Raw genomic sequence first — 115,000 nt, 5'->3', positions numbered from 1 at the left:
ATATGATATTAAGATATATGTTTTGTTGAAATAACACAACTTTACCTCCTTTTTTATGTTGGCAGCAAGATTTTACATCTCACACAACATGCAGGACAACCAACTTAACCCTGCGTAATCTTAGCTGGAAGCGCCGAAGTGTCTGAACATATAGAAGACGTATCCGCGCTCTTAAATATATGTGCTGTTTCACTTTACTTCAAGCTTTCAGTATTAACAGACCTTCATCAGAGCATACATCCTATCAACATATCTCAGAGCAGATCTGTACAACAACCATATGCATCAAATCACTCAAACGTTAACCGATATTGATTATAACTATTTACACTGACACTATGTTCCCATCTTTCTTTCATGTTGTTAACTTCCAGCAGGTTAATTAGAAGCAGATCTATGTCATTCTTGGTGCAGAGTTGGGAATATTTCCAACTTTGAAATCATTTTTAAAGGTAGTATGCCTATGAATTCATAGATCTCCACAGATGGCAACATAGGACATTAGGCATAAGCTCAATGTTAAATCAGATGCCCAATTAGCTTGCTATTTATATTGTAATAGTTTTACCTCAGGTAATATTATACAGTATTTATGTTGGCACACTTAATTTAATGGACTAATGAGCATTATTTTATGTTTTTACTCCAATAATGCTATACAAAGTGATAAAATGAGACATTCCAGGTGTGCGACTTTCATACGTCATTATAGGCTAATATTAACTAAATAATACTTATTGAAAAATATGATCGTTTAACAAAATGTTAAAGAGACACATTGAAATACTACAGAAGGGGATTAAGGACACATGTCAAAAATGTGTACTGAAATATCATCTGTTCTATTTCCAAAGCACAAAGTATTTACGAAAGAGAATTAAAGCCACATGTGAGAAATTTATTTTTAATTCAGGCAACATGTGAAAAATATATTTGACTTCTTTAAAAACTCGGAATTCAAATACATTTATTTCCCTTATACTTTCTGTAAAACACATTGTAATTTGGAAAAAGAACAGACAAGGTTTCACAGCATGCACACGACCATTTGACTAAACCTGAGTCTTTTCTAAACAACAGCATCAGCTTTTCGACTTCGGCAGTATTTATTCACACCTTTGCAAACAATTTCAGTGATTTTCATCATTCAGCGTGATGATGTTTGAGGAAACAGGGACACTGTGTGAGTGTGTTGGAACACTGTGTTGTGCAGCGAGGACCTTGCAGCCCTTCAGCTATGGGCTGGTAACACTTGCTGGGTAGATGAGCTGGTGTGAAGACTGCAAACAACCTTTTTTTTTTTATATATCTCTTTGCAAGTGTTTGGTATTATAACTATATATCACTTTCCATAATAAAATACTGCTTAATAGACAGACTGATTTGCTATACAAACCTTAACTGAAATTTTTTTGCGCTGTGCACTTCACTGTTTCATAAATAGCTCAGAAGGGTGTAAAAAATGCGATGTAGTAACGCTATTAACTATTTCAAACTAGTGAGTCATATGACCAATAGAAGAGCACTGTTAAAACACAACACACACACACACACACACACACACACACACACACACACACACACACACACACACACACTATGGACACTGCTGGGAGAATTTATTCAGTCTTTTTTTTTTATTGGCAAATGCATATCCCTAATGATCCTCTCTGGTTAATCTGTGAAGAGTCGAACATTGTGCAGCCTGCATGCTTTTCTCTCCGGGATCATGAACAGCTGCTTGCTCATAATTATGTTGTCATTCATTGTTATTTGGAAGAGGGAACTCATACTGACAGCTAGGATTTTTTTGTGTGTACTTCTGAACACTGTATACTTACACGGTCGTGTGTACAGTTGAGTGAACTGTTTGAGAAAAGTACACTTTTAGCTCTAAGGCATTATTATTGCCATCATTGGGACATTTCCTATCAAAAAAAGGTAGTAGACAGAGCTGTTAAAAGAAATGAAAGGGGACAAAAAAAAAAGGAGAAGGATATGGATTGAGACAGAGAAGTAGCAGGCTGATTAAAAGGTGTCAAAATTGCCAGGAGCAAGAAGGTGAAAGCAATCAGGGGTGAGAAGAGTGCAGCATTCGTGAGGGGCAACTAATTATCCATCTCATTTGTGGAAAGAAGCATTTGAGGCAGCTCTAGCCCACTGAATGGTGACAGATTGATGCGGAGGAGAGGGGAGGTGTTAGAACAATGGAGCCCAGCACACCATCATTACTGCATGCTAATCAGCAGTGCTTTTTCACCACCATTCGGTGCTGCAGAGAGTTCGAGGAGAGACAGGAAAGTCACCGGCTTCAGGGGACCGCAGTCATTTTCAAGCAGACAAAAGAGGGAGGAAACTGATGCACAGTATAGCTGTTGGCACTTATTTGACCTTTGAGGTTATCCTTATCAGCCATTATCCATTATCAGCTTGCACTTGCAAGATGAGATGATGGTACTCAGGTGTTTTAAAGAGGATTGAGTGGAATTATATCACCATGGTGTAAGGCAGAATATAAATGTTGTAATGCCATTAAAAGTTTAAATGAATAAAATTGAAATAAATATTAGTATAAGCTTCGAGATTTTAGACAATGACAATGTTATTTAAATGCCTGGTGTCCATAACACTTTAATAAATGCACACACTGTCTATAAATGCAAGTTACATTTAAAATGATGAAAAGTAACAAGAAAAACATCACTTTCTTTACATTTTTGTTTTTAAATAAAAAGACACAGTTTAATGTCAAAATACATGAAATATACATATAACAAAGCTATTTCGCATTGATACCGCACATCTCTTAGGGTGTCACTTGCTTTGTCAGTTTTATTCAGCTGTGTTCTGAGAAAGCTCCATAATATTAAATGTGAAATCCACAATCCACACAAAAGGGAAGTCCCGAAAATCAAACATAGGAGCCTGTTATTACTGCCTTTCGACTTACACTGATAAACAACTACCATTGTATTCTGATGCTTCTGACTAAGGCTTGTTTACATCCACAATGGTTGTAGACACAGCTGTAAAGCAGATCTGTATTGGAGTGTTTGCAAAATAGTGAAAATACTTATTTTTAATTATTAACTCAAACTCTTCAATGATAAGTTCACATCTGATCGAATATAATATGGTTAAAATCATCATCATGATTTGCCCTTTAATAATACTTATACTCATTTAATGTTTTTCTCTTGACACCTATTCATAGTTTTCATTATTATAAGTACAGTAGTGTTTCCTTCATAATCACCTTCAATAGCTCCTGTATTCCTTCAGACATCACATCTGTGCACGTCTGCTTCCAGACAGTCGGCCTTATTGATATGAAGAAATTAGTGTTTGTAATAAAATATTTGAACAACAATAATATTTTTAATATTTCATCTCTTTGAAACAAATTGATCTTTATTGGCCAGTAATTGGACCATAATTTCAGTAGACAATAGACAGATGAGGCAACGTTCCACAAAGTCATTATTTTCAACAATTACTCCTCTAAACATTCAAACAACGGTTATCAGATTGTACCATTGCCAAGAAGATGTAATACGAGTGGGGGAAAAGAAGGTTAAAGGGTTTAATCAAACCTTAAAACAAAACAGAGAGATAGCAAGTGGAGTAAGGTCACCTGACTAGAATGCCCTCTTCACATCAATGTCATTTAGATAATTAACAACTTTGGAGAAAAGCATATTCAACTGTCTGTGCACTGGTCACCATTGGCATGAGAGACTGCCAACTCTCATGGCGTTGCGAGCGGAGAGTATCACCTCACAGTTGTCTTGCCATGCGTTGGGCTCCTCGTGCTCTCTGTGCAGCAGTGGTGGAGCTGACTCGGTGTTCGATTAAATGTGTTGAAGCCGTCGCTGCCTTGTGCAAAGTCTCAGAACAGCCTCCCCTTTCCATTGTGTTTGTCTCAGTGCTGGTCTGAGAGCCCTGATTTCTGGAGCAGACATTTGGCAGTCACAGCAAGTGATGACAGAGGCAGTGGTGAGATCGCACCCAGAACCCCAAAGGAGGCTCACATTTCAGGCGGAGGAGAGGCTCGTTCAACACACAAGAGCACAAAAGCACAAAAGCACTGATCAGTGGAGTCAAATGCTGCCATTGTTCTGTAATCTTCAGCGAAGACTACTTTTATATGTTTACCCGTGTAAACTTTTGAACTTTTTGAAGACACTTGGCTGCCAATTTGAAATAACTGTACAACTTAAAGTCTGGTTCTCAAGATGGCCTCCTCCTGTTATCTTATTGTCATTGTTGAATCAGTGTAGGTTGTTTTTTCCCCCTCTTGACACATGGGGGTGGCATGGAGCATGGTGATGTTTGCGGAATGGTAACTTGCAATTTAAGGGTTAAGGCAGCATGAAAGAATCCATTCTCGGTTTAATGACCTAGCCTTGCTTGGCGAGGACGACAGGGAACATGCTCTTGACTTGTACTGAATTTGCCAATTAACACCTCCAATAACAGGCTGCCTCTGAACATCACCAATGTAGAAAGAGGAGGAGCAACTCTCATGCACTTTGTTTTTCAGCCTCTGATCCTGTAAGGATAAGGTCTGCGATTTCTTAATACACTGAAAATTATTTTTGCCTTATACATTGCTTGGAAAATATTCTGCATAAATTGTCGCAAGGGCTCCGAGATAAATCCTCCCTTCATGAGCTGTGTAGTCACCGACTGGCAATGATGTTGAAAATATTTTATTTTTCCACGTGCTGCTCGAATCCTTATGTAGTTGTTGGACATTCTATTTTTCGCACATGCCCATATGGCCATGTGCAGCTTCAATTAGACACATGGCTGGTATCTAAGATACACCGTGCTTGATTGGCTTTGTCCCTTCTCATTGTTGAAAATGAAAATACAAAACAACAGCGCTGTCCGCGATAGATATATCTGAAAAGATCTGTTCCCTCAAATAATGTTCCCCATTGTAGTCACCCCTCTGGTTTCACACATGCTTATCAGACTCCCAAACAACACCTAGTACAGGTGTGAATATCAAAATCCCCAGTGAAAATCACAGTGGGTACTTGGTGATGTCCTCGGAGTCCTCTTACATGCAGCAGTGGCTTTGCATTGTGGCTGAGATTCTGCTGGCTAACGGCAACTGCGGAAACACCTTTGGCTAAGTGCAAGGTGGACATCCTTACACCAAATGTGCTTAATGACTGAAAAACCGCCACCCAGATCTAATTGAAAAAGGCGCTGTACAGTAGCTGCTTTTGCCCAGTAAAATCACACCATAACACAGTAGTTTCACAATTCATTAGCAGGTACTTTAAGAATATACAATAATTGAAAGATAGCTGCATAATTGATAGCAGTTCACACCATAGGGAAAGTGCAGCAATCCATCTAATGATGCAAGTGTAGTGGTTTACGACGAAGAAGTTAACACTTGAGGCGTGAGCTGTGTACAGTTGTGACGACAAAGGCCTCGTCCTAACACATTGTCAAAATAACAGAAACAAACACTGCAAAGATGTTAGTCATATTCATATCTGAAGAGCTTCACAATGTATCTCGTCAGAGTTGGCAGATCATAGCTGTCATATCCTCAAGCTGACCACCTTCGTGTCATGAGCGGAGATGCTTGTATGTAAGAGATTCTACATACAAATCAATTCATTTATTCAGTGTTAAGAAACCATCTGGCTTGATTAGAGCTGAAAGTCATCCTGGCAAGCCAGTCTCCTGACTGACACCTCATAGAATTAGTGGGAGGACGGCTTCATTTACCGTCTTTGCTCAGCTCAGAGTACGCGGCTTATCATCTTGCTGTGCTCTAAACTCCAGAAAATTCTGAACAGAAAAGTCCTACACCAGCTTCGCTTACCTCAAGTCTTTGTTTCAATATTAAAGAAATTCAGCATATCTGGGTTGTTGTTTATTCGACGTAGATAGTGAGATATAACACTTTTTGTGTTCTCTTTGTGGAAGCTGTGAAAATGGCACGCCATATGTAATACACTTGCTTGCTGTTGGTCTTGCCAATCCCCCCAAGATCAGTCATTCCTGTGCCAACGCTCACACTCTCTCTTTGTCCTTGTGATTTGATTGAGCTTTGTGAATTGAATGGCTTTCTTTAAAGCTGTGCCTGGTGTTGTTTAGTTGTTGATTTGATGTCACTCGCGGCCCCGTTAAAATAACAATGTGAACCAGAACATACGTGTTCAGATATACCTCCAAAGCACAGTTGTTATAATCAGTCACAGATAGTTAAAGCACTGGTAGAACTGGAGAGAGAAAGAGAGCACACATTGTAAACAGGAAAGCAAACGGGAGACAGGTATAGATATACCAAAGCATGCTCCTGCAATGTTTTCCCCATCTCTAATTCTGCACAAAACAAATTGGCTGCATATTTTGTTCACACCTTCTGTAACCTGGGGATTGCAAGCGCAATCCTCCCTCGTCATACCTGTGACAACAACCTGCAAAGTGCTCCCAGCGCCCTAATCTCAAACCTGCTGCTGCTGCATGTAGATGTTGTTTTTTTTTCTTCCTAAACAGCTTGTCCCTGTGGTTTTTTTCAGATTCACACAAGGTAAAAGAGAGTGTCTCACAAGCTACCAATTTTTTTTCTTCTCAAAAACATGGTAGAAGGCAATAAAGGCATACTGATGGTGTTTGATTTAGAAATGGCAGTCAGACCATGATTTTAGCATCAACAGATGGCCAGTAGATTGGTTTAAATGAGTAACACCACTGCCTGCTTTAGAGTTGGCTCAAGTAGTAGAGTAGTGTACTACTGTCTTATCATATCTCCTTGCGTGAATGATGATGTCACCATGATAGATGCTACTCAAGTGGGATCAGACCTACTCAGTGATGCCTGTAGAGACCAGCTCTGGGAGATCCCTGTCTGGCTGCATAATTCAACAATACTCCTTACCTCTCTCAGGGAAAAGGGACTGTTGAATATTTGAAAGATAGAATTTGATTTTTTATTTAAGTGTATAGATGTAGACGGGAGAGGGGAAAAAAATAGAGATAGTGCCAGTCGGTGCAGCCTGGATGATCACCAAGGCAACTTGCCGAGTTTTTCGAACTGATCTAAGGGACTTCTTGGCTGTCTCACTTGGGGGACGTTTTGGAAAAGTAGGCTTCATCGAGCGCCTTTTGACTGCGACTACGAGTTGACAGATTATTGATAATTTTAGTCCCATAATTATGGCCACCAATTAGTTTAGAATTTTGATCAAATCTTCGTACACAGAGCTTTTCAGTCACCTGCATGGATGTTTATCTTTATTTATGGCTAGTTGCTTTCTACCATTACACCTTGCAGCACATTTATGAAGCTTAAACTGTAGCTTAACTGAAACTTTTTCTCGAATAAAAAGAATGAGTAAAAGGTTCAGTCTCCTCTGGACTCCTATGCTATTTTGTTAAACTGAATGTATCAATATTTCAGTGCAAAACATAAGAAAGGAAATCTGCTCATTGATAACGTACCAGATATTGCCAGACAGTGATAGCTTATTTTCAGAACGGCAGCGTGAAAAAAAAAAAAAAAACATGGCTGCAGAACCACTGCTCCAAGATCCTGACGAGACAAGCAGAGTATCGATCCATCTGGCTCCGAAGACACTGTCATGTCACCTTTGCATTTAAGTGTTATCTTGTCAGCTTCAAATGATCTAGCTGTCAGATCTGGAAAAAGCCGTCCTGTGTGATGTTGCTTTGTCTTTAATGTCCAGCTGTTGTATACTAAGATTGATATGTCTTTATTATTGTACATGTTACATGTAATTGTAACATAAATGCTTCCACGTGTACGTGACATTGATTCTTGAGCTTCAGTCACTTTTCATTTTCCTCTTTCCTTGGTGTCCCTCCACTCGTTTAGATAACTAATAATACAATTTACAATAAATGTTAGCAGAAGATCAAACTGAGTGCAAATTGCTTCAAATTGGATTCCTTCTTTACTGAAGACAGAATAGTTAAAGGGTCTAGCTTTTCTGTTGAAAGGGCATAGTCCTTCAACAAAGGTGTGGTAACAGGGTGAAAATGTGAAAGCAACTCCCTGCTAATGTTGCCCATTTCCCCCCTAATGATAACACACCCACTGCCTTGCACTCAAAGCACGACTTTTCATGTTTTCACTCGCATTTGCGGCAAACGCTTTTTAGTCATTCTGTGATTTATCTTCTCTCTTTTCTTCTCGTTTTCTTCTTTACTCATACACAAATCAGTTTCTAATTCAGTCCCAGTGCAGCGGCTTGGTTTCCTGCTCATTTAAAGGGTGGATCACTTCGTAAAAGGCTCTTGTGAGATGTGCTGCAGGCCGGAGAGCGTTTCGGGCTGCTATAAGGCACCGGTAGTACACCAGCCAGTTGTTCGCACTTGTTGGGTGCATGCTGGAGAAGCTGTAGGGATGGATTCTCTCTTGATGATACGGTACTGTCTGTAATTCTCATCTTTCTCATCACTGTGTATTCTTTTCTCTCAAACATGAGATTTTATGTAGCACCTGTGCAGATGTATGGATTACACATTCTTATTGCTTAAAAAAAGAGAGCAAATGGAACACTGCATTGAATGCCGTTGGTAAACACAAACTGGTTTCCACGTGTTTGTTTGTGACAGCCTAGATGTGAGCGGTAGAGACATACATCATGTCACATTTATTTTTCCTCTCAACTTGGAACATGGTTCTCTTCCCTGTAGAATTCAGAACTGATCATTAACCTTTGCTTTAGTTCCTTCCCTTGCCTGGTCACATTTCCTCTCTATTTGGTTCCTGGCCCCATATGCCACTTTCCTATTTCCTGCCTGCAGACAGCAGGGAGTAGCTCTATTATCACCTTTCGAGAGCTGTCTTTGAATGTGAGAGGCAATTCCATTTCACTCAGGAGGAGGGGAGGAGGAGGAGGAGGAGGAGGAGAAGGAGGGAAAAACACACCATAGAGCACGCAGAAACTGGTTTGAGGTACTTCTTAGAGTCGAATGTAAGACTATGTTGCTTTTTTCCGCTCGTTTTGCTTAAATTTAAGGATTATACGATGCCCAGTCTCGTGTGAAGGTGCAACTTTTAGTAGAATAGTTCCAAATCAGAGCAAAGGTTAAGTGCCATGTATCATGTCTGGTTGTTGGGTGAACACTTTATCGTCAGATGCATTTAGAAGTCATCTTTTGAAATATTAACAATCCGAAAGCAGCTATATTACACTGCTGTGAAGCTGTGCGAAACGTATCGAAGACGTCTCTAATGCTTCCACTCTCAAGCGTGTTCTCTCCATTTTGCGACATTTTACTCAAAGCCTGTGTTATTTTTGGTCTTCCCTAGGTCTTATTGCAGCTTTTATCTGCCTGTATTTCTTCGGAATGGTAGGGCTCTTGACAATATTGCTCCTGGATAAATTAAACATGAGTTACGTAGAGTGATAATCTGTGGGCCTCTCTTTTCACACTGCATGCCCAATGAGCTGTGTGTTGGCCTGGTGTTGTTGCCTGTGATTTTAATGAAGATTATTCTTGTAACACGACAGTCGCCTGTTTGCTCCTTTTGTCCCCCAAAATTTTTTCTCTTCAAACAGGAGAATTCTGTGTTTTTTTTATTATTTCTAGGGATCTGTGCAGCATTTGTGTTTGATTTAAAAAGTGTTTCTGTTGCAGGTAAATCAACAGTTGGATATAACTAAAAGTATTTGTGACCACATTTAGTCGGTTACTCAGATTACAGGTTTATGAGTTATTGTTTTTAGATTATTCATCACCATGTCAACCTAGTTATCGATTAAACAATACGCAGCCAGACTCAGATGTGATTGGCTCATTAGTGCTCATTTTCATCCTGTCTGGGCAATGCAGGCTCGCATTATAGCTTCAGTTCCTGAATTGGAGCCTTCTGTTTTTATCATATTATATTGTTCAGCTTCTGGCTGATAGTGCTTGGGAAAACCTCAGAGGATTCTCAAAGGAGTAAGTGCACACTTCATTGCATGGCTATACTCTTAAAATGGAACTGATGTTTTATAAATAATTTCAAAGTTACAAACATCAGCCTCACAATCACAGCGATTCAATAATATTCATTTGGCATAAGTCAGTTTCATTTCAGTGTGCTTTTCATCAGAAATGGCTTAAAAAGTGGAGTTAGTCTGAATGTTTTATGCCATGGGCTTACTGGGGGACAGGGGCCATGTTCTTCACTTGCAGACGTCTGACAGTGCATGACAGCAGAAATAACAAAATGGTCACAAACCCCAACTGCACTCCCCGAGCCACACAGGCTCTTTAAAGTTTAAAGAGACCAGCAACAAACCAAACAGTTGATAACGGGTCAGTAGCAGGTGATAAAAGAAGTTTTCATAGGGACATTAGCCTTTCCACTAACTTTGTAATTCTTGACATTATATCCTCATTTGTTAAGCCATATAATACACATCAGAGAGCACGAGGCATTTGTAAGCATTACTCTCTAAGGGTGTGTAGCACCCAGAGGAGTATGATATTTTCAAGTGTTACTTTGCTATGAAATTGGTATGAAACAAAATTCACACATTTATAATTATGCATTAATTCTTACACAAGCGTCATCTGTATTGACATTTTTTTTTGAAAATGGGAAGTCTCAATTGAGCAGTGTGTAGAGCTCATGATGCTAATATTGTATATGTTAATATTTACATAGGACTTTGTTAATTGCCACACTGTCCGGTAATGTAGAAACAACTGACAGGAATAGAAAGACGGAAGATAAAAATCCCTAACAACGACATCTGCTTTACCCTCGGCCCTTTTCAAGAGACAAACACATGTGGAATATTAAATGGCATATTGATGATCTTTCACAAAAGACTGTCATTATGACCTTGCAACATACTCCATATTGAATATTAAAAACACTATGTAATGAATTGAATTTGAACAGTATGTGGTGAGGTCATCAAACAATAACCATGAATAAACTGAATTATATTACTTTGAATAATACAGTTTAAAAAAAATCTTTATTCTGTCATTTATATTCCTATAAATTGTAATTAAACAGTACATTTCATGGGAAAACAGTTTGACTTTTTTCAGAGAGATACATTGTTGGCTTTTTAACAAGATAAAATCTCTGTTTATTTGTATTGCTCTCTGCTCCAGATAAATCACCACATATATAAATATTTGTTTTTGAGTGAATAATCTCGAGAGAGCAGGCTCAGGTATTAGCACAGGAGCCATGTCACTTGTATTTCCACCGAACATCACGATCACCTGTCCTGAGGTTAATTTGCTGCGATCTTTGTGGTAAAGAATCACGGTTGGGTCTGGACATCAATAATGAGCAGGTGTAGGAGTGCACTTCTGCGTAGACGCGTGTCTTGGTGCGTCCAGGGAGGACAGATAATAAGGGTTTAAAAGCCACAACTGTCCACTCCGCCCCTTAGCACGCCTCCAGCTGTCCTTCCTGCCAGAGAGCACCCTGATTCCCTCTGACAGAGCAGATCACTGATGGCAAGAAACCACAGGGGGTAATAGTTATGTTAGCAAAGCACAACGCACTTGATTAGATTAGTCATACTAGTTCATTAAAGAACTAAGGTAAGTATAGGTTCTGTCCTTTATTTTTTATTTTTTTTTATTTTTTTATAAATCAAGGAGCTTTGAAGAAAGGAAGAAATACTTCACTTTGATTTATTGATGGAAATTGCAATGTGACGTCTGGAAAACAACATATAAATAACTTAAAGGCCATCTTAAATGCATTCCCATGAAATTTTTAGTGCCGCTGTAATATAAGCCACTACCTGTCATGAATCCCAAATAACCTTGGCTCGATCCTCTTAGTTCAGCCCAGTGTGCCTCATTCCTTATTACTGGCCTGACAAGGAAATGTTTACCCATCCGACAAGAGACAAGCCATTTCATAGTCGGAAAAAGCAATTTCACCTGACTGGAGTAGCACACTATGTCCCCATATCCTTGCTGGCTATAATTTTGTTGTCATTTTGTGTGCTGTGATCATATCATTGAAGTGACAGTGCTGGGTATTAGGTAAAGTCCCTAAGCCGGTGCTCACTTTCAGGCTTTTTCTCTCCTTGTCATTCACATTGATTAGATTAGACCCAGGTGGCAAGCAGATTCCTTTGGCACAACAATAAAAAATGGTGATACAGCAACTTGAAAAAGCTGCTCAACTGAACACTGTTAACCAGACATGGTTTTATGAAAAATCTGTTTTTATGATTATATATATTTTCTTGTATTTTCACAGATTATTGAGAGATATTTTAACGTTGATAAAAAAAAGGTTTGTTGCAATTGAGATTAGGATTTTTATTTTTTTGACGCTTGCATTAAATAATTTAAGATCTATACATGCACTAATTAAAATTAAAGTCAAAAAATATTATTTTGGAGTAGAAATTGCATAAATACTGTTCATTTGGATCTAGTGCATTAAGATCAGCTGGTCAATGGAGGGGTTTGTACAAGGCAGGAGGAAGAGATTCTAATCTGCACTATGCTTCCTCCCCGAGGGACAGGGCTGGCCACGTGCATAACAAATCAGCCCCCCTCCTCTTTGGTTATGTCCACTGTCCACTTGGCTGAGCCAATAGAAAGAAAAGACTTAGTCTGATAAATAGGCACCATTGCACCTGGGGGAACAAACTGAGTTGCTGCATCTGTGATTCAACAATTGGTTTATTCAGCGGGGTGGGGGGGGGGGGGTCAGCCCATTTTGCTTAATAAAGATCAGTGAAGGAAGTGAACCATAATCCTGTAATGAGGAGAGAAGAGTGTGGCCCATTTACGTGGGCACAGACAAGCCTGTGCTTGTCCTGTTTCACAGGAATAGATTGCTGGACCCTATAGTCCTTCTGTAATGACCCCTCTTGTTAGCTTCAGAGATTCATGGCAGTTCCTCAGAGATAAAAACTTGTGGATGTACCAGTGAAATAGCCTTGATTGGTCTTCTCTTAACCTTGTCGGGTTCAGATAATACTGTTAATGACACTGCACTAGAACTAAACCAAAAGTTATCCGTTGTACTTCACTTCTTGATATCGGAAGGTGTTTCTAATGTTTTGTCTACCCCCCCCATTTACACACATAATAAGAACATTTTAATATAATGCACATTGAATACATCTCCATGAAAAACGACCACAGTGTTGAATCAACACCTGCCTGACTTACATTATTCTTCAAGTGTACAATGAACCAGAAGTGTATACATCCAATTTAAAAAGGCCTTACAACCATATAATAGCGTGTATATCAATCAAGTTTTTTTGAAGATGCTCTATTTTATTGTATTTGTTATGTAATTAAACATACATTTAACTAAAAACAAACGACCTGTTATCTCAGATACTTGATACCTCTTATTTGATATTTGTTTGAATATTATTTGGTGGGAAATGCTTTCTGAGACAGATCTCATTTTGTGAAACTATTTGGAATTAATATGAGTTATTGAGCCTCTAACTCTTAGAATAACTTCTTCAAAAGACAAAAAAAAAAGGATTTTCTTAAATGTTTTAAAAATAGTTCCACATATTTATGATTTTTCCTTCACTTTCTGTGAGATGTATTTGCCACAGCAGCCCTGTTATCAGTCCACTGGTTCATAACTTTAGGGTATGAAATATTTATCAGCCCTGGGACTCATAAACACATCTTCAGTGGGATGCCATGATTTCACGCTATACCACAAACATTTTAAGGCATCAGATGCACTGCCTGTCATAGACTGTCATTTTTGGTGTGTTAATAATATATCTTGCTTACTCCGGCAGACATACTTTGGCACTCATGGCGCATAAATAGGTAAATAACGCGGATAACCTTACAGCTGACAGTAGAAAAATTATCTTTATAACCCTAGTACTTTTATCTTTATTCTTCTTGTTCATATACATCAGAAACAGTCAGAGTCCATCTATTTTAATCAAATAAAGGCCCATGTCACACTACAAACACATCACTTTGCTCACAGCGCTCCTCAGATTGTCCTAATTAAGAGCTGTCTAATTAAATTACAGCCTTGAGTTAACCAATGACAATGCGTGTTTCATTAGCAAAGCAGGGAGACTGAAGGAAAGAAAATCATTTCTTATTGCAGGATGATGTCAATTGGCTAATGTGCTGCCTTCAGTACCAGAAGTCATAGCAAGGCGTTTTCATAATTGTAGATTAGGGAAGGTGCATGCAAAAGCTTGTGATATAGGTTGAGCTAATAGTGGCTTCTTATCGAGCTATGCAGATCGAGAATTGCATCTCGCCAGCGAGTGATCTCTCCAAGAAATTTATGAATGTGGGCAGTGGCTTTTCTAGCTCCGATGGATCAGAGCTTTCGTTGCAGGACCATCCTATTATATCTGCAAGTGACAACCTGGAGAGAAGTTCACCTCTGAAAAAAAACTCTGGAGAGATGACGAATCAGTCAGAGGCAGACCATTTTCCCGACTCCAAGGACGCATCAGGGGACGTCCAGAGGGGCAAACCTTCTCCTGGTCTACACGGAGTCTCTGACATCCGTCATAATTTCGATGGATCTGCAGGAGAAAGGTACATCTTTTCTCCATCTACCCATCCACAGTCAGTCTCAGCCGCTCCCAGTGCCATGTTCCCTTACCCGACTCAGCATGGACCAGCGCACCCAGCTTTTTCTATTGGAAGTCCCAGCCGTTACATGGCCCATCACCCGGTCATAACTAATGGAGCTTACAACAGCCTTCTGACCAACACTTCTCCTCAAGGCTACCCGACAGCGGGCTACCCCTACGCGCAACAGTATGGACACACTTACCAAGGAGGGGCTTTTTACCAGTTTTCCACGGCGCAAGCAGGACTGGTTCCGGGGAAAGCGCAGGTGTATTTGTGCAACAGGGCCTTGTGGCTGAAGTTTCACAGACACCAAACAGAGATGATCATCACAAAGCAAGGACGGTAAGTGTGCGAATGTTTTGGCTACATAAGTGTGAAGCTTTTATTTTCAAAGTTAGAAAATCAATGTGTAATAACATCGAATCACTATTTCCATAAATAAAAAAAGATAACGGACTCAAGGCACAAACAAAAACAAAAACGGAAATCATGAGGCGTTTTCTAAATCTGTTTCTTCTTTTTTGTTTCCACAGACGAATGTTCCCATTTTTAAGCTTCAACATTTCTGGCCTTGACCCAACTGCTCACTACAATATATTTGTGGATGTAATACTTGCTGATCCAAATCACTGGCGATTTCAAGGAGGCAAGTGGGTGCCATGTGGAAAAGCAGACACAAATGTAATAGGTACTATAATGAATTCATTCCTACATTTATTTTGCAATTAACATTTGGAATTCCATATCAAAACTATGTTTATTTTGAAACATTTTGACCACTTTTAGACACTCAGGCAAATCCTGGCAAACGAATACATTTTTTCATGAGAAAATATGTTATGTGTTTTAATTTTCTGTATTTCTGCGAATTCTTTTTTTCTTTTTTTAGGTAATAGGGTTTATATGCATCCGGACTCACCAAACACCGGAGCGCACTGGATGCGTCAAGAAATATCATTTGGAAAGCTAAAGCTTACAAACAACAAGGGTGCCTCAAACAACACGGGACAGGTAATGTCACAACATTGCTATGATTATAAATATTTTTGGATTATTTATGTAATATAATGATTTTCCTGTTCTTTTTTAATAGATATCAAATTATGATTTTCATCTAAAATGGTTCCTTACTCGTATAATCTACAGCGCAACATCAATAGTGCTGCGTTATTTACGATCATCTTAAAATAAAGATAACATCAAGCTAAATCACTTCAGCATTCTGCTTTAAGCATCTATGCAAAGTTTGAAGCTGAGTTTCCGTTTTTAATTGGATCTCCAGATGGTGGTTCTCCAGTCTCTCCACAAGTACCAGCCCAGGCTCCATGTGGTGGAAGTAAACGAGGATGGGACAGAGGACACCAGCCAAACAGGAAGAGTCCAGACTTTCACCTTCACAGAAACGCAATTCATCGCCGTCACAGCTTACCAGAATACCGATGTACGACCACTTCATATTACACAAACCCCCCCGAACAACTTTCTTACGTATTTTAATAAATTAGATATTGCTGAAAAAAGAAGAAAAAAAATTGCTACATTTTCAAACAGGCTAATAGTTTATTTTTAATTTATTTTCAAACTATGATATAAAACATTGCGGATTTAAATAGGAATCATGAAAATTAATAAGAAATATTATTTTTGAGATTGACCCTGCAGTCCCTTGTTTTTCTAATCAATGCATTATTTTTCCACAGATCACGCAACTGAAAATCGACCACAATCCGTTTGCTAAAGGATTTCGGGACAACTATGACACGTAAGATTTTCCTTTATTAATATAAAAAACTCTGTACTTTTATTCGATTGTATTTGTGTTAAGGGTAGCCTATTTATTTTATTTGATGCTGGTGTAATTTGCTTCCATAAAACTCTTAATCAACAACCAGATTACTTCTTATTATAACGATTAAATGTGCTTCTATATTTCTGATATATATATATATATATATATATATATATATATATATATATATATATATATATATATATATATATATATATATATATATATCCAAAATAGCCTCATAAGATAACAAAAAACAAATTGAATGTTTTTGTACTTTTGAATTGACTCCAGCTGAAGCGAGGAATTTGCCATTCGTGCATGTATTTGTTCACGATTGTAACAGACATTTACCCGTAAAATTCATATGTGAAACAAATGAACTAAGCGATAGCTTTTTGGCAATGAAACTTTGCATGTATCTATATTTTTAATGATTTCTCTAAAGCAGTGGGCCTCTTTGGAAACACTCCACTTGCGTAAAGATTAGGTTTGATGCCATACATGTTTTAAAATCATACAATTCTCTCTTGAAAGGCAGATTTCTTTCCCCCCATATATGAGACATGAGAATCCCCATAATACATAAATTGATGAATATTGGCCTACATTTCTTTGACTTCTAGAGAACCAGCTATAGTGCACAGTTGAGTCACTGAATTGTTTCTCTGTTTTTCTCTCCATCTTTTCAGTGTCTACACAGGCTGCGACATCGACCGCCTAACTCCATCACCGGGTGACTCTCCGCGTTCACAGATCGTGCCGGGTGCGAGATATGCCATGCCTAGCTCTTTCCTGCAGGACCAATTTGCCAGCACTTATGCCAAATCTCGCTTTCACCCTGGCGTGGGGACTTGTCCTGGCACGGAGCGCAGCGTCCCACTCGGCAACAGCTTGCTGTCCCCGCAGCAAACCGACGAGCCCACTGTTGCCACCCCCCCGCAGCGATGGTTTGTCACCCCTGCCAACAACCGACTGGACTTTGCTGCCTCGGCATACGACGCCGCTGATTTCGCCGGTAACGCGGCCACCTTGCTGTCCTACGCAGCGGCCGGAGTGAAGGCTCTTCCCCTGCCGACTGCAGGCTGCTCCAACCGGCCTCTTGGCTATTACGCAGACCCGTCAGGCTGGGGAGGACGCACTCCGCCGCAGTACTGTGGCGTAAACAGCAAATCCAGCGCGGTCTTTTCCTGCTGGCCCGCTAACTCTATCGCTGGCAGAGCGGGCACCAACTACCTGACTGAGGAGGGCGACTCCATCCCGACAGAGAGGTCACCGATCAACGGCTTGGAGGAGACCAAACCCAAAGACATGACATCAGAGTCGAGCTGGATAGAGACGCCGTCCTCCATTAAGTCCATTGATTCGAGCGACTCTGGTATCTTTGAACAGGCGAAAAGGAGGCGAATCTCACCTTCTGCCACGCCGGTTTCAGAGACAGTGTCCCCATTAAAATCTGAGCTGCTGGCACCGAGAGAGTGTGAGAAAAACTGCACAAAGGACATTGGTTATTACAGTTTCTATCCTCACAGTTAAAACAACAAGAAAAGTGATTCTATCTATCTATCTATCTATCTATCTATCTATCTATCTATCTATCTATCTATCTATCTATCTATCTATCTATCTATCTATCTATCTATCTACAGGTTAATCAATAAAAATAAAAATAAAAAGATGTAAAGGACTGTCACAGTTAATGGCCAAAGTGTAAATTCCTCCATGGCTTGGGCGCCTTGTTTCAAGAAAACACTGTAATTGTGAATATGTTGTACATAATATTGAACCTTTGGTGATAGTGATTGGATGTACACAGAATAGATCAAATCGGATTCATAAGTAGGCAAGTGTTTCAAAAATCTCCTCTGTTAGCCTAAACTGTTAGTAAGAATAATATCGAGATTATTGTACATGAAATGTTCTTGTGTAGCATATGCTGGCATATTAATCCCTGTCAGCGAAAAAAATATGTATTTTGTACTTTATCAAACTGTAGGCTACCAAAAGTTTATGACGATCACTGCTACATTCATGATACCTGTGGTTAAATAAGTTATAAATGTTGGTAATGTAGACTTGGAGTCTTATTTTCGTTTCCTTTTTTATTTATTTAAAATGGTTATTTTCCATAGCCTGTATGCTATGCTGTTGTGAAAATCTCTGTATCTGCTGTAATGTGATTGAAACCTAATAAATGATGTTATCGTCAGGACAATTAATTCATTAAAAAAATGTTTATCATGCTCCTATTAAAATAATAAGCATTTAAACTGTCTTTGAACAGACAAATCCATTATTTGACTTTTGAACGCATCATCATGTTTCCAATAATTCAAAGCGGTTATATCAGGACACTGTGAAGAAATATTTGAATCTCACAATGATAATTTATAAATGATCCCAATCAGATGATTCTTAAGATGAGAAACAATCTTGTACTAATCTTGCACTGATTGATCCAGAATATCACAATAAATACATACATTGCGGATTCAAAGCTTCGTGTAATGAGACTTCCCCGTGACAAAAACGGGAAAGAAAAAGTTCAATTAAATAGAGCTGAAAATAATGTGAAAACATGAGTAATTTCAATGCAGCGACACACTGTTATATGTCAGCGTGTTTAAAAATGTTTTATTATCTTATTTTATTTGTTAAAAAGTTATTAACGATTGTGAAAAGTACCTGATATGTTATTGACTCGACAATAAGAATTGAAGCAACAACATTTGGTTGGAATGACTGTGTTTGCCAGCCTAAAAAAGGTGAAAACTTCATAGTTACACAAAAAACTTGTGAAGTTGACCAGTTTTCTGTTCGGCAGCCAAAGGAAGTGACACATCAAAAGAAAGTCTTGCCTGTGTAAAAATGCGCAAAGGACCAGCACAAGACGAGAGGAAGGATACACCTCATAATACATCATTTTATCAAATATTTGCTTTTTGTTGTTGCTTTCACTATAATTGACTGCAAGTTGATTAGTTGGTTGAATGATTCAACTCATATTTCCGCTCTTCTCATTAGATTTTTAATAGCGTGATTTGAAGAAGAAAACACAATTAAACGCTGATATCAAATTTGTGAAGTTAAGCAATAAAATTAGAACTGATGCATAATAAACCCAAATATGCACTTAATTGGAATGTCGATGTGAAGAAGATGCTCACAGCTGTCAATAAGACGACGTGTGGCATTTAGCTTGTCTTAAATCGTGTGCGTGTGTGTGTGTGCGTGTATGTGTGTGTGTGTGTGTGTGTGTGTGCGTGTGTGTAAATGCTCACTCTGACAGACAGCGACAGGCCTTCCCAGGGATAAACAGTAGATGGCGATAACTGTATGCAGGATCTGTAATAAAACAACTTTGTTAATGTGATGCTCTCTTGGGAGGTCAGGCGAGTCCAGGGGCAGCTATGATACATTAAAAATATTTTTTATTTAAACAAACTTCTACTTATGACTCAATAAAAGGCTGTACTGCTGTTTGCCTCTGGATTCAACGACACGTGGATTGTGATCTACACCAGATGGCGATGCTTTACTATTAATATAACAGCTAAAGGAATCCCTGCTGTTAAAAAGACTCAAAACTGCAGTGCCAAAAATGGGTTCAGCTGCAACCCACAAGCTCTGATGAACACATCACACGGGGAAGTAAACACTCCCCCTGACAACAAACACAAGTTAAAACTATAAGGACTCAAGGTCAATTCAGACACATGTGTACAATTACCAACCGTCCATATATAAACGTTATGTATTGGCATGGGAGGCTTGAACAGTCCTGCAGTCCAAGTTGGACCCGTAAAGGGTTAAAAACGTAAGTTTAACCTCTAAATTGAACGTATTTCTCGGAGGTAGAGCAGTACATATGGATGTAGCTACTGTGTGTCTTTATTGTCTTGCTCATGGACATTTCAGCAGGGTGCCAACAACATAGTCACCGCATGTGAATGGGGTTAAATGTAAACATTTCAGTGGCCTGAAGTTGGAGGGGACCAGCACCACCGAGAAGGGGGACAGAGGATTTTTTTTAGTACTCTTCTTTTCTCCTGTTGTTATAAATCATGTCACCATCTCATACCAAAATACTTTTAAAAAATGTAATCTCTTCTTGCCTGATTACTTTCTGCCTACTTTCTACTTTCTGAGTTTTCATCCACAGTGGGGGTACCGTATGATCAAGCAGTACTTCATCTGCTAAGACTTTTGATCTAAAGCTCATTTAAAGGTCACAGGATGCCTCAGGAGACACAGCAAAGCAGCTGTCTCAGAATCCAACAGGATCATGCAAGGCACATTTTAATGAGACAGACATCTCCAGAGAATGTTCTAAATATAATGAAAAATCTGCAATTTTCTGACACATGATCTTACGTCAATACACTAATTTTAGCTCTTTTTTAAAGCTTATTTTCCAGATATTGCATGTTAAAAGTGGTTGAAAGCACTAAACACAGATTGCAGAGCAGAGAGTTGGAGCACAGCATGTTCTGCTAAAATAGCCCTCATGAGTACGTTTATGCCCACTGAGAAACAGTCTAATAAGACACATAGACATTTTTATATAACTTGCACACCTCACACAGCGTTTTACTCCTCACCTCTGCGTCTGAAACAAAGGCGAAACATTTAAGAGTGACGTGTCAGCTGGCAGAGATGCGCATGTTTCTTTGAACGCAGAGGACAGCATAAGAGGCGCAAATCACCACCGAGCTGCTGACCGACGATGATATAAACATGTGACCGCTGTGTGGTCTCTCAGTTGCTGCTACACCTGCCCGGATTATACTCAACGGAGGTCTCTGCTCCAGCTCTCTGATACGGTGATCCAGCTGAGAGGAAGATGGACACCACGGACCAAGGTGCTCAGATAGAGCCGCTTCTAAGAACGGTAAAGAGCCCTACACTCTTGGGACAAATATTTACTTATGTAGATAAATATTTAAGGACCCATTTTTATCCAGACTGTCAAGATTAATCTGTGCTATATACTCACAGAAAACTAATGATAACATTTAAGAGCTGTTATTACAAAAAATGCAACAATTTATTTAGGAATGAGAAACTAAATGTTAATATGTTGCCACAGGTGATCCACCTGTGGAGCTTTGAGCAGGTGTAGCTCACCTGCAGAGCTCTTCTCACTTACATAAAAGTGTGCTGTCTCTCCAGAGGAAAGAAATGAGTGTGATATTGCATCGCTAAAGAAATTTTTTTATTTAATCTTTTTTTCTTCTTCTGTGCGCCAAAATGTGACATAATCTAGGCAGGATGTGAAAGTTACATTCTGAATTGAAACAGGCAGCACCAGGATGCTTTATGTGCCAGTATGACGCTGTTTTACAGTGGAACATGTAGGCTGTAGGAGTGATTAAATGATGTCCAATTACTTTGTGCTATATCATTTTATATATATGCCAAATCCCTGTTTGGACAGATGTCCGATTAATATAGAAAATTCGTGCAGAAGTGACCTTGTGTCAATAATATTGTGACATGATTAAGGTTTGTGTAACATTTAGAAAATGTATAGTGGGGTGATGCTGTAGCTATAGGCTGTGCAAATACATCCTCAGGCAGTTAGCTCACACAGACAAACAAAACCTTTCTACAAGTATCTTTGGAGGAAATGGTAAATCCTATTGATATAAAAGAGTCCCTCTCAGGGATGTTCTCAGAGACGCATGGGTTCATCACCATTGGTTCTTGCTGATCATTTTAGAGGAGATTTGTTGTCAATATTCATATGCTGTTTACCTCAAAACAGAGTTTTCCATTAGCTAAAGGTTTTAGACTGACTGAGCTTCTCAGTACTTTTAGAGCCGCGTGGCTTTAGTTTCCAAATGTAAAGTCGCAACCTGGTCTTAAAAGTCACTGAACATTTAAGAATCTAAAAATACAATTTCAGAGTTAATCTTTATCTGATACTGAGCAACAAATGTCTGAACGGAGAAGTGTTTTGAGTGGAAGCCCTCTACCAAACTAAAATGACCACTACTTTGCAATGCTTTTAAGTGCTATCCTCTGGGACTTATGTGTCATGATACTCTTTTGAATTGATATGCTTAAATTCATAATCATAATCAAAACCAAAATCTTTTAGGTCAGTTCTTCTTTTGGTTCATCATTTCGTGCAGACATTTAGTGAGTTAAAATCTCTGGATGTTACGGCTTATACAGTACCACTATGAGCATCAACGTTGAAATGAAACACTAACACATAAAATGTAAATTTTTGTTGCATTGAGGTTATTGATTTTTTGTAGATCAAATTTCACAGTTTCACAGGTGGAGCTGCAGAGTCACCAAGTTGAGTTGATGCAACATTCAAAGCTTATGTATAGCTTTACTTTACATACATATAAAGAGGAAACAGAGGCGGGATGGTGTGCAAGCTTCGTCTTTGACGAGATGCTACAGCGATGACGACACTGTTATAATCTCATGATTAGAGACCGGTGGCTCTGTCGATAGATGCTCAATCACAAATTACAGTTGTTTGGCACAACAGAAGGGCATCAGTGTCTGTCAGGCATGGTGTGAGGCAGGGCAGCAGGAGTTTACACCGCAGAGCTTGTAAACGTGTTGCACTCTGTCTAAACTGATAATACAGCAGAGGACACAGAGGGAGAACTCATGAATTCTGAAAACTTGGAGGCTCCTTGGCTCTTTAATTATAAGGTAGGGCAAGCACTCTTTAATTAAGGAGATATCAGATTGTTTTGTGGTTAACCAGGGGCAATTTGTGTTTCACAGGACGGATATTTTGTAGAAAGGAACCCCTCTCTCTCTCTGTGTCCAAAATGAGCGTAAAATCCTGGAAAAAAATGTAAAAGTGGAAAACAGCTTTCTCTAGCTGAACTACTGGTCCATCTTGCAGCTTGTCGATGGATTCAGACACAAAGTCTGCCAAAATGAGGGCTCAAAGCTGTAAAACACCTTAAATAGCATCTCTGAAAAAAGGAAATTCAGTACTACTGTGTCCTGCTACAGGATGTTGACATTTATAGCAGAAACATTTAAGGATTACAGTATTCTGTGCCACATGAAAGCCTGTGCAGTTAATGATATTGCTGCCACTGATGCTTCCAAAATTGCCACAGCCATCTGTAGGGATCAGGTCCAAGTATGTGCCACATCCTGTGATATCAATTCAGCTGTGTGGTTTGCCAGCCCTTTAACATGATTTTTGCTGGTGAGTACATGATTATTAGACGGTCTAAAAAGCGTCAGTGGAGTGTAGTTTTGCCTGGAAGGGTAAATGGACCTCTATACTTGAACTCTTCTTTGGATTGCTTTATCTCTTCAGAACCTACTTTACCGAGTTCATTGATCTGATCAACACGTCTGAGTTAGTAAATCAATCTGTCATGGTTATGTATTTACAACGGAGCATCTGTTTGTCCAATTCACCTCTTTAAAAGTTCATCTAACATCCAAAATGCACTCATGCAACTAAAAAACTTCATACTGTACACTAGAGGTTTTCAAACTTTATGTGGCCAAGGCCACTGCTATATTATCAAAGACCAAGCCAAAATCTCAAGGCACACCTGTATTCATATCCGGGCAAAATACCCTTTATAACACATAAAACTCTGTGCTTTTTATTTATTTATAAGGCTTATAAGGCCTAATGTTTCTATAGTGTGAGATAAGTGTGTAGGACAAAGTACAGATAAAGTAAATATTACTTCATTCATAATCTTGTGTACAGTTAAATGCAATAGGCCTAATTGTTTCAAAATCCCACGGCACACCGGGATTTGTCTCTCGGCACACCAGTGTGGCACGGCACACCGTTTGGAAACCACTGCTGTACACAACTCAGGATTAACTCTTGTACCTGAACACTGACAATATCCGTCTCCCAACAGTAGGCATCACACTTTGTCACTTATTACACTAACAACAGGTAGAATATGTATCAATGAAATCAGAAATGCGGCATTATGTTTCAATGTGCTTTTTGTTGTTGTTGTTGCCATAAAGCAATTTATAAGCTGCACAAACTGAAACTAAAGTATTTACTATATATACTTCCCTATATATACACTTGGATAGGACAGCTACAGACACGGACATACAACAGTGCTAGTCAAGTCTGTCTTCTGCATTTGGCCACAAGTTCTCATCCACATTACAACCTTCTGTCCTGTTTTACAATACACCTGGGAAAGAAGAGAACGGTGAAGTGCCACATCGTCCCAAATCATTACAAAAAGACCCCTTTCCTCATCTGGCACAAATCTTCCATAGATGTCATCAAGTAATGAAAATATGCGTTTTACATTTTATTTTATTTTAGATAGAGCAAAATGTATTCAATTGTAGTCCAATTGACAGTCATTTTGTGTTATAGTAGTAAACATGTGCAAAATAAGTGTAAACACACAAAGATTTGAATGTTTGAGTTTGAGCGAGAAAACAAGTCATGAATTTTGAAAGATGTGGTCACTGAATGCATTTTGTGTTAAAGCAATGAAATGTGATCGGTTTAGTCCACATTGACTTCTGTTGTGTGACAATAGTATGTGAGCATGGTGCACATTTAATATGGGCTAATGTGTCTGGTGTTTTAGTAACAAATACTGTCGGTTTAATCTGAGCAGGGATGCTGATCCATGCCCTGTGTATTTGTAGACAGATTATCAACAGCAGCTTTGAGCCCATGTGGCACTGCAGCTGTGAACAGCAGTGCCCTTTATTATAATACCAAAATGGTCAACTGGTGGTCAGGATGGCTCAGGGACAAGCTGATGTCAAGTAAGCTATCAAGATAAAAAAAATACCTACTCCAATAAGTGCTTTGAATCTGTTTGTAATTTCCAAACAGTTGATTCTGTAGCACTCGCTGGATGTTTGTTTTGCATTCTCAATCCCAGATGTCGCTGCATGGATTTACGGTAAATGTCAAATGAGTTTTACTCTTAAATACCATTGATTCACTTATTGTTCAGCAAACATTGTAGTAAATCAATTGTTTGATGAATGTTAGAAGCAGTAATGGTGGATGTATTTATTATTATATTTATGAATTCATTATTAGTGTTGAAAGTGTAAAATGCAATTATCGGATACAATTTGTTTTTAACCAAACTACCTGTGTTGCTCTGCAATAGCAGTTGTTCAGTCTGTCCAGCACTCCAAGAGAAAATCGAGACAATTACTGGATCCTCATGAGGATTGGTAAAGACATCAATGCACTCACATGCTAATGTTAGCAAAAGGCGTCTAGGGAAGCGTATGTGTTCTTTAACGTAGGTGGGGCATTTAACCAGATGTGCACCTTCCAAACCAACTGGTTGGAGCACATTCATTAAGTCTTTTCTCCTGGAAAACAGAAACATTCAGTTTGAAAACACTTCTGATAAAGCATACATTTCACCTTCATGTTGTTTGTTTTGGGGTGTTGTTTTGGCTCTTCGTTGCCCCTGGTGGTTATTTGGTGAAATACACCACACAGTAGAAATACATTTCTGTTTAGTTCCGGGTGTTTTCTACCCTCTGGCCTCAGGCGGCAGTAAAGTTAGGCAAATAAGACGAAGAGAATATATATAATAAAAGCATATTTTTGTAAAATTTAAGTATATATTTACATAGAATCCTGCGGGAATGTCTCTCTTGCAATGGACACACCTGTTTAAATAGTGCTAATTAGTGATGGTGAGATGAAGCTTCTTGAAGCATTAAAGCTTTCCAGCAAATTGGTTCGCAAAAGGTTTAATTTCATGAGCACACAAAACCAGCTGTTGGGTAAAGGGTCTACAACAGGCAGATATCATCTCTCAACCATGTGATCTTTCATATACTGTATTTTGCGCCAGTAAAGGCAATGAAAAAAAAATGTCTCCATGTAACATATATATAACAATACAACATCTATTTTCAAGTAAATATATTAAGATTGTATACCATAACTGGAAAGTGGCAGTGGTTTAACTGATCTGAACCACATCATTGATCTAAAACGTTACAAACCTCAATACACGCTTCACAGAAAACTTCCCTGATTACTCGACACACGCTCCGAAGCCTCGGCACAGCACGTAACATCACTAGTGCTGATGTTTTTAGCCACCAAGTTCTGGTAATGCAACTGCACGCTAACCTCCCATCACCAAACAGCTGACAAAACTAGCAAAGCTGGCAGAGAAAATGTTGCATAAACCTTGCAGCAGTTGTTGCTTCTCACATATTAGCGTGATTTCGGTCACACGGATCAACTCAGCCAGACAAGACTAAACAACCTCTCTGACCCTGCACTCTCTCTGCTACTAAGGGATTCAGAGGGGGGATGGCAGGTTAACAAGGGACATGTCATTTTTGCTAACAAACATCCCCTAAATCGAATCACTATATATATTTAATATATACAGTATGTTTTTCCCTCTCTGCACACATTTCACAGGCAGTGAGTGTGGTGGTTTCGCTCCTATACATACAGAAGAATTACAGTGATGGCCAGTGTGTTGGTGTTCAGATTCAGAACTCATCTGTGTGATGTTGAAAAGCTCCAAAACTATACAGAATGACATAGATTCACACATTTTATAAAAGAGATAAAAGCATGTGTTGAGTTTTTATCCTTGCATGCACTATTAAATGACAAATAAGGATATCTGTTGGTTTTACCGATTCACTCTTACCACCTACTCCCCCTCATCTTCTTCCACGAGCATTACATAAGCAGGCCGACTCTCACACCACACAACGCTGGTTCTCTCAGTGACCTCATGTACATGCATATGCTCTAAGCCATCTCCTTCTATGGCAATGACTGCATGTCTCTTGTTGATCTGTCTAATGTATCTGGCTGTGGTTAACTGCTTATTAACTTTCGTCACATGTGAGGGGTTATCAGCCTGGTGGTTCTGTAGGACAGGGAAATCTCTTGTGCTCAAACAGCATTCAACACTCTCTCTTGTAATCTGACAAAAGCTCTGCGCTGAGGATTATGTTCTTTTCACCAAACTTATTTTCCGTCAATTTTGTATATGAATGTCTGTGAGGCCCGTAAAAAATGGAGTTTGGATAACCTCCATGTGGACCAGTCTGATAACTTGCTTGCATGTGTGGCAATGAGAATTATTATATCAAAGCTGATTCTCATAACACGGTTTCAGTTATTTCAAATGCGAACCTGAGTTTTATCTCTCTCCTCCAATTATGAACAAGTGTTGTTGTAACTGGATAAGTGTGGGTGGTAGAATAATATAGATAAAAACCAGCCAGTTAAGTAGAATTCACACTTACTTTACCTAATGTTTTATAAATGAGGTCAAGCAGTGATTCACCTTTCAAGGTCGGATCCCATTAACAAAGTAATACTGGTCACTGCAAAGGAAGCACAACATTAATAGGTGGGTCATTTATTGTTTCCATTATCAAAAAGCTTTTTGTTTGGACTAAGATGATACTCTTTCCTCTTCGAGATGAAACGTGCATTAGTTTCCTTGGCAACCGCGCCATTCAGTTGGATGATGTGTTTGTTCATCATGCCCTCGACTGTGAGGCAAGTCAACAAACATTGTGTTACATGCTATGTTCAGGATACATTAGTATACTGGAATATGTGTTGTGTCATGCTCCAGTTCAAGCTAAGTGATGATATTGTATGAATAATGTTTATAATGTTGATGTCTGTCTGTGTATCTATATGTGTCCAACAGAGGAATGATGACGAGGCTGTGGTGGACCGAGGAGGAACACGTTCCCAACAGGGAACCAACATTGGGCAGGAGGATCTTGAAGGTACCTGAACTGCACTGAATGCATCTAGAATAAACAAAAAGCTTCAAGCAGTGAAAGGCTGCTGTAGCTGAATCCGCCCACTGGGTCCTTAAAACAGCTGCTTTCCTCTTGACAGCCTTTTTCATAGTTAAAAGACAAGAGCAGAGTGGGAGGTAGAAACTGTGGGTGAACTGCATCAGAAATGTCATAATCACGGAAAAACATGGACAATCAAAACAAGATACAAAGAGTATGATTGAGTAACTCTGGCTTACTAAAAGCCAGCAGCTTTCCCCATCTGTATCTGCAGACATGGATTACAGTACACAGCTTTTAATTTTTAATTTTTCAGTGAAACTAAAAGGTTTCAGCAGTAAGTACAAAAACAACAACATTTTGTGTCACCTTTTATATGAAATGGAATCTGGAACCACTACGGTAATTAATCTAATATGGCCACAATGCAGGTAGCCTTTATGTATAGCATGACACTGCAAGTGCTGGTGCTGTTCATCTCATGCATGTCATTTGATCAGAAGAAGGATCATTGTTGGGGTCTGCTTTGCAATTTCATTCCAGAGCTCAATAGCAAAAAAAAAGCCACAAAACTGTAAGAAAAAAAGAAAGTTAATCAAAATTGGCCATTATCTTTGTTTTAAATTGAGCTATTATGATACTGCAAAACAAACGGGAATTGTTCTGAGATGTGCACGCCATTATGCAGCTTGAATTTACCTAATAGATTCAAATAAACAAGTTCAACAGGCATGGGTCACAGCATGATTTTGGTTTTAAACTTTATTATCACAGAATACCTTAATTAATGAATGACTCGTGTCACGCACCCAGCATTTTAGCACAGCTGTACTAATCATTCTGACGAGCACTGCGTACGGTTGTCTGAATCTTCATGTCATACTGCAGTGAGATCAGTGGGCGGACAAACTCTCTCGCACTGTCTCATACCTGCACAAACACAAACATGGACACATGCAAGGCATTGAGAAGATAATACAAGAATAGATACATGCATTAACAACCACGCAACACATATTCACATATACATGCACAGTCATTTACAAACAAGAGCATTAGATTCAAACATAAATCCCTCAATATGAGATTAGAATTGTATCACATTTCACACATCATGTAATTAAAGTGTTTTCACACTTTCCTTGTCAAAGCCACATGCACTCACTTCATGCAGTATGCTTTTATGTACAGTATTGACTACATGAAAGGATACTATATATAGATACTATACCATACACATTGTAAGAATAGTGTAGGCTATATCAGATTACTTTATCCTGTTTCATTCATCATTATAATTATATGCCCCTGTCGACCAAAATAACAATTTCAACACGTATTTTTGTAGCTCATTTGAAGACACGATTATCAGTATAAAATGTGCTATATTAAATACAGAAAGTGCATTGAATGGTGCTATAAACTACTTTAAATAATGTAACATAGTGCAAATGCAGGTTGTATGTGTAAACTGTAATGGTATGTACAGTAACAACATTGAACAGTATAAAAGGTATAGCATGTGCACATAAGAATAGTGCAAATAACATGTCTGTAAGTACGATAACAGTGCAGGTGAGTGCAATGCTAATGAAGTGGTTGAGAAGAGTTCAGCACAGTCACTGCCTCAGGGAAGAAGCTCTTCCTGAGTCTGGTGGTGCGAGAGCGGAGGATTCTGTAACGCCTGTCTGATTTATTCCTATTAAAGAGGTTTTTCTGATAATGCTTCCTTTTACAACCATACCAGGTGGCGTTAACGTGCTGCTTAATGTGCCATGGTACATTATCTAGCAGCAGTAAGAGTAAAATTGTTACATATTATCTTTTGGATCGATGAACTTCATCCCAGTAAAAACACACATAAATAAAGCTTAATGGAGTAACACAAAGACGATCAGTGAAATCATAACACACACACACACACACACACACACACACACACACACACACACACACACACACACACACGCCCACACAGAGACGTTGCAGACCTGTAACCACGGTGGGTTATTTCCCCAGGCCACAGGACTCTCTACATCGGGGTCCACGTCCCCTTGGGCAGTACGAGGCGCCACAGCCATCGCAGGCACCATCACCATGGCAACAAACACAAGAGAAGAATGAGGGACCGGGCTCCATCCTTGGTGGAGGGTCGAGAGTCTCCTATTTATGGTACTAAATACAATCACGGACTTGCATGTATTATCGCACAGAGAACAAATCGTATTTCTACCATTACTCATGATCTCTTACTAACTTAAGATACGTTTGAAACACAATTCCTTGTGTTCCCAGACACTCCCTCCCAGAGAGTGCAGTTCCTGCTGGGTACTGAGGATGATGAGGAGCACATTGCTCATGAACTCTTCACAGAGATGGATGAAATCTGTGTGAGGGATGGAGAGGCTTCTGAGTGGAGAGAAAGTGCCAGGTACTGTTAGACTGCCGTGTCATTGTATCATCACAGTCATGACCTACATGTCGTTACTGAAAGCGCTGCCTTCCTCAGTTGCTCTCCCTGAGGTTTCTTCCATTTTTCCCCCTTTAATTATGGGGTTTCTTTTAGGAAGTTTTTCCTTGTGCGGTGCGAGGGTCTAAGGACAGAGGGTGTCGTAACCTGTACAGTCTGTAAAGCACACTGAGACAAATGTATAATTTGTGATATTGGACTTTATAAATACATTTGATTTGATTTGATTTGATTTGATTTGATTTGATTTGAATGGACCGGTCACTCCCTCGATCCCACTTATACTGATGAGAGATGTAGCTGTGTGTCTAACGTTTGTGTTTCCATCACATTAAGTAATCACAACTCGCTGATGTAATCACTCGGGGAACTATCTTGTTGTTACTTACTTTGATAGTTGTCGATGTTAAACAACATTTAGAATTTATTTATCCTATGAATTATGGCCGTCTGTTAAAATGGTAAATCAGACATACTTTATTTATAGTGATAGACTGATGAGAGGCAATAAGGAAGGGGACTAAATGAGCTAAATGTGAGAGGGACCTGGAATGAAGGAGTGTTGTTAATGCAGCTATAACAGATGGCCGGCTGGTTTCACCATCTGCGGGCCTCTCTCCTGACTGGTACTCATACTGCTGTTACAGGTGGCTGAAGTTTGAGGAGGATGTGGAGGACGGAGGAGAGCGATGGAGTAAACCCTACGTAGCCACTCTGTCTCTACACAGCCTGTTTGAGCTGCGAAGCTGCATTATCAACAGCACTGTGCTGCTCGACATGAAGGCTAATACCATCGAAGAGATTGCAGGTACTGTAATGAGACACCGTGGTAGCAAGTGACAAAGTTAGTGTGACTCAGAAAATATTGTCTTGATGACGATTAGCTACATTTTGTAAGGCTACTTAATAGTAAAATGTAAACTGTACTTATGAGGGAAAAAATGGTTTTGTCTCGCCTGTGTCTGCCTTAGACATGGTGTTGGACCACCAGGAGTTATACGCACCACTGGGAGATGAGCTGAGAAAGAGAGTGCGTGAAACACTGCTGAAGCAGCACCATCACCAGAACCATAAGAAGCTGGCTAATCGTCTGCCGATTGTACGCTCCCTTGCTGACATGGGTCGACGGACATCGGAGCTCCACCTGGACAAAAATGGTCAGAAAACCAGAGCTATAAATATATATATAAACCATATCAACAATTATACTTCTTCAGGTCTCTATCATTATTTTAAATGACACATTTGTAGAAGGAAGAACCAGCCTTTGGTTGAACTGGCTACAACATATTGATTGATTGATTGATATATAGACAAACTGTGAGAAGTTTGGATCCATTGCTTTTCTTGCTTCTGCAATAAAGTGAAAAGTGTGTTAAAGTGTAGATGCTTTGAAAATGTGCAATATGTGTATGTGTCTTATACGCATATGGTCTTAACTTATTGTATGCTCCGGCTTCTCTTCATTCGTAACTCTCCCCACCATCTGCCCATCCACCTGCCACAGCCCCACTGCAGTCAACAGGTGCTGCTTCATACAGCATGCCCCTTTACCAGCTTTTACTTAAAAAAACATATTGTAGAGGGAAATATTCTCATCCTTCTTATTAATACTGGCAAAACAGGTTGTTTTTGTTGGGTTGAAGTGGTGGAGTTAGAAAGTACATTCTATAAATATTAGTTTGGGAATTGGTGCATTTGTTTAAATGTTGGGCTAAATTTAGTCCCGGACAGGCGTGTAATTGGAAGCATTACTTGCCTATATCAACGCCAACAGCTTCAGATTTGCCAGAATTCCACATGACAAAATGAGTTACGCAGATCACACCAAACTGTTAAACATTTTATTTTTGTTTACTAGACATCTTGGTGGCACATCATGAGTAATTATATTTTACTGGTGTGGCTTTTTCAAGCTCATTTCAAAGCAACAATCTCCGATAAGCTCCACGCCATGCTTTGTAAGCGCATTAAACACTATAATTAATGTTAATTTTTGACCCTTTCGTTTAATGAATACAGAAATTAGGCCAGACCTGTCAGGCAGTTTGACAGTTATCATGTTGTCCACCGTGATCTGTGTGTGATCCACACTCCTGTTTTCCTCCCTACAGATATTCTCCTGGTCAGTCTCGTGATATTTTGTGAAATCATCAGTTGCTGGAATACTGAAATGTTTTGGAATTGATTCATAATTCTCCTATCTGGATTGTCCAGGTCAGATGACGGCCTCCCAGTGTCAGTTAGCGGGTCCAGATGGGAAAGGGGACATCGGTAGAGAGAACAGTCATGTGGACTTCAGCAAGGTGTAGTACACACACTGTGCAGATGCACTGTAAAACATACAGTACTGTGTTTCATAACTTCTGTGCATAATGTCAAAAAACTCATACTATTCTTAAATATTTCCATTTTATACTACTTAATACTGTACCACACATTTTAGAGGGAGACATTTGACAGTTATTTTACTACCTAATTGGTAAAGTATGCTTTTATATGCAAAACTTATCATCATCTTATAAAATGTAATACATGGTTGTAGATAAAATACCTAACAATAATGAAACGGTATAAGAATGAGCACCACAATAAAATGCCTGGACTCATCAGCATTCATAATATTATGATATGTATTATAACACAGGGGGGATTTTTTGTCTTTTGTATAATTTGCGTATAGTAATAATAAAATACTTTCTTTAGGTATTGTAAATGCTGGCATCTTTATATTTATTGATATTTTTACTTGAAAAGGATCTTGCATCAACGTCAAAAGGGAGTGATTGTACGTTTATCAGAGAGCTGTCAGGACACTGTACAACCGTGTAAATGTAACAGTAGCCTAAATGTGTCATGTCATACTTTTGACGAATATGAGCAGGGCTGTTATTTAATTGTGTTTGGAACAATGAACAAAAGGTCATTGTTGGTATTTTTTAATAGACAGGTCATCTAGTAAAGGATTAGGATTATAATGTTAAGTATTACAAACCAAACAGAGCAAAGACAAAGATACAATCTGTGTTTAAAACTTTTGCGTGATGTATATGAGTTTGATCTTTTGTCCAGGTCCAGATTGTTAATGCTTTTATGGAGTGCATTTTTAGAACTGTTGAATTGAATGCACCTATTCATCCATATTGCACTTTATACATTTATGACCACGGCTCCAATCAATATCCCACCTCCATATTATTCTGTATGTTATTATTTACTTTATGCACGCAGCAAAATAATCAGTATTAACTGTGATACTTTAGAAATCAGCACTATAATGTGTTGACATTAAGACACATTAATACATTACACATATTATTTTTGGTGCTTCTGAACAACCGCCCTAGAGCCACATGAACTCTATGAAGGAATAAACAACACTTCAGTCGACACTTGTCAACTCAACATAATTATCGCTGAAAAATCAACACGTTTAATATTCCAAAATGTTCTGTACGGTGTAGTTACACTGCATTAAAGAGTGTAAAGCAGCTATAGCTACTGTAAGAGGGGTCAGCTTTTATATGTTTTTAGGCATCATACTTAAGATACCCCATCATTATTCAACAGGTCAAACTCACGTAAATCTTTCCATAATCTTTTCTAATAATTTATTGTAACACATGTGACTTACATCATATGACACACAAAGCCTGGACAGTTGGACTGTATTTATACTCCAGAATCCAGTCAAACCATTTCCTTCAGGGCTTAATGTGAGGATAAACTCAAACAATGACTTATTTATAGAACTCTGTTTCGAACGTAATTGTTATTTATTTACCTTTTTGAAAGCATGCTGTCACACAAAGCAGCTTAGACATTACTGTAAAGGGTGTCATAGCCTTTTTATATGATATTCTAAACGCTGCACTTTGTGTTCTCTTTCAGATAGACCTTCATTTCATGAAGAAGATCCCGGCAGGTGCCGAGGCGTGTAACGTGTTAGTGGGAGAGCTGGAATGTCTGAACAAGCCGGTGGTGGCATTTGTCCGCCTTTCCCCGGCGGTCTTGCTCAGTGGGCTTGCTGAAGTCCCCATCGCCACAAGGTTTGGTTACTGCAGGCTGATTCATCTAAACCAGTTCAATAAGCTATTAATATATTTCATTTTACCCAGCTGAACCCTGTCTGTAGTTTAGAAAATGAGCCAGACAGGGACATTTGAAAGTAAGTTCTGATTGAGATTTGATTTGACAGTGTATTCAAAAAAATCTGCTTTTGTCTTTAGGTTTCTGTTTATTCTTTTAGGGCCCTTGGGTAGAGGGTCTCAGTATCATGAGATTGGAAGGTCCATTGCAACACTTATGACAGATGAGGTAAGAATTCACTAAAGAACAGTGTTAGCACCCTGCAGGGTATATTTCTTCATTAATGTTTTGAAGAGTGTGGATTGTTTTGAATGTCAACCAGATGTCATTTTGAGATTTTATGCAGGCGCTTTGCATAAATTCACAGTCCAGCAGAACTCAAAGCAATTCCTGAAGTGATGGAACATTTCTCAGCATGAAACACAGCTCAGAGCTTCTTATGACAAATGTTGGCGGCTGGTCAGCCCTCATGTCCTCCTTTTTGTTTGGGATTTTGGCTGCCATCCATCATCACTGAGGAGGAAAATATGGGCTTTGACCAAGTCCAAACTTTGTTAAACACTCTGTGGAATGAGAACTTTTGATGAGACTGGATATTTTATAGGGGAGAATTGTGAGTCAGTGATTAACACTTTTGTGTCATGGTGAGCAGGTCCTATGTTTGTATGGTATCTTCTGCTCGTATGGGGTTAAGTAAGTCCCAAAGCCACACGATTGAATGTGCCTGTCTGTTGGATTAAAGCTACACCACGAGTATGTAAAGTATGCATCTTGAAGGATGCTGAACACTGTGGGAGTGGGGTCAGGCTTGCACATACAGTGCAGCGTGTGCAGGTTTGAGTCAGGAGTGCAGCCTTAATCAACCTTCCCTATTTTTACGTCTCCAGGTTTTCCATGATGTTGCCTATAAAGCTAAGGACCGCAATGATCTGATCGCTGGGATCGATGAATTCCTGGATCAAGTGACAGTCCTACCTCCGGGAGAGTGGGACCCAACCATACGGATAGAGCCACCAAAAAATGTACCTTCTCAGGTTAGTAGGAATTTTGGTAGCTGGTTTCCTTCTTTTCTTATCTTTTATATTTCTATAACATGTGACTAGAAATAACCGTACTGCTGTGGATTGTTTGTTAAACAGGAGAAGAGGAAGAAAAATAACAATTTTCCCAACGAGGGCGAAGAGGAGGAGGAGGAAGGTGGCCACGGGGGTTCAGAATTGCAGCGTACTGAGAGGTGGGGAACCACAAAGGGAGAGAACGGGCAGTGTTTTTTGTTCAAAATAATATTCTGATCAGCAGTAGAAGAGTGTGAAGTCTTTATGCAGAGGTGAAGACATATTATTTTAAATAAGTGCCTCATACTAAGTGCTGTGGCAGTACAGCATGCAGCCCACTCACAACACTCACTACCTTGTTGCAGAGAATCTACTTACAATTGGACTACTCAGCCTCCTGAGCTTCACACAACACTACACTAATGTCATCATGCTTTTATGTTTAAGAACTTAGAGGGAGCCTGCCGTTAAATATAATAAAGGATTTTGTAAGTGTGCTTCTTCAATTGGCTTATTACATTTATTTTTTGTGCTTACAGTTGTTAATTAAAAAAAAAGCTTCTTATGTGTCTAATAGAAAGTATGACATGGCACAAAAAAATGGCTGCACCATGAAATAATCTTATGTAAATAAAATAATAGATAATACATAGTAATCATACCAAGGTTTCCATAGAAACATCCTGCCTGGAGATGTCTATTTGCAGCTAGACCTTTCTATCGTAGAGGCCTATCACACGAAGCCAGACTCAACAGTTGAACATCGGGAAAAAGGCAATAGAGGGAAAGCAAGTAAAGTGAAAAAATAAATAAAAGTAAAGTAAAAAATGTCAGCACAATTGAATAAATAATAATAAATCATTCTGCTTTTGAAAATGACATTTTCACATGTGAATAAATGACAACAATAAGTGACACAATTCCTTTTTATATTTCCAGGTTGTTTGGTGGTCTCTTTCTAGACATCAAGCGCAAGGCACCCAGCTACCTGTCCGACTACACGGATGCGTTCAGTTTACAGTGTGTGGCCTCATTCCTGTTCCTCTACTGTGCCTGCATGTCCCCTGTCATCACCTTTGGAGGACTACTGGGCGAGGCAACAGAAGGACGCATAGTAAATAATATTCATTTTTCTTTTAAATGTTCACCGTTCTGCCAAGACAAGCTGTTGTAGTTCAATAAGGCAGATATTTTTAATTCATCAATGATCTCTCTATCCTCTCACATTTCCCAGAGTGCAATTGAGTCTCTGTTTGGAGCCTCACTGACTGGAATAGCCTACTCCCTGTTTGCCGGCCAGCCCCTCACCATTCTGGGCAGCACAGGGCCGGTGCTTGTATTTGAAAAGATATTGTTCAAATTCTGCAAGTATGATTTATTTGTAATATGATTGTATCCGTAAATAATTTTATTAAATTCTACTATTCATTTCATCTATACGTTGCATAATTCTGCGATTACGTTGTCTGATGTTTATCGGCTAACTGTGGGATCATTTCTGAATGAACCATCTCACAAACATCTGGCCTCCCATTAAAAAAGAACATTTCATTTTGATAATGTCTTCCTCCAACCCACCACATTGCAAACAGTAAATAATCTATATATGATTTGCTTTCATCTCAAATATGTCCTACAGTGATGTTTCCCCTTTAATCTCCACATAGGGAGTATGGATTGTCCTATCTGTCTCTGAGAACCTGCATTGGTCTGTGGACAGCTTTCCTCTGCATCGTGCTGGTGGCTACAGATGCCAGCTCCCTCGTTTGTTACATCACACGTTTCACGGAGGAAGCCTTTGCCTCACTCATCTGCATCATCTTCATCTATGAGGCCTTGGAGAAACTTATCTACCTGGGAGACCACTATCCCTTTAACAAGAACAACAACCTGGACAAACTCACCACGTACTCGTACGTGGACACTTATTCTCACACTATATCCTGATCAAAGTAGTGGAAAAAAAGTGTAATTACTAAGTACATTTCTTGGAGGTCCTGTAGATCCCTGACAGATGAGGGATTATTCAGTCACCCAGATGTTCATGTGCCTCCGCAGATGTTCATGTGTTGAACCTGCTGACCCCACCAATGCCACCCTGAAGTATTGGGAGATCACTAATGTCACTGCCTCAGAAATCTACTGGGAAGCACTGGAGACTAAGGTACTACCTATGGTGAATTAGTTTAAACAAGTAGGAATTAAAAACAAAAACAAATCTGTCAGTTATGGGGGGTTTTATACACCAGAGCAGGAACTATTGAGACAAAATAAAAAGAATACTGAGCATTTAGGTTTTCCACCTTGAAGTGGCATGCCCTCCCTGATGTAGAAAGATGAACAGAGGAGATTAAGGGCATGTGCGCTGGATTATATTGGATTACTCATTGCAAATCACTATAAAAGCACATTTTTTTGTACTCGGTTAAATTTCTTGTGCACACGGATTTTCATAAAGCGTATTTGTTGAAAAAACTCATGTTTGCTGATTCTCGTGTATTGCTAAACATATGATGAGCATGAATAACTCTTGTTGCAGGACTGTATTGAAAAGCGCGGGGAGTTTGTTGGCAGCGCCTGCAGCCCTAATGGACCCTACGTTCCTGATGTCCTCTTCTGGTGTGTCATTCTCTTCTTTTCCACCATCTTCTTGTCCGCCTTCCTCAAAGAGTTCAAGTTCAGCAATTACTTTCCCACAAAGGTACTATTTTTCACACATTATCATTATATTAGAGTGCATTATGATCCAAGCATGAAGAAAAAGCTACTACAGCAGCACAGTGCAGTGGTACACTCTAGTGGTCAAATACAGGTACTGCATAATAGAAACGAGGACATTTGGAACATAATGAGTTCTGTTTCCTGTAACCCCTTTTTGGGTAAAATAGACGAGACTGAATCATTTTTGACATGTTTTCCTCTCTATCAGGTGAGATCCATCATCAGTGACTTTGCTGTTTTCTTCGCCATCCTTACCATGGTCTTAATCGACTATGCCTTAGGGATCCCCTCTCCAAAACTAAAGGTTCCCAGTGTGTTTAAGGTGAGCTAGTCCATAAAAGAAGATTTTATCAACAAATTTCTGAATTGTGTCTAACCAACAACAATATTTTTTATTTCTAATTTATCAGCCAACGAGAGATGATCGAGGTTGGTTCATCAACCCGCTGGGGCCCAACCCCTGGTGGACCACCATCATTACTGTGTTCCCAGCTCTTCTTTGTACCATCCTCATCTTCATGGACCAGCAGATCACAGCTGTCATCATCAACAGGAAGGAACACAAACTCAAGGTACTTTCCTGTCTCAGCTTTGAGACATCCTGATTTGAATTCAGCGTGTCTGAAAGTACTTCAAAATTGCTCAAATTCAACTTTATTTACTGGTGTGCTTTTCCCCCCCTTCAGAAAGGCTGCGGGTACCACCTGGATCTGTTCATGGTGGGGGTGATGCTTGGTGTGTGCTCTTTGATGGGCTTGCCCTGGTTCGTAGCGGCCACCGTCCTCTCCATCACCCACGTCAACAGCCTGAAGCTCGAGTCCGAGTGCTCAGCTCCTGGGGAGCAGCCCAAGTTCCTCGGCATCAGAGAGCAACGTATTACCGGCCTCATGATCTTCACTCTCATGGGCTGCTCTGTCTTCATGACGTCTGTGCTGAAGGTCAGACGCCGTCTTTTTAAAAATTATTTGTGAATTTTCATCCGTGTGCAGTTATTCTTCCAGTATAATCAGGTGTGACGTATAGTATCCCTCTGTAATACATGTCTCAGTGCTTCATCCTGAAGACATTGAATGTTAATTATTAAGTGCAGCAGGTCTGCTAATTTAGAGCAATTACTGCCATAACTGTGCTTTTGACACACATGTGTTATTGTTCCTCAGTTCATTCCTATGCCTGTGTTGTATGGAGTATTCCTTTACATGGGAGCATCTTCTCTCAGAGGCATTCAGGTAAAACTATTTGAATTTCACTGTATTTGATGCATCTGTTTTTGCTCCCATTATAAAGTATCATTACATGAGGAACCACAAGGATACGACATATGCCTCATATGACATTTGATATGACAGACTCTGTGGTTTTGGTGGATTACATTTACCTAACTTATGTTTAAAGTTAATTGCATCACAAAAAAACCTACACATTTTTTATCATGCTTATTTTTATTTGCACTTTTTTGTCACACAATCCATGGAAACAGAGTCGCAGAGTTAAAATGGTCATTATCACACACTTTAGGACCAGAATTTTGGTTGTTACTATTTTTTTTTAGATTATCTGCATGGCTGAGATTACATAGACAGTTGGCCACTGTGGTTACATTTTAATTTGTAGATGCTCCAACCGGATAATCTGTTTCGACAGTTAATTCTCACGGAGCCATGATAGGGGATCGCCTCCATATTGTCTGGCTGCCCAGATAAAAAGTGTTAATTGGACTCGAGTGTGTTCCCAGCATTTAAAGAACACCTGGCTGGTATTTAATTGCCCCATTTCATTTTTATTTTCTTCGCTTTGAAATACTTTCTATTATTTATAAACTATATTTATATTAAAACATACACTTAAAAAAAAAAAAAGATATTGATTGCGCAAAAGTCCTTCTATGGTTTCAAGGGTATGAAGCTCGTTGTAGTTACACATTCAGCAGACAGAAACTTTTACCTTGATGCTGATTTATGCTGATTTATGCAGGGCAGGCGGTGTATTGTCAGTTCATAAAAGCTTTTTTGTTGCCAAAAAGGTCTGCCAAAATGCTAACCTTAACAATTATTAACTTACTTTACTTACTTACTTACTTACCTTAACTTTTTCTTTACTTTTAGGAACCCTTGTACATTACAAGTGCACATATTGTTGTAACTCTTCTCAAATTATGCATTATGAACATAGATAAGACAACTTAAAGTGTCTCTCATCAATATTGGTCATGATAATGTATTAAATGACAATATGAAAATAATGTTACAATGTTAAAGTAATGAACCTTTATAGAATTATCGCCTGAACCTGAAGCTCTTCTCTTTCAGTTTAATATTTACCTGTCAGGCCTTTTTAACACCCAGTGTACACGACCTGCTCAGCACTAAGCAGCAGACAGACACATGTTGGCAACTAGCTGGTGAACATAGTGGAACATTTAGCTGCTCAGGAGGTTAGCAGCAGCAGCAGCAGAGCGGAAGGTGCGGGTGGGAGTGTGTCTGTGGAGGAGGTCAGTCAGGTAGGATGGGGCTCAGGTTATGGAGGACTTTGTAGGTCATGAGGGGGATTCTTGTACAGGATTCTCTGGGGGATGGGGAGCCAAATTAAGAATTGTTTTCATCATTTATCCTCTCCAGTTCTTTGACCGTCTGACACTGTTTGGCATGCCAGCTAAGCACCAGCCAGACTTCGTCTATCTACGACACGTACCCCTGAGGAAAGTGCACCTCTTCACCATCATCCAGCTCACCTGTCTGGTTATGCTTTGGGTAATCAAGACCTCCAAGGCTGCCATTGTGTTTCCCATGATGGTGCGTAAACAATCCAATTATAGCATCTGCAAGACTTTGACACAGGCAGCATACCTTTCACCACCCTCCTGCAGATACAGATATGTTACTGGGGACAGTTGGGCATATACCATGTACAATGTGATTAATGCACGAGTTATTGGAGGTAGACACAACTATCTATTTTGATTTTAAGTCTCCCCAAAATATGAAACTGTATCAATCATTACTTTTGTTGTAACAAATGTATAGAGTTTTGCTGCTGTGCATGCAGAAGTGTTTTAAAGCCACACGTTCCTTACAACTTCTTCTTCTACATCCCTGACTTTACTTAAACATGTCAACTGATTCATCCTTTTCGGCTTCCTATTTCTTTGAATCTATCGACCTCTCCAGCGCAGCGTACTCCTTAATTAGGAAGTCGGACTTTCTCAGAGGTTTCTGTTTGTCAATTCTCCAGGTATTGGCTCTGGTGTTCATCAGGAAGCTGATGGACTGTTTCTTCACCAAGAGAGAGTTGAGCTGGCTGGATGATCTCATGCCAGAGAGCAAGAAGAAGAAGCTTGAGGATGCTGACGAGGTGCTGTTGCTATTCATCACTACATGCATGTCGATTTCATTTCATTTGATTCATAACTACATGCATTTAAACTGTATTTTATTCAACCGTCAGGAGGAGGAGCAGAGTCTACAGGCAGAAGATGAGGGAGTAGTGCAAGTGCCATTAGAGGGGTACAAGTAAGTTGTAATATGCTTGCAAAGTGACGTTTACACAGTTTTTCTCTGTTGCATAAAGATAGAGAGAGTACATTGTCGCCTGTTTTTTTCACTAGAGGAATACCCATCATCAATATCACAGATGAAATGTCAAAAGGTTCTTTTGGAAATACTTGGAATTCCAACAGCCAGCAGCCGTAAGACCTAAAAACATTGTGGTAAGACTTTTTGCATTGTTGAATATACAGTATACTCGCTCATAGTTAGTGAAAAGTGTGATAAGGTTAGATCAAAGTTTTTTAATATACGTTAAACGTTTGACGTTCTATAATAATTGGGTCTACACTGTGTGTGGGCACTGATAAGCTTAGGTAAACATTTCAATAAGGAAATGGTGCCGCAGTAGTATATTTACAAAGTTGGCTGCGAATAGCTCATTAAATCTTTGGCTTCATGTTTTTGTGGAATCTGCTTTATGTCCGCGCCTGTCTTAGTTTATAGAAAATCTTTTTTAGGACGCATAATGAGAAAACTAGTTTTTTTCTTGTTGTTTTTACTCAAACACAAGTAAAACCGTCACCGTGTACATGTTTAAGAAATGTTCCCGATTCATGTGCAACAGACTGTAGATGAACTAATGTTTTGTTAAGTTCTTTAGGTTTTTGAAATTGAGATTTAAAGGAACAGTGAGAGGTTTTATACCTACTCCCTTCCTTATCAAAAGTTGGTTGAGGGAATTGATACCACTCTCATATCTGTTGTGTAAATATAAAGCACAAAGACTGGAAACAGCTGTCTATCAGCACCTCTTTGTACAGCTGTAGTTGTTAGTGGGAAGAGTTTTCATTCATAACAAATGATCTTATAATCAGTATAATAATAATATAATAATAATAATAATAATATAATATGAATAATGAATAATATATTCAGTATATAATAACATAACACTCTGGAAGGGGCCATTCTGTATAAGGAGTTCTTTTGCTTTGTATACTTTAAGTACATTTTGCTGATAATACTTCTTTTCAAAAAATACTTTTCATTTATTTTTACTCTCTGATGTTACTACTTTTACTCAAATAAAGAATCTTTGTACATCTTTCACTACTGCTGGTAACAAGTCATCTTAAAAACACAGTACATGCTCAGTATATATCTTTTAATTTGACGTCTGTCTTTTCTTTCTTGATTCTCAGGGTTCTCTGCACAGTCACAGTATTTTCATGATGATAAATGAAAGATGGAGTCTTTGTCACCGTCCCTTGGCGCGCTCGTAAAACAAATCTGTATTGTATGCTTCCGTTAATCAATGCTTCATGTTTAGTCTTGTAAATCTTGTGTGTACTGTAAGTGAATAATGTGTCCCAAGTATTCTGCCTCTTCATGAACCAGTAAACTATTTCTCGTGTTGTCAAATTGTACTTTCTAAATCTAGAAACTGTATTTCTTCACTGAATGTTTCCCAAGAAAATGTAAAAGGTTTGTTTTGCTAAAAGACTGTTTTCAAGTTTTTTGTTATTGGATCAATTTGTATTTTATTTATTTTCTATCCTTGAATTATTTATCTATTTATTTACTGATTCCTTGTAATTCTTCATTTCTCTTTAGAAATTGAATATGATGTATAATTAAATATAAAGATTTAATAAATATTGTAAAAGCCTGAGCTCATTCTTGATCATAACCATATAAAGACTTCCTGAAAAGCCATAAATAAACGTGTACACACATGTAAAGCCTGCAAAGTATACATTTCTGATGTTTCTTTATGGGATGGAACCATTTTGAATATACTCTTATGAACAAAATGCAATATTACTTTCTGCCAAAATGTCAATTCTGCATTTATATGAGAAATGATTTATCTATATTTATTTTGTGTAATAAAATGAATGTTTGCTACAGAATACCTTGTATTCTAACAGAGACTTACAGTACTTTGCCTGGTGTTATTGTCAGTGTATATTGTAAATGTAACTTTTAATAATCTCATAACTTGTTTTAATGTTTGGATAAAGTTTAGTGAATCATGAATTTATAAGTTTAATCATAAAGATATCTAATACAATTCTGTCAAACATCTGAGAATCACAATGAGGTGTTTGAAAATAACTAGGGATGGGCTTATTTAAAAAAAGAAAATATAAATTTAATTCTGCATATCATGTCAATGTCATTTTAACTTAATAAACATCTTTCTATGAGCACACTTCGTCTTGTCTTTGTCACTAATAGACTAAATCATAATGTTGTGTGCAAGGCACAATTCTATAAATGATAATCCATTAGCAGGAACTAATCACATAAACTCATAGTGACTTTAGCATCACTAGTTATGCTGCTATAGGCTTAGACTGCCGGGGGACACCTCCCTGCTCTCTTCCTTCTCTCCCTCTCTCTTCTCCCTCTCTTCTTCTCCCTCTCTATCTGTATGCATTTATGTAAATGTATGTTACTAACTCACCATCCGGGGTATCATCCCCGGAGTGTCTGTCTCTCATGTGGCAGGTTGCCACTGATAAAGTTTACGTCAGGATCATGAATCGTGGCTGCGCCTGCTGACCTGGTCCTGCTGGACACCGGGAAGCCTTATTGACATTTTCCTGGATTCATCCAAACTTTCTATTTCTTTTTTTTTTTCCAACACAACATAATTTCTGTCAAATGTTGTATTTGTACTATGTTGTTTATCCTGTACACACGACATCTATTGCACGTCTGTCCGTCCTGGGAGAGGGATCCCTCCTCAGTTGCTCTCCCTGAGGTTTCTTCCATTTTTTCCCCTTTAATTTTGGGGTTTCTTTTAGGAAGTTTTTCCTTGTGCGATGCGAGGGTCTGAGGACAGAGGATGTTGTAACCTGTACAGTCTGTAAAGCACACTGAGACAAATGTATAATTTGTGATATTGGGCTATACAAATAAATTTGATTTGATTTGATTTGATGATCACGAAAAGGTGAGCAACAGGAATTTGTGATACATCCTGATGCATTAATTCATGCATTAAATCATCACTATTCATGCAATAGTAATGCAGTAAGCACAAGTTTGTACCCTTATTATAAAGTATTACAGACATGTATTTAACATTGCTTGATCTGTAACTACAAAACCCTCCATTCATTTGGCTCAAATCACATATCAGACCAACTGTCAGATGATTAGGTCGGTGCACATGCTTGATCACACACTCCATTAACGTAATACCTGCATGGGGGATGACACGATAGAAACATCCTACATCATTGCTGCTTAAAGCATTCATTTTCACCCCTCTGAGATTTGGCCTACAAATAGACTGAAGTGGGCAAAGGTTCTTGTAATCAACAGATGGTTTGATGTGCTACGGATGACAGCTTAGAGACATCCCAAAGCATGTCAAGCTTCTGGCTCATGTGAGTTTCTGTCTCAGCGCCAGGAGGATCTCGAGAGTGTCGACCCATTCATTGTTCCCAGCGAGTCTGAGCTGATTGACGTGATTTCATGTTCTTTCATTTAGCATAACTCTCCCAGGTGTGCTGTCAGAGCATCACTAGAAGATCCTTCTCCAGTGACAGCTGACAGGTGACGCCCATCATCCCACAGCACATTTCTCCCAGGGGAGTTTGACGTGTTTACTTTTGTTCTGCCTCCATAAACAGAAAAACAGCTTTGTATTCTCTTTAACCAATTGACTATGCAAAACAATTTTCTCTTTGAAACTGCAATTGATTAAAGTTTTAAAAGTCTATTCGTGATGGACAGATCCTTCACCTAAAACATAATCTACATGCACACACTGAGATGTAGATCATTGTCAAACCAACATTATGTAAAAATGGATTCATTTTTTAAAGAGGGAACTCGTAGATTGTACACATTTCTTTATTGAAAACTAAATATGACTTTTTTTCTGAACAATAAGAAAAGGTATTGAGACTATCTACAGGTGTAATTATTGAAGTTGCAATTCAGGATAATAATGTGATTGTAATGTGTTCTTACACATTTTATGTGAGAAGAAAGATGAAAATGCCAAAATAAAAATAAAGAATCATGATGTGAATATCTGATAAAAAGTCACACAGCATTTATGATTGAGACACATTTCAAACATACTTTCACTTTTTGCATTTTGACAACATTTCTTTCAACCACTGAAGGCCAGCAGAGCTTTGTATGAGTGGAATTTAATAGCAGGACCAAGAAAAAAAAAGTCTAGTACAGATTGTGAAACATAGAATAGCACAGGGTCCGTGTGAATTGTTGCATTGTTTAGCCGTTGGTTGAGTTTACTCTCTTCTGCCTCGGCCAGTCTTCAGCCAGGACACAAACTCCTTGGCAGCCTTGTCCTGCAGGTAGGAGCTCACGTCACTGGTGTAGGTGCCGTCTGCATGGCGTCTAAATAAGCCCCTGTAGAGACAGACACATTCAGAGGATACAGTCACAAAGGCTGTTTATATAACTGTGTTGTCTGATACCAGAGGCATCTGTACAGTACTAATGCTGTTAAAGACAGACTCTCAATATATTTCAGACTATATTCAATCAAATTCACACCAAGTTGAAGTGATCCAGTAAGAAAAGGGCGCACTCACCCGTTCCTTTTTGAGTTCTTTAGCCACTGGACAAAGTCTTGTGCTCTTCTCGTCTCCAGATATTTACTGTAGTCGTTGGAAAATGTTCCCTCTGAATGTCTCTTCATGTTTGGGAGCTCAATGGGTTCGGCCAGCACAGAGTTTTCAGCCAATAGCCTACGAATGATGGAGATGATAAAACTTAAGTTGACACAATCTCATCTCAAACACACCACTTCCTGTCATATGTCTGTAAATGCCTAACTGTCTTTAGTCTCTCTTTTGTATGGGGGGTTCGACTTCCTGAAGTCTTCACCACACCGCAATTGTTTATTCTGCTCAATCATTCTCATCCACCAATCTCTAATCATATATTTTAGAATAAGTAATCATTTCTGTAAATGTGGATCTTCTTGCTGTGATTCCTTGTGAAATCAAATGTTCACAAGATTACACTATGCTCCTACTAAGCAACAGAAGACCTCACATTTTAGCTAAAACACAAGATATCGAAATCTAATACATGCAAATAACACTTAAATGAAGGTATTAAGAAAATAAAAACACATCATCTCACGTAACTGCCCTAAAATACAAGTTATAATATATATATCCCCTGCCCGTTTTCTCATTAAAAATGACAGTTGACATAACGGTAAATGACATTTGTTCTATTTGCACTGGAGATCCTTTTCCTCTAATGTCAATAGCAGATTCTCTGAGTGCAACACATGGAGCTGTCAATGGCAAAGCTGTCTGCCAGCACAAGCATTCTTTACCCGTCGTTCTTTAGAAATGTTTGGCCCTCTCGAGCAAAAAAAAAAGCAAAAGAAAAAGATCATTTAAACAAAGAAAATAAAAAAAGATTTAAGCTTAAAGAAGTGGTAGTTGGTCAGGATGGTGTCACCAAATACAGTCATGGTGAGAGCTTTGAAATCGTCCCGTAAAGGATCTTTGCTCTGGCAGGTTGTTAGGCCAACGTGGATGAGTCAATGCTGGAAGCTGATCTTACATAGGGTTTCGGTCTGTGTCCTGGTCAGGCACCTGCAAGCTGCTTTGAATCATGATGAGGAGCAGGAATCCAGCCAAAGAGTGAGCGCTTTTCATTGTTTGAGCTTCTGAAAGATCAGCGGAGACAGACACTGAGAGAATATTTCAATAAAGCATGAGAGAAATAAAATCTCACGTAAATGTTTGAAACAAGAAAAGGTACAAAAATTCTCACCTGTGCTCCTTTCTGTCGAGCGTCTGAGAGGAGGATTGTAAAGTGCGTTGATTGGTGCCCTTCTTCTCTCTGAAGCTGTTTCATGATCCCCTCTTGATCTGCTCAGTCTTATATAGTGAAGCTGAGGAGCATTCTCCCAGGTGACTCCCCCGTCACTGAAACCTCAGCATATCCTCTGTTACTCTCAACCCATTAGTCAGCTTCCGTCTCAGTTCACTGAATGTATTTGACTTTGTGGTAAAAGCTGCTACTTTAGGTGTTACAATCAAACATGAACTCTACCCTGACAAATACTGGCACCCACGTGTGTTCAAATTACTGTCTCTCAGTGTCATGAAACCAAAACTGAATTGTTTTAATCACGTACAGACAACAAAGCTATATTTTTTTCAAACTAAATGATCCTGTATTCTCTCCACACTGCTTGCATGTGAAGTTATCTAAGACTATTCACATGATTAACTATAATATATTGGGTGTTTATTGAGAGAGACAAATGTGCACAATACATCTTTTTAATTGTAAAGTTATACAGTTAGGGGGTGTGGAAAAATCACGTGGACTAAAAAAATATGTTTCAAAACAATGTTTATTCATTAGAACATGACTGCAACACAAATTACAACACTCACGCAATTGATCTATTTTATGACATCATATTCACATAAAAAAAACGTTTTCAACCATGAATGCATGCCACGGCTTTTAGTATGTTTATAATATCCGATATTTAGACAAAGGTTCCATAAATCCACATAAAATACAAATGGTAATTTGTACAATCAATCAAATATCCATTGCACATAAAAAAAATCAAATGTACAGAGGTCAACCTGACACTGACAAAAAAAAAAATCACAAATTAGAAAAACACGGGTAATGTTCACTATAAATGCTGTCACATGCTTCACATTTATTTGGGATTAACGAGGCATTTCTGCAGGAAGTGACTCATGAGGTTGTATGTATGATGGTAGGCTGATCCTCTGAGCTCGTGGTCCTTGTCTGTGTACCACTGAAATTAGAGCCAAAATCAGATTAGTGCATAGACTTTGTATGATAACACATGGCAGTTTTTTTTCCCCCCATTTGAAACTTTTATTGAATCAACACCATCAAGGCCAATACTTCCCACTTCACTGAGCCAATATTTACCATTGACTTAAAGTCAACTTGCTTGTCCACCAGAGCTTTGGAGATCAGTGCTGCCTGCTGGAAATGGACATTATCTACAGGAAAGACAGTGTTTTTACTACGTGACTAAACATCAAAGCTCAGGGTAAATAGGGTCCATTTGTGCAAGGTTTTAATGTGTATCCTGGTAAACTGTTGAGAAATAGGACTACCGCATGTTCAGAAACTGAAAAGGAGTATGAGGATGAAACGTACCATCTGCTGTGCCATGAACCAATAGATAGTCTACTGTTTTGAAGTTTTTTGCTCTGGCCGTCACTGTGGAATTCTGTTTAATTAAAAAAGAAATATCACTGTAAATACCGTGCAGTATGTCCCAAGCCAGAAATGGGCAGTATGTTGAAAGAATCATTGTGTAACATTTACTTCGTAAGAGTCTGAATTGTCTGTGGGCTTGCCCATGTAGCGTTCAGTGTACACTGCATCTGCAAAAGAAAACTCAGTTAATATCATTTATTTTCAGAGAGTAGATTTAAATGGAAATTTGAATCCTTTAAGGGGAACTCAACCATATTTACACATACAAGTGAATCTCCCACCAAACTGCTGGTATTGCATTGTGGGTAACGTAGGCACCAGGGTTTGGCAAGGGAAAATGATACATGGGTTTTAACAAAAACAATATCTCTGGTGCCGCTGTAAAGTGTCTACAGGGAGTCTAATGCAATGCTAAATCAGTGGAGGAGTCTTTTAATTACACTGTGGCAATTATGTGGAAAAAAACAATATAGTGCTCTCAGAATAGACTGTAGAAATATATACTATAGTGTGTATGTATGTACACCAACCATAATATTCCCACTTGGCCACTGGGGCAACTGCTATTCCACACTTGAAGAGTCCAGTTCCTGCACCCAAGGCCATCGAGGTGACGTAGCCACCATATGACTGAAGGTCAGAATTGATTTAGTGAATGCAAAAACATGGAATAACAAGACAAGGAAATGAGAAATACAGAGAGCAACTTACCCAGCCCCATATTGCTATTCTGTCTTTGTCGATAAAACCCATGTCGATGAATTTCCTACAACACACAAATCATTTATTAGCTAACAAAGTGGACAGCTGACACATATGAGGATATCCTCTAAATCAGACCTTTAATACAAATTCTTTATGAATATTATGATATAACTTTGCAAATCAATGAGATCATCTTACAGTGTATATCATATTACATGTGGTGATTGAATGTTTAGACACACTGTACCTCACAGCTGATATCTGATCTTCCACTTCAAACGTCCCAAGGCGCCTGTAGATTGCATGCATTATTTCATCCCCTTGGTAACCGCTTCCTCTTCCGTCAAAGCTGGCGATGATGATCCCGTGTGAACTGGAGAGGGACGTGCCCCAGTTCAGCTTGAAGCGATAGTCCACCCGCTGACTACAAGGGCCACCATACCTGCACAGGGTCAGCATGACATCATCAAATGTGTATCAACAAATGAATTATATTAGAATGGAGCGCTGGAGTGTTGTTTACTTACACGTCAATAAGAAGAGGATATTTTTTAGACTTCTTGAAATTTGGTGGTAACATCATTTGATACCAAAGGTCTGTTGGAAAAACAAGTTATGAAAAGTAAAAATAAAAATGACTATGTTTCAAATATAAAGGTTTCCATCCATTTAATGTCAGATAAATATTATAGCTTCTGTTCTAACATGTCCTACTACTACTAGAGAGCTGTTGGTTGATACTCCTAATACTTCAATGCTAATCCACCAGTTACAATCACTTTTTTTTAAAAGTAAAACTTCACTTGAAGCTCCCTATATGATAAACTGTATAAACAAAAAGTCTCCTTCCACTCAGAAATGCGTTTTGCTCATTGTTCCTTCACTTGATGTTTTGACCTTCACTGTGCAGAATGAAGATTTGGTTCATAAAGCCAAACATGGTCCGATAAGAAGCGTACACTGAGAATGGACTTTATAGTGAATTAGGATCTTTTGTGCAGAATTTAAACACATTTTCTTTTTCTGTGTGTGGAACAATCATATCAGACTAAAGGAAATGTACAGTATTGTCTCACCATGTCCTGCAACCTTCAGTGTGCCATGCTGCATTGTTGGCATTTGGAATTCTGACAGAATATTTTCCAGTTTCTTGTTCTCTTCAAGAACAGAAAGCTCTGAAAAAGATAATTATCAATTGTCATTCTGGAAATAATAAGATATAAAAGTGAATATTAAAGATATTTATCCTCTTACACCGTAAACTGTTTAGAACTAGGGCTGCATGATATGACGTAAATGTGTGATATGTAATTTGTTGAATATTGCAATAACGATATTACTTAAATAAACATGTTAAAGTGTGCTCAGTTCTGCCTTTCTCCTGCTTTCAGTATGCTGCTAAAAATACAACAAATTGCTTGTATTTCTTGTAAAAAATATATATTCTTTAAAACAATATTGCACAAAACACAAAAGGCAGGATTAAAAAAAAATAAAAAAATGAATTAACTGTAAAATGATTTCATTTCAATAACTAATTCAACAATGGGCCTGGGTTGGTAAGTATACGGACCTGCACCTGAGCCCCTGTTGTCCACGAGTGTGTAGAGGGGCAACCCAGGTCCTGGTAAAGACAGAAATAGAAAATGCACAAACAGTTGATTATACATCAAGTCATCTGTACGACTTCAGAAGTCTTATCTCAGATTATTGTTCACAGATGCGCCCCACCACAAACAACCCGAACACATCGGCTGTGAATGAGTTATTGCTTAACAGGAAATGTTGATGGGTAACTGACCGTAGCAGTCCATTCGATAGTAAGAGGCGTCAGAGCTGAAGTAAGCAGAGTTGTACTGACACCTGTCCTTATGCAGGCCACAGGTGAGACACTGAGGGGCAGAAGGGCTGCTTCCAATCACAACCCTGATAAAGAAACAACTCACATCAGTCATGTCATTCAGATCATGCCCGTTCATTCTGATGTTGTAATATTTAATGCGCTCTTGTTTATTGTTTATAGGATTAGCTTTGGCTGATGTGTGTTCTATACTTCCTTGAGTCCAAGAATATATCACACATATAAGAAGAATTCCTTACTTGTACATATTTCTCTTCACAGGTATTCCTTGGTGCTCATTACTCACAAAATATCTGTAGAAAAGAGTTTCATTTACATTCTCATCAACATGTATTGACTTTCTAGCATTCTATGTAGTTGTGCCAGAAATGTGCGGCCTCATCACTCACATGGCATCTTTTGTTAACTTGGATATGTAGATGACTTCCCACGTCCCAGATGTAATAGGTGTTGCTTTGCCCTTTACAAAATGAGAGGAAACAGTATTAGACACCAAAGACATTACGAAAGCTACATTGCAGTATATTTTCCATATACAATTGAAACATACTTACATTCTTCACATAATGAATATGTTTGTAGCCCTGAGTGTCACTCATCACTTTGTAGAAACTGAGTTGATCATCAGCAAAGAAAAGAGGTAAGGGCATGTACTGAAAAGAAAAGTGATAATTTAAAGTCATAAATGCAAAATCAAACAATTAATGCACAACCAATAGTGGTCACTTTTTGGAAACTTACATGGCCGACCCATCCTGTCTTGCTTGTTTGCTCAAATTTCTATCGAGAGCAGAGACATTTACTGCAGTTAATGATCATTTCTTCACATGACCCTGAAGTCAACACATTGGTAGTGATCCAGAGAAGTGACAGCTACCTGTTTTTCTTGCCAGCTGCTTCCATCATAGTCATAGATTTGCACAACCACGTAATTCTGTTTTCTTGTGACCCACTGCACAGCGACGCGTTCGTCTGTAACCCAGGTCACTGAGCACAACATGTGATCGCTGAGCAAAGGCAACAGAAAGTGACAAGGTAAGGCAGACGATGAGGATATTGTATTTGCCTCTGTTTTTTAATGCAGTTTAAGTTATGCTATGAAGTGAATAATATACAGACCCAGAAGCAACAGAAGCAGGTGCGACCACCTGTGTGCGGCGGGATGGATTAGTGGTATCAACCACAAACAGTTTCACCTTGGTAAGGGAAGACCCAGCCTGTTCCAAATACAATCAAATGTAACATTCTTGATAAATATTTCAAAAGAGGAAGATAAGTTATGGACAATGTAAACAGGGAACTGCCCATATAATGTGTGCTTTGAACAAATATTGACTATCAAGGCAGAATATTGCATCAAAATCCCACCTTTGGGTATGGAACAGCCACTGTTTGAGGATACTGCTCATCCCCATACCATGAGAACTCCACTTTGTGAACGTTTGTATCATTAAACTCTGCGTAAGCCAAATATTTTCCAGTTGATGACCACCATAGTGCCCCGTTTGATGCAAACACTTCCTCTGAAATTGTTAGGAGAAAAAGAAAATGTGTAACCTTCCTCTATATAGAGACACAGATAGAGGAAATGTGAATGTTACTTACCCTCATATACCCAGTCAGGGACACCATTAAGGATCTCGTTCTTTTTCCCATTGTGGGTTACCTGCACAACTTCAGCAGTCACGTTGGATTTGAAAAAAATGTTGAAGTCTGCGACGTAAGCCTACAAAATAGTATATATAGTATATAGTACATATCCATACACAGATTCAAAACTTTACTTCATTAGATACACTTTGTTCAACAGTCTTGCAGGACCTGATATGTATTTTGGTGTCCCATGTCTCATATTAAGGAAGTGATGTAAGCAGCTGTAATATTGTTGATTTCAACTGAACGTAAAGTTCAAAGCTACATGATAACATGGTGTAAACTTACATATTTGTTTCCTTTTGGGGCGAAGTCAAAGTACTGCACAACAGTTGGATGATTCACAGGCATGACAAATGTTCTGGAAGGAAAAATTAAAACAATTTAGGGGTGAACCAAATAAATCACTGCCTACATGAATTAGTCTGATGTGTTTGTCCATAATGACAAATGTATTGTATTACAATAAAACAACAACTCACGAACTCTCCCTGTCATAGATGGAGTAAGAAGCTGTGAATGAATGTCTCCATTTCTGTCGAGTGCAAACTTGTTTTCAGACTTTTTCAGGTTTTTTATGATGATCAAACTTATGGTGACCTCTTGAAAAGTTGAACTATTGTGAAAACACACATGCAAAGCTAACTGCAGAACAATCACTGGGAATTTCTCACCTTTGTGAAATTGCTTTCAAAAGCGACGTATTTATAATCACCTGACAGCATGTAATCTGTGGCATCCACCTGAGCCTACAATGGAAATGAAAATGGATTTTTTTTATGAGATATGATTTATTCATCTGAATTAACAGTGTGTATTGTTATAAAATGTTGATTACAAAGGTTGAATTGCTCAAATATAGTGACTCCGCATTTGTTTCAGCATTGTGGAGGAAGATATTCCCATCTCTTGTTTTATGCAGATACTCCTTGTCTGCAGATATAAAGACAATACATATGTGAGAGATTTGTACACAGCATGAAGATTAATATATTTTCTTGCCCAAAGGAACGAGCTGTGTAACAGAGGTGATTTCACCAGCAGTGATACCTGATATCCAATACAAGTTGTAGGATTTCCACCTAATGGTGTCGTTGTAGTAATCTTCGAGGGTAAATGGCCTTTTGGCACCATCAGATCCTGAAATGATGCACATGCTGCATTAGAGTGTGTTGCCTATAACACGATCAAACATCCAGAAGGTGGAAGAAGATCTTCAGATATTTTACTTAAATAAAAGTAGCAATACTTCAATGTAACTGTTATAAGTAAAAGCCCTGCATTCAAAATCTTACTCAAGTAAAAGCACACAAGTATTAGCATCAACATACGTACAACAGTACTCATTATCTCAACAGCCCATTTTATAATCATATGCATTAGATTAGATTATTAGCACTGGATTATAATGAGTGATTCATTAATGTGTGCATCACTTTAATGTTGCAGCTGGTAAATGTGGGCTCAATTTATTTGATATAGCCTACTGCTGTCTAGCTTAACCTATAATAACATATTATAATTAATCAGTTGATTTAATAATGTGAATCGGCAAACTAACTAAATTATCACTTAAATATAGTGTAGTAGAAAGTAGCATACAATGAAAATACTCAATGAAGTACTAGTAAAGTGTGGCCTACTTGAGTAAATGTAGTTTATTCCACAAATAAAAAGTGTTGCTGTTGATGAACTAAAAAGACTCATCCATCTGTGCGTCACGCGGTGGCGCTATAACTTCCAGCAGCAGGCTAATACGCTGACTATCCACATAAGAGCTTTTTAAGAATCATATCATCAACTTCATTGTCTGTTCTTTCACAAGTTTGTTACTGAAACAAGACAAACGGGTAAATTATAAACACACTAATTTAGACAGTAAAAAAAAAAGAATCACAAACACAAAAAACGTCAGCTTGAAATGATTTAATCAAGCGCAAAAAATAGTTTCTAATACTTTATTTGGAAATTAGAGTTTAGTTAGTTAGTTAGTTTCACAGCTGTTTTTGGTTATTTTCACATTGAACGCCAACGGGGAGCACAGACACACAGAGAGAAAGAAAAGCACAGACAGGCCTGAGCGTTTACTTACTGCTTAAATAAACTGCTGTGATCGTTATTAACGTGATGACGACAGCCGCCCCTACCACCCCCCACAGCACCTTGTTGCAGCCCTGCGAAAGGTGACACAAAAGTTGCAAAAACATCCTCTTCTTGAGATTACAACAACACAAGCTGACACTGCAGGTTCACGTTTTCTAGTCTATTTATCCCAACAGTGAGCAGCATATTGTCCACACGTAATATATATATATATATATATTTACCAATGTTTTATTTGTATTTTACAATATGTGCTCACTATTTAAGCTGATAAATCCATTACTGACCATGATGTAGATGCAGTCGCTGCGAAGCTCTCAGTCTCTAATACTCCTTGAAGGTCGATGATGTGAAGTTTAAAGTAACTGGCCAACTTGGCCAAGCAGCCTGGTCAACATACTCTCAAAGCAAACAAAAAAAACAAAAAAACACCCCGTAACAATGGCTTTAAACTAAATATGGCAACATGAGAAAAGTGAGCTCCGTCCTACTTTCGGTTGAAGCTTCTCATACTTCCCGCTGCATTCCTGAGGAGTCGGACACCAGACAGAGATGCCTCCCTGAAGTCTGCAGCCTGCACAACTTTCCAACTTGCTGGTATTTAGGAAGTGGCTTTTTCACGCGCAAGCCATTCCCTCAACAAATGTGAGAAAGCAGAAGTCGGCTGGAGTTAGAGATATTTTCCAGTTGTGAAAATAACCATAATAACAATAAAAGTAATTAGTTTAGAATAGTTTTTTATTATGATGTGGCTTTATTATATAGAACATACAATTAAAAAATAAAAATACAATCCTGATAGTTGACACATCTTTCTCTGTATCAGAAACAATTCTTAACAGATAATTCTAAAAATAGCATCTGTGACTGGCTCAACAGTTGGATTTAATGGAAAATCACCAGCAACTGTTTATCTGCATGTATGTGACAGGTGGGCTCTGAGGGGCTATCACAAGCTCAGTGGCTCCAATCTTATGAGACCACAGGGGTTTGAGAGGAAATTATCTTTTCCTAGTTCATTTTGCATCAGTGATGCACATTTAGTTGTATATATATTTCATGATATATTTACTGCAGGTAACTCAACATATAGTATACAATAGACTAGCAACCCCAATGCACATATTATGACAATCTAACACATTGATGAAATTAGCCTTTTCCCAATAAAATGATACACACATTATACATCACATGCTTAAATCCACCACCATCAGTTATCATGACATTGTAGCACTCACAGGAAGCATTGCATTTATAAGTGTGATGGGTCCAGTAATTCATGCTGTGCAAGCCAAAGATAAGAATTCAACAGAAGTCAACGCTTTTGTGAGTGTTAGCGAATCAACGCAGTTGTGATTCAGTCACTGTCATCGTCATCTAAGCCCTCCGCCACCTGGCTCGCATGTTCAATGTAGTTAAAGGCGGGAAACTTGATTTTGAGGTCAGTCCACTTGGTGCATTTGTTTTTCTTCTTGCCGTTGAACGTCACCACAAAGTTTTTCACGTGGAGGCAGGGGCAATCGATTCCACGGTAGAGCATCATGGAACCCCATCTCTGCGACAGAAATCAGACGTTAAAACATAAAAGGGGAGATATGCTAGTATACATTATGTAAGTTTTTACATCGACTGAGCAAAGGCAATGGCAAACAAATGAATGCCATTAGAGCTGCAACTAACAATTTGTATTATCGGCCACCAGAGAACATGTGGCAGTCCTGGCCTTCAATACAACGATGTGGAATCATCTGGTTGTAGTTATGGGATCTTCTGATCTCATTCTGTGATCTCATTTTCTCTCCCATTTGTTTTAGTGCAGATGACTGACTCTGTCTCATTTCCCACTTTTCTCTTATTCCGTTTAAAAAGACAGCGGTACACCAATACAGAAAGTAGTCCCTATGAATGCTGCACGCAGATTTATGGCTGTAGCTTCATACAGAAAGCAAATCAGTGTATTTCCCAAAACGCAGCTCTCTTAAATACACTTACCTGTCCACAGTCTTTGCATGCTATGAAGAAATTGGTCTCATAATCTAGAAGTCGTTCTTGAAGAGTAGTGTTTTCTCTCTGAATGAAAAGTTTACTAAAAAAAAGAAATGGATTGAAAAATTATTTTGTACAAAATCGAAATGCATGCATGGTATATTTCATCATCCGAGCATAATTCCAACTGTGGCATAACATTTATACATCACAGAATCATGTAAGAGTCGACCTTGAATTGTAGTTAGTACCTGAACTCTGTTGAGACATTGACTCTGTGCATGTTTTCGATGATCTGGATGTCCTCGCCGGTGCAGGCGTGTTTGCTGCAGCTTCGGCAGCTAAACAACACCTCACACTTCTCAGACTGCATGTCTTGCTGCTTCTTCTTTGTCATTCTCATCTTCCCCTCCATTATAGCCTGTATCTGAAACTCTAGTATCTGTGTAGGAAAGAAAAACATCAGAGAGCGGTCCTATCACACATTTGTGTGAAATTGTCCCAATTAGCGTATAAATTCTTGAGTTATGTTGACCTTTGCCCACCAAACTCGAATCAGTTTGTCTTGAGTCCAAGTGGACATTTGAGCCAGATTTGAAAAAATTCCCTGAGATATCGCGAGAATGGACGTACATACAGACGGACTACCTGAAAAGATAATGCTTCCGGCCACGGCTGTCGCAAAAGTTTGAAGTGAACCTACCCTTTTGTCATAGACCTCTTGATTTAAGGCTCTGATTTTGATAATGGCTTTGTCCATCATGGTAATGCGGTACTCATTGACACACTCCTTCTCTGCCACCCCAGAGTTCTTCACATCGACCAGAGTGTAACTGCTGTCCTCAGCTCTTCCTCTGCCTCGAGCCTGCAAAAGATAATAATAAAGTCAATGCTAAGTAACCACTTTAATATTGTAATGGTGCCTTTCTTACTGGAAACACAAGTGATAATAGTTAACACACACCACAGGTCATTACCCATTTGACGACTGAAATCACTAACCTGAATCATAGCAATCTCATTGGTCACAAGGCCGTATCGGATAACAAAATTGCACGCTGCTATGTCCAAACCTTCCTCTGCCACTGTGGTGGCAATCAGCAAGTTGACATCACCATCACGGAATTTGGTCAACACATCCCTTTGCTCTGCCTGATGAACACACATTTATTTAGAGAGGGTTAAGTGTGAATTGGATTTGAAGTGTGTCGAGGCAAATGTGCTGCAGTTTGTGTAACGTGCACTCACAGAGGTCATTGGTTTAACAACACTCTGGTCTCCTGCTCCGATCACATGTGAGGCTTTCACTCCAACGTCAGAAAACTTGGGGTTCTCCTGAATCCATTGACTTAGAGCGATGGCGCTGCGACGCGTTTTTGTGAAAATGATGCCTCTGGCCTCCACTCTGCTGCTGAACTCGTGCAGAATATTACGTCTTAGTTTCGACAGGCTGTCATTTTCATACTCTGGTTTCTCTGCAAGCCCCTTCAGCTCTTCCTTGTTCTCTGCAAGACAGATTTGAAATAACTGTGGTAAATTCCTAGAATCACTTTAGAGGTTAAAGCAACAGTTTAACTTTTTTGGGAAATATGTTAATTCACTATCTTGTTGAGAGTTAGATGAGAAGATTGATACCAAATATACCGCTACAGCCAGTTAGCTAAAAAGACTGGAAGAAAGAGGGACGGGCTTAGCAGCACATCTTAAGCTAACAAAGCAGTTATATACATATATATATATTATATTATATATTGTTTGCTTAAAACTGTACAAAAAACAAAGTCGAAAAACTACAAGTGTGGTTGTATAGGGGGTCTTGTTATCGCCGTTGGGTTACAAGGCAACCAGAGGAGACTTCAGGAAGTTACCCATGAAAGCACAACTTTTACAACCGGAGTCACACTTTTGTTTTTGGACAGATTAAACAAACGAGATATAACGTGTTAATTAGTGAACTTTAAAGGTGCTGCTAAGTAGATTTTGTTAGCTTTGAACAGGATCAGGCTAGCTGCTTCCCTGTTACCAGTCTTTTTTGCTAAGCTAAGCCACCCAGCACCTAGCCTCATACTGTATTTGTATCTGTCCATCTTTTCATCTAAATCTGAGCAATAAAAATACGCTTATTTCCCAAAATGTCTAACTATTGAGTCAAAATACTCCAGAACATATAACAGTATTGATAAAGTCACTCGGGCTCAATACCTTTAAACAAATTGAAGAGGAATCTCTCAGTATCTGTGATTTTTATTTTCTGCTCGTCGTCTGGTGTTGTTTTGTTCTTTAACTCCTCCTCGTGGTATTTGTTCAGGAAACTGAAGGAATCACGCATGCGGATGGTGTTGCTGAGATTCAGGCCCTCGCTGTACTGTCGGAGGTGCTCTGCGCAAACTCGCACTTTCAGATTTCCCTCTGTTGCAGCTGAAATGGATTGAGACAAGTTTTCAGACCCGAGGACTGGTAGTGGTACTGGTACTGTGAAGATGAGCATGAAACATTGGGCTCACCTAATCGCTCTTTTTGAACAACCCACTGTTCATAAGTCTGAGAGCCAAGGTCAGAGGTGGGACTCAGATTGGCATGGGCATGAATCGCAATCATGATGTTTTTGATTACATCACCAAAGGGATCCTGAAAAGGACACACACACACACACACACACACACACACACACACACACACACACACACACACACACACACACACACACACACACACACACAAACACTGTTAATGCCAATCCTCAAAAAAGACCCTGATTCAAAAAGCTGCCGTGAGGCCAAATACTGTCAAAAACAAAAGTACCTCCTTTCTGTCTTCAACAGTTTTAATGCTTTTCCTTGGTTCCCTTTTGTATTCCCCAAGGTCAGTTGTCATGATTTTGTAAGCATCCAAGTTTGCACAAATCTATGAAAGAGACGCACATATTTACATGAATGAATCAAAATCAGACATCTCCATCTCAGTGATGCACACTATTTCTCTCTGACACAGAGTTGAAGCCAAAAGGCTGTTGGAAACTTTATGGCTGGGGTGTGTGCAGAGTGGAACATTTGAAGCAGCTTGGCTGGACGAACAGGATCCTCGCTGACTAAGGGAGAGAAACTGGAGCGGGATTTAGATGAACTAAAGATTAAAAAGTGAAACTAAAAGAAATAAAGTTGTGTTGTTTATATGTGTGAACACAATCAACGTGTTTGTGAAACTTATGATCAGAAAAAAGAGGGTAATTAGTCTCTTCAGTGATTTATATTTGAAGTGTCTGCTGTTGTTATAGTACATTGCATAAGATTGTAACATGTGGCTTACATTTGGTACTAATAGGCTAATATGTCCTCTTTGCTTTTGTCTACATGAGTGTGGGCAGGAAGCTGAGAATAGTAGTTACGCGGAGAATGTGGTCCTCAGCTTTCTCCATTTTTGTGGCCCCCCCGACCCCCGGCGAGGCAGTCAGTCCCAGGATCTGAGGGAGGGGCATGAGCTCCTTCTGCTCCTTCTTCAGCCTTAAGTTCTTGTGCTTCTGCTTCAGGCAGCGCATCATTATGTGGTTGTACACTCCTCCTTTCTGAGTGTGGTGACACTCATCGATCACAATCAGTGTCAGATCTACAAGAGAAGACGTGACAACCAACAATGTAAATGAATGTCAGTATGTGACATGAAGTGGTCTAATTGTAACTAGATTTCCCACCTCCTGTCTGTCCAAAGTGTCATCACTTCATCAATTTATCCTATTAGACATGTGTGGGAAAGTATCATAATTAGCGTAATAATTCTTGAACTATGGACAAAGATGTGTTTTGTGAGGTCGCAGTGAGCTTCACCTCCATCAAATTCTAATCAGTTCATCCTCGGGTCCAAGACGTTTGTGTCAAATTTGAAGAAATTCCCTCCTGGGGAGGCTGAGATATCACGTTCATGTGAATGGGACGGACGGGCAACTCAAAAACTTAAAGCCTCAGCTGTCGCTGGCATGGAGGCATAAAAAGCAACGTGGAGGATTACAAGAAGAGGAATACATGGCGAGTGAGCGTTTTAGAGATTTGTTTGGGAGGAATATTGTTTAGCAAGATTATGGCTTGCTTGCCAATAATATTTACATTTCTGCATCTCTTACTGTAACATTACCGTCCGGGGACTATACTTTTCTTAACCAAGCAGTGCTATATATATATATATATATATATATATAATTTATTTGTGTTTCTTAAATAAATAGAGGTGAATTCCACTCACAGATTATAACATCTTTCTGTGAGAGAGATCCTCCCAGACAAACCAGCACTTTTCCAGGAACTTGGCGCAGCAGTTTAAGCCACACAATAACACATGCTGCAAAACTTTAAAAATAGCTCCAACTCGTTTCTTATTTTTGTATTTTACAGAAGTGCGAGAGAGGTGAATTATAATCACACACACGCGTACAAGTTTAACCAGAGAGATGCAAATGTGTCCCCGGAGGAAAGAGAGTATGGAGGAGTGGCAGCTTGATGTACTGTGGGTGATAGAAGCTCTCATGTGAATTCGATCAGCCACACACTGATGGCTTGAACAGACGTGTGGCCTGGAAGGCAGGAGATAGGAAAAAAAAGAAAAAGGACACGCTCTCAGGCGTTTCAACAAACAGCATATGTTCCACTGAGGTGGCTATTCCACCTTGGACTGGTGAGTGCCAACAAGAATGAACAGCAGAGCCGGAAGACTTTGACAAGATCCTGTCAGGTATCACCAGGGGAGATGTTATAAGTCCTCCGGGTGGCTTTCTATTCCAAAACCTGTCAGTGTCTGTGGTTTAAGCCTGGACAGATTTTAACTTTAAGTCTTAGGAAGCCTTTAAAAGTACAGTTGTTGTGACCTTATTTGCATTTTTAAACGCTGGTTTGGTGATACAGTTTAATAAAGCCAAAGGAGATTATTGAGCCAAGGAAACGTTATTTATATTCTTGTGTTAGCTTTTATAAAATGTTTACCGCTCAAGTTCACCCCTTCGTCCTCTCCTTTGTTAGCCCTCTGCAAGTAATTCTCAAGGATCTGGGCTGTGCAAATGATGACGTCATTTTCCTTCACGATCTCCGTGAAAGAGATTTTGAGCTGGCAGTCTCCGCTGACTCTCGCCACTTTATACGTGTGCTTCAGGAACCGCAAGAACTCTGCGGAATAATGCTGCTCAACAAGAGGAACCTGCAGGACACCAGAGCAGAGCACATTCAATTGTATCATGTTATGCTACAAAGTGTGTTTATTCCGGGTGAGGCACGCCTAGACAAGTCATTATTCTGCTCTTTGATCAGTTTCAGTCACACACAGTCACTATTTCTCAAACTGTTTTAAAACTCTACTAAATAGTTTTAAAACCTTGGTGAACAAAGTGATCCAGTGCAGAGTGGATCACATGCATGCCAAATAGTACCAAAGTGTAGAGGAATATCTAAACCTTATGGTATGTAAATTGTGGTGAGCTGACCCACATGTGTAAATTGGCTCTTTGGATTTGAAAAGGAAATAAGTAGGTTAACATACTAGTGCAAAGCCATAAATCAGGTTTGACTAGGTTTGCTGTACCTTGTTCACCAGGACGACCACTTTCCCTGAATGCCCCTCTGCCCTCCTGTGGTCCAGATGTTTTTTGGTAATATAAACGGCAACTCTGGTTTTACCACTTCCTGTCGGCATGCATATGATGATGTTTTTCCCCTCCAAGGCAGGTATAGCGACTTCCATCTGATAATCTCGAAGAACAATATCATCTTTTTCTGGGCCTCCGGCCGCTGCTCCTGGATCTGTGATTCAGAGCAGAGGTTCAGACAGACAAAACGTTCTTGTCTGTGTCAGCAACCCACAATTACAGGCATTACAAGCAGGAAACGACTGTGCTAGTCATTGTTTGTGGTTTTGGTCCTGTGGTGCTGCTAGTAAAAATGCAAACCATACTGTATGCATATGCACTGAATTCATGGAATAAGTTCTACATTTAAAACAGAAATACTGAAGCATTCAGACTTTGCACTTTCATTTTTAACCAACTGATTTTAACTGACCAACAAACTTGCTATGAACTGCTTCAGTCAGATTTTAAGTTGCCGGCAGGCTCTGAGTCATTTGCTCTGTCTAGGCAGGGGATAAAACATGACTAAAACACCATGCTCAATGTGCATGTACCTCCCTCTCTGCTACCTTCAACTCGAGGCTCTACATTTCTCCCTAGTTATGAGCTCAAACCCCCAGAAGGTTTTTTTCCCCTCGATGCAGACAGTTTTTAATTTCCCTCTCAGACTTGGTATGCCAGAGGTTAAAGTGCTGTTTCAAGCAACTTCATGGAAGTAAATACACGTATGGTGAGACAGAGCTTTAACAACAAGAAGTAAACAGTGGCCTGTGTGGCCCCCTGAATTCTACCAGCAGTTCCCAGATATTAAACTTATTAGAGCTGCAAAGTAAACAACCAGCTATGTTTAATATCGTTCCAATAAGAACAGAAATCCCACAGGCCTATTTTTCTTTCGTGCAGTGAAATGTATTTTCAGAAGAGACAAATAATTCTGCAAATGCAGCTCATTTCATAATCTGATGGAATGTACATGTAATCCTTTCTTCTTCTTTCTTATTAAACTGTGCACTATAGCCAACCAGTCAGGTATATGGCATTACTCACATTAATGAGACAACCTGTACTGTAACCTCATATTAAGAAAATAAAAGACACTTCCTGTGTTTCTTTTCATATAATTACTTCCACTGCCTCATTAGTCTGCATGCTTCTCCTTTTGAGTCACTTCTCTGCTCTGGGCTGATGATCCTTAAGGCAATCATCTATTACGCAAACACAATGTCGTAAAGGCACTTAAATTAAACTTTTCCTTTACATTACTTTACAATACGCCAATAAAGTCAGCATGTGGTTTTCATTTAAAGCTCGGGCTATGCTGTCCTCTTTGACCTCCATGCGGTTTATCACGGTACACATATGGAACATATTCTTTTGTGTGGAGCAGGCAGAAATGTTCCACTTGCAGCACGTTCAAAACACACTCATTCTGCCTTTATGATAGTATAGGGCATCTACACAGCCAGTGTACATTATTTCTCACTATGGGCTTGTATGTTTTGTGTGGTCTACTGGGACCAGAACCAGAGATTACTACCATGCTTTCAATACCCGAACAACATCAAAAGTATCAAGAAAAAGTGAGTGAGGGTGAATCAGTCCCACCTGGTTGTGAAGGCTCTGAGCACTTTGTCAGTTGTCCTAATTCAGGATTCGCCGCTCCGTACAGATCTAAAAATATATCAATTAAGGTATACAAATCAGTCAAGAAAGTCATGAGAAACATCTTAGGCTTGTTCACTGTGTTGGGAGGGGCAGCTGCTAATATCTAGCCATGCATTGATAAGTTGCATATATATATGTCACGTGTGCTTGTATATGTATTATGGGTATTTAAGAAAATACTCTTTATGTATCTGAAAAAGAGCCTTGTGCTCAAAACATTACACAGCATTAAATACCTTCTAATGAGAGTTACTTGGTGTGCTGATCTATCTGTTTCCACTCTGCTAGATATGTCTTTGATCCAGCACCCATCCCATTTGGCACTGGGATGTGCATGTCTTACTAGACAGTATGAATGTCCAAATTTGCCTCAACTTGTTCAATATGAACTGAATCAGGACTGCTGTCAGGTGTTATCACTGACATCTAAATATATATATTTTTAACTGATGATCGTTGAACAGAAGAGTTCTGTAACACCTTCTTCCTCTGGAGGCTCGTCAGTTGTGCTGATGACCATAAACTGTGGGCTTTCAGCTGCTGCTTCACTTCCTGTAGGTTCATCTTTCAGTGAAGACATGGTCACATCTGAGTCTAATGAAAAAAATCAATCAATCACACTTTGGCAGTTTATTAATGATTAATCTCTCTATAAAAACACATACTTTTTTTCAAATCACAAGATTGCCTAATGACATTCCCTGTGATGGATGTGTGCCCTAGTACAGTTAGTCACCTTTCTTGTCATATTGATCTGGCCCTCCAGTCAGCTCGTACAGGAGGTGTTGGTGTTCAGTTTCACGCAGAACATCGAGAAATGTAGAAAACCATCCCTGTCGACCTCTCACGATACTTCTCAGAAGTTCACGGGCTCCACTCCGGTTCCCTTTGTTTTCTGTCACAGTTTTAATCTATAACATGAGCATAATAACTGTAGGAGACTGGTTATGCAATCAGAAGTGCAGTGCTCTACAAAACAGATGAGTGCACTTGTCTGCCATCTTGTGGTCAATCACTACAAATACATCTACCGGGCCTTGTGATTATTCTTCTTGTGGTTGAGCTGGAAAAAATATACGTACAAGTTGTATTCAAACAACATGTGTTGACAGTTTGTACTACAGATTTACTATAAATGCATATTGTGAGCCGTTCATTTTCTCTTACACCAAATAGATCATCAATCAAATCAATACCTAATCAATTCAAAATGACCAACTATGAGCAGTGAATTTGACAGCTCACCTTCACAACAGAGTACTTACAATCTCAGCGTCATCTTTGGAGATTAGAGTTTGAGAGTAACATTGGAGGCACACGACATCAGTCTTCATGTCCAGCAGACTGGGAGAGAGTAGTTGAATAAGCTTGACACAGTAATCATTGGATGCCTCTGCTTCAGGTTCGATAGGGGTCTCGGCCTGCATGTAGTCCGCTGCAGATCCACAATCTGAATTTTTCAACGCGTCAACAAATGCCCTGAACCAGCCGGTTTCGTGAGGCTTCTTTAGGACTGCAGAAATAAGGAGATCCGTAGCAGCTAAATTACCATCGGTCTTGGCCTTTTGTCTGATCTGGTCCTTTTGGTCGGTTTTGATCAAATGTAAATGATCCAGAACCCGATCCACCACAATGCGATCCCGCAACCTCTGCCTGTAGCCTTCAATGAGACGCTCATTTGCTTCATCGTTATCTGAAGCCATTGCAACTCACCTAACTGAAAGCCTGATCACAATATATCGACTGTCTCCAGCGAAGTTGTACTACTACTGACAGCAAAAACGACTATTCACTGTATCAAGGAAAACGAAACTATTTCACTTTCGTTTCCCAAAAAGTCTTAATAATTAATCTAGCCACTAGGTGTCAGTATTGGAACATAGGTAGGTGTTTCAGAAATCAGAAATCCTTTATTAGTTCCACAACGGGGAAATGTACCTTGTTACAGCAAAAGAACAAGAAAGTAAAGAGGCGAAAATAAAAGTTTGCACGTACACTAAAGCCGACCTACAAACATTTGAATTGACCTTTTAAAAAATGTGAGTAGAAGTATAAAAGTATATTTAGTTAAAACCCTTTGATTGACTTCTCCCTCGCGCTCATTTCGCACCTGCAAAGGCGGGACAGCTTCTGTATCATTGGTACATTTACCATTAAGTGACCTCATGTATTTTCCCAGCATAGCTTCAACCTGAGGAGAGGTCTAATCTTTCAGGGTCATTAAAAACACAGGGGCGTTTCAGTACTGTGTTGAGTCATGTGAAGTAAATAAACTCCTGATTGTATTGTGTCACATTTAATGATTATCACATGTACTCGTCCACCTTAATCAAAATGTATTATTGCACAACATGTATTTCTGCACAAATGTATAATGAGCACTATATTAGTTATGAATGAAGCACTGTAGGTTCTCTTCAAAGAGTTTCAGGTCTACCTCCATCTCGCCACAACAAGACGGCCCACCAAAGGGCATAACCGCGCCAACATGGACCAATGAGGGACGACGACACCCTTCTGTAGAGAATATAGCAAAATGTTTATGATGTTTTTGTACCACTTTCACTTGTACCAACAGACAGCTAACTGGCTCTTTATTGATTCGGACTGTGGACTTGGTGTGTGAAAGTGTCCTCGGCTGAGGGTATTTTTTGACATTGCTGTCATCATCACTTTAAATAAATAAGTATCTTGATCAACTAGAAGTTTACTGGATTCAATTGAAAGACTATCTCAGCGCCCTTTGGGCTTCAAAACCCCAACAGTCATCTGTTCTGTGTGTGTATTCTTCAGTGTTGGGAAAGAGACTTTTGAAATGTAATCTGTTACAGATTAGGCCTACTAGTTACCCTGTTAAAATGTAATAAATAATGTAACTATTCGATTACTTCATTAACGTATTGTAATTTATTAGCAACATAAATAATGTTATATTCTACAAATAAGCTTTTTACTGAATGTTCTGATGTAACACCTTTGCAATCACCAACATTTTGATTTCATCCATCCATCCATCGTCTACTGCTTATCCATTTTGATTGGTAACTGTAACTGATTACAATTGCATTTACTTTTTAATTTAATTGTGTACATCTGTTACTAGTCACTAGCTACCCAATGCTTGTATTCATATTTTGTGAAACTTTACAGGAGCAGAAATACTCCACAGAGATGGACATATTACACTTCTTACTCCAACACGCTACTAACTACATATTGTAAGCATGTTTTTTTTTTGCCACTATCATCTCTGCTTAGTGACTACAGACGTTGTTCAACAACCAATAATATATTAGCCAGTCAATTCTACACATAATCACTTCAAAACTAAGTATAACATGTGCTATTGTATTTATATTATACTACACATAGCCTTATTTATATCGCCTTTCTTTCACATATCCCATATTATTGGCATTCTAGTCGAGGTGGTAAATATTGTGAGGTAAGCTAAAAAGCTCCCCGACCACAGCTCCCCTCCCAAAGCCATGACAGCTCTACTGCTACCAGCAACAGCAACAATCTGAATACAATATACATCATTATGTCTCCATTATTCTGTATACTGCAGAAGTAAAGACAGTATTTTCATTGTAAATACACCTATATGGAGTTAGAAAGAGAAACCCAGTGACACAACTATAAGTGTGTTTTCATTTATTGCTCGCACAGCTTCAAAACAAATGTATGTACTTCTGTTTTGCTAAAGAGTTTCTCATAATATTTACTCATTAAAAAAAATAAAAAAAATGTTTTGTACATCTTTTAATGTGATGCATTTATCTTCTAACAATTTTCTAACAACATTTTAACTTTAATTTACAATGCCAACAAAAACAGTACAGGGAAACGATATGCTTCTTCGATATTCTGGTTAGTTATACATAAAGATGCTGACTTATCATTTGGATTGGTTGTATAGGCACAAGACCCCCTCTGGGGCCTGCTTATGCGCAAGTACTAACTTTCCATGAGTCCTCCTACCCCTCTCTCCCCCAACACACCCTCTAAGTGCATCCTACAAAAGAGACATATATGCTGACATCATGTTTATATTGTAATGTGCTACTTTGGGCTCATAAGCAGTGCAAAACAATAAACATATAAATATAAAACACATGCACTGCCAAGTAGAAATATCTACACCATGCGTGTTTGTCTGAGGCAGCAGAACAGCAAAAATACTCTCAAATCTGCATGATTTGATATCTGCCCGGACAAGCATGTATGGTGTGTTCTGTTGGCTTAATGTCGTACAGTAGGTGCACGTCAGTGACCGCAGTAATAATGCACATTGTTTAAAGAAGAAAAATACAGTATACTTTATACTGTACTGTATTTTGCAGTGCAATTTTCCATAACCCCTGAGTCACACGTCTGGGCATACAACTAAGGATAAGAAAACTGTTGTCACACCTTTGTAATAATGCTGTGTTACACTAAGATCTGCAGAAAATAGTTTGTATAGTCTGTATATGTATCGCACACATGCTTGAACGGGCTCTAACAAGACTTACCAGGTTCATCAGTGACTGTTCAGGATGTTCACATAGCCAGTATCCCAAGCGGAGGAAATTCACAGTATGCGTTTCAACCTATGGCCTTGTCAGTGTCTCTGAGTCAGATGCCATGCAAATATCACAGCAACTGGAGGAGGAATGGCTGTGTCATCCCCTCCTCATGCTTTGTACTACTTGTAAAGTACATGTATGGTGGCAATGAGGACACAAAGTGTTGCAGGGCCTTAGCTTTGGCTCTCATTTCTTGTTTTTAAGTCTTGGGTTGGACTTGCAATCTGCCTGGACAAGCTAGTGACATAGCTGCCTCCAGTCAGCATTTACAATCTTTAGTCATTGGTGTCCATTTTTACTTCCCTTTTTACACTGACTGGAGTATTAGGATGCTGAGGGATCAATTGCATTGGCCGTTCTCTAGGGCCACTTTGGCAGTGAGTGGTACAGCAGCTGCTCTCTGTTGACACTCAGCTCCTGGGGAGACATTTCCCTCTTCTGAATGCAGACATGGAAGGCATATCAAAGGGACTGATAAGGTTGTTGGCAAAATTCCTGTCTAAAATAAATTGACCGTTGTCAACTATGCAAAGGCTTTCCCAATAGTTCAGGATGGGCGGGGAACTCTCCCTGGCAGTGTTTGTCGTGGAATCCCATATCTCTGCCATGTACAGTGGGGTGATCTTTGCGTGTGTGGCCTTTTCCTGCCCCCCCTCTCTTACTTTCTGCACAAGAGTACTGGTAGTGAAGGTTTGGTGGCTTCCGATAGTCACTTTATCCATCATGTGACTTACTTTTGTCTTTTTGGACCATGAAGGACTTAAATGGTTTTTGAGTGTCTGTCTTTGCCATAAGTCCCTGTTTTCCAGGATTGCTCAGGCACCTTACCTGGGGATGTTGAGAAGCAGTCATACTGTGCATGTACTTTGTGGTTTCCTGGTAGTGGGTAATATGACCTGGGGGTTGGGGAGCTAATCTTATCCCAGTTTTGCAGCTGACACCAGGAAGAAACTCACATGATGTGATGTATTTAGCTGGATATTGGGACCAGTCTAGTGTGAGGTAGGTCAGTCAGCTCCTCTCCTGACTCCTGCATAACAAGTAATGATGGAGGGAGCGACACATCTCTCTGATGGTTGTTGTTTCCTGGGGTCCACAAATTAAGTTGTGAATGTAGTTGGACTAATGCACTGGTGCTTGTGTGACAGTGCAAACCCACATTCAAGTGGTAAATAGTCCATTAAAGCCAATTAGAGTACAAAGCTTGGGTGAAACCGGACGTTGATAAGGTGTCGTAGTGCTGGTTCTATCACAGCCAGGTGGCGCCCTGTAACCAGCATCCATGCCGATTAAGTGGACTAAATTAGGAAGCTGTAGACTTAGTAAATGGGGAAGTGTTGTTCTTGAATAGGACCACTCTCTGTGTGGTTGAATAGGTTCATCCTGATTGGTTCATCTACATGTACATTTTGAGTGTGTGTGATGATGCTTAAAAAGTCCGCCAGAGAGTTCTTCTGTGTTGATAGAACTGCTGTTACAATATGTAACCATTGTTATTACTCTGATAACTGCAGACAACAGTTTAACACACTGTTAACTGCAGCGCACAGTATTTTATCCACATGCATAATGAAGGAAAAAAACATCTTACCAGGCCTACTATTACCAAGCCATTGCAAATGAACAATACAGTCTGTGCCAGCATGCTGATAAAAAGCTGCTACTTAAAAAATAATTACAGCATTACAACCCAGATATTAGAACACTGTGCTCCTGGAAGTTCACGGCCTTGGAAACTCTGAGTCTGAGACAGGTCCATGGAGTCCAGTGGTGTTGAGGTCAGAAGGGGCTGGGGAGATGGAAGAAGTTTCAGTTGGAAGAAGGATCAGCGTGGACTGTTGATGCCCTGTGATCTGTTGTTGCTGCTGCTGTTGTTGTGGCTCTGTATGTCTATGTACAAGCAATGCTGTAAGGCTGCCCTCGATGGGTGCATTCAGGTTGGCCAAGCTCGACAGAGAGTCTTTGGATTCCTGAACGGCCCTCTCCAATTTGTGGTTGGGGCCCTAAAAAAAAGAGTGGAACAATATTGCACGCATTAGAGTTAACAGACGTGCGTTTACTCTAAAACTGGATCAGGTTTACTCATGCAACTTTGTGTATTCATTCAGTATCTATTACAACTTGGTAACCTATTTCTAGTTTTAAATAAAGATTCAGAATTGGATGATATTTGTCAAATGTTAAGTTATACATTTTAGAAAAAGCAATTATTGTAATATAAAAAAAAAAACTATACTCTTGTTAATCTTGTTAACTATTGTTAATACCAGTATGCGGACATCCCTAATGCTAAGACAAAAACAATCTCTCAAAACAAAAAAAAACATACTACATGGTTTTAGCATGTATTGCTCCCATATGGGTGAGTCTGGTGTCATCCAGACAACTCAGATGTTGACACTGCTTCATTGTCTCCTTGAACACCACTGCTGACTTAGTGTGTTTCTGATTGTAAAAGCTGACTTCCCTACTCTGCCGGGAAAAGAAAAATGCTTCATGAACATATGTGTAAAAATAACTTGGGTTGGTGGCGGGGGTGGACTGTCTCTACCTGAGAATTCCTTACTTGAGTTCCTGTATGGCTGAAATAATGGCTTGCAGTCAGAGCAACCGGCTGAACCTTCACAGCAGGTCTGTGATAGTCTGGACTGGCAGTCACAGTGCTGTAGGCTGGAGGTCCCAGCGTCGGTTGTCTTTGCAGCAGCTGCAGGATGGTCTGAATATCTGTCACCATCTGAGACTCCAGCCTCAAAAAGAACAACAAATAAACAGAGTAAGAAAGAGAGATACAGAGATCACAGACAAGAGGTGATAATCGCACAAGTCTGACAAGTCTGAACATATAATGGCTGAAAACACACCCAGTAGCACCTCACTGAGCACTAGATGGAGCTTGTGCTCCTCAATAGACACATAAAGAGATGGTAAAGGTGTGAAAACACATTCAGCCAGAGAAGTGCTAGGAGTGATAATGAGATTTCTGTGGGAGGTGTGAATTCAGCGTTTATTGTGGAAATGTCTATATCACACTTATTTGGTCAATCTAATTATGAGTAGAATTCATCCAAGCGCTATATTTAGGGTGTCAGGCAAAACTGGATAATGCTGAATATAACATTTTAATTACTTGTATTCCTTCTAATATACATAGACATTGTCAAATATGTGATGTCCCTGGTTTACTGTGCTGCTCTACTGTAACGAGGGAGCACTTGTTTACTGGGTTATGTCTGACGAGGGATAAGGTAAAAACTGCCACACAGTAGACATTCATTATAGGTGCAGCTGAATTTTTCTTGGCTGTTTATATATATATATATATATATATATATATATATATATATATATATATATATATATATATTTGTTGAAGAGAATGCCACACCAACATTTTCCTGTCATATCTTTTCAGTGCTGTTTATCCTGCAGCCAGCATTAGGGGAAAAAACAAGGTTTGATAGAAAGCAGAGGATAAAAAGTCTTATTGGTTCTAAGTAAAAGGAGCCAGCCCGGTATTTCCGAGCTCATTCTCTGTGATAATTCCAGGTAAAAATACCACCTGCTGTTCATTTGTGTGCCTATTCCAGGTGGCCTGCTGGCTGCAGGTGTGTTGTAATAACTGTGGCCAATGCGGTTCTCTGCTACAAAAAAATAATGAGACTAAAATTCAATGTATTATCTTTGGATGGGTAGCTTACTTGCATACAGTATCTCTGGTTTAAATTACAGTGAGTTCATCCAGAGAGTGGCTTTTGTTCCAGGATGTTTCAGACATACTTTGTTCTCAGTCTTTAGTTTTAGACTCTGTTCTGCAGCGGTACATCCTGCTTCCAGTAGATCCAGCCGCCCACTCTGAGTCCGACAACAGCTTCTGCCAGCTAGTTGCCTTCCTCTACCTACTCATGTACATTGGTAATTTAACTAAACGTTGCCAGTGATCGCCCGGGACGCGTGGCTTAATTTTAGCAGTGTGGGAGGCGACAATTTAAAAAATGAAAGCTCTCCATAAGCATAAAGTCAGTAACTGAAAGTGTAATGGTTGAATAATTAATAAGAATGATTAAGAAATACATGTTTTATATTAATACGTTTAATTGTGTTTTTTCTTCAGAATATGAACAAAAACTATTTAAAGAATATGCAATGCCCTCGCGCCTAAAGATGCTTTTACACATTTCTGGACAATTCCTAATTTTCTTTTGGTAACTTAGAGAACTCCACAATAATTTGAAATAAACATCTACGGGTTGGAACAAGAAAAACATGCAAAGGGTCAGACAGTGTGTAAAACGTTTCATTATTAAAACCAACAACAAACTGAACTGTTTCAAAGGTCAACAATGTGCATTAGAGTTCCAATAATCTGGGTTTTATAAAGTTAACTGTGCCTCGTGGCTCTTCCTGCTCTAGTTTATGAGACACACAACAATAGAGGTGCATTTAGGTAAATACAGAAAATGCATCACCCACTTCAGTAAAATAATAACTTTGAGGATCAAATGTTCTGTCCTTGAGCCAGGTTTTGTTTTTAACCAGTGGAGTTTAAAGAATAATATGCAATCAACGTCAAAGTTTCGACTGTTTCAGACAAATTCCAACCACCAGGCTACCTTCTCAGACCAACAGTAGTGGAAAAAGCATAAAATAATAATAATTTGAAATACAAAAATAAAGAAATACCGTAAATATTTCACTAAAAATCTCATTTATCGGCATTACGGTATTATCAGCAAAGCGTAATTAAAGTGTCCACGTTTAAAATAGTGGCAGAATGTCCCCTGTGTTAAGATGTAATTAGATTATTGAGATATGTATAAGTGATGTATTTCTTTGTGTGCAGTGTGCTCTTTCTTTATCTGTTCCTGTTACAATTATCCTGCATGTGGCCTGACATGAGGCCAGGTTGTATCTACCATTATTGGATATCTACCATTATTGGATACAGCCTCCAGGTACGTGTGGTAAACCATTGGTAAAACACTGTGTCCTAATAGCAAGTGCAGCGAGTGGGCATCAGAGACAAACCATGTGTACTGCAAATCCAGCCAATGCTACTGAGTGAGTGAATGAGTTATCAGAATCAAATGATAAAAAAAAAAAAACACTTTGTGCTGGTGACACAAAGAAACCATTGAGACTTAAAACAGTAAAAGAAGCAAATAAAAAAACACTTTTATCATACACTGTTCACATTCCACATTCACAGTTTATGCCAGTTTCATACGGGTTCAAGCGTCTTTATGCTGACTGAAAATATGTACCTGTTTAGGTGCTCTTGAAGCTGACCTAAGCGCTGCTCCACCTCTCCATACGTGATCTCGCTGGCAGAATTGTCGTCCTCTCTCAGGTCCTGTAACTGTGCTGACTCATCCAGGTACTCCGCAGGCTTCTTACAGGCCCATTTATCACAGCACAGATCTGGAGAGCCAAACCAACACGCTGGCTTTACATCCTCACATGTGGGTCAGAACGTCATCACTGAACAAAAAAACCCCCTCTTACTAAAATAGAACATAATTAATCTCTACAGGAGAGCTGTGTGCAGCTTCTTTGTTGTAATCTATCAAGCTCTTGTTCTGGGAGATTCAATGCAATGTTTTCCAGTAGAAAACTAACCATAGTGTTATCTCTGCTGGGCACCTGTTAGTATTCAGCTTGCTGTCCACTGATATGTGTTGAGCCTCTTTTGAGAGTTTATACACAGAGTTCGGTGATGACACTATCTGGTGCAGCAGTCTGTGCAGGTGGCTTTGCACTACCAAGGTGAGCCGTAGAGATATGACGACCCTTGTTGGATGTTCTGTGTGACTTTACCATGAATGGCAGTAATCTTTGCCGTCATGCAGCCTTATATTCTGTATCCTTCAAGCATTAACAATAGCTTCAGTCTGTCACTCAGTTGTTTGTTGTTGTTGTTGTTTTCTTCATATCCACAAATGTCTGTCTTATACTCTTTAGCTTGTCAGTCTTGTCAGGATGTGCTTTGCCCATGCAAAATCCTGCAATTTGGAATTTCCACTTTCTTTATTCTGTTTGTTTCATTAAAGAGACACTATTCATTAGAGCAAATGTTTCTAATCTTTTAACTAAAGCAAGGAATCTCTGTCTGTATGCGTGTCTAAAGTTTGACTTTTGTTCTGTAATATAATTGGATGATGATTATGTGAAGTTTTTCTCCCTAATTGGAAAAGTCCTGTCTCATGTTTTAGAAGCCACTGTGTGTTGTGTGTTTGAGTAAGATAAGCCTTTAAACTCATGGTTATATTACTCAAACCACACATTTGCTCCAACCATCCAAGGAGCAACAAGGACATAATCCCACACTGGCTTCCCACTATTGCCAATTATGTCTTTTCCTTACTCAACGCAGGAAACCCTAGCTACACTACTTTCTGAGTTCTTGTCAAAACAGTAAAGATTATGTTCACGTAATATTTAAAATAAAACACATTACCTTCGAATGATGGTCTTCTCTCCACGTTGTCTCTGACAATAAGATTTGAGTCCAGGACTGAGACATTGGGTGGAGAGGGACCCAGGACTTCTGAACTTCTCTTCAGGCACGAGTTAGACTCCTTCTCCCTCCTCACGTTTTTAACCACTTCCTTGTTTTCCCCTGTAGAACGGCAATTAACAGGAGTAAATGGAATAACAGTGCACTGTATTCCTTATGGAATAGATACTCTCAGGGAGCACCACTCAGAGAACAATAACATAGAACACATGTGGAACCAACAGAGGCTGTACCGATCCTGTGCAGATTAGTTTCCACTTACCTTTAGATACGTCTGGTGTGAAGGAGATCCTTCTTTTGATGCTCTTACTGCCCTCGCCGTCTGAATCACCGCATTGGGAGCTTGAGGGCTGCAACAACGGGAGCGTTAGAATCTATTCATTTTTGATTATTGATTTTTCATACACAACATGACAATAATGTGAAATCGCTTGTGAGTGTCATACATGGTGCATTAGAAAGAAACAGCAGCATGCAATACATAGCACCTACAAGGAAAACATAACAAAAACATTCAGCGTTTTCATATTTCACATATTGCAGTAAACACAATAATCTCACCCTTCAGGTCAGAATTTAAAAAAAGAGTAATTTAGATAAAATGTGGTCTCATTCAGGGATAACTGGGAAAGTAATATTCTCTGCATAGGTAAAGAAAGGCTCCTACATAAAAACATCTATTAATTAATACAATTAGTGATCAGTATTGATAGATTTTGAATTGTTAGAAGTTAAACAGAATCTTGCAATATTATAAACATATTATAATTTTAAGTATAATTGTGAATGTCCATAGTCTTGACAATGTGAATACTTGTTAAACAGCCTCAGCTCTCATAACAACAGTGTAATATCGTCTACCTTTGGAGACTCATCTCTGAGGTTGAAGGTAAGCTCCAGGTTGTTGAAGAAGTAGTCGGCAAACTCTGGGTACATGTCTATCACCTCCAGCAGATCTTCTCTCTGAATGGTGCTCAGGTCACAGTAACTCAGAGCTCGCACATCAGCATTTGACTTCCCAGGCTTGGCAAGTAGATGGATAATTTCTCCAAAGATGTCATTTTTTCCTGGTATCAACACACAAAGAGAGGATAAATCTTCTCGAAAGGTTGCGAGCGCTACCTGCATTGACTTCCAAAAGTAGTGTTTTCTATCAGGACTTATCTCGCTATTCCTCAGGCTCTCACTAAAAGGGCACAGACGTGTTTGTTTTTAATAAATAATAAAAATCAAACACTCTTTCCTCTCTGTGTAGATGTTCTCCCAAGGCGTGTGCATCAGTTGTCTTTCTATCTTTGATCCGTTATTTATGCTGAGGAATAACTGCTAACTCAAAGCGACTTTGATGCGGAGGGAAAGGAGGCTTTGATTGTGATTGACACACTTGTGTACTTCAAAGGAAAAAAAACATAGTTTAGAATGGCCATCACATAATGAGCCAAAACTCGAGGAAGTCATGAAGTCTTCTACCTTCTATCATCGGAGTTTCCTCTGCTGAAATAAAGGACTACAGGTCTGGTTTAAAGGCCATGACGGAAAATCCCTTGTCGAGAGATGATATGTTGGCTGCCAGTGTGGTTTTCACAGCATGCATCGGACACCTTTCTACACAGAGGACAGCCTCACACAGAGTGCTGTATCCCCCCCCCCCCCCCCTACATGCAGCTTTCAGCACAAGGATTTAGTTCGTCATTAGCCTGCATGGCAGTGTAAAAGACTAATTCCTCATCGGTGGAACAAGTGACCTTTTGGACTCTGTATCATTACAAGAGGTACATGTTTTGGCGCTATCGACTGACCACTATCCTGTTACAGGCTGGCACAGTTTGGCTTTTCACAAACAAATTGAAGCCTAATGGTGCTGATGGAGCATTATGTTTGTATCAAAAATAAATGGGTTGATCTATGAGATCAGTGACTTTACCAGTGTGTTAGTTAAAAATGGATTTCGCGTGATGCAGCAATTGTTGCTAAGCTTAAACCCCATTCTGTCAGGTGCAGCTTTGGAGAGCATTCATCTCATGAATAATGGCAAGTTTAATCCTTGCTTGGCCTGGAGCACCTGGTTGTGGCTCACCCGTGAAGAAAAACATAAATACTTGTTATTATAATAAGAGTAATGGATATTCAGTATCACTATATTACTAAGGCTGGCAATTCTTTTTTTTTTATATTCCTATTTTGCAGCCTTAACTCATTTACCTGTGCCGTCAAAAAAGTGCCAGCTATTTCACCAGTGTCCTTTGAAATTGCCAAGCAACCTTTCGTGGAGCCACTTAATAGAAATGTCAGAGTGTCAAACCTGTCACATGAACAGCCTTATTGCCCGGAGGACACAAATGGGGGGGCGGCAGGCACTCCTTGCCATTCTTGTCAAAATGTGTGAACACGATGGGCTTTAGCTGCTGCAATAACCTGAAAATTCTTCACGTTTCTAGGACTCAAAATTTCTACACTTAATTATTTGATGTGCACACGTCATGCTGAGCCTCCTTATATATTTATATAAATGTGTATATATATATATATATATATATATATCACTGACAATAGATCCATCATTTACTTTTTCAAGATCAGACTTGACCAAAAGCAGCAGAATAAGGTTTTTTGTCTTTGTCTCAACAGGTTTGATGGTGACATTCAACACACAATCAGCTGGCAGAGCTTCAATCCAACAGGGAAGGGACTTTTTACACACGTATCCACACATCTCTGTGATAGGTGGGAAACAATAGAGACTGCCACTGCCTTCATGATACTGATAATAGACACCTGCAAAAGGTCAATCTAACACCAATCTAACTTGGCTCATAACATTTTCAGCTTTCATAGGACATACATAACAATCTCTTATTCATTTAGCACCAACGCCATCACTACACAGTGATGCCCATTATTATCCCGTACATAATCAAAAAGGGATTGTATTTACCCAGGATGGCTACCACAATGTCATCTTTCAGGATCTCGATAGAGCCGCGGGATAGAAAGTAGAGAGCGGTGAGCACATCACCACTGTGGACCAGAGTGTCTCCAGGAGGGGCATGAGTGGTTTTGAAATGCATTGCCAAGGCCCTCAGGCAGCCTTTGGAGGCTCCTTGGAACGCTTTGCAATCTTGAAGAAGATTCTTGTTGAGGTGAAGGCAGATATCCGCCTGCAGGCACTCAGGAAAACCTTTTAACACCTGTGATGCAGAGAAAGTTTGTGAGTAAAATGCACAACATATTGAGCATGATATCCTCACAGAGATCATTCTGCGAGCCCGTGGAAAGCTGTGAGCAGCAAATGTGTAAAGATGAATGTACTTTTATTCAGAGAAGTTGTAATTAAGCTTGATAATAACACAGAGATAAGGATGTGTTACAGAGTCATAGACCCATTAAACAAGTCAGATTCAGATACATCACATCTTTAGTGCATCGTGGGAAACACTTAAATGCAATAGGACGCTAAGATTTTGTGTGATTTTCATAACAAATGTAGTATTTAAAAATAAGCCTCCTAGATTTATGTAACCACCCCCTGAGCTAAACACGCAATGCCTGCTCAGTTTTGGCTTTGTCGATTCTTTTCTTGAACTATAACACATAACACTGGAGTGAGGAGAAAGTGCATTGTGTGATGAATGCGAGCAACATATAAACCACCATAGTTATACTCTAAATCCATTCATTTGTAGGAGCCATGATAAAATCCAGACTTTTGATGTATGCATCCACCTCAACGGAAATAATTGGCCGCATGCAATATTATTTTTACATAACTTAAGTAGAAAAAAAGACTTTCCTTGACTTTTATGCTTTACCTCACTTCTTTATAGGGTATATCATATTATATGAGGAATGAGGAAATGAACAGTCAGTTTCCTACCAAAAATCTGGGAATGAAAACCTTGCACTGTTACAATCTGGAACTTTGGATACATACATCTGGGCTTAAAATTGATTTTACAGATACAATTATTGTAAATAAAAGCTCAGATGGAATGGAAACGAGACAAAATGACATTTTCAGTGCATGCTAGTTTTACACAAACTTTGCTCTAAAATGGGATTTATTTGCTCTGAGAAATGAAACTATGCTATAATAATGAAATGAATTTACACAAATCATGCATAAGAGATAGAAATGTCATGTTATTTTTGAACAGTACTGAAACAGTAAATGACAAGAAATAAAAACATGTACCTCCTGCTCTTACCAATGTAGAGATGTTAATCCAGATGAAAAGCAGACAAGAGAAAGAAAGCTCTTTTTAGAATCTTGCATGTACAGTTTATCTACCAGCACTCAATACGATCAGTTCATTTATGTTATTGCTATGCAATCCAGTTACAATAAAAATATAGATGTGCTGATCCTGATCTTATTTACCGTGTTCATATCAATGCCGTTGGTGTAGGCCCAGGAGTGTTGGAAGTACTCCTCCAGCCTCTGCCTCAGTGGGTTGGGAATCTGGTGAAAGCGTATGAACTCCTTGACCCGTAACATTTGAGCATGATATCTGGCCGTATTCGAGTACAACCTCTGGATGATGGCAGAGACGTTTCCAAAAATACTGGCATACATGAGGGCTGAAACACAAATGATGATCAATAAAAAGAGGTGAGTTACATTCTACAGACTGATCTGCATGCTTAATGTCTTTGCCTACAAGAGACACACTGCTGCTAAAGAACTTTTGTAAAAATACATTTAAAAATCCCCCAAAAAACTTGGAACGGGATCTGAACAAAATAAGTTTATGCCTTGATCCACTTTAAGCGCTGCACCAGATAAAAGCGGAATAAAGTTATGCTGAAAGAAAAGGAAAAAGACCAAAACATACTCACAGCCAATCAACATGACGCAGATGGAAAAGATCTTCTCTGAGTTGGTGTTTGGGGAAACATTTCCAAAGCCCACGCTGGTCAGACTGCTAAAGGTGAAGTAAAGTGCTGTGACATACTTGTCCTTTGTGGAGGGACCAGAGCTAGGGTCGCTGTAGTTGTATCTCTTTCCTATGGACACGCCCAGATTGTCTAGCCAGCCGATCTTGTGCTCCAAGTAGGGCTTCTCCACATTCCCAATGGCATACCATATACAGGCTAGCCAGTGGGCAATGAGGGCGAAGATGCACATGAGCAGCATGAGGACTGCAGCACCGTACTCAGAGTAGCGGTCCAGCTTCCGGGCTACACGCACCAATCGCAGGAGCCTCGCTGTCTTCAACAGGCCAATCAGAGTGGTGGTCTAAACAAAATGTACAGCAGGGCATTTTATTAGCAACAGCAGAAGTAGTTTGAATGTCAAAGGGATAGTTCAGATGTTGTGAAGTGGGGTTGTATGAGGTTCTTATCCGTAGTCAGTGTATTACCTGATGACGGTCTGCACGCCCACAGTTTGGAGAAACAGACAAGAGTTACCTAACAGGAGCAAAGCAATGTCTCGCTGTGAACAAGGACGTCACCAAAATATATTTTAGCCACTTAAAAAAAAGGTCCACCGCTTTACCTTGCCATGAGACAGCCTTTTCTAATGGGGAAATTAAGCTTTTATATACATCTATGCTAACCAAAGTAACACAATCCCAAAGACAAACTAATTGATCGAGGCAGCAGTAGACCAACAACCAGTTCTGTGAGGTGAAATTATTGTTTTTTTCAATGGGAAACTTTCTCACGATAAAGATAAAGCTGTCATCTATCCTGGCTATGGATAAGTAACTAATACATTCCCACCTCAAAACATCTAAACTATCCCTTTAACGTCAGAATACAATACTTTTACAATATTATAATACAATAACATGCATGTTATTTCAGTATAGGGCATTTCACTCTCTCATCAAGAAACAATCTATTTGATGCATAATTACCAAAGCCGCATGCTCTGACATGTTTTCTTTATTAACAACACATCTAAAGTGATGCAAATCCAGACAATCACTTCGCAAACTGAGGTAACGAGTTTCCTTAGCAGTGAAAAAAAGACAAAGACTCCATTGTGGCAACTCCCCACAGCTTTTTGGTCAAAGGCAAATGAACACAGACGTGAAGACACCAGCAGCCAACAGATAAATCCTCATTTATTCAACACCGAACAGGCAGTAACACTCTTTCAGTGGCTCCCTGGGAGTATGTTGAGGTTTTAGCAACACTAACCACCATTCCCATTGGCACGGTCATTTATCTATCTGACAATTACTGAATGACCTTTGAAAATGAAGTTAATGTCTGCACCCTCTCCTTCCTAACCACTCAGTTAGTTCAGCCTTAAACCATGATTTTCTTAAGACAGATGAATCGTATTCCCTTAATGTAAGGTTGCTACAGTTTTGCACACTCGTGGCTATTTAAAGAAAACTTAACAACTTCCTTTGCTTTGACTCTGACACAACTTTTATGAGCTGGCTGCCTGAATAGGTGAGAACAGTACGTTATGTAAAATGTAAGAATTGAACAGAATCAATGTTACTGTGAACTTTATTTGAATAAAGTTTGGTTTGCTGATGCTAACAAAAGGCTCAACATTTTAAACATTGTAAGGACAATTAATGAAACATTATGTCATTTCTAAAATTCAAAGATAACACTTTTCTTTAATCGTAACTGCTGTTTTTAATGGACACTTTGTTTTACCTCTAAGTACATTTGATTCTGCTTTCTTTGGTGGTTACTTTACAACAAATAGTTTTTGGATTTCAGTTTTTGACTGGAGCCTTCCTATGAAGGATTGTAATATTAGAAAATCTAAGAAGCCTGTCAAGGTGTTGCTCAAAATTTGAAGTAAAGGCCCTACATTGCCTAAATTGGAGGACTACGTAGGAACATAATTGCAGAGTTTGATGTAAAATCTGTATTTTGTGCCCTGCTCAACTGGTCATAATATAGGCCTGTTTCACTGCAGGGTTTACACATATCTGTCATTTTAAACCTAACCATGACATAATGCAAACAAAATATGAAATGTGGCCTTTCAAATCCCGTATTAGTTAAACCTACAGTGACTCTACAGTCGAATGAAAGTTCAATTAAATCTTAAATGTACTTGAACAAGCAATTGAAGTACATAACACAGCTGCACAGCACTACACCCCCCCCCCCCCCCTCTTTCTCCATGTCCTCTCTAATGGGAACAACATTTAGGGGGTCCAATTTAGTATAAAGCAATGAACTTCTTTTCCACCGCATTCACAGTAAAACAGCTTGAAATAACACTTTTGCTTTTCTATTTCTATTAAAATTATTATTCGTAACAAAACACTACAGGGTGCCAATTTTGCATAGTGCTTCTCACAGTATGTTAAATCTCATGGCAAGACTAAGTTGTTTTGAAAGCAACGAGACATTGATTAAAATCTGTTTCAAATACATGTTCTGCTCCCATCAAATTATTTATTTGAGTATTTGTTTGCTAAGCTGCTAAATGAAATATGCATTGTGAAAACCATCTAATACTGTTTCATTTGCTTTTATTTTCGGAATGCAGTTAAGCGGAACGTTCAGTCTGAAAATGATGAACACCAAGCTATGAATGCAACCAATGTATCGGCATCTTATCACACTATATAATGTCGTATTTACAGATCTGAAAGTTTTCCCCTTCAGTTAATTTTCAGAAAATAAAAAAATCTAGTTAATAGTGTCAAATAGTCATGGTTTACATTGATTTAATCAAGGAACAATATAATTTGTTTTACATATTGTGCAAACTGGCCAGGACTGCTTTGCGATTTGTTTGTTACACTGTCTTGGGAGAGAAAAACAAACGTCCATTTTCTTTTTGTTTTGTTTTCATTCACTGAACTGACTCAGCAGTAGCAGCAGCAGCAGCAAAAAAGATGATTATGGTTTATAATCAGGAGCTTTTCTGGTGTAATGGAGTGACTACAAAGCACTGCATCCAGAGCCTGAGGGGACATATCCTACCATAAAACAAGCCAGCAGGCCTGGCAGCCAGCCTACCAATGGCCATCTCACATCTGCATGTAAGCTGTGCACACACCCCTGTTGGCCTGCTCCTCACATAAAATGCATCATTGATTGCCATTTGGTAAGCCAGTAATCCTTGTAAATGGATTCTAGAATGAGGACCATTCAAAAAAAAGAAAAAAAAGAGAGAAAAAAAGTATGAAAAAACATGCAATTTAAAGTAATCCTTTCAGAGCCGAGACCGAAAGATTCAGGATTTAAGTAGTGGTCCAGGGGCACAAGTCTGGACTTAGTAAATGGATAACTGTTGCAAGCATGGCTGGGTTTATGTGCAGCAAAGCTCCCTGGGAGAGAAAAAAAAACAGGTAAATATATATGCATTAGAGATAACGTACCTCATCTGATCCTGAACCAAAGATAAGAAGGTCAAAGGGGATTGCTGCCACCATGTCTATAAGGAACCAGCCTTTGAAGTAATGGATTGCTATCTTAGCTGGATCGCTGACCACCTCCTCGTTCACGTTTACGTAAGTGGTCCGGAAGTTTATGAGGATGTCGATGATGAACATGATGTCCACCATTAAATCCACTACATTAAGAGGGCTGCAAGAGTATCCGCATTCACGCCTCTTCTGCTCCTCTTGGTCATTGAGAAGAAAGGCGGCAGAGTAGGGAGTGAGGATTGCTGTGTAGATGACCAGCAGCAGGATCAGCCAGTCCCACACAGCTTTGAAGGGGCTGTAGTGAAGGATGGTGAACTTGTCAATGCGGGCTGTCTGGAGTTTGTACTCTGGTAGCACATCAGCTCCGAGTGACAGGACCTGGAGGAGTGGTAAGAGAGGGTCAGAACAGTAAGGGAAACCACCTGACTATGCCACTACACTTTGATTTTAAAGGGATTGTTTGGACAGTTTGAAGTGGGGTTGTATGAGGTACTTATCCATAGTCTGTGTATTACCAAGAGTAGATGGCGGCCCACAGTTTGGAGAAACAGACAGGAGTATGGGATGTACTGTTGTGGACGGGGTTCAGCAGCAACACATATTTTAGCCACCTCTAAAAAAGGCCCACCTATAAACACTCAATACAGTTTAAGTGTACGCTATTACTATTACTGCTTTACTTTGCCGTCAGACAGTCCTTTACGGAAGGGGAACTGAAGCCGTTATCTATGCTCTCTTCAAATCCACCAGACTCCATTGACAAAAACAATAATTTTACCTCGCAGAACACAGGAGTTGCTGGTCTACCGCTGCCTCGATCGGTTAGTTTGTTAAACAAAAAGAGATGTTTGACGGCAAGGTAAAGTCATGAAATATTCTTTATATAATATACATTTAAACCTTTTTTTTAAGTGCCTAAAATATATTTTGCTGTTGCCCAGGTCCACAGTAGTACATTTCTTTACTCCCATGTACATGTACTGTACTTTCTGCTTCTCCAAACTGGGGTTGTACACCGACTATGGATGAGTACCTCTTACAATCCGTACAATCCCGTTAAGCCAGAAAATGTCACTTAATTTTAATGTGGATCAACATCTTAGTTGAATAGGATCACTGAATACTGTATTTTCTGACACCTGTCCAAATTGATGTTGATAGTGTTTCTCTTTGTTGATCAAAGACACCTTCAAGTACCTAATTCTTATGATAATTATTGCTGAGCCCCACCGGGTAATTTAGCTAGCTCACAGACTTCAAGGACTGATTTGACAGCAACTGTGACACACAAAGTTAAGTGCTCTGCAGTCAAACAGTATTAGGTAAAGGCAGCCACTTTAGTATGACAAGTAGATATTTCCCGGCACCATAAATAATGCGACTGCCACCGACTTCTTCCACATTTGCAAGAGTTCCACATCTGTAATGTTGGTAAAAACTGTAAGTACTTTCGAGCTGATAGATATTTTTATACATATATTTTGGTAAACCAACATTTGTTTTAATTTCACCATATGAATGAACTCTTGACTGGATGATAAATTATTCAGTGTGCTGAGGAAGGCCAAGCCGTCCCCTGTTTTTGGCTTAATAAGCAGTGACAGACAAAGAGAGAGGGCTCTCTTATGGCGGAAAAAAAAGGGAAGGAGTGAGGATGAGGGCAGCAGGTCTTTCTATATATTTCAGCACATTCCCCTATCTTCAACACATGAATTATAGATTTTCCCATGCTAGCAGTCAGGAAGTAGATGCAGTGTTTACATCTCAGTGGTGTCTTCAACCTCAACACTAAAGTCAGCAGGGAGGGAGAGCGTTTAATCATGATGATGGTTCATCTTCATTTATGAATGAGTGAGCTCTGTTGAAAGATGTCCAATAAAAAGGTTCCTGGGCCTCACTTGTGCTTGGTTGTTGCTAACATTGCCCTGAAGTACTAGCAGTATTGTCTTTCTGTTGTAGTGAGACCTATACACAGTTTTCATGGCTATTTATACCTAATACAATTATTTTCCAGAATGATTAAAGTTATCCCAAACATATAGGTCTATTTATTTTGGCTTTCTATTGAATAATGAGATGAAACATAGGCTTTCAACAGTCAAAGTTGCAACTGATGCCTGAACTCTTAGCTGTCCTTGGCAAATTGGCATCAGCTTTGGTGCTGGTCTTGTCAAGGGTGAATTGTGCCACTAGATAGCCCCTGTTTAAGCCACATACCAAGAAGTGTTGGTCCTGTTGCATTGTCCTTGAGCAAGAAACTGAATCTGTTGACCTGGGTAGGCAGTAGGCAGTCATGTGTCACCTTACTGTACCATGTGATCACCAGCTGCTTATCTTTTGAACTGCCAGCGAGACATTTCACCGGCAGGCTGTAACATGTGCTGTGTATCAGAGTACCATGCTATCCCACAACCCACCTTGGAGGTCCCCCAACCAATGACTAAAGTAGGAGCCAGTACAGTGTCATTATCACTTTGTCAGCACCCCTCCCCCAAACACCGTCAACACCGGAAGTTCCTGACTCACCTGTGTGACTTTTTCTGTGACATTGTGAGTTCTGTCTTTGACCTTTGGTGCTATTATGGTGGTTTCGGATGTTGGCGGAGAATGAGTCTTCTTTTCAGCCCCCTCATGGAAGTTGAGTGCAATCAGAGGGATCTTGTGGATGGTGCTGTACTTGTTGATGTTAGAATCAGAGGTAGAGCCAAGCAGGCTGGACTTCACATGATTAAAAGGGCCTGGTGGTTTAGTACAAATAACAGTCACATTAGTACGCTTGGTAAATTTATCCTATACACAATATTTCAATTTTTACATTGATAGGAGTTGAACTTGTTCAGTAACAACCAAAGCTGTTGCCATCTGATGGCTTTAAAAAAATTCAAAACAAAATCTTCACTGATTTTGAACTCTGCTTTTGGTATTAAAAGTGACATAATGACACTCAGTATACTGTAGATGCATTGGTGTAGCCATCTGTACAGTAGCAGCTTACCATACTTGTACAGTACCGTTGACTTGTGTATTATGGCATCAGTGGCTAAAGGACAAGCTACAGGGAAAGTTTAGCTACCTTCTCTGCAAATAGGAAATGCATTACTGCTAGCTTGTCACGGTCTGTTTCTCTTCTTACCTGCTGCACCTCTGTATTGTTCCACTCACCCTGCCTCTACCTTACCAGCCAGCTATCATCAGAGCTCATCAGTTCACCTGGACTCAAACTGCAACTCATCTTCAATCAAACCCGTATTTAAGCCTCTCCTGCTTACCCACTCTTTGCCAGATCGTACTGTGACTCATGCCAGACTCTCCAGCACTTCATTCCGGACTGATTTCCTGTTGCCGACTCTGCTTCCCGATCCTCTGCCTGGCCATGATCTACCTTCTGCCTGTCCCCTACTGGTTCGTCTACTTGGACTTTTGTATTTACCGTGTGCTGAGTATCTGTTCTGCCCTGTACATGCCAAGCTTTGACATTAAACGTAATTTGCAACTGTTCCTGGTTTATTTGGGTCCAAACATGCTCTGTGACATAGCTAGCGTATATATTGTAAGAACAAGGTTGGATACTGAGAACTGTACTTGGCTTTAAATTAAATCCAATCAAATGTTGAATGAGGGAATGGTGTTTCATTTAGAGACATAAGCTTTTAACATATTTCATATATTCTAAAAGCAAAGTTGAACTGTGTTCTGTTTTGATCACAGGTTACTGATGCATCAACACACGTGTCACCCAAAAAATTATTTAGAGGAAATGTTATGTGTGGCAACAGATGTTGAGGACATCATGAATGTTTCTGTAACATTACATGATAATGGTACATGGGCAGCTATGCAATTGTATAGGACTTTCCAACAGGTGCTGTATACTTAATGGCTTGCGTAGCTCGGAACAATAGCTAGTCAGCAGAGCTAATATAAGCATACATTCATGCAGTTGTTGAAAGTAGCTGTTAATCTAACATCAATGATTTGATTAGCACATGATGAGATCACATATGAAGCTTATGATTACATAATTGCATTTTATGACCACTGATGTGACAAAATCACTACATTGGGCAAAATATAAAATCATTTCACATAATTAAATGCAGTCAGCCCACTCAACCTATCCACCAAAAGTGGAGCTGTGAAGAGCAGATATGATGATTGCCTTGCTTAAATGTCAACAGCACTAAACAATGAGCCAATGAGAAATTGACATTGTCTAAAGGCAGCATATTTTCTACGGAGCAAATGAAGAAGAAACATTTTAATAAACCTATAAACATTTAAGAAAAGATGATAAGGTCATAGGTAAGTAAAGCTAGTAAAACAAAAATGGTGTCTCTTAAATATCACTTTTGACCAAATGTGTAATCAGTTGCCTAGCTGAAACAAGTGTCATATGGTTGAGTTAACATTGGTATGCATTTAAATGCTAACTCATTCATAATGTGATAGCTGGGCCAATGGGCTGCTGTACACTAATCGCAGTATGGAGCTGTAAGCTTTACCAACATACTGTAGTACGTACCTTCACTGGTAGGACGATCCCTGAAAAGGCTTTTGGAATTGGAGCTGTAGGCCTCAATTTCATGGACGGATGAGGCTCGCCTCATGCTGTTGAAGCTGCCTCTGGGGAAGGTGTTTGACAGGGTGGTGGAGGACTGGTGCGGCTCTGTCTGATACAGCTTCTCCCAGAGGAGTTTAGGGGATGAATGGTCAATTGGTTCGGGGCCAACGCTAGCCTGGGAAGAGTGGTGGCTTGAGCCTATGAGGCCACGCTTGTCATTGGTCTCAATGGGACTGCAAATGCTCTTCGTGGGTGAGGGGATGCTCTGCAGGGCCATTGAGCCCTCATTCTCTTTGGGCGGGTCCACCGTTACAGCATCTGGGTCCTCTTGTGGAAGAGATTGCTTGGTATTCATGAGGCTCAAAGCAGCCTGGCGGAAGCGGAAGAATCGACTCCCTAAAAAGTGAGAAGAAATTATGAGAGAGCTTGTTAAGTGTTTAGTGCACAGCACTGAAAAATATAAATATCCTTAAGTCATTTTTTAACATAATGAATAATGAAAAACATAATTGGATAAGATTTTGCCTATTGGGGGAAATGGAAACTAAAATATACAGCCGCAAATTGGCAATAGCTGTCACCATGCACGAGCATGCAGCCACACATTCATGCATCCACACACACAACCTCACAATTACTTGACCTCCATGTCAAATTTCAGCCTCCTAGGGCGAAAATTGTATGCTCCAAAGGGTAGAGAAATGTTTGTGGACCGAGCGACCAACAGAACAGCTCAGTATTTATAGGCCTGTAAGTGGGAACTAAAAGATTTTTCAAATCACAGACCCACATTCAGAAATTGAAAAGGTCATGACAGTGGAACCAGAGGAGGAAACTTCTTTCTCTGACTCTACTATAATAATCTATTACTATGTAATTTATACCCTTTCCTTAAAGTTCTTTTGGCATGTAGCCATTTCAGCAACAACAGTAATACCAAAAGAGTACATGGAGGCCCGGCGTTGAGAGCGACAGGTGCTGAAACACATCTGCTCATAAATAATGAAATTAACACATTTTGGCTCTGGTTTCTCAGGTGTACAGGCCTCCATGTACTTTTTTTCAAATTAACCTTACAAGATGCCCATACTGTATTTCTCCCCCAACAAGCAGGGGATAGAATTTCTGTAGTTTCCGCAAGACTTTCTGTAACTAAAGCTTCACATCTTTTAATTAACAAAACCATGTTTAGCAGAAAATACTTCTATACTTTAGTGTTAAAATTTTGCTGTGTAAGACTAGTGCACTAAACTACGAAAATGAAGACAAATCAAAAGAGATTTGGTTTTGCCATATTGCAACTCATTTCCTACGAGCATAAGAAAGAGCAAATTGCACAATTGATTTTTTATGCCTCATTAATTTGAGACAGGAAACCAATGTTCCTGTAGAAGCCACGTTTTTTCAGAAGGGACACAGCAGCAAATGTTAATGACCTCTTCGGACAGAGCAAAAGTTTTGGCTCATTAACGATAGAAAGACAGTAAAAGTGAACCCTGCCTCACTTGTGATGCACCCACTCCTCAGCAGCCTCCTTACATAATGTTATTGCCATCTGTTTCCATTCCCTGGCCAAATGTGCTGATGTTGCAACTATAGCAGCTTACAATAGAGCCGTGACACTCAACAAGTTTCCTGGAGAGGAACATTATGACATCCCGAGCTGGCAGGAGATATGGACAACCTTCCTGTCTCTTCTATGCGGGGAGATTGTGTCATCTGGAGCCCACTGAGAATTTTCTTGACTGTTGTTCTGGCTGATTGCTTTTAAAATACCGGCATTGCGTCATCGCCAAGGTCCCCTTCTAGGGGATAGAAAACAGAAGCTCCTATAGACCTTAATCTATTTTTTACGTATATTGCGACCTTTCCTTAACCTGAGTGGTTGCCATACTTAATGATGACATAAGAGAAAAGCCACACAAGCGGTGTGGTTATAGGGATGGCAATGGTGGTGTGTTGGTGCGTCAGCTGGTATGTCTATACTAAGATATCTCGGCAACTCAATTACCTGCAAAATTGTCATTCCCATTAGCCTCATCTCAAATATTCCCATTGGTCTTCAAAGGAGTGTCCCTTATTGTTATGTATATAGACCGCTGAGACTTATTAAAAGTATTTGGGTTTATGGTCATTAGAGTGGAGTGGATAGGTATCTGCATTAGTGTGTTACTGGGTTATGAAAAACACAGGGATGCTGTATTAATTGGACACTCAATCTACTGTATGTTTAGAAACACTGCTCTGCTTCTCTCTTTGTGTGTTACTCGGGAGATTTTACTACATCTTGCTGCTATTTTGACAAAATTGGCCTTCTAAAGCTTTCCTGAAAAAGCGGCATACAGTGCTGTCCTGTAATCCCCTCTGAGGTGGTTTCAAACCATTTCACTCCTAAATTCACAAGACTCTGATGACTCACACATAACTGCCATGTGATCCTAATAGCTCACATGTGGCTTGCTTGAATGACACCTCATGTGACTTATAAGTGTGAATCACCCAAAGAGGTTTACCTATTTGGGACTCCTCACTAGTGAGTAGATTGATGAAATCCTTCGGTTCAGTGACAAAATGTCTTTAAGACTAAAACAGCAACTCCACTTGCTTCTAATTTAGTACTTCTAACTATCCTATTATCTGGATGACTGAGAATGAAAAGGGTGTCTGATTTCTCCTAATACTGAGGAAGACATGTCAACCCGTCTTTCCCAAAATACATGTTTACTCTTGTTACTGGAACGGTGTGCAGCGCAGAGAGGAAAGGGGTGAGGATGATAATCAGCATCTCAAAGGCCATTGTGCTCTACTAGAAAACCGTGGATAGTACCCTTTGAGCTGTGAGCAAGTTTGGCGCTTCAAGTGAACGAGTTGAATTAGAATTATCTCAAGGTCTTGTTGAAGTGAAGGAAAGATGGAGTGTAAGATTAACAAGACGATCGATGCGACATTAGCAGTGACATGGTCTTTTGTGGTGAAAAGGGGGAGCTGAGCCTGAAGGCGAAGCTCATGATTTACCAGTGGACTTATGTTCCAGCCATCAGCTATGCTTACGAGCTGTGGGTAGTATTCAAGAGAATGAGATTGTGGATAAAAGCAGCCAACATGACTTTGCTTCACAGGGTGTACATGCTCACTCTTAGGGATATGATGAACATCTGGAAAGAGCTAAGAGTGGAGCTTTATATTGAAAGGAACTGGCTCGGTTGGGTCTTTAAAGTTCATAAATTATAATGTTGTTGATTTAACAGAAGTCTCTGTGCACTGAACTGAGTATATTTCTGCGGAGTAGTTTGTAAGAATTGTCTCTGGTTTTGGGCCTTCAAGGTATGTTGAAGTTGCTGAGTGGTGTGTTGTAAATGGCAGCTCAGGGAAAGAGGGATTACTCTCTTCCAGGCTCAATATTGAGTTAGTTGACACCTGCAGGTTTATTGCCTGCTGTCAACAACAGATCATAATTAGCTCCCCAATGTCCAAAAGTCCCCTGCTACACCAAAATGTATGGCAGGGCTATCTGGGAATATTCACCCTGTACATTTCAGGTAAAATGCTAAAAGAAACTGTATGTGTGCGTTTTTTTGAAAGTTCTTCCTCTGTCCATGAAACGGTCTTGTCATTGTGCTATAAAGGCCTGACAACCTGAAAGGCATTTAATTCGCCAGTGCCAATTTGTAGTATCTAGTTATGGTCCAAATGCTGTTAAAAATATTTCATACACATCTGAAGAAATACTGATTATGTGGCGTGGAAATAAAAATATGTGCACATATTACAATACGACAGCATGCGGCTTCATTACAAAATGATTAGTATCCGTCTTTAAAACCCAGTTAAGTCAAACCCAGTATAGTGTAAGATGACAGGCCTGTGGTGTTATCTAAAGGCTGTATAAAGACAAAGACAATAGAAAGGTCATACTTTAAGTGTGATGTGTGCATGAAGTCAAGACTCTGTCTAATCAAAAGTCACATCATATATTTATCTGCCCCATCTACCCACAGGTCCCCTCGCTGTACCACGGTCACAAGCAATCAACTCTGATTACCAATGCTAGCAAGGGACACAGGCGCTGGCTCACGCACAGGCATACACACACATGCATGCCCGCAACACACACATATGACTGCTTGCATACACGTACATACACGCACGCACACAGTACAGTACAAGCGGAATGCCAGTGCCCTGGAGGAATTCATGCTGAGTGAAGTGGATAGCAGAGCTCTGGCCAGAGAAGAGATGCTGAGTGCCTCCAATCAGTGAGGAGCTGGAATGTCTCACTGACATTTACACCTACTGACATACATCCAAATAAAAAATGAGGGTGCAGTAAAAGCTGCTCCCCCGAAAGACATAAAACAAATATAACAATTAAGAATGCAACATTTTCAACAAGATAAGGTTACGTAAGCAGATCGCTCACTCCCTGCAGGCACGTGATGCATTGCATCATTGTACATTGTAAACTGCATTGTGCTGACAAACTAAATAATGCATACTTTTTTGCTATAATAGAAGTTGGATGTTTGGAGTTGGAACTGAATACTAATCTTGAATATTCAACTTGTGTTTAACAGATGTAAAGGCCCATTTTAATGAATTATGTCAATTACGACTATCCACCTTTGTAAATGAAATTGGTTGACGGGCACAGGTTTAATTTGGAGAAAAATAAAGAAAAATGTGATAAATGCACGACAGATTCCATGCATACTTTTTGTTAAGCTTTGGTCATTAAAAATAAGTTTTTACCCAGAAAATACTGGTCTTGGGAAACACAATTCATAAAGAAATGGAACATTTGTGTTACAGTAAGGAGGGAATGATATATCAAATACTCACTTTGATCGGACTTTGTGGGGGATGTTGGGCTTATCTTCTCTGTGGAGTTGTCACTTTCCTCATCCACGACGTAGTCAAAATTTAGGATAAACATCATCACCAAGCCCTCCTCATTTTTCACCGGGATGACGTGAATGTTACACAGAAAGTCAGTCCCTGAAAGAGAAGCAGAGTGTCAGACCTTCAGCCTGTCATCTCTAAAAGGGTTAAATATGCCAATATGTCTTAATTCTACTTAAGGGAAATGTATCAACAACTACTGTAACAGTCAGGCAAGTCATTGCAGAGGCCATTATTTAGGATGTTAATTCAGCAGAAATCTTAACGTGACTCCCTCCCTCTGGTTTCACATGAATGTTGGGAAAAAAGTTGATTTGATTTAAAGGTCAATGCCTGCATGTCAGAGCAAATGAAATACACGCGAGCGATAAAATAAGTAAGCCCAGGGGTTGAGCGATGTATACGTGCATGTGTGTGTGTGTGTTTATTTGTGCCAGCGTGCTCCATATAAATACACTGAAAGTATTTTAATGAGAAAAACAAAGCATCAAAATTAAGCTTAGCAGCAGTTGGACAAATATGATGCAAGAGCCACAGTATGGTGCACACAGCAGGGTTTAGTAGAATAGATCAAACAGGCGGCACAGATTACAGCCAATTTAGAGGATTGCATTGTGCTCGTAGGAACAATCAGTAGAACTGAGCATCGTGTGAGGCTGTGGAGCAGAACACAATCTAAACTTAGTCTTGAGCCCAAAATATCCCAATTTCTCAGCTGAACTGGTTTTAGCTGCGTTAGAGGAAGCTATTGATGCCTGTGGGCACAACTGCCCACCAATAAAACCTTCTACTCACTGGACCTTAAACAACTACACACTAATATACGCTACGGGAGAAAGCTGTCTTAAAATGTCTCTAGCTTTTTATTCCTTAATCCAAACAAACATTACATCAATTATAATAATGGGAATAATGAAGCGGTATTTGTCACATAAAATCAAAATGTCTAATATTACCTCTTCCTTTGACTATCTATGCAGGTCTGTCTGTCTTTCTGTTTGGCTTGTTGTTTTGCTCCTGTTCACAGAGGACACATATTACCAGTGTTCACTGTAATCTCTGCAGGGCTCACAGACACCCTGCCAGCAGCATTCATTAGCAGTAGACTTGCTGTCCGACTAAATATAACAAGCTCGGCCAGCCTCGACGTGCCAGAGTTCTATTGGAAGGATTTCTGCATCAAATCTCATAGCAGTGACGCTGCATTGTCTCCACTGAGAGTAAGATGATGTGATTTTAAGACAATGGAAAACATAAAGAAAATGGACAGTATTTGAGATTTCAATGTTTCAATAGTATATTTTGAATGAATGGCTATAAATAGTACAGCATGTGTATGTGCTGCGTGTGTATAATAAGACCAGTGGATGTGTTCTCCGCACACGTCTTGTCTGGTGTCATGGGTGCCTGGTTATGTTGTAAAGTAGAAGAGCAGCTGGATAACTGCGACCCCGTACTCAGAAAATCCTTTTTGTTCATAAAAAGCACTTTCCTGCATTTCCTAGAAATACTTCATTTAATTCTACATTTTCCCCTCCCTGAAATGGAGCATTTTTTTGGTTTTGACTATGATATGTTTGATTTGACAGTATGCTCATTTTTCAGAGAGAGTGACTTTTAATTATCTGATAAATCCGGCAGCATTAAATCTCGTCAGTGATAAATCCTTAAAATCTTCCATCCAAATTTTTTTGCTTTTTGATGTTATTTTCTGGGCATTTTTCCTTTATTCAAAATTGGACACTGGGGATGGGCAGAAAATGTTGAACGAGAGGAGGGAACAAAAGTTCCCGGCAGGAACTGAGATTACTTTTGAGTTGGCCTAGAAATGTATCACTGTATGTCTCCCATGGTATTACAAATGATGAAATGTTTAGCTTTCCTGTCTGAGGCATCAAGTGTTGCATTACTGTCCTCAGTATAGAGGCAGGCAGAGATGAGTTGGTGTATGTATATGAAGAAATGAAAAATGAGAATATGAGATTTCAACATTCCTCCTCATTATGTAGGGAAACGACGCAGATGTCCCCTTTACTCCGTTGCTCAGGCATGCAATCACAGTTGATCTTAATTTTGCTCTCTGTCAGGGGTTTTCTAAAGTTTTCTGTTTAGAGCAATAACCCGTATATTGAAAATGAATTGCTAATGTTCACTGAATGCAGCTATGAGCATATAAATAAAAAACATGTTTTTTGTTCACAGCATGGGTTAGGGTTTCCCTACTACATGCAACCATATGCATTCTCTTAAGTGTATTTTTCTTTACGGAATATACTAGAACATGTAAGCGTGTCTTAAAGCTACCTATAACAGTAGAATAATGTAAATGCATTATTATCAGCTGACATGAGAAGTTTACAAAGGAATGCAAATCTGAATGAATTTCTATAAAAGAATATGACGTTATAAACTCTACAATCTGGAAAAAGAGGTAATATATGGAATATTTGTATTAGTTCATAAAAACAGAGATCTAGTGTGCATTATATAGAACTAAGATGATAAACAAGATGGTACATTCAGCAAAAATATTTCTGGGCTGGAGTTTACCTGACCAGATGGGAAAACAATGGTCACGCTTAAAGGGTAAGCCAAGGGGGTCTCCTCTCATCTGGTCTCCTGCTGAATGTCACCTCTACCAAATTGGATCAAAGGAAAGCCTCTCAATAACTGCTTTGTTAAATCAGCAGAGACTGAGCAGTTCTTGTTTATGTGATGATTTGTTCTAATCACTATATTATATGTCATCTTGTAAACTAATGTATTTGTCAGTGTATCTTGGTAAACAAGGAGCGCTATTCTTCCCTCAAATCAGTGGCAGTAAGCCATGTGATCGGCAGAGCTACTCAGAAAGAAAGATGACGTCAGCCATTCAATGGGAACAATTGTGTCATTCATCTTCTTTTAGACTACCAACAAGTGCCAACAAGAGACTACTGAATATACTTTGGCAAATGACGTAAATCCAAAGCATTGATTTAATTCTCCCCCCCCCCCCCCCCCATTTGTGATTATCCTTATTCAACCTAACCTTATTCAGTTTATCTAATAGTAATACTTCCACATAATTCCATGATGAATTGTGTGTGTATTGAAAATAGTGTTATTGACATGCACATTAAGGTTTAGAATGAGAGGCTTGTTATGATTGTGTGATAATACAATTAAAACCGAATTTTGCATTTCAAGTCAAACTCCTCGAATACTATGTGAATAAAAACGGATGGAGAAGAATCCCTAGATTTCTGTCTCTGTGCTGCCAGCCCCTGTTGATTGACTAATAGCTTTGGCAGACATAACTTCTCAGTTGAAGCTGCATGATTAACACAACTGTCAGACCGTTTTATGAGAAGCTATGGTCTTTTTCAGATTCATTGGGAAATAATATTGGCTTTGTAATTTGACCTCTATAAAAGTTGTTGTAATACTACTGTGCGTTATACTTAGTTGCACAGTTACAGAATTAGACAGGAAAATGTTTCTTTTCTTGATAAACAACTAACAAAACTGAATAACAGTATAAATCAAATATAGGTTAACGCATTCTGACATTCCACTTGTAAAAGAAGCTACTACTACAGTAAGACTATGACAACTCAATGCACTGGAGATATACACCATCAACATCAACACATTTACTGTTTCATCCTTACAGTATGTTTCATTTTCTCTGACATGAATCATCATGCATTTTAAACTCAGGCATGTTACCTATCTTCACAGTTAAGTTTGAATTCATGCTTTCCTTATTTTGCTTTCATTTGTAGCTTCTTCTCTCTGTCATCATTGTCATTTTCATAGTTTGACTTGGTCCAGCTGCATGTCTCTAACCCATCTAAATGCGTCAGTATGCTTAAAGTTCTTATTGCATCATCAAACAGCATTTGAAATCACTTTCTGCTTTTCCCCACGCTCCTTTGTAGGATTCATAATATCTTTCTCCTCATTATGATGGCAAGCTTTTCATCCCACTTTCAATTACAGCTTTTCTGAACCCTTTTGTCTTTAGACAAGGTCAGTACAAACCGTTTTGTAACAAGCACACCTGACCTTTATTGTCTCTTCACTTCACTTTGACAATGCATATATTGATTAACTATTATATTAAAAATAAAGCAATTAAATCAAACATTGCAACAGCCCTTTTTGTTTTATACTCTGACAAATGGGTGCTCTTCTGGGAAATTAGAAAGAAATCGTACGTGCCATTAAGAGACGCACAGCAAATTTAGAAAACACAAGCAGCGGAAATGGTAAATGTGTCTTTTAATTGGCTTATGTTTTATTTATTTGGAGCGCTTTATTTGCCTTAATGCAGGACTCGCACTACTTCTTAAATATTACCACTACTACTATCTGAGTTTATGTATCTTTTAAGACATCTTACCGTTTCACCACAACTCTGTTTGACCCGTGAGTCATGATTGTAAGAGTGTCCAAAGGATCACTTGATTATAAGCAGCAATGTTTTAATAATTGATGATGGAAATAGAATCTACAGTAATGAAATTTCCATCATGAAAAAGGAAGCGAGTCTTAATATACTGTCCATTCATTCAAGCAGGTGTAAATAACATTTCTTGGCTCGTAGTGAAACACTCTACATAAAGGTCAGCAAATTAATGGACACTCGGTGATACACACTGCTCTACTGTCGATGATGTTAACCATGTCCGGCAGCTATGGCCATGTTTGGACGGTACTTGAACCCCAAATGCTCAGCTATACATTTTCTATAATCTCATTTCTTTCTTAGATTTCTTATTTAAACCATGCTATTCGATTGATGTATTGAGGCTTCATGCTTTAGGGACAAACATGAGAAATATTGTTAAGCGCTGATTTTTGATTTTGTATCCATCTACAGATGTACTATCAACAACTGGAGCTTTGAAACAGTACAGCCTCAGACTACTGCTTGGTAGTCTTGTGTAATGAAATCTGACATGTTTCTTGTTTAGGGCTATTCTGCTTAAGCCACGTAACGCAACGTTACTGGGGCATAGCCAATCGGGACTAGGGCATGCAGGGAGAGGCCATGCAAGCTAACCCTTTGTTTAGAGTCCTTGGGCCTTGTGGCAACATCTCGCCTCGGCGAGAGCGCTGTAAGCTACAAAGCCCGGCCTCATTTCATCTTCAATCAGTGTCTCCAGAGTTTTCACAGATAACTAGCAGCTCTGGCTCAAACTACATTTTATTTGTGTTTACATTTATCAATTCATAATATTTTGCTCCACAATCTTTTATTCTGTTTAATTTGGTGCAAATGTTGGCGGATTGAAATGCAATGGATGGTAAAAAAAAATGTAAGTTAGCATACAATGACTGATTAAGAGAAAAACACAGATGGTATGGAGAGGAATATTAGATTACCACCTCCAGTACAAGCATCCCATGAGATAAAAATAGCCCGTGGATGAACATTCCTGTGCAAATTCTAAATCCGATGCCAAGTTTGACCTGTAATTTTATTGTAATCAAAGCTCCATCTGCTCCTCTTCGCTACCAATAAACCTGTATGACATCGTAATCAAGGCGATGGTAGAAAACCATCCAATTAAAATAAAAATGGCAATTTCTCTATCATGATGCTCTCTTGGAAATTAGTTTAAGCTATAGCATGTTATCCACACTTTCCCTTTCACCGAGATGGAAAGTCCTACTGGGCTGTTTTTAATTTGTTAAATTTACGTGGACACGCTGATTTCAATCTAACCAATGAAACCTGATGAGGGAAGCACTGTATGTGTTTCACCTCATACTGTAAGATACCAAAGAGGGCTGAGTGTGTGATGAAAAATGGATGTGCTCTTTTGGAGCGTGGACATCCAAGTGTCCTGCAGCATACCTTGTGCAGTGTAGACACCCTTGCCACTAAACCCTCAGCAGGGGTACGCGGCCCTTCAGTTCCCTCGGTGGGGAGTCACCTATGAAACCCAGCACCCACGCATACCACATGTCCCAGATCATTCAGCACGGTTAGCTGAGCTGCCACTGTTATGTAGCCATTATCCATTTAACTTCTTTCTGCACGGTGTCAGCTTCCTTTTGTTAAGACTCATTCAGGTACAAAGTATTATTACACCCCGTGGAATAGGATAGCTTCACAAAGCCATCAAGGGAAAGCATTTATCTCATAGATTATGTATCATCGCTGGAGGAAGACTGTGCCTGTGGTATCTTCTCTCACAACCCGTCTTGGCTGTTCACATAGAGGGGAACACAAAAATTAAACGAAAATGCCTTCGTGCTAAAGGCTTTTAGTGCGCTCCTACGGTCCCTGTTGTTCCACGACTTTTAATTTCTAAGCATACGCATAAGCAGCTTAACTTTTTGCCTTTTCAGGGAAACAAGTCAAAGCTTTGTTGCTCCTGATGCCACACGGCTTCCTCAAATCCTGACCTTACTTTTTTTATTTTCCCACTGCGGGTATTGAGAATAAACAAACTGCACTTTGTCACATTGCAATTTCTCAAAACACAAGCATTTAAGGCATGTCCGCAGATCATAAGTATATATATATATATACTGTATATATATATATATATATATATATACTGTATATATATATATATATATATATATATATATATATATATATACTGTATATATATATATATATATATATACTGTATATATATATATATATACTGTATATATATATATATATACTGTATATATATATATATATATATTGGAGAAATAGACAGAGGGAATACTAATAACATATCTTTTTTTTGACACGCTCATGTGATTTTTGACGTGCAGTAGGTACATGGATTACAATGGATTAAGTGATTTGCATGAGGACTAATAATTTAAAATACAGTTACGAAAGGAGACATGGAATACATCCACTTTCCACATGGTCGTCCCTCTTAAGGATGCCATAAATCTTTCATTCCCTATAGCAGTGAGCGTGTGTGGTTTGTGTCCCCCCTTACCAGTTTAATGCATTTACCCTGTAAACTGCTCATTCCCAGTCACTGCACTGTCAGCCCTGACATCTTTATTCATGAGCACACATGCTCACTGTAAATTCCTCTAAGGAGTATTAGGAGTTGTGTCTTGAAGCCGCGATGCACACCGGGGAGGATTGAGAAGAGACAGAGTGCAGCGATTATGTCGGAAGGTTTCTGTAGCTCTCACTTGCCACGCTTTAAACCTTACAGGCAAATGATGTTCCGATGGGATACAGCATATGCATCTAAGATGGGAGACTAAATGAAGTAGTAAAATCCTACTTGTCAAAAACCAAGCTGTTCATGCTCTCAAAAAACAGACCCTGGACTGTTTTATGTAATCGTGTTGCAGGTTTCTGAAACATTCTATTTTAGCAGTGTAGCATCTGGCTCTTAGTTTCTTCCTGATTAGCAAAAAAACAAAAATAAAATTAGTACAGGCCGATGGCTGTTGATGGTAGATTAAACATGTATCCATGGCCTAGAATCTAATCAAACTCACGATTAAAAATTAAAGACCTGGCTCCTTATGATTAAATCAAATATTCTGTCTCTTATTTTCCAGTTTAGACTCCTCATATACTGCTGTTTGTATATGCCTTGAAAGTTATCGCAGAGTAAGAAATATGAGTTACAATATCACGCACACGCAGAGAGGTTGGCCTCTGTTGGCGCAAACTGAAAAAAAAAAAAGAATGTTCTTGTTACACTTCTCTTTAAGTGGAGTACTTTGGAATTGATTCATGCTGACCATAAAAAGCTCATGTGAGAACATGGCAGGAGGTGGTCAATCCAGAGAATTATGTCACCGAGCGGTAACATCGTATTAATTCTCTCTGACTCCGAAGGCTGTCTCTGCAGTAACCGGGACTAGGATTGACCAAAAGTGAATAACAAACTTCATTCTAGCATTAAAGTGAGAGAATGTTTAATGCAAAGCTGGCAATACTGTAGCCTATCACATGTGCAGCACTTTTACATATTATTGGATTGACCCGCTGTTTACTAAAGCTGCTGCACACCTTTGCTGCACAACGTGGCTTAATGCATCAGAGATCCTCAAATACTCAGTGAGAATATCTTGTTTAAAAAGTGAGATGTGTTTTTGGCATAGTTAGAAGACATCACAGACTTGACAGGACAGCAGGTGAGCTCTACCACCATCTCTCACTTTGTCCATCAAAGCACACATATGGATCATGTTATCTCCTGACATCGCACCTACTGATTCATCCTATTTCTATGTTCATGAGGTGCACGCCATCATTTTGGCAGCCAGATTTTTTTGTGTGTCTTCCAGGCACATGAGGCTCTGAATCACGGCAGTTGCCAAAAAGATGTTTCCATAATTCTATCGCTGTGTTTCAATACTTCTTCACATGGAGATTTTGACTGGTATACCTCCTCTGTAATTCACACAACTAAACACTAATTACATTAATATAATGCCATTTTCACACCAAAACAAACCATTTCCCATGTGTTATTGTTTCGATATTATATTCAGCAAATGCTGTTTGGATTTTTTATTTTTTATCTCTATTCCTAACCCTGCTGATGTATGCGTTGGATCAAAGTTATATGTATCCGGCTACTTCCACGAAGTACATGAATACCTTTGGCATAAAGGTTAGAAAAGGAGTTACTAATCTGACTGCCCTCATTGTTTTCATCTATCAGGTGTAATGTCTGAATCTCAAACACATGTTGTAACTGATCTGGCTGGTTGGTGACAAACTGGCAAGCCACATCATGGACTGGACATAGTGAGGATCTGCAGTAGTTGCGTTCTCAGGAGCAACACGTCACAAAAGACCTCTCTCGGCTTACGGGCATGGTGCTATTGTGCCAGGTGAGTGACATACCATCCTTGCGGTAGTAGGTGATCTCCACCTTGCGCTCCTCGGAGCCAAACACAGCCTGGGCCACCTGGCTGATGGCTTCTTTCTCTGTCAAGTTGCCGTGAAGGAAGTCGCAGGTGCATGGTTTCTGCATAATGTCTGGTCTCGAGAAGCCTGTCATCTCACAGAAGCCGTCGTTGCAGTAAATGATTGCACAGTTCTCCACCCTGGCGTTGGCTATCACAAATTTCCGGTCTACATTGAAAGAATAAGTATGCATTGAGTACTGCCTAGTGTGGTACATCTGACCTCAGAGCCTACACTATGTTGGCATCTCACACATAATACCAATCAGCGATCTAGTTGAATATATTCACAATTCCACTATTTGGTCTTTTGTTTGTTTTCCAATAAAAGAAAGTCTTCCAATAAAACATTTTTTTTATTCCCATACACACGTTTTTAATGGGATACTTATATCACAAGATAAACTTAAAGGTATCCATTCAGCATTTCCCTTAATGATAAATTGTCAAAACATTTACTCGTAGTATTATCTTATCAGGTAGCAGCAATTGTAAATCAAGATGATACTTACTCTGACCCTCGAATTTCCGGATAATCATTCCAAGGAATGTATTTTGTGGCGCAACGTGACCTCTTCTCACAGGCATGATTATACACAGAATATCCCACGATCTCCAGTAAGAAGCGCCTTTACAAGTAAATCCCGAAGTTACAGATGTTGGCTCTTTGTGATGTTCCCTTTACCACGGAGCATACTCGACGCGAGCACTCTCTCCACTCACAATGACCTTCCCACTTCGCCGAGGAGTTCTTTAGCCCACTTGTATGCCTGTGCATGTAAGTGCCTTCTCGCCGAAACGCACGGAATCGGGGAGGATAGCTCTAGTTAGATTCAATTCGCAAAGCATTCCTGACGTCCTCTGTAGTGGTGTGCTGGGCGCTCACAGCGGAGGTTGATATGCCGAGGGGAGTGACGTTGCTCCCATGGGACTTAGTTTCCTTCCCTCCACCTCGGGTAAGGATAAGTCCCTGCCTCGTGCACCGAGACTGAGCATTATCGGAATATATGCGCTTCTTAGGAATTGTATGCCCTACAATATGCTACCCTGCATAAAAAAGCGTTTGTTTTCATGACTTTTAGTGTAGTGTGATACAGTAGGCTATACGTAATGTAATGCTTCCATTGTGGTTTCATACTATAGGAGCGCTGCTTAACCTGAACCTGAATTGAAAGTAGGCTAGTATTTTATATTAGTACACACGTTTTATCTTTATTTTTGGACAAAAGCGTTAAACTAGTTTGTACCTGCATTTTTAGTCTACAGTTATTTTAATATACATATAGATAGCCTACTTTACTATAGGCTTTACTATAGCCTACTACTATAGAGTATGCTGTAACTTGTGCTTTAGTTCTACTTTTCAATATTTTGTTACTGCTTTCAGTAGCCTATGTGTCTAAATAGCTCATACTGATAAATGTATGATTATTCAGAAACCTCTAAAGAAACAGTCATTCATATTTGTATTTAGTATTTACAAAAGCACGCACATCCAGACGTAATCCAGATCCTTTTATAGTAACTATTACTACTGTTATGCACTTTTCTTGGCCAGCTGTCTAAATGATCTAATTACAAAAAGTGTGAAAATGACAATTCTTTGTTTTACTGGGGGTTGTGTGCTATTTCTCAGTCAGGAGCAGTTACACCCAGTCACTTGTGGCCACTGCTTCAAAGCTGCTATAGGTGGCTTGTTACCCTTAGACAGATCCAGGCTAGCCGCTTCCAGTTAAGCTAAGCTAACTGGCTGTTGTCTGTAGCTTTACATTGAACAGACAAGTTTCTCATCAAACTCTCACAGAATAAGCAGATTCCCTAAAATATCAAACTAATCTATAGATGAGCTATATAAACTCAATTCAAATTAATAAAAAATTGTATATTTCAAGTATTTTTTTATAATTTATCATATTTACGGGATAATGTACAGCGTGCTGGTCATTATTGCCGCGGTTCATTTTGCAATGATGACCCACTCGCTGTACATTATTCCACTTATTACACAGTTACTTACGAAAGAAATTGATAATTTCACAAAAAAAAGAAAAAAAAGATTGAATTGGATATGCTGTGTTCAGGGTCTGTTATTCATATCAGCGGCCTATAAAGAAACAACAGATGATAGAATGCGATAATTGACCAATCAGAATGGAGTATTCAATAAAGCTGTGTAATAAATCAATATAATACAAATTGATATATTAATACATCTTATGCAATGGCATCAGTCTCAGACATATAGCCAACATTTAACCCAAGCAGACGTCTGTTCAGCAATTATACCTAGAAAAGACACCAGGTCAGGTGTGTGACTGCCAGGAGCTTCTTAGAGTAGCTGTCCGTGGTGCTGAAGAGGTTGATACATTCAGGTTATAATTGGAATCCTTATTCAATTTATAATTAGCACAACATCTTTCAGTGCCAATCATCTTTATGTAAAATTATAGATAAGAAAACTGGTGTTGAACATCTAGTACCACTCCTTAGGGTTCAGTTCATTATGCATCTGTTCTACTTTGTGTGGCTGATGTGTGATGTGAACCACTGTGAATTAAATACACATATAATCCAGTATTTAGTGGTGTTTTAACTGTTGTTTGGTCCAGTCTCCACTGGTGTTTTAATACCAGATTGGACTAAATCATACGTTGAAAGGAGCCAGTTGAGGTGGTTCGGGCATCTAGTAAGGATGCCACCTGGGCGCCTCCCTAGAGAGGTGTTCCAGGCACGTCCAGCTGGGCGGAGACCCCGGGGAAGACCCAGGACTCGGTGGAGAGATTATATCTCCTCACTGGCCTGGGAACGCCTCGGGATCCCCCAGTTGAAGCTGGAGGATGTGGTCCGGAGAAGGGAAGATTGGGGTTCCTTACTGGAGCTGCTGCCCCCGCGACCCGACCCCAGATAAGTGGTAGACGATGGATGGATGGATGGACTAAATCTAGAAAAATATATATACAGTAGATTGTATTGGCTTGGCTTGTTTTTCCAAAGTAAACATTTTTCCCTTTGGTTTCCAATTGTGGTGCATCAATTCAATTCAGGTGCATGTGTGCTGGACTCAACTCCCCACAGTTTTAGATGGGGGCATGGTGAGAGTTGCAGGGACTGAACCAGAACATCTCGTGATCTAAAACAATCAGCTGAAAACAGCAGCATGCCGCTGACTGGACTGTTGATTCTCAGTGACATAAGCAGGACTAGCAATACTAATAAACTAATACAATTGTGACTCTACCTGAAATAATGATTGCTAGGCATCTTCTTAACTGGATGAGATAAAATATATGTAAAAAACGATGATTAAAACTTAAAAACGGAAGGCATAACATTATTCAAAAGTTAAGTCTTTAATTTCCTTTTTTAAATATTGAGAGAGCCTGCCATTATGTCCAGAGGCTGTTGATCCTTGAATTGTCATAAGGGCCTATTTAAGTAATAACTAGATCTATTATCTATTAATAAGGTACTACCCCAGAATACATGGACGGTCCAATTTCAATATATTTAAGCATTTCTTGAAAAAGTTAATATTATTATGGTCATTTTAGCTTTCATCACACCTTTAGTATATTACCTTTGAATTCATAAAAAGTATACTCACTAAGTATAAATTCTCGACTTATTTCTAACTCGAGATATTGGACAGCTTTGTTAAATGGAACTTGGGGATCCCAAATGTTGGAATAATTTTCTACACAACTTTCCAATAAAGTCAGCACGACCTGAGTTTGAATGAGACGCTGTCCATGGTCCTGCAGTTTCAGTACCGCTCTCTGTATCCTCTGGATGCTGGGGAGGGGAGCTGGTATAACTTCACTGATGTGCACTGATTTTCAAGAATGGGCGCTTGTAAACCAAATAAATAAAAGTGTAGCTAATCTGTGAAGAGTACCGCCAACTGCCAGGTAGTGAAAAATATGAAAATGTATGCGTTATGCAAAACCTCACTTACAGTCCTGTAACATCTGCCCCAGTTCTTCAGCTCGAGCTCATCATCCACCTGGCCAATTCAGACTGAGAAAGCTCATGGGATTAACACACATGTACAAACATGAGCACACCCAGAGATCATATATATTTCATGAATATCAAGATGAGTGTGTATGTTTTTGTATTTAACCAATTACCATCCCAATTTGTGATTCATTGTTTTGGTAATTCAATCTACCTGACAGGCCATATCATCCTGTTTCATAATAAAAGATACAATCGTTCAATACTTACAATACTTATGAACCCGGGCTGGTGCGATATTGTGTGGAGCTGAGCTGCAGGTGTGTGTCTTAGGGTGAAAAACACTCCAGGATTTACATTAGATTAGATTTGGCAAAAACTTGTGGCGGTAGCTGTTATCTTGTTTTGCACTACACTGATAAACTTTAAAACTCAGCTTTGATACCATTTTTTGTTGTTGTTGCAAGTAACAGCCAAGATAATCATTTGTTTTTCCTCTTGTACCCAGAAACACAGAGGTCCGCGGGCCATTGTGCTTTGTCTGCTGTATTTTATTAAATCTCTGTTGCATTAAGCCAATTTGCAGCTCCTATCCATTACTCACTACACGGCTACAATTGAACCTTTCAGAGAGCTCTCGTTAGTCACTAGCAATTAGATTAGAAACTCATGACTTGTTTCTTTTCGGTTGTTTGTTTAGCTTAGTATTTTAGGATGAACATCCAGCTGATTGATTTGTCCATTCTAGGACGAGGAAACCAAACTATTACTTACAGCATTACAGTATGACTAATGTGAGAAATATCATTGTTCTGTGCATTTCACTTCTGAAAACATACTTAATGAATACTGGCATATATGCTGACTGGTAAAAGCAAAGTGTAGCAATGGGTGGGTGAGGGGTGATGCTAACTGAGAGCTGCAAACAAGGGAAACACTCTCCCGTGTAGCTGTATGGCCTTGGGTAAAGGCATATTGTAGTGTACACCTACTATGCTTACCCACAACTCACAATGCATCTGTATCATGCATGTGATTTACACTTGAAATAAAGATATTATATTAAGCAGGAGCTATTTTTTCATCTTTAAAAGCTAAAGTAGTGGAGACAAAAAGAGCACTGGTTTAAACTATTTATCTTCTTATGTCTTCAATTTATTTTAATATCATATGTGCCAGATTTCGACTGGCTTTTGTTATATACTGTATGATGTAATGTTAAAAGGCAGCTTTAAATACCATATCTGAAATGACAGGTTTGCAATTTACAGTAAAGAGGATAGAAGTTGGGATCAGCAACTTGATGAGCAGCACTCCACTCAACTGTGAGAAATAAAACTAAGTGAGTAAAACCCTAAACCCGTACCACGCAGGTTTTAACATGTTAAGAGAGCATTTACTCTAATGGCACGGTGCCGGACCTTTTATCTTTAAATGGTGCAACTCAAACAAGATGCATGAATGCATTTAATCTTCCATCAATAACAGGCAGTGGTATCTGTAACTGACTAAGATGACATTTATCAGTCTGTGGCTCCAGGACTAGTGATTGGGCTGTCGGGTTACAATAGTTTCTGCTTGGCGGGATTTCAGAAGAGAGGACGATGCTTTAGTGAAGAAGAAGACGCACCACATTTCAAACCTAAGTGCCAGAAAACATTAATCTTTTGAGCAACAAAGTGAATGTCCCGTTTCACAGATGAGCTAAACTATGTGGAAGGGGAACGTGGAAACACAATTTCTGCATAAAGATCACCCTTGTGTCATATCCCATTATATTCTTAAAAAGTGAGACCTTTGTAAATAAATCATGGGATAGCAGTTTGTCCACATTTAATGCACAGTCTCAAAAGGATTACAGCACTTTCTTGATACTGTATGGTTGTTTTGAAAATCAGGCTGCCATCCATTCATTCATTCATTCATTCATTCCGATAATCTCTGAGAATTTAGAGCAATCTGAAAAACAGCAGCAGCCACAGCAGCATCCACTGTCCAGATCCTAATCCAGGTCTCACGGCAGTAGCTCTCTCTCTCTTTTTCTCTCGCTCACCCTTTTCTACTCTCTCTGCTACTGTGGCCCAAACGCAAACACCCATGAGCCACAGTTGCAGGGTTTACTCATTGTCCATATAAACCATTACGGCCTTCTCTCCGAGAATAATCCACTAGTGCAAAACACCAGAGTGCTATTGCTGCTTTTGCTGCTGTGCCTTACCCCATATGCCACTGCACACATTCTCCACCATCTGCCCTCAATGAGACAGAAAAAAAATGGAGAAAAAAATGGGCTTAGTATGTGACTTCGCAATATCATTTAATCTGCCAGAGGTCGGTGCTTTGTCCCTTAGGCACTATTGAACATTTTAGACCCGTCACAAAGGGTGAAACGTGTGCTTTGAGAAAGGGTTTCCCAAAATGACATGAAAAGATGTCAAATGCTTAATTAGAGCCTCAACAGTAATTGCGTTCCGGTGCCTTGGGCTCAAACATTGTTTTTGAACCATCCTGTATCACATTTCCATTCATTTGAAGGGTCAAACATACTGCAGCATCTGTCTCCTGCTCCAACACTGTGAAGGGAACTGCTAGGCCCCTTGTGAAAGCAGCTGCAGTCTCTAGGCACAAGCACCATATGTTGCCACCCACAATAGGCTACAAAGTCATCTGACAGCCTCCTGTGTGGCTTGCTTTGCTATTTTCCTTTGTCCAGGTTATGACTGCTGATGACACCAGGCATCTTCTGTAGGTCAGCCATCCATTGTTGTTTTTCAGACTGCCTGTGGAAGGAGAATTAGTTGTGATACATAAAGCTTACGCAAATCCTGCTTAGAAAAAACTGTATTTATAGATTAACGTATAAACATACAGAAAATATTGGTTGCCGTTTAGGATCATTTCCATGAGATTATCTGAACAAAAGATAATTAGGATCAAAATGAGACATTGCCATTAATCATCCTCAACTACCACTGCATGTAAAGGGAGTATGTAACACAACATGAGGCTACATTAAAGCCTCTCTTTTTGTTCTTCTTCTACTGGTAGGAGTTTACCACTGACATCATCAGCAGTATGCCCATTTTCCCTAGTGCAAATGACTCTGGAAGGCTACGGCTGAACATCATTACAGATCATTTATTCAGGGCCAGTGTAATGCAATGCAAAGGGCACAGCCACTGAATTTTCCCCCAATAACTAAATGTAATTAAAATGTCGACAATTAAAATCTGACGCTGACAAAAAGAACGCCATTCCAAATCACTTTGGTACTTTGATGACCAGATCCGTAGACATTTTCATGTAAGAGGAACTGTTGTATGTTTTCTACCACTGTTTTAAATGTGTCTGTGATCAGAAATTGATCCCTATCAAAACTTTGAATATACTGGATATGTCCCTGGAGTACACAGTGACTGCATCCTCTATACAGCTCCGTGAGAGACTCATAACATCAAGATATGATAAATCTCCGGCTATTGTCTTCCTCTTAGCACGTTTTAGGAGAAGCAGTTCATTACCACTGTTGTCAATCTTCTGGCAGGGCTCACTGGAGTGATTACCTCATTTCAGTTATCCTCCCTGTGATCAGAGGTTACCATGGAAACTGGTGTGCCCCAGTAGATGTGTCGCTGCCCCTCTCCCCCAGGCAATGTGTGCTACTTTTCATACAGTTGTTCTATGGTGCTGTTTTCCTCATTACTGTTTTCCTCATAACTGAGCCCTGCTTGTGAATTAAGTGAACACTATAATATAAAAATACACCAAGCTCTTTATTTAAAGCAACAGGTTGAGGTAGCTAACATTAGAAAATGTATAAATATTATTTGTAAAGCTTTAAATCAGTTCGGTCGCCCTTCATGTCACTGTGCTCTGCAGAACAGTACTTTGAGGGTGTGTTTTATGTTCATACGGTAGGCGGAGCTCTCTTGTCTGTTTGGCACAGCTCACATGACTTTCACTCAGTATTCTGACTCCACAGATTTGTCTCTCTGGAGGGTAGCTAATAGAAAAAGGCCATCTCCACATCCAAAGTAACTAACACAGATGTTGTCATGCATCACCCAAACAGCCTACAACGACCTTATATGAGGTATTTTCCTCTCATACATAGGCCAGAAACAATTAATGAAAAGTTTAGGATGCAGTCATTACAGTAAAACAGACAGCTACATGCATGAATGTCCACAACATATTGTAGCCACCACACCAGCAAATGCGTGTGTAACTGTCATGAATCAATTACGACTGAGAACGGGGACATGAATCTTGCTTTTTTGCTTTCCTCAAAGGAGACATGTTTGTTTTTATACAGCAACGCAGACTGCCTAAGCATTTTTAATTAATATTCCCTTGCTATACTGTACTTCTCTCTGATCTTCACTATCATCCACTGTTGTGGTGATGCAGATGCAATTATCTTTAATGACTAAAAATAAAACAGAGGTTTGGGATTTTGTTATATTAAAAAAAGATGAAGATGAGGAAGCACTCAGCAGTAAACTCAGTAAGAAGAAGAAGAAAGCGAGCATGGCGCAGGTCACTCCCAGCCTTCACTTATATAATGCATACATTATATAATATGTTATCTTTAAGTTGAATGCAATGGAAATAACTGCTCCTTGCATATAATCTAATGCAATAGCTGTGCATTAAACATGAATAATGTTCAATGTTGTTTTGTGTTTAGAATCAAATCCATCATGTTTAACTATACTGAACATTATACAACTTTTACAAAGATAGGATTTACCACAATTGTATTAAGCAGCATTTCTTTTTCAGTGTTCCCTCCCTTTGTACTAAGGTTTTTTTTGTTCCAAGCAGATTTGTGTGTTCTAGCATCTCACTGGCACACATTCAAAACATTCTTGGTCTTACATAAGTGGGGGAGAAGTGTCTGTATCTGCAGAATAACAGAAATATTTGCTCACACACGGACCGACACTAGGTTTAATTAGCACAATAAACGTCTCTAAATGGAACAGATCTTTGAATGGGTGTGTATATAGGGAGTCTGCACGTTCCACCTGCTGGGGGGCTGGTGGGGAACTGTCCTGGTCCTACGGGGTCCTGGTCCTACGGGGTCCTGGTCCTACGGGGTCCTGGTCCTACGGGGTCCTGGTCCTACGGGGTCCTGGTCCTACGGGGGAGCCTTCTTTCAGTGGGGGTCACAGGAGAAACCCACAACAAGCAGCTATATAAATATCCCTTTCTGCAGGGATTTCCAAGAAATAATTTGGAATTATCTCAAATACAATCATAGAGTGAAAAATGTAACTTATTTAGTTAAACTAAATGTTATTAGTTCATATGTATTCACTGTAACTACTGCACCGGCTACATTTCACTAACACATGAACCTTTGAGCGCTCTTGGTGCTTATAGTGAATATTTTAGGAATATGGTTGGGTCATTCCTAAAAATGGACTGACAAACTCAGAAAATGTCGTGTTGTAGTCTTTGCAGGAATAAATGGCTCTGTGCTGACATCATGTGGTTGCTACCAGAAGTCACATATAAGGTTTCAGAAGTGACGTCTCCTATTCTGAGCAGTACCCTGATCCTGTTTAAACCATGCACAGCACATGACACATATGATCTCCATGTAAAAGCTGGCAGAATACACATTGTCCTCATGTAATCCTGTTCTAGTAAACAATGACACAAAGAAGCACCCAGTCAAACAGTGATGCTGAGAACCGCATCTCATTCTGTATATTATAAAAAAAAGACTTCCCTGCATGCACTAATGTTAAAGTCAATCCAAAGACTAAAGGCCGATTTCAAAATATTGTAGGAGCTAATCTGTCAGCAGATAATTACACCCACGATCAGACAGTATCATCATGTCTGTGTTGGCAGCTGATGAGAAGAACACATGCCATTAACACTAAACAATACAGAGGTCCTACTACCTTACTGATAAGAGAGTTGGAATAAACACTTCTCCTTGCAAATCTGAGGTTTAGAAAATAATCAAAATACAGACACCAAAACTCTAAATTGCAGTTTTAGTTGAACACTATATGTGGGAAATATAAGGTACTTCCTACATATAAAACTTGTTAGCCTATTCTTTACACATACTGTAGAAGGGAAAGGTTTGTCCACTCAGTACGCTTTCTTTAACTGGTACTCCCTGACATATTTGTTTGATAAAATAACATCATTCTCACATAAATTGTAGTTATAAAAGCTTGCATCCTGTCTATCATGTTGCATCTTATACTTTCTTTACATGTACGCATGTGTACATCTCTACACTGCACCCACTCTTTACAAAAGTAAACTACAAAAACACAACACTTAACACACCTGTATGGGTACAAGTTTGTATTCTCCACACATTTCTGTCAATAACTGCTTTACAGGTTGAGAAATTCATATTACCCCAATAACTGCATTAACTGGGTTAAATAATGTAGTTTAGCTAGCCCTGTCACCAACTTATTTCGACTCGCTGGGTAAAGCCATAGAAATCCCTCAGCAGTTTGAAAAGTCACAAAAGCAAATAAATATTGTCAGAAGAGAAGACAGTGTCCGTCAGACCTGCATCCTCTAGCAGGAACGTGCTTAAAATGGGACAGAGAGAAAAAAGCCATGAGAAACAAATGTTAGTCAACTATCCCCAAAATTGCCCAAATTGTGGTAAAGACCCACAACACAGGTGGAATCAAAGGGAATCGTCCAGTTTAAGAATCATAATGCTCCTACCGCCACAAACCAAACCCCTATGTGGCTCTGTGTATGGCTCTGTGTATGTAGAGCCAGTTCAGGATGATTCAATGGAGGATGATGCGCTGAACATAAACCTAAACATGACTCAGGCAGAACCTCCTGAAGAGGATAAATAGGTGGTAGACATTCAAGCTGTGTCTAAAGCAGTGATGTTGACACTGGCGCAAAGTGTAGCACGTTAACACTGGGCAATTATCAGCTGCTTAATGCGCACAGTTGATTTGAAGTGCTCTAAGAGGGTACCACGCTCATACTCCAATTACAAGCTACATTAAAGACGCAGTAAACCTCACAATAAAACACAAGAACTGCAAACTCAGCGAAGAGTTTGAAATATTGGACAAGGGGCAGGAAAATGTGCCACAGCTGACGATTTGGGACTGCTGATGGACTTGCCTTGATGCCGTACAATGCTGAAAAACACGGGCACAGGGGTATTGAGTCAAGCTTACCACAGAGTGCCTACGAGAAGAATCTGCATCGACCCAAGTGACCTAAACAATGTCATCAAGAAAGAGCATCCTATGCATACAGTAGAGGAGGTTGTTTCTGTGACAAAGTGTGCATTGGATGAAGTGTAGGACCTTCTCACAACCTTTTGTTAACCTTTCGCCTTAAATGATCCAAAGAAATATTCCAGCGTATCATGGACACTTATTCTGGAGGGTATTCCTGGAGCCATGAGCTTGATGGTCATTCTCATAGCATTCACCACAGTGGAAGAACATGACACAATCCAGCGTCAAGGGACTGAGGCCTAACAATGCAAAAAAGAGAACCAGTACAGCTCATGCCATGGCCGACTGCCAAAGATGGAGTTTGCCGGTTCTTAAGTTTTGTAACATACCTCTCAAAATGAATTCCCAACCAGCTTCTCCAACCAACCAGCAGCAGGAGGCTTTCGACACACTCGAGGACCTGTACACGCATCTTTCAGTCCTCTGATATTTTGATCCTACAGTGAGCAGAAATACTCAGAACTGCAGGAATGCAAATAAGAGTTAAGTGGGCTCCAACCGACAATTCAGCAAGGCTGGCCCAACCGCAGGTGGAAAGTGCCCACTCAAGTGCAGCCATACTGGGACTCAAAAAGTCAGCTCTTGTTGTTGGGTGACATAATATTCAAGGGACTGTGTATGGTGGTGCCCCCCACTATGCGTCAGCACATGTTGAAGCTCATAGACCAATCTATCCTTGGAATAGTCAAGCAATGAGCCCGGAAAGTGCCATACTGGCCAGGCATAAGGGCAAAACAATTGTGCATTCAGGCAAAACGGCATTTGATGAGGGAAGCTTCAGATCTATTCGAGGGCAAACAGTATCGTTCTAGTAGACTTCTACTCCAAGTTTATTGAGGCAGAGGAACTGAAAGATGTACGTAGCCGTGCCCCCATTTCAGCAGACATGGCATACCCGAAGAGACAATGGCCCGAGTAATCCTCCAAAAAATACAAAGAATTCTGTAAGAGTTACAGTATCTCGCATAGAACATCCTCACCACACGCACCACATTCAAATGGCAAAGCAAAGCAGGCAGTGCAGATGGTGAAGAAGCTGTAGAGTCAATCTCCAGACAAAAACCTAGTGCTGCTGGACTACAGAACTACACCATGGAGTCAGTTGTCTTTCACCAGCCCAGCTCCTCATGGGCAGAAACAAACTGCATACTGCATACTCCTTCACAGCGACCCTATATGAGTCAAGTGCCTGCTTAATAGAAATAGGGACGTAAAGAATACCAC

General features: G+C 39.4%; 6 protein-coding genes across 6 annotated transcripts; 2 read left to right on the top strand and 4 right to left on the bottom strand.

Moving 5' to 3' along the window:
• The first annotated feature begins 14,210 nt into the window (after positions 1-14,210).
• On the top strand, positions 14,211-18,566 carry tbr1b (T-box brain transcription factor 1b). Its single transcript, XM_029459088.1, has 6 exons — positions 14,211-14,913; positions 15,105-15,259; positions 15,461-15,582; positions 15,854-16,012; positions 16,272-16,333; positions 17,053-18,566. The coding sequence occupies exons 1-6, from the start codon at positions 14,222-14,224 to the stop codon at positions 17,894-17,896; spliced, it is 2,034 nt and encodes a 677-aa protein (XP_029314948.1). The 5' UTR covers positions 14,211-14,221; the 3' UTR covers positions 17,897-18,566.
• Positions 18,567-21,023: 2,457 nt separating this feature from the next.
• Positions 21,024-43,621, top strand: slc4a10b (solute carrier family 4 member 10b). The gene is made up of 25 exons (XM_029458528.1): positions 21,024-21,251; positions 28,033-28,114; positions 30,149-30,301; positions 30,425-30,560; positions 31,247-31,407; positions 31,571-31,756; positions 32,817-32,905; positions 34,491-34,648; positions 34,829-34,916; positions 35,576-35,722; positions 35,828-35,922; positions 36,683-36,857; positions 36,978-37,111; positions 37,411-37,656; positions 37,802-37,907; positions 38,283-38,444; positions 38,673-38,786; positions 38,875-39,036; positions 39,151-39,402; positions 39,625-39,693; positions 41,083-41,256; positions 41,696-41,815; positions 41,909-41,973; positions 42,069-42,170; positions 43,152-43,621. Exons 1-24 carry the CDS (start codon positions 21,204-21,206, stop codon positions 42,151-42,153), a joined length of 3,207 nt encoding a protein of 1,068 aa, XP_029314388.1. The 5' UTR covers positions 21,024-21,203; the 3' UTR covers positions 42,154-42,170; positions 43,152-43,621.
• A 2,605-nt stretch (positions 43,622-46,226) lies between these two features.
• Positions 46,227-47,792, bottom strand: gcgb (glucagon b). Its single transcript, XM_029458529.1, has 4 exons — positions 47,737-47,792; positions 47,524-47,629; positions 46,533-46,688; positions 46,227-46,347 (listed from the first exon to the last, which is right to left on the bottom strand). The coding sequence occupies exons 2-4, from the start codon at positions 47,616-47,618 to the stop codon at positions 46,227-46,229; spliced, it is 372 nt and encodes a 123-aa protein (XP_029314389.1). The 5' UTR covers positions 47,619-47,629; positions 47,737-47,792.
• A 588-nt stretch (positions 47,793-48,380) lies between these two features.
• On the bottom strand, positions 48,381-54,563 carry fap (fibroblast activation protein, alpha). The gene is made up of 24 exons (XM_029459387.1): positions 54,458-54,563; positions 54,246-54,340; positions 54,082-54,156; positions 53,890-53,942; positions 53,696-53,768; positions 53,360-53,480; positions 53,123-53,277; positions 52,874-52,971; positions 52,632-52,761; positions 52,496-52,534; positions 52,309-52,407; positions 52,144-52,214; positions 51,994-52,047; positions 51,695-51,819; positions 51,467-51,517; positions 50,970-51,068; positions 50,421-50,490; positions 50,141-50,335; positions 49,900-49,954; positions 49,719-49,818; positions 49,297-49,355; positions 49,126-49,198; positions 48,892-48,965; positions 48,381-48,751 (listed from the first exon to the last, which is right to left on the bottom strand). Exons 1-24 carry the CDS (start codon positions 54,561-54,563, stop codon positions 48,650-48,652), a joined length of 2,172 nt encoding a protein of 723 aa, XP_029315247.1. The 3' UTR covers positions 48,381-48,649.
• Positions 54,564-56,230: 1,667 nt separating this feature from the next.
• Positions 56,231-66,552, bottom strand: ifih1 (interferon induced with helicase C domain 1). The gene is made up of 16 exons (XM_029459260.1): positions 66,032-66,552; positions 65,503-65,677; positions 65,247-65,360; positions 64,707-64,772; positions 63,059-63,276; positions 62,467-62,677; positions 60,885-61,102; positions 60,302-60,403; positions 60,004-60,127; positions 59,702-59,917; positions 58,748-59,004; positions 58,502-58,651; positions 58,203-58,364; positions 57,751-57,941; positions 57,506-57,599; positions 56,231-57,068 (listed from the first exon to the last, which is right to left on the bottom strand). The coding sequence occupies exons 1-16, from the start codon at positions 66,467-66,469 to the stop codon at positions 56,871-56,873; spliced, it is 2,934 nt and encodes a 977-aa protein (XP_029315120.1). The 5' UTR covers positions 66,470-66,552; the 3' UTR covers positions 56,231-56,870.
• Positions 66,553-68,412: 1,860 nt separating this feature from the next.
• Positions 68,413-103,348, bottom strand: kcnh7 (potassium voltage-gated channel subfamily H member 7). The gene is made up of 16 exons (XM_029459551.1): positions 103,073-103,348; positions 102,499-102,729; positions 93,612-93,767; positions 88,734-89,168; positions 86,738-86,949; positions 84,164-84,589; positions 80,688-81,087; positions 80,230-80,429; positions 80,044-80,046; positions 78,787-79,039; positions 76,713-76,918; positions 76,114-76,201; positions 75,792-75,953; positions 74,599-74,755; positions 71,904-72,084; positions 68,413-71,340 (listed from the first exon to the last, which is right to left on the bottom strand). Exons 1-16 carry the CDS (start codon positions 103,146-103,148, stop codon positions 71,059-71,061), a joined length of 3,468 nt encoding a protein of 1,155 aa, XP_029315411.1. The 5' UTR covers positions 103,149-103,348; the 3' UTR covers positions 68,413-71,058.
• Between the last annotated feature and the right edge of the window lie 11,652 nt (positions 103,349-115,000).

Source organism: Cottoperca gobio, chromosome 21, assembly GCF_900634415.1.
Source record: "Cottoperca gobio chromosome 21, fCotGob3.1, whole genome shotgun sequence".
Classification (NCBI taxonomy): domain Eukaryota; kingdom Metazoa; phylum Chordata; class Actinopteri; order Perciformes; family Bovichtidae; genus Cottoperca; species Cottoperca gobio.
The sequence above is the reverse complement of the archived record's forward strand: the minus strand, read 5'-3'. Positions and strand labels throughout refer to the sequence as shown.

What these genes read in the sequence shown, in the direction of transcription:
- fap (XM_029459387.1), bottom strand. Translation starts at nt 54,563, where the DNA reads ATGTGCATCATTTCAGGATCTGATGGTGCCAAAAGGCCATTTACCCTC. An exon ending in CCTGCTTCTGTTGCTTCTGG is followed by an intron (nt 52,762 to 52,873) that starts GTCTGTATATTA and finishes GCCTTTGCTCAG; the next exon opens with CGATCACATGTTGTGCTCAG. An exon ending in ACTGAAGGTTGCAGGACATG is followed by an intron (nt 50,491 to 50,969) that starts GTGAGACAATAC and finishes TTTTTCCAACAG; the next exon opens with ACCTTTGGTATCAAATGATG.
- kcnh7 (XM_029459551.1), bottom strand. Translation starts at nt 103,148, where the DNA reads ATGCCTGTGAGAAGAGGTCACGTTGCGCCACAAAATACATTCCTTGGA. An exon ending in CTGCGTCATGTTGATTGGCT is followed by an intron (nt 80,430 to 80,687) that starts GTGAGTATGTTT and finishes TTTGTGTTTCAG; the next exon opens with CCCTCATGTATGCCAGTATT. An exon ending in CATTGTGGTAGCCATCCTGG is followed by an intron (nt 76,919 to 78,786) that starts GTAAATACAATC and finishes TGTTGATACCAG; the next exon opens with GAAAAAATGACATCTTTGGA.
- ifih1 (XM_029459260.1), bottom strand. Translation starts at nt 66,469, where the DNA reads ATGGCTTCAGATAACGATGAAGCAAATGAGCGTCTCATTGAAGGCTAC. An exon ending in CTGAGGACCACATTCTCCGC is followed by an intron (nt 60,404 to 60,884) that starts GTAACTACTATT and finishes TCTCTTTCATAG; the next exon opens with ATTTGTGCAAACTTGGATGC. An exon ending in AATGTCTCAACAGAGTTCAG is followed by an intron (nt 57,600 to 57,750) that starts GTACTAACTACA and finishes TCTTTTTTTTAG; the next exon opens with TAAACTTTTCATTCAGAGAG.
- slc4a10b (XM_029458528.1), top strand. Translation starts at nt 21,204, where the DNA reads ATGGACACCACGGACCAAGGTGCTCAGATAGAGCCGCTTCTAAGAACG. An exon ending in GAAGTCCCCATCGCCACAAG is followed by an intron (nt 34,649 to 34,828) that starts GTTTGGTTACTG and finishes TTTTGTCTTTAG; the next exon opens with GTTTCTGTTTATTCTTTTAG. An exon ending in TCATGACGTCTGTGCTGAAG is followed by an intron (nt 39,403 to 39,624) that starts GTCAGACGCCGT and finishes ATTGTTCCTCAG; the next exon opens with TTCATTCCTATGCCTGTGTT.
- tbr1b (XM_029459088.1), top strand. Translation starts at nt 14,222, where the DNA reads ATGCAGATCGAGAATTGCATCTCGCCAGCGAGTGATCTCTCCAAGAAA. An exon ending in ATCATCACAAAGCAAGGACG is followed by an intron (nt 14,914 to 15,104) that starts GTAAGTGTGCGA and finishes TTGTTTCCACAG; the next exon opens with ACGAATGTTCCCATTTTTAA. An exon ending in AGCAGACACAAATGTAATAG is followed by an intron (nt 15,260 to 15,460) that starts GTACTATAATGA and finishes TTCTTTTTTTAG; the next exon opens with GTAATAGGGTTTATATGCAT.
- gcgb (XM_029458529.1), bottom strand. Translation starts at nt 47,618, where the DNA reads ATGAAAAGCGCTCACTCTTTGGCTGGATTCCTGCTCCTCATCATGATT. An exon ending in GACACAGACCGAAACCCTAT is followed by an intron (nt 46,689 to 47,523) that starts GTAAGATCAGCT and finishes CATCATTCGTAG; the next exon opens with GCTATTGGCTGAAAACTCTG. An exon ending in AAGAACTCAAAAAGGAACGG is followed by an intron (nt 46,348 to 46,532) that starts GTGAGTGCGCCC and finishes CTGTCTCTACAG; the next exon opens with GGGCTTATTTAGACGCCATG.